Source organism: Solanum stenotomum, chromosome 2 (genome assembly GCF_019186545.1).
Source record: "Solanum stenotomum isolate F172 chromosome 2, ASM1918654v1, whole genome shotgun sequence".
NCBI lineage: Eukaryota > Viridiplantae > Streptophyta > Magnoliopsida > Solanales > Solanaceae > Solanum > Solanum stenotomum.
This window is the reverse complement of record NC_064283.1, coordinates 5,236,950-5,360,912: the sequence shown is the minus strand read 5'-3', so window position 1 is coordinate 5,360,912 and position 123,963 is coordinate 5,236,950. Positions and strand designations below refer to the sequence as shown.

General features: G+C 31.3%; 9 protein-coding genes across 12 annotated transcripts; 4 read left to right on the top strand and 5 right to left on the bottom strand.

Moving 5' to 3' along the window:
* Positions 1–2,505: 2,505 nt before the first annotated feature.
* On the bottom strand, positions 2,506–8,751 carry LOC125856651 (probable pectin methylesterase CGR3). Its single transcript, XM_049536241.1, has 7 exons — positions 8,582–8,751; positions 7,234–7,392; positions 7,054–7,093; positions 6,369–6,410; positions 4,930–5,304; positions 3,485–3,540; positions 2,506–2,970 (listed from the first exon to the last, which is right to left on the bottom strand). Exons 2-7 carry the CDS (start codon positions 7,357–7,359, stop codon positions 2,818–2,820), a joined length of 792 nt encoding a protein of 263 aa, XP_049392198.1. The 5' UTR covers positions 7,360–7,392; positions 8,582–8,751; the 3' UTR covers positions 2,506–2,817.
* A 973-nt stretch (positions 8,752–9,724) lies between these two features.
* LOC125854350 (uncharacterized) lies at positions 9,725–20,657 on the top strand. The gene is made up of 7 exons (XM_049533866.1): positions 9,725–10,072; positions 11,881–11,922; positions 13,433–13,555; positions 14,232–14,467; positions 17,163–17,199; positions 19,610–19,667; positions 19,801–20,657. The coding sequence occupies exons 1-7, from the start codon at positions 9,953–9,955 to the stop codon at positions 19,881–19,883; spliced, it is 699 nt and encodes a 232-aa protein (XP_049389823.1). The 5' UTR covers positions 9,725–9,952; the 3' UTR covers positions 19,884–20,657.
* Positions 20,658–20,742: 85 nt separating this feature from the next.
* Positions 20,743–24,387, bottom strand: LOC125854349 (squalene monooxygenase SE1-like). Its single transcript, XM_049533865.1, has 8 exons — positions 23,944–24,387; positions 23,496–23,607; positions 23,175–23,349; positions 22,761–22,929; positions 22,252–22,470; positions 21,866–22,141; positions 21,151–21,429; positions 20,743–21,052 (listed from the first exon to the last, which is right to left on the bottom strand). The coding sequence occupies exons 1-8, from the start codon at positions 24,187–24,189 to the stop codon at positions 20,954–20,956; spliced, it is 1,575 nt and encodes a 524-aa protein (XP_049389822.1). The 5' UTR covers positions 24,190–24,387; the 3' UTR covers positions 20,743–20,953.
* Positions 24,388–41,412: 17,025 nt separating this feature from the next.
* Positions 41,413–44,421, top strand: LOC125856481 (uncharacterized). The gene is made up of 4 exons (XM_049536038.1): positions 41,413–41,832; positions 42,323–42,518; positions 42,632–42,718; positions 44,018–44,421. The coding sequence occupies exons 1-4, from the start codon at positions 41,534–41,536 to the stop codon at positions 44,162–44,164; spliced, it is 729 nt and encodes a 242-aa protein (XP_049391995.1). The 5' UTR covers positions 41,413–41,533; the 3' UTR covers positions 44,165–44,421.
* On the top strand, positions 44,184–49,338 carry LOC125856480 (amino acid transporter AVT6A-like). Of its 2 annotated transcripts, XR_007445527.1 has the most exons (7): positions 44,184–44,209; positions 45,639–46,212; positions 46,460–46,612; positions 47,449–47,652; positions 48,337–48,802; positions 48,891–49,084; positions 49,174–49,331. XR_007445527.1 is itself a non-coding variant. In XM_049536037.1 (6 exons), the coding sequence occupies exons 2-6, from the start codon at positions 45,813–45,815 to the stop codon at positions 49,021–49,023; spliced, it is 1,356 nt and encodes a 451-aa protein (XP_049391994.1). In that variant the 5' UTR covers positions 44,184–44,209; positions 45,639–45,812; the 3' UTR covers positions 49,024–49,338. The 2 variants fall into 2 exon arrangements, 1 of the variants encoding a protein (XP_049391994.1); XM_049536037.1 differs by having other exon boundaries at positions 48,891–49,338.
* Positions 49,339–59,801: 10,463 nt separating this feature from the next.
* LOC125854729 (probable xyloglucan glycosyltransferase 12) lies at positions 59,802–63,317 on the top strand. The gene is made up of 5 exons (XM_049534311.1): positions 59,802–60,884; positions 60,994–61,302; positions 61,428–61,718; positions 61,813–61,926; positions 62,032–63,317. The coding sequence occupies exons 1-5, from the start codon at positions 60,093–60,095 to the stop codon at positions 62,752–62,754; spliced, it is 2,229 nt and encodes a 742-aa protein (XP_049390268.1). The 5' UTR covers positions 59,802–60,092; the 3' UTR covers positions 62,755–63,317.
* Positions 63,318–77,133: 13,816 nt separating this feature from the next.
* Positions 77,134–81,805, bottom strand: LOC125855426 (transcription factor bHLH74). 3 transcript variants are annotated; one of them, XM_049535150.1, is made up of 9 exons: positions 81,658–81,805; positions 80,181–80,707; positions 79,482–79,718; positions 79,307–79,372; positions 79,156–79,224; positions 78,624–78,695; positions 78,397–78,537; positions 77,636–77,717; positions 77,134–77,537 (listed from the first exon to the last, which is right to left on the bottom strand). In XM_049535150.1, the coding sequence occupies exons 2-9, from the start codon at positions 80,637–80,639 to the stop codon at positions 77,515–77,517; spliced, it is 1,149 nt and encodes a 382-aa protein (XP_049391107.1). In that variant the 5' UTR covers positions 80,640–80,707; positions 81,658–81,805; the 3' UTR covers positions 77,134–77,514. The 3 variants fall into 3 exon arrangements, with proteins under 3 accessions (XP_049391107.1, XP_049391106.1, XP_049391108.1); XM_049535149.1 differs by lacking the exon at positions 81,658–81,805 and adding an exon at positions 81,212–81,570; XM_049535151.1 differs by lacking the exon at positions 81,658–81,805 and adding an exon at positions 81,309–81,569.
* A 19,031-nt stretch (positions 81,806–100,836) lies between these two features.
* Positions 100,837–104,550, bottom strand: LOC125855627 (AP2-like ethylene-responsive transcription factor ANT). The gene is made up of 9 exons (XM_049535375.1): positions 103,683–104,550; positions 103,002–103,593; positions 102,701–102,783; positions 102,512–102,520; positions 102,333–102,421; positions 102,164–102,237; positions 102,014–102,064; positions 101,827–101,903; positions 100,837–101,533 (listed from the first exon to the last, which is right to left on the bottom strand). Exons 1-9 carry the CDS (start codon positions 104,032–104,034, stop codon positions 100,887–100,889), a joined length of 1,974 nt encoding a protein of 657 aa, XP_049391332.1. The 5' UTR covers positions 104,035–104,550; the 3' UTR covers positions 100,837–100,886.
* A 12,984-nt stretch (positions 104,551–117,534) lies between these two features.
* On the bottom strand, positions 117,535–122,659 carry LOC125855565 (uncharacterized). Its single transcript, XM_049535297.1, has 5 exons — positions 122,098–122,659; positions 121,877–122,004; positions 121,361–121,473; positions 118,561–118,746; positions 117,535–117,802 (listed from the first exon to the last, which is right to left on the bottom strand). The coding sequence occupies exons 1-5, from the start codon at positions 122,502–122,504 to the stop codon at positions 117,773–117,775; spliced, it is 864 nt and encodes a 287-aa protein (XP_049391254.1). The 5' UTR covers positions 122,505–122,659; the 3' UTR covers positions 117,535–117,772.
* Between the last annotated feature and the right edge of the window lie 1,304 nt (positions 122,660–123,963).

Below are 123,963 nucleotides of genomic sequence, written 5' to 3'. Positions count from 1 at the left end.
GGGGGGTTATATACGGTTTAGAAACTCTTATTTTCTCCCTAAAACTTGATCAAACGGATTATATGAATATCAATAGAATATTGTCTATTTTATTTTTCCAGTACATTTCCATATATGTTTAGTTGTCTATGTCTAATTGACAAAACTCGATATTGATTGACGTACTTTTTATCATCTTACTTGAAAAATAACTATTGATACACTTAAGGTAGATCGAATTTAAGATATTGTTTCCTCGAATAAGTTGTGCTATAGGCTTTAATTTGTCCTTTCATATTTTTTTTCCAATCTACATATTATATTATGCCATTTCTATCTCTTGATTCCTTTTCATTTCACAGTTTTATTTAACAGTAGTATACTTGTGATACAATTTTACATAATAGCTTTTTTCAGGGACAAAGACACGTTGAGTCAGGCTACCCCGCTTCGTCGGAATTTTTTATTTATCCAACAACAATAACATATTTAGCATAATCTTATAAATAGGATGTGGAGAGAGTATGATGTACCATAGACTTACCCCTATCTTTGTGAGGTAGAGAGATTGTTTTCGATAGACCTATCTTAAAACATGATGATAATAATAATAATTAAAAAAAAACGATAGCAAAATAGCATAATAAACCGAACAAATGAAACAAGGGATAATAGAGAAAATTAGGAGGATAAGATATATACTACACTTATACTAACTACTAGTAACTAATATATACTACAACGCTCAGCTACCTATTATCCTTCTATCCTTTTCCTCAATTTTCAAATCTTTTTATCTAAGACTTGCATGCCCTCAGTAAGTATTGTAGATGTATCATGCTTTGTCTAATTAATTATTTCCAGTTTTTATTCGGCTTACCTCTACCTCCCCTATAACCTACTATATTACTATAGTCAACCAGTTGTCACACTTGCTCACTAATCACTATAGTGCATATGTGCTCCTCTTTACAGGCTTGAATCATTTAAGCTTCACTTCCCTCATCTTATCTAATATATACAAAGGTCACTCCAACCTTGCCCCATATAACCTCATTCCGCTTTCCTCATCTTATTTGATATATACGAAGGTCACTCCAACCTTGCCCCATATAACCTCATTCCTAAGATCTTGTCTCTTCTAATATGTCTACACATCCATGTGATCTGAGCATCCTCATCTTTGTTGCCTTCATTTTCTAAATGTGTATGTTCTTGACTAGCCAACAAAAATTGACACTTTTCTATTTTTCTAAAATATGATGTCGTTAAAGCAATTTTTCCATTTATTCACTTCTTTAAATGTCCGTAAAAATTTATGTCGCTGGTTTTTAGCTAGGATCAATTTGTTTGTGTTACATGGAACACTAATTGCAACAATTATGCATGATTATTGGCAGGATTAGTCATAATTAAAATGGGGACAAACGTTTTCAAATATATGAAAACAAGTTAAACTAAAAAAATCAAGTAAATCAAAGTGGAGATTAGATAGTAATGCTTTATTAGGACATTGATATCAATAATTGTCCATGTTGTTCCACTATTATTTTTCAACTGTTGTCCCTTTATGAGAACATTATTCCCAGCTGTGTATCCATAAAAAGGCCCTTTCTACTCAACTTAAAGTCACCTCTTGTCTCTGCTTCCACCAATTTATTGTGTTCAGTACTAAAGTTTGAAAATAATTGCTTTCACTTGTGGAGAAAATATAATTGCTCACTCATAGCAGTGGACTTTTCCTATTTTTATTTTTCCTCTTTATTCCCTATAATAAGAGGGTCGAGGGGAGCCTAAGTGCAATCATAAAGTTATCTTGTGTGATTTATAAGTTACAACTTTGAGTCATGGAAGTAGGTTATCTATATCACACCTTCTTTAAGTGTGACCTTTTCCAAAACCATACGTGTGTGAAATACTTTGTGCACCTGATTACTTATTCACATTTTTTCATTTCAGCAATATTGAAGCAAGATATTCAGTTGTCACCCTTTATACTAAGTAGATAGATACAATTCTCTTTATTTCTGTATACATGCTTATTTCTTTATAATTTGATTCTCCTTATTAAAAATTCTGACTCTGTCACTGTCACTGGTGATGCATGCGCTAGAGAAATGGTGCACTACTTTTGATTATGTATTGACATTCTAATCAATTTTATACTTCTTTAGAATTCTATTGACATTCAACATTTTTTTGCCTTATGTATGACTTTCTACATGAGTAGTGAAAATATGTCGAATTAATCACAAATAAAGGCAACACTAATAAAGTAGTAGATTGTGATTCCCCAACATTTGGACGACCAAATGAAAAGTAGCAAGACATAAAGGGGAAGACAAAGATTTATTGAGTTTGTCAACAACAAACATGAAATAAGTAAATAAATAAATAAACAGAACATACCCGGTGAAATCCCACTAAGTGGGATGTGGGGAGGGTAGAGTGTACATGAACCTTACTATTATCTCGTAGAAGAAGAGAGGTTGTTTCCGAAAGACACTCGGCTCAAGTGAAACAAATAAACAGAACCAAAAGGAGAAATTTAGATGATGTATATCATTTGGCTTAATTGGCCATTAAAACCAAAATCACAAAGAGTCTCCCATGAAACAGCAATTTTTGCAATAAATCAACAAACTGCCATAACCCCATATATCTAACAAGACTACACTAATCAAGATGATGGCATACTCAATAATTTTTCAAGGAGACATCTGCTATTCTCAACAACTTATCAACACAGCTGAAACTTGAAAGTTGTCATAACATATCTTGACCATCATCCACGAGCTATGCGTGATTCCTTCTGTGTATAACTTTCGTGTAATTATATCAACGGTAAGATTTCAGGTGAAAAATTTGGCAGCTAGGAACATAAGATTTCTTCGAAGCAGCTTGCTCAAATTTCTTGATGGCAACTTCATTTTCCTCTAAACTTGTTTGAACAAAATATCGCACCCACCATGTTGAGCTCCTCAATTTGGCCTTTGGAGAGAACAGAAAGCAAAGGTGGAAGTAGATGGCATTAGGTTTCAAAATTGAAGGGTAATTTAAGTCAGTGTTACTATAGAAAATAGACGGAGAGAAAGATATCACGAGCAGGGCTTTCACTAAAACATTTCACCATACAACTTCGGCTACTAATTTATTGGGCTAGCACCATTGCAGCATGAAGTCATGCTTCAACAAATGTATATAAACACTTCACTTTCACCAGAAAATAGAAAAACTGACTTTTCACTAGCAGTGATATGCTACTGCATGAATGGCGATGTTATAATGAGGTTTCAAATGAACTGCTGACATAAACTCATTTTTTTCAAGACACCATCAAGAATTTAGATCAACTAAACTAAAAGAGCAAGAATAGATAACCATAAAACCTCCTAACTAGGATTTAAGTCTTGGCTCCTCACCCCTAAAATTTATGAGAGATCAAATGTCCATACACTGAAACAAAAATATGTAAAATTTATACGATGCAGGACAGGTCACTTACCAGCCCCCCAAATCTGGACTTCTCTGCAGACTTAACTTTATGGTGGCGTGGATAACCTGCAATTATCAGATATTAACATCAGATTAACACCAGAAGAATTCTCTGGATTACAAGGTTTCCCATATTAACTTGTCTTTATATGCAGAACGCAGCCAATGTCTTATATTGAGTAATCATGTGGAATTAAGGATGCAGGTAGGAAAATACCCTAAAGGCATTTCTAACTCCTTAGAAAGCTTATGCATGGAGTGCCATGGTCAAATCTTAAAGGAGAAAACTCAAGGAGTAAACAGCTCTATGAAAGCAAGGTGATCAGACTCGCCAATGCATCCAAAATACAAAATGTTACTCTACTATAGAGGTCAACTGACCAAAAGTTATACAAGAATAAAAGCACACTAGCTGAATTGAAAGTATGCCACATTGCATCGATTTGGAATCAATAGTGAACCATTCATGTAGTGGAGATGGATATGTATGTGTGAGGTATCATCAAAACCAGATCCAACTATCACCATATCATTCTTTAAAAATATTATCACTGCTAAAGAGGAAAGGAGATGAATTCTCAAGTATCCTTTTTCATAGTAACAACCAATTCTTGCATAATTCAGAAATGAAGTTGTTCCTTTCCAGTAAAAGGAAAGGAAAAACCCGTGCTGTTGCTGCTAAACTCTTCTAAGTTCTACTAATACAGGTTCTCTCTTTCAGTTATACATAGACCCTGGTCATCTAATTTCCCATTTGTAAAATCTCCTCACTTCCGCATCTGTTATATTCATATATGAGAAACCAGTTTAATGCCATTTATCCAAAAAAAAAAAAATACACGGATGTCCTCTTCTTTTCTGTGTGTGTGTTAGTGTGTGAAATCCAACATTTGTCCTTAATATCCCTGCTATAAAATCTTATAGATATTCAGCTTTTCTTGATATTATTTAGGTAACTACTGAGAAGTAGTGATGTACTTTTATCCTCCACAGCAGTAAGGATGGCGATAACAAGAACTTCTCCCAGTCAACTTTAATCCTACTTCAAAGGAGGAAACTAAATAGGGCAATTTTGGACCTAGTAAAAGGGGGGATAGAAACCTATTGAAAGCATACTGTATAAGAGACATCAGCGTGGAAGGAAATTAAAATTAAGGCAACAAATAATCAAGTTTCTAAATAGCTTTGTCTATCAACAAGAAAAATGTGCTAGTATGACCAAGTACTGAAGATTAAAAATAAGTTTCACATGTTAAAAAGGCATCTATCTTGGATTGAGATAAACACTCCCTACTCATATGTGTGTAACCCAAAAGGGCAAACACCAAAATACAGATTGACAGGAAGTGAAGGGTAGGAAGCAGCTTAGCTCGGACAGTACAATTAATGCAAAATAAACTTCCATTTTGGACTGGCTGTCATATAAATATAACAACTAATACAAACTCTTCTTACCTGTGAAAATAACGAGTCCATCAGATGACACCCTCGCCAGTTCGGGAAGAGTCCTATTAAGATACTTTGGAGACAAGTAGTCCAATGCATCTGAGATGATCACAAGAGAGAATGATTTTGCACGATATGGGAGAGGAAATTTTATGTCAGCCACACGAACAATGCCCTTATGCACGAGTTTCTTGCAGAAATGACCTGCATCCTCTATATCATATGGTTCTATACCCCAAGTTTCGGTATCTTCCTCTTCTAACAATTTAGCCACTACCGAGCAAGTATCAGGACCAACATGCAGCACCTTATGCATGCTATCACCATATGCTTTCTTCAAAACAGGAATGGCCTTTTGAACTTCTACAGTACATAAAAAATCCCCTGAAGAGGTAAAACAGGTGGTAGATCCTAAGTCAACTGTAATGTAAAAACAACAGTAACTTTATCTTCAACAATGTCAAGGCAAATAAACTGACATACCGTATTACCCAAATTAAACAAAAGCAATAGAATTTAGGTATCTTCTAATATAAAGAATGGAAGTCAGTAGCTCTGTGTATAGACTATATCAAGATTCTCGATAGGTATAATGCACAGTCACTCCACCCACCTAGAGTGACAAATGAAAATTACTAATCTTGTTACCTCCTCTATGCCTTTATAAGTAAATGATTTATAAAGTATGGGGGGAAAGTTTACAGATGTTCCAGATGCTCACCAGACTAAAGAATTATTCAGCAAATCAATAAGAGAACAGAAATCTAAGACATGAAGTTTCTGGGTTGATATTAGTTTATTGAAGTTGGTATACAGACTGACTGCATGATAACAATGCACATAGGTTTCCTCGTGGAACACAAGAATTCTGTTGCATGTCATCTCCAAAGGCATTGCTGAAGTGTGGGACCATCTCAAAGCTTAAGTTGTTAGCGACTTAGTTACTTGATTTCATTATGTCTCAACACACACCCTCACTTGTTGGCCCCACTTATTTTCATGGACCAAACACACTTTTTTCTTAATGGATGGCTGCGAGATTTTAACCCAGGACCTCTTGTCTGCTCAGATATCATGTTGACCAACTTGCCAAAGGCTTAAGATGTTAGAGAGATAGGTTAGATAGTTTTATTATGTCCCAAAAGACATTTGTTTAAAGTAATTTTAGATGGTTCCTACTACACGAGCCTTCTTATAATAGATTATTATAATTATTGTTAGAGTAAAGCCCCAGGTAGAACCCAAAATTGACAGCGGTTATCATTAAGGACCAAACTGAAGTTCTTGATACATTTATGAGGTGATCATGAGTTCATAGTTAGAACCATTTGCACTAAGCAATTAAAAGAAATGTCTCATCACTTTGATTAAATCACATAATTCATGTGGCATTTGATATATAAATACGTCAAAACTCAAATCCTCTAGAATAATGCATGAGCAATTACCTTCCACTCTACTGATAGCTCCTTTAATACTGGCAAAAGTACCTACAACCGATGATAATCCCTCTATCAGTGTCAGACTGAAGTAAGGAACAAGACTCAGAAGCACAAAGTATGAAGTAAAGAACAATACTTAGGCTGAACAAAACGTTCAAGTTGAGAGAAGGAAACACAACGTGTAATTAAATCACCTGCATGACCATTACTGAGAGCAGAGATTCATTTGAGATTTTTATTTAGAAAAACATTCATCAAAACATGAGGTAGGGCCAGTTTTCCTTTGCTAAAATGTTTAAAGGGAAGACAGACCATTATTTGTTTGCAGATAAAAATTAAAAATATGTCGAAAACAATACACATGAGACATCTTTTACTTGTGCATATGTGGATGCCGATATCTTCTTTTCTCGAGAAGGGAAGACTGTTCATGCACAAGTATTATCGGTTCTTTTCAATATACAATTTACTCTAAACAAAGAATCTATAGGAGTCCTCAAAGTCAACTAAAGAGTGTAACTGTTATATAATTTAAACTAGAATTTATAGGCTACCAGACAGCTCCAGACTCCAGTATTGAGCAATCAGCTAAAATATTTTGTTTTCTTTTTTCTTCATTTTTTGGGGGGCATCTCACTATGTTTTTGAAGATACACATAATTCATAAAATACCAAGGATTCAGATACAAACCTGTATCACGGTAAAAATACCCTATGAGAAGAAATGCACCCTGGAATATCCAAAAGGAAAAAATTGAGTTACAATTACAGTTAAATGACTTGAAGCTAGTAATATTCTAAAGTTTATCCACTGTCATCCAGAATGATAACAGTTAAATAACTATTAGCATCAGAATCCGGGAATAAGTACCACAATAATAAATCCAATTGTTAAATATGGGGGAGACCGTGTCTTTGACCGAATTGAGCCTTCTAACGAAGAAGCTCCATTGTCTGCTACACGTCGAGATGGGTTGATAGGCCTCCTTGACATCATTGTAGGTTCTTGTAACCAAAAAAAACTAATTTCCTGTGTAATATTAAAGACAAATCTAATTATTAAAAAATCAATCAAGAGATTATAATGTCAAAAATCAAAACTAGATACCAAAAGCTGTCAAATTTCTTATTTCTGGCAGCTTTGACTTTTTCACAGAAGTTTCCAAATATGGCATTATCACAATATTAGGAAAAGACCAGTCTTTTAAGAAAACAATGATTAGTAACTATGGATTTATTAACCACACACATGAAAAGAAGCTAAAAAGGTGTCAAGGAACAACACATTTTCATCACTATAAGTCTATAATAAGCCAACAAAAAGTGAAAAAAGCACCCATATTGACATGAGGAAAACAGAAAGGATTGTTGTGAAGCATGTAAGGATATTTGTTAACCACACCCCATGAACAGAAACTAAAAGGGTGTCCAGAAAGAGCCAAAAAATTTAATCTTTCACTACAGTTAGGGAGTAAAAAGAGCAAGAAAACTACATTTAAACCCATTTTGATATGAGGAAAAACACAAAGGATTCTGGTTATAGTATTTGTTAACCACACCCATGAATGGAAACTAAAAGGGTGTCCAGAAAGAGCCAATAAATTCAATCTTTCACTACAATTAGGGAGCAAAAAGAGCAAGAAAACAACATTTAAACCCATTTTGATATGAGGAAAAACACAAAGGATTGTGATTATAGTATTTGTTTACCACACCCATGAATGGAAACTAAAAGGGTGCCAGAAAAAGACAAAAAATCAATCTTTAACTATAATTATGGAGCAAAAAGAGCAAGAAAACAACATTTAAACCCACTTTGATATGAGGAAACTAAAAAACACAAAGGATTGTGGTGAAGAATTTAATCATATAGTATTTGTTAACCACACCCATGAATAGAAACTAAAAGGGTGTCAAGAAAGAGACCAAAAATTCAATCTTTAACTGTAATTAGGGAGCAAGAAAACAACCTTTAAACCCATTTTGATATGAGGAAAAACACAAAGGATTGTACTGAAGCATTTAACAATATAGTATTTGTTAACCACACCCATGAATGGAAACTAATAGGAGAGACAAAAAAAATCAATCTTTTACTATAATTAGCAAACATAAAGAGCAAGAAAACAACATTGTACCCATTCTGATACAAGGGGGGAAAGGGAAGCTTTGAGGTCTTTGTTTCAAATAAATAGGCAATGGCAAAACATCATTTGTACCTGAATCAGTAGTGAACAACGTTAAAGATCCGTAATTTACAAAGGTTTGGTAATTCCGGTACACAATGGATATGTATTTGATGAATACAAAAAAAAAAAATTGAAAATTGTTTGGAGAAAGAGGTGAAAGTGTTTGCTGGAGATTTGCAGATTTGGAAAGTAAGGCGCGTATACGGAGAAGCTTGAAATTGGCGCGTGGGGATTGGAACGGTTGCTATTCAACGGTTCTGCTCACGCTTCGGAGCTCCGATTCTCATTAAAAATCACATTTCATTTCGAGAAAATTATCCATTTTGGATTAAATAATTGCATTTTAATTTTAAAAATGATTTTTTTTACACTGAATTTGTGACTTAAATATGAGTGTGTTTCTCTTTAAACGAAAACAAAAGAAGAAAAACTTCAAATGACGAATAGATAACATTATTTTTAGTATCTATTAATTCTTATTCGATTTTTGCTATCTACATTAAAATTTGATTAAATTCAAAATTGTATCAGAAAGTTTCACGTTAGAGATAAAGCGTTCCCCAACAAAGACTTCGTATTTAGAAGGAATCAAACTTGAGACCTCTGATTAAAAATGAAGAACTACGTAAAATATATTATTTTGGCGTGGAAAGCAACTCTGAATATGGTAATAAACTAAATTCGATAGTATATCAACTATTAGTCGTGGGACTATTTTTGTAGCTATTTGTTTTTTGATTTCTCTTATTATTTATTATTTTATGTAATTTATTTGCGATATTATTACAAGGGTCTATTGAAAATAACATGATAAAAATTGGGTATACTTTACCTCTTGACTCCATTGTGTAGATTATACCAAATACTTTTTTTTTCAATAATAGTTATTCATTATTGACTTGACACATCACTTAAAAAACAATAAATATTATGGGTAATATTACTATATTCTCCTTTGACTTTATTAAATTTAATGTTTTGAGAAATATGTTAGTAAATAATAAATAATATTTAATAACAAGAATAAAATAAACACAAAAATTAAATTATCTCTTGATTTTTTAAACGGCTTGGGTAACGAAATAAAAGTCAAAATTTGCTAGTTTTACATAAAACAGTTGACCCGAAAAGGTCCGACGAGCGCTAGCGGGTCAGTGGGAATTATCACAACCAATTAAAACCACAGAGAAACAAAAAGGCGAAGTTGAAAAAAGGAAGAAGAAGAAGAAAATAGACAAAATACAAAGTATAATTTCATCTAAAGTCGGCAGAGAAGAAGAAGGAACATCAATAGATTCTGGATTCTATTAAGCACACAGCATAGCATGTTTCATCGGCTCTTTTTCAAGTTTATTACAGTGATTACAATTCTGCGGTGAATTTTTTCTAAGCTAATCAATTATGGGTAACGAAGAAGGCGATAAAGACAATAGGGGAAAACCTTATCAAGAAAAAGATGAGATGAAACTTTGGGGTATTTTTGTTTTTGCATTAATCGGAGCTACTGCCACAACTTTTGCGGTACGTTCTTACCCCATCTCATGCTTTTTTGGTTTCTATACTTTTGTCTTTTGTTTGAATTTGGGTGTGCAATTCAGTGGTTTCTGTAAAGTTCGAAGCTTTATTGAGTAATTTTGAAATCTATAATCTGTAATATGTTGCAGTATCAGATATGATGTGGTAATTGGGCATTTAGGGAAAATGGGTTGTGAAGAAACCAAAGTGTATGCTTGATCAAACTGGGAAAGAAAGAAACTTGGGGTAATTTAGGTTTCTAATTTTTTCTATGCTCAGTTGTGAATAAAATTTGCCCTGATTAATTGCCATAAGTAGTAGTTATTCTGCCACATGAGTTAATTATATTTGAAAATACAATGATGCTAATTTGCTTACAGGTTAATATGTTGTAACTTTGGGGATGACCATCATTTGTTAATGTTTTTATTGAAACCCCGTACTGCATTGAAAAAAAAACTGCTTGTTTCCTTAAGTAGAGACGGGTAAAGGTGCAGGCCCATTATTTACTGAGTTTCTAACCGTGCGTTAGTGACCTTTGGAGGCTTCTCAATTATAAAAGAAGGATGGGGAATGAGATTCTTTTGGTGGAGAAGAAAATATCTCTCTATGGTTAGGGGGGGGATTGGAGGATTAGTGATGAAGAGATCGAAATGATTTAATATGGCACTAATGGAGAAATGTCTTTTTTACATAGAAAGATTATCGGGAAAAGTTGTTGTTGCCAGATACAAATTGTCAGGTAGTGGAAGATGAAGATGACCTTATGAGTTCTCTTTTTATTGATAAGTTTGTGGAAAGTTCGTCTCCCAGCAATGGAATGATATAACCTTTGTTATCTTTTGGTCATTAGAACAAAGGAGATTATGAAGGGAAAAGATGATTTTACAAATTTCATTGTCAGGACAATAAATCTTAATGTGAAACTGTCGGGAGCGACAACCATCTACGTTTTTGGTTGGATAGCTTAGTGTGGAGACGTTGAAGTACGCATATCCTTGGGTGTTAGCCATTCTACGATAGATTGGGTAATATATTCGAGTTTGTCACAACTCACAAGAAACATGTAGCAATACCTTAGAAATTAGTTTCAAAAGAGCCGTTTTGTATTGGGAATGAGAAGTGGAGTTCATGCAAAGGAGTATGGGAGATAAGGAAGATAGATTGGAGTGGAGGGCTTTGGTATTTGCATGTATTGATGGAAGGCATCCATAAAGGGAGGGGGGGGGGGACCAAAGGTGGAAAAATATATGGATATTTTTTATGACAAGGGATCCCGCAACCGCTATTTTTTGGGTGCACACGGGGTAAACCTCGCTCCACTGTAATAGCCCGCAAACCTCACAAGGGAGATAAACCGCACTAGGAAAACCCCATACCACACGCTCAACCAAGAAAGCATGCAAGGGTTTCAAACCTAAGACCCCTCATTTGGGAGATTTCCTGCTCAACCAACTCGGCCACCTTTACAAGTGGAGGTGGAAGAAGATACAAATATAAAATCATATGTCCTTGGTGTATTGCAACTCTTTGTTATCAAGGATGGCATACTATTCAGTGACGTTTGTAAATTCTCCTTCTCTTAGAAACTTGTAACAGTGGATTCTACAAATCGAAGTTGAGTAGGTCTGATATTTTTCTTCCCGGGTGTGGTTCGTTGCTGCTTCTGAACGCTTTAAACTTTCATGCTCTTCTGTGTTCTGTTAGAACAATGAAAAAGTTTTAAAGGAATTTTGTAGCTTTACTTGCTTCTTCCTTTTTTCCTCCTCTGGGTTGCTTCTGATTATTAATTCACAGCCTGAGAAATTTGGCAGGTTACACAATTGCGAAGTACAGTGGATTTTGTCTACTCTCAGGTAATGAACTTCTTTGTTCAATCTCATTTGGGTAAATGTAGAATTTCAGTGTACTCCTGAGTTACCCTCCCTGCATGTGGTCTAAGTTACGACCTATTTGCTTGTTGCTTGTGCATAGTCATAGTGAGCTACCTTTGCTTCTTCTTTTGACTACCTCTTATCTGGTTTTCTCGTCTTTTTCTTGTAATTTCTTATGTAGCACCAAATAAGACAGCGAAAATAAGGGAAGATATGAGAAAAGGCAAAAATGAGAGTGAGAGCAAGGGAGAGAGAGAGAGAGGAAGGAGAGGGGGTCGATAGGAGAAGGGAGCAGGAAGAAGAGGATAAAGAGAAGAATTTTCATATCCAATCAATTAATAGGATATTATTATAGTCTCTCAACCAAAATGCACTAGGGTCCTATTTATAAATAGGGAACTCTAAGCAAGTGGAAACTAGAGACAATAAAACCTATTTCTCTAACTAAAACTGAAAGATAAGACTATCTCTAACTAACAGAGAAGGCCTTTTAATGAAAAAATAGTATTATATCCAACTCAAGGAATTCTTTCTTGCCTTTTAAAAAATTAAGAAGATTGGCATGGCCCATGCACAAAAAATGACACCCACAAATCGAGATGTTGTTTAATCTTAAATTAAATGAAAGAGATAAATATCAAAGGCAGGAAGATGTGATATTGATGCATCGACCACTCTTCTACGTACTTGCTCTTGCCGATGTTCTAGATCTTCAAAATATGTGAGTCATTTTTAGCTCACGTCTAAACATAATTCACCACTCAGAAGATGATTGAAAAATGACTAAAAAATAGTGCTCCGAGGTCTTTGGTTCAGTGATGAGAGCTAAGCAATGTGTGGATTAGCCACACGTAATTAGTTTGAAAGCCGTGGCGATCTGAAGTTTGGTATTTAATCAGAGAAGGCTACGTAGATGGGCTCATGATACAACGAGTTTCAAACTGTGGGCCATCTAGCCCTCGGATATTTCGTGGTCATAAGAATAAACATTAAATTGATAAATCGCTTTATCCTAATAAGAATGAGGGGTTCAGGGAAGATCATCGGATGCGAATTTTGATATTGATTTTTAAATTTTGGGAAATAAACTTTTGCATATTTATCTACTACAGAAAAAGTTTGATAACTCAGCTTTAGAGTTTAAAAATATCAGAAAATAATTGTAAAAGTAACTCTTAATCTAATCGTGCTATTCTCTTCTCATACAGGGAGTATATGCTTACTCTGTGAAATGAGATGTTGCGACAAAATTAATTTTGTGCAAAAAAATTGCTTTTGCTTTTGCTGTTTCTTGCAATGGTCTTGGGTGCGAGTTCAATACTAATTAACTGTTGCATGCATAAGATGAAGTACATCAAATGAAGTTGCTTATGTTTACTGACATTTGTGCTTAAAGAAGGGTTCTGCTCTAGTTGTTTTGATAAATACTTTGCATGGGGGAGGAAAGAAATGTTTTTCTTGAGCTAATAACTACTTATTTGAATTGAAAAAGTTGAGGCAGTCAGCACAGAGAAGTCGAGCTGGGGGTTCTTTTAGGACAAGTTTTCAGGAGGAAGCGTGGAAAAGATATAATCGCAGGATGCGGGAGGAGTATGAAGAAGAAATGGAGAGAGTGGTGAGCTACATTTTCATCTTCAACAATTTTACTCTCATTTCCTTAGATCTAATTGAAAGAGAATTTCGTCAAAGTTTATTTCAACTGAAGCAAGTGAAGACATTGTGATATTTGCTTTATGAAATCCAGGCCCCTATGTGTATTCGTTTAGAATGTGTGTCATCTCTGAATATAATTTGGCCGCGTCGAGAAATTAACTACCATTTTTTTGAGAAGGAGAATTTAACTACCATTTGTTCTTTTGGACATAAGCGTAACTTGCTTTCTTGGACAAGCTGTGTGAATTTTTTTATGGAAAATCTTATAGCTAGAAGGTTGGAGGATGGACATAAGATTTAACCCTTATTTCTTCATCTGCAATAATACACTGAAGCTGTACAGAACCATTGGATATTTAAACATCCTTATTGTATTTCTTTCAAGTGAAATGTCACTCCTACCCTATGTTTTCTTTGCGTGATTGAACTGTTGATTGCTTTATTTTCTATCCCATAATTTGTGATCCTCACAAAGCCAACTACAGATAGTAGATCTAATGACATACATATCTGAGCTAAAGAAAAACGTAATGAGATAACAGATAAACTTCCATTTGTGAGTTTATTCTGAAATTTATCTGTGTATTCTACATTAACCATTGGATTATTGTTGACCCAATATCCTATGCTTTTCATAGGAGCGCATTCGCCGTATGCAAAGTGTTTTCAACAGGGAGAGAAACAAACATAAGAGGAGCTATGAGAGCTGGCAAGAAAATGGGCAAAGTGCATATCATCAGCACTTCCAAAGAAATGACTGGTACTGGAAGGCTGATACATCGTTCAGAGACCGGGGAACTAATTTCAGGGAAGCTCCTAGGGCCAATGCAAGCAACCCGTTGTCGCATGATTACTCAGTTTTGGGTCTTGATAGGTATTAATATTTTTTCAGATGTTTAATTGATCTATATTTATACTGGTTACGCATGTTATCACCAATCAGATATGATGTTTCAGACTTCCAATTGCCTTAGCTTTATCATCTTTAAGGATATCAGTGTAGTAGTGAAGTTGCTTCTTTCAATGATTTAGGTTCTTTTATCTCTTAGTAGTGCCAAGTGTTTTTCTTTTGGCAGTCCAGACTGGTTTCTTCATGGCATTAGCTAGGTGAGGGATAAGTGTTAAATGTCAAATGAATCATTAAGAATGATTATGTTATAATTATTTGGAATTTGATGAATTAGGAAGCTAGTTTTGTTTCATGTAGCTCAAGGTCCTACACCAAAATTTTTTGCCGTTCTCTTTACTATATTCCTGCTTATTGTTAGAATAGTAAAACTATGAGAAGCTGCCTCTTTCTTGTTTATTGTTAGAATAGACTACTATCAAAAGCTAAATCATAGTTTGTTTTGTTTTCCTTTTAATTTTTTGTGTATTGATAGATTTTCTAGAAGCTTTATGCACATTTTTGTCAAAACACCAACTTGGTTAATTGTTTCGAGGGACTGTTTCAGTGGCATGCACTCCTTTCTATTTCTTTCTTTGACGTTATCCCCAATTTCATCAGAAGTCTCATTTCAATGAATAATTCGGTGAAAATCTTATCACTTAGAATTAGTCTATGTTTACTGCGACTGATGATGTCAGTTCATATGGATGGACCTGTCAAGTCAGCACTTTGCATATATCTGGTCATGCATCTACATAAGCTAACACTGGCTTAGGCTCAGTAATTAGCAAATCATTCATCTCTTATGAGTAGGGAAAGACATACCAATTTTGGTCGCTTGGTCAGATCCTCCTAGAAGACCTTACTGAGTAGTTGTATTCATGAAGAAGATGCGTCTAGTGCTGTCGGTGTCTGACCTATAATATAACACTTAACAGTACTGGTGTAAACACTATCCACAAGAGAGCAAAAACAAACCCTAATTCTTTATTCTTCAGCTGACAGTTAAAATATAACAGGCCCTCTTTGCATGTCCTCTAATTTAACACGGGCTCAAAAAGTGAATTCCTTCTGCAAAGGCTTATAAAATTTGCACGTATGTGTATCCCTTCACATATAGCTATATGGTTATAGAGGAGTCTTGCGTTTTACCTGATGAATCGGCACATCTTATTGATGCCTTATCCTGGGGTCTTCTAATGCTATCCAACGGCTTTGCAAAACCTGCTAGAGTGTAGAGTGGTGCAAGGCAAGATTGGGAAATGAAGGTTGGAAGACTACCCATCAACTGGGAGAACTCCTCCATGCAGCTAGAAGATGTGGTAAATATACAGATATGAGTAGGCAAATTGCAACCGCATTTACCAATGAAATTTATGTGGAAGTTGGAGGGAGAATCCAAGTCGAAGTTGTAAGGAATTTTGGGGACCCACTTTTAACTCTTTTCGGTGCATATACTATTGATTCTTTGGAAACATTTCATTGGTATGTTGTTGTATATGATGCAGTTCCACGACTAGATACTAAACATATAAGACAAATGCATGTAAACGTATGTGCTACCTCTGTTTCATTTTATATTGCAATGTTTAACTGGGTTTGGAGTTTAAGATGTTAGTTTGACTTATATAGCATATTAGTGATGATAAAAGAGAATAATAAAGTAGTGGATGAATAGAGGGCAAATATCACATCAAAGTTGAAGTGTGTATATTTAATGTTTAAATTCTTGATAGTAGTGAAAGTTACAGTAAAATAGAATGGTGTCAAACGTTTTGTTACGTCCATTGCAAAGATGATAGTCCAAAAATCAAAGTTGTTTAGGACACATTATTGTTCATTTATTATGGTTTGAGGCATATGTATGTGCCTGAGGCATGCATTTTTGTGAATTCTTTTGCTAGGGAATTCTGCATCAATGCAGAAGAAGGATTTACAAAGAAGAAAATTACTAATTTGCATTCTTTTGTTGGCAATTCGAGGACCAGATCATACACCTCAACCCTATAAGAATATGCCTCATAGGAGTACCTGCTGCAGCTTACCAATGCCGTGGGCTCTTCTGTTTGAAGTCACCATGGACTCCTAACAAGGACATTAGATTGAAACTTTAGGTTTTGTTTTCGACTTATTCACTCACTTTAATCTAATAAGGAGATAATGGTACCCTATGATGTGAATGGTGCTTACTTACATGAAGGTGAAGATTTGTTTTACTGACTCTGGATAGTAAGATGCCAATTTTGTGATTAATCTCATATTGAATTTTACTTTCACCTGGGTAAATCATGACATTCAAAATTATGTTTTAAAACACGGTTTAACCTATGATGAGGTGGTCTAGGATAGAAGGCTTTGCTGCTCTAAAAGGGTATTACTTCTTCTGTTAGTTACAGATACTTATCGTTCTTCTCTAGTTGTAGTTTTCTCGTACATGTATTAGTTTTCATGTGGCCAAGAAGTCTATATCTGGAATGTCAGATGTTTAATGTGGATGTGTTTTTAACCCTCAGGGGTTGGCCTGCTGGCAATTGACTTGAGCCTTGGGGTTTGCNTTTTCATGTGGCCAAGAAGTCTATATCTGGAATGTCAGATGTTTAATGTGGATGTGTTTAGTACTTTGGCGATGATACTGACATTGACATGAAACTTGACATGTTTGATCCTTCCATTATGACAGGTCTAGGACGAAGCCTTACACGGATGACGAGATAAAGGTACTTATCCTTCTCTGGCATGTCCAAAAATTCTTCCAGTATTAAATGAAAATAGTGTTGTTGTGCAGTTTACGTCCCATTGTTTTTATCTTTTTACATTTATTACCTTCCATTGTTCTAGGATTCCCTGATCCCACCTCTTCCTTGTGGAGGAGAATGGTTTAGAGAACTAAATACCCCTGCCACCCTGCATGACTTGAAGCCTTAAAACATTTATTTCCTTTATTCTGAATTTTCTGAATATAGAAATATTTTTCTTTTTGGGCGCTACCACCCTACGTGAATGGCAGAGTTAATTTATCTCCTTTGTGCTGCTCCTTATTTTCTGAATTTTCTGAATAAAACGTATGTGGGTTTATATTTGGCACTAGGCAGGAAAAAGAGTGATCAAAATCATTTGTAACCTCTTAAAGAAAACTACTGTCTTGATAAAGGTAAAAATAAAATGAAATGATTCTTCTCCCGGTAAATTTTTTGCATCACCAACATTTTCATAGCTAGAAGCTCTGTTAATTACTCAACAACTTTACTTTTCTTTGTTCGTTGTGTACTTTAATAGAGACTGCAAGCCAAGCTGCTTCACTTCTGTTGCCTGCCACCTTTCTCTTATACACAAAAAAAGAAAAAAAAAACCCGTGAAATATCAACATATTTCCATTGGACTAAGATCCAGGCGCATTGCTTTATTTTGCAACATTATATACTAGCCATTTGTAGAACAGAACACTTTTGAGTAGCTTCAGGTCTGAGTTTACTGCCATGCTACAACAAAGACACTTCAGCAGTTCCCAACAAATTTCAGTTAAAAAATAGCGTTTAAATATTTTTGTAGTGTTTGGATATAATAAAAAAGTGCTTTTAATCTCTTGTTTTAAGGCAAAAGGATAAAAATAAGTCAAAAGCCATAAGTTAGAATTTTTAACTTATGGCTTTTGGCTTATAAGGTAAAAGCTATAAGCCCATTCAAGCAGGCTCTAATACTATTTTTGACTGTCTTGTCAAATTTAAGAAGTTGATACCTAATATTATTGGGTGGTTCTGGCATTGCCCCGATTACTAGGAGATTCTATGAAGCTGCTTATTTATTAATCATACTTGTACACACTAATCTCTGCTAAAATTATCTTAATATGATAAATCCTCCTATTTGAGCTATTTGCAAGGGTATCCGATAGTTGACATCGCAATGGTTCTTCAATTTCGACCAGTGTTTTAAAAGACTCTACTGGGACTCACCTCGGGGCTCGCCCTAGGGCAGGACTTTAGCAAAACGCCCCGAGACCCTAAGCGCCCAACTGTACGCCCTAAGCACGCCCAACGCCCAACACTTGGGGCTCACCTAATAGATCTTAGACAAATTATGTGTTAAAATCTTTAGTTTACATTGTTGATCCTCGTAATTCTTGAATAAATGAATGATACTTCATAATTTTTTAATCCATAGAGATAAGAAGATTGAGAGTAACTCAAATAACAAGTTGTAGTATCACATCTTTACTATTTGATAACACTGTGAAGGTGATTATACATTACGTAACATTTCTTTTAAAAATAGGTAACAAAATTTTACTTCTTCACTTATCATTAGTCTTCATGGTTTTGTCATAAATCTCAAAGTTATCATATTTTATTTAGCTATTTGAAAGTAATTTTATTTTTATTCATGGTGGAGTGATGTTTTTATTATAATACTAGTAAGTTTTATTGATTATTTTCTTTTAGGGGTGCATTGTATAGTATGATAAAAAAATAAATAGAAATAATGATTCTTTTATTATTAAAAAGTTAAGATATTAGAGTATTTATACTTGTATAATCACATTGGAAGTTTTATTTTCTATGAGTTTCATTAATCATGTTTGTAATTATTTCAAACTTAGATGTATTTTTATAATTATGTGTTATTATATTATTATTATACTATATTATAACTTAAAAATTTAAAGATCCATAGGCCTTACACCCCACGTCTCGAGGCTTACGCCTAGCCCTATACTAAGTAAAACTCCCCGCCTCACGCCCCTGCCTTTNATTAAAAAGTTAAGATATTAGAGTATTTATACTTGTATAATCACATTGGAAGTTTTATTTTCTATGAGTTTCATTAATCATGTTTGTAATTATTTCAAACTTAGATGTATTTTTATAATTATGTGTTATTATATTATTATTATACTATTTTATAACTTAAAAATTTAAAGATCCATAGGCCTTACGCCCCACGTCTCGAGGCTTACGCCTCGCCCTATACTAAGTAAAACTCCCCGCCTCACGCCCCTGCCTTTTAAAACACTGGACTTTCGACTATCTGTAATCTGTCCTGCTTCTCTCTGTCTTTCATGCGCACATGTGAAAACATTAGCTTGTATTGAAAATATCAATTGAAAAATGCCTTTTTTTGAACTTGCAGTCGGCATTTAGGGAAAAGGCTAAGCAGTTTCACCCTGATCAGAATCAGCAAAACAAAGGTGGATTGTGTTGGCTGGTCTATTTGATATTTTATCCTTGTATTACCTATTTCAAATTTGAGAAAAACAAAAGGAAAGAAATGCTACTACTTGCATCAGGTGATAAATATCTGATATTGTGACCTGGTTGCAGAGACTGCTGAAGCAAAGTTTAAGGAAGTCATGAAGTCATATGAGGCTATAAAGTCGGAAAGGAAGAATGGCACAAGCAGATAAAGAGCCATGATTAATGCCTGAAATTTTCTGTAACATTTTAAAAGGTCATGTCCACTTGATGTTGTATGTTAGTCTAGCTAATCCAAGTTCATGATGGATTCCTGGGAGACTATCAAGCCATTTGCTTCCAGCCTTGTGCTAATCGACTGGTACACGTAGTCTCTTGACATTCTTGGCTGCTTATCGAGGTTTTCAGGATACGCTTTGCAATAGGTTCTTGTTTCTTTTTTTCTTCAGTTGACGAGTTTTAAGAGTACTTCTACAGCCAGGAATGTTGCTTTTGTAATTCCTCTGCGGACTTCCAACTCTTCCTGGAAGAGTGCAACTTGTGACGTGGGATAGCTGAACATACGGATTTACATTGTATATCACACAGGCTTTAGTACACTGTAAGTTAGCTCAAGATGTCGTCAAATAAAGAGAGAAAAGGCTGTAATCAGCCTATGAATTTTGCCTTGTATTAAATTTGAGTCAAGTGGTTGATTATGTTCTATCCTTACTTGGTAGAAAAGATATGTAAGAAACATCTTGAAATTGTTCATTGTAGCATTCACAAAAGGTCGAACTTTAGAGAAAATAACAAATTATATGCTATTAGTTTGTCAAGGTATATGCCATAGAACTTTTACAATAATTTCAATCTCAACCTTCGAGCTTTTAAAGGATCAGTTGTTATGCTTCCTCAATTTCTACTCCATTGTCAAACTCAAAAGATGATTACTTCTTTGGTATCAGTAAGAGGCTTACAGTTATTGGCAAAACTAAGTGAACCCCCAAGCCAATGTGGGAGAACACAATAAGAAAAGGCGAAAAAAGAAAACAAAGAGGAGGGAAAAAATAAATGTACAGAGAAGAGACAAATGTATGATTGTACAACTTATATTTACTTTCCAGTTAATAGTGTAATCAATCATGGGAACAAACTAAAAAGGAAAAAGATTATAAGGGATCACTAACAACCAAATATTATGCAACAGTTGGACTAAACTCTTGAAACTCACAACGAGAATACTGATGGAGGTGATACAATGGCATAGCCTTATTCTGTTTATAGCAGTTACAACCTCACTTCAGGAGGGCTTCCTGTAATATGCGGGAACAGTTGCGGGGAAGAACATCTGCCTGACCCCTTCTGCCTTGATGATAGGGAAAATGATTGCAGATGCACTCTGCATTTGAATCAACATGAAATTGTCAAAATACAAGGTCACATGGGAACACGTGTGTAAGATTGCAAATATTGAGCAAAAGCAAGATTGACACCTACCGATATTAGCCGGGCTCCAATCCATATACGTTTGGGTGATGGGAAAGGAAGCAACAAGCGGCCAACACCAAAGATAGCCACAGCAAAGAAATGACAAACGAGACTTAATGGACGAGGGTTTAAGCCAGAAAGCAAAGATACTGGTCCATCTGAGAATACTCCACCGAGGCTCAAATAATCAAAGCATGCTTCACGCATCTCCTTCCTAGCTTGATCAGGTGAAGCACAAAACACCTTATACAAGGCACCAGCCAACGTATTGATGGTGGAGGCCACAGGCTGCAGGTAAAATATGCGAGCAGAACAAGTCAATATCTATAAAAGTAATAATTTTTTTATTTTTTTTGATAAACAATCTATAAAGGTAATAATATTCTAGTTAAGTCTCAAAGTGCTGCAGGAGAATTGAGTCATCAGTCATCCTCTTTTGCTCTCTTTTTTTTTTTTTATGTAAACGACAAGTTATAGGAGAATTGAGTGAGTCAAGTCCTAAAACATTGTAATGAACCGAGCCTTTTTACATTATATCGTTTTTGGTAGATTGATAGCTGGTGAAATCATCAAAGGAATGTCTGTTTTGTGGTTCCAGATCCTTCATTACTCACTAGTCAACATAGAGTTTTTACTTCACTAAGGGTTCTTAAAGTAGAAAACGTGGTACTTACAGCAATCAAATATGTTACTTATGCAAGGAAGGATTTCAAGTGATTTTTACCTTACGCAAGGTGTAAAATGACTCCAGATATCTGCAAAGAGTAGATGCATCATTCAAATCACGAAGAGGTTTGAGAAGATCACGCAATACAACAATATCAGATAATGCTACAGTCATTCCTCCACCAGTCAAGGGGTGGCGCATATTGAATGCATCTCCCATGAGAAGAGCACCAGGAGTAGGATGAGGAGAAGCTGGCATGCTTCGGTTTGGCATTGTCCTGATGTTTCCTTTATCAATTGCGGCAATGAATGCATCTTTTATCTCAGGAGGGACCTGGAACAACCACACGAACATCTCATTGAACATCATGCAACTTAAGTATGTATACTACTATAATGACATGGTATGTCATTCAGGATATAACGTTTTCAACAATTCTTTACCTGGGGAGCAACTACACTTTTCAAATATTTGGCCATTTCGCCATTCGAAATAGAAGGCACTTTTTGACCAGGTACATCAACCAGACAGCGGACCTCAGTACTGCTTATGGGATAGAACAAGATAGGTGATGGATCAGCCAAAATGACATGTCCATGATTTTCATGTGGAAGCTGGCAGTTCTCCAGGACCAGACCAACAAAACAAGAAGGGACTTCTACCTGTACAACATTACATGTCATTCTGAGTGTTGAGAGAAACATAAGGAGGGGACAACAATGGTGATGTTCATATAAAAATATTTGTTCATTCAGACAACTTCGGTACACTAATTCTTATCGTCTCATACAGTAGTAAGTAAAAGCAAAAGATGATATACAATTAGTAAAAGCAAACGATTTCACAGATGAGCTTTTAAAACAAAAGATCCCTCTTAACAAACAATTAATCACCCAGTTCCATTCTTTTTATCTGAACAAAAATCAAGAGAAATATTGATAAGCGCCCTTACCTTTGGGTCGCAAAGGGTACGTCGTAGATTCGAGAAACAACCATCACATACTACAGTTAAAGGTGCATACGCTTTCAACTCTTCACCAGATTTAGTCTTGTACTGAACACCTCTAATGATCCCGTTTTCTTCAAGCAGAGACGTAACAGTGCCTTGCTCTAGTTTGACACTGTTAAAAAATCAAAGCCGATGTGCAGTTAGTCAATCAAAGCAAAGATAATTCAACAGGAAACTATTTCAAATTTTCAATCAATCAACTAAGACTCCATCCAAACTAGTAAGGATCGACAATATGAATCCTAACTATAAGTTCAAACAGGAAATTATTTGAAGATCAAATACTTCATAACATATAAGAGAGAGAGAGAAATAGATCTGCCAAGGGAAAAAAGAAAAAATGGTAAGAAGGAATACTTGGGAAGAGCTGCAGCTTTCTCTCGCATTCTTTGAATGAAACGCCCATTGTGGAAGCTCCTTCCAGAAACATCGGAGTGAAACTTCTCCAGGGGATAAGAAAGACGTGTACTCTTTCCATCCTTGAAAAGGGCATACCCAAACACTCGTTGAGCATCAATTTTCTCCACACAATCTGCAGTAGACCAAAATACAAATATGAGAAATGCCGAAAAAGAGACAGACGAGAAGCTAAAAGTGCAAGACTAACTTCCTCTTTTTTCTCTTCAAGAGAGTAAATTAACCAGAATTGACACAAATCACATCATTTAGGAACTTTACCTTCCAATCCCAACTCCTGCAATTTGAGGTAACCACCCGGTTGTAGGAGTTCTCCAACAATTCGATCAGGCTCTGTCAAATCTCTTTCAATTACTTTTACACGACGCCCTTCCTGTAGTCCCAAATGTATAATCATAAATCTCACAAAAAAATAATTTTTTTTATAGAGAATTGTCAACAAAGAACTCCAATAAAAAAATTTGCAGTCACACCAAACGCTTTCATCATCAATGCATCTTTCATTTCTCTGGTTTCATCAAATTAACAATCAAGTTCAAGTTTTTTATGAATAATCACATCAACTATGTCTTCAGATACGTAAATCAATCAGTCTAATTACTTCTCACTACACAATTACGGTTTGCTCACATATGTACATAAAAATAGTTAAAGGACCAAAGTAGAACAATAACTTTAAAAAAAAGGATTACAAAGAAAGAAACAATACCTTGCCAAGAGTGTGAGCAAGAGCAGCACCGGCAACTCCGGCACCGACGATGATGATATCAACGTCGTCGTTTCCATCCTTTGATCGGGACTTTCCACTGTACACCGTAGTTGTAGTGGTGCTAGTTGCTGAGTCACCAATTTTACTTTTGCTGCAGCAACCATTTTTCTGAATGAAAAAACAGAAAACTGCAACGAACCCCAACACCACTGCAAGAAGAGATCCGGAGAGACCCAAATCCACCATTGTCGCCGGCGACAATGAAGAAAAAGGACGGGAAACGGGGACGGAGCAAGAGAAACGACGTCGTTGCTTCTCTAACAATGCCCGTGAATCTCTCTATATATCTAAAAATGAAAATAGAAAGAGTATTATTATTAGGCTGTATTTGATGAATGCTTTGCTGGCGAGACAGAGAGATTTCTGGACACGACGCACACTTTTATAGACTCAAATATAAGGCAAATAGATTCTATTGCTCCGCCCTTAATCAAAGGTCATCAATTTAAATAATAAATACGGAAAAAAATTTATTAAGAGCATCATATTTTAAACATAGTGTACCATTTAAATTTAGTCCGAATTCTAATATGAACTTTGAATATGGGATGAAAAGCAAAATAAATACTTGATCCCAAAAAAAAAAGTACTGCTTTTGTTAGATTTCCTATTTTGGAAAAGGAAAAGAGCTAATTGTTTTGATAAGCCAACACATTAGATTTTACTCCGAGTGTTAAATATATATAGATAGTGTAATTTAGAATTTAATTAAATTAAAAATTTGTAAAATCAAAATTCTAATTTTGTATCTCGGTATTCTTATTGCGGACCCGCCTAAACGGCTAAATCCATTGAAGGGTGGTGTTTGCCTTGTTGGGTTATGCTTGAATAGTTAAATAATTAAACATGATCTTTTTAAATGGGCTAATCATATCAATTTTGGAAGTGCGTTTAGTGAGGAGAGAGGGAAGATAGATTCTAAATAGATATTATGTCCCTAATTACTTGTCCATTTTTGAATTGGCACATCTATTAGAAAATAATTATTGACATAGTGAATTTACCATTTTATTCCTATCAATTACTCCCTCCGTCCCTTTTTAGTTGTCCACTTTAGAAATGGCACACAGATTAAGGCAACAATGATTAGCACAGTGAAGTTACAATTTTACCCTTATGACAACTTTTCATTTCAAAATTACAACCACTTCTTTGAATTCAAATAAAATAAATTGGAGGGAAACAACATACACTTTTACAAGGGTATAATAGGAAAAAATTTGTTGTCTTTTCTTGATTTGTCAAAATGGACAAGTAAATAGGGACATCCAAAAAAGGAAATATGGACAAGTAAAAAGGGACGGAGGGAGTATGAAGTTGATGTATTAAAAATTTAAGATTTTCAAAAAGTTATACCTTTTTTAAAGTAATTAATTGAGGTTATAATAGGTAAAAAAAAAATTGTCCTTTCTTGATTTGTCAAAATAGACAAGTAATTAGGGACAACTATAAAAGAAAAAATGGATAAGTAATTAGGGATATAGGGAGTAGTATTTTTTTTATGATTACGATGTTCGGGTCAATTTTGCATAATGCTAAATTGCCAGAAAATTTGGCCAGAATTTGGCCAGAAAATTTTAAAAACTATAATATTTTTTTTATTTTAAAACAAACTGATCTTTTTTCTATTTTTTTAGTTAAAATGTATTTAAGTTAGAAGGATAAAAATGTTTAAAAAGTTAAAATAACATAGAAAAACTATCATTCTGGCCAAATTTTCTGGTAAAAAAGATATTTCCTTTTAATTAATTTCACCTTTTATCAGCAACATGTACTAGGTAACTACGTCCACCAAAGCTAGGATAGATGCAAAATTTAGGAAAAGTTTTTAAAATTTTAAAAGAACTCAACAACTATATTATGAATCCAAAATAAAATATATATTTTTTATTTTGGAATCCGGAATTTTTTTTTCAAAAATTAAATAAATTTTATGACCAAATATATTTTGCCAAAAAATAATAATCAAGAAAGTGCCTGTAATATCTATCGTCAAATAGGTCTTTAATTTGAGGTATATTTACTGAACTAACCTTAATAATAATGTTTTGGAACGTCAAATTTGACCTAGTATTTTATGCGGTTATTTAATATCAAGGATAGTATAAGAAAAATATAATAAAACTTTCTTAATTTGTTAAAATGGACAAATGAAATGAAACATCTATTTTTAATTTATGGATCAAATAAAATGAAACAGAAAAATTATTATTTAACCAAGCGGTTAAGGTGTGATTTGGATTTGGACCTAAGTATTAATTAGTCATGTGATTAGAGGATAAAATATTAAAAAGGTTGGACTTGTCAGAGTAATCAAGCAGAGACTTTACGCTAGACAGATGATCTAACAAATTATAATTAAAAGGACACTGGTACGTATTTTTTATTTTTTATTTTTGGGCTGTTTTGTCACATTAATTATTTGGGAGTTATTCTTTCATTTCATTTGTCTTACTTTTCTTTTTAATCAATTTTAAAAATATATATATTTCTAAACCTAAATTATCACCATGCATGTTTAGAATCATAAGATTAAAGAATATTTTGAAATATTCTACATACTTAGTTTAGGACTACCAACTACAAGATTTAAAAATCTTTTTAATTTTTAAATTCATATCAAGTTAAAATCGAACAAACAAATTAGAACGAAAAAAATATTCAATTATTAATAGTCTTTTGTTAATAATTTTTTGTTCTAATATTTTTTCGATTTGATAATTGAATTGTTTCCTCCGGAAACAGTCTCTCTACTTCCACGAGATAGTGGTAAGGTCTGCGTACACTCTACCCTCCCCAGACCCCACTTAGTGGGATTTCACTGGGTATGTTGTTGTTGTTGTTGTTGATAATTGAATCGTTTCAAATTATTTGATGTTTCAAAAAATCAAGAAATATTAATTTGGTTTTGCTTGGCCATATTTTTTGTTGTTATATTTTCCTTTTTCATTAGTTAAACTCGCATTATGATAAAAAGTCAACAATCATCATAACTATCCTGTTTAAAACTTTGTACTAAATATTTAAGGTTTCCACTTCTTTTTTACCAAAGAAAAATCACGATAAAAGATTGGTACTTTAGCAATTAAAAGTCTACCATTTTTTTTTTCTAATTACTTGTGGTGGAAGTGGTCTATATTTCTTTTAAAAAATTGTTGGTGGGAATAGAGTCATAGAAATAGATACTCACTACTCCCTCCCGTTTAAAATAAATGATATTTTTATCTCTTCATTTTGTTTTAACAGGTATTTCACATAATGATGTTTTTTATTTTTTAAAAAAGCGAGTTTTACCTAACAGAAAATTATTACTTAACAATTATATCTTTTTTCAAAGTATTTATTAAGAACAAGTTAGAAAAAATATATTAACTTTCTCGAAATAAGTATTTGCACCATCTGTATTACTTGTCTACACTACTAAATTATATGTACTAAATTATTTGTCAATTTATAAAATAAAATAGAATTAATTTTCTTTTTATTTTATTATTAAATTAATTCTATTTGAAAGTATATAAATATTATAAAGTTCTCAAAAAAATATGTTCTATTGTTAGTCTTGATATCGATGTTTAGACACATAAATAGAAAGTGTATAAAAAAGAATTAAAGAGTAAATTAGTAAAAATGTCATTTTTTATTTATAATTTCTTAAAAGACATATAAAAAGGGAAAATGGTCTAATATATACCCCTCAACTTTGTCATTTAGGATTGATATACCCCTCATTACAAAGTGGCTCACATAGGTTCCTACTATTATAAAATTGGCTCACATATACCCTTCACCGTTACAAAAAAATGGCTCACATACTCCTACTGTTACAAAAGTGATAAAATTAATTTTCAATTAATTTTTTTGATTTTTATTATTTAAAAAATCATGTATTTGATCCTTTTCACAGATAAATTATTTTTTACTTATTTGATTAATATTATTTGAGTTTCTTATTCTTCTTTCATTTTTCAGTGAAAATAAGAGAAATAAAAAGAAAGAAGTGTGAATGAAAAAAAGGAAAAAAATTAAAATTATTTTTTTGCAGCTATATTGTAATTTAATTTTTATATATGTAAAAAAAAATTAGGAAATAAGTGAAAAAAATAAATTTGACCATCAAAATAATAAATTCAAATTAGCCGTTAAATTAAAAAAGTAAAAAAAAAAAAACTTGTGAGAAGGATGAAATTAGCCCTACATGGATTGTTTTTTTAAAAAATAATTATTATTTAGTGTAATTTTTTTCATTTTCGTCAAAGGAAAAGAGTACATATGAATCACTTTCAGAACGAGGGATATATCAACTCTAAATGACAAAATTGAGGAATATATCAAATCATTTTCACTATAAAACATAAACAAGTAATCATATAATCACATATATATATATAAAAGAACCTTATGCCCACCTATGTGGCGCCACCACAAATCAGAATTCCCTTTTAATTTATTTATTCCCAAAATTAGCCTTTCCTTTTCATGAAAAGTTGCGACTTTTATGAAGAGTTGCGACTTTTATGAAGAGTTGTGACTTCAATGAAGAGTTGCGACTTTTATGAAAAGTTGTGACTTCAATGAAGAGTTGCGACTTTTATGAAAAGTTGTGACTTTAATGAAGAATTGCGGCTTTTATGAAAAATTCTGACTTTTATGAAAGGTTGTGACCTTTCTGAAGGTTTGCAACTTATCCTAATAGTTGTAACATTTTCGATAAGGCACAATAAACAGTTGTTCACACTACCCTTTGTTGTCTATAAATAGAGGAATTTCCTGTTATTTTACAACAACGGAAATTATGAACCTCCTCTTCTTCTTCTTCACAATTTAACATTTGTGTACTTTACTCATGTTGAGTGGCTCACTGACACCACTACTTATGTTACAAATCCTGATATGTATTTTACAATCATTAATTCATGCTTATGTTATTAAGGATAAATGATAATATGTAATAATTTTCATTTTCCTTTACATTATTAATGTTTGTTATTACGTAATCTTATATGTAAGATAATATAGTGTTTTAGCTTTAATGCTTGATAGGTTTTAAGTATTATTTTATAAACTTCGTGTTATTAAATTTTCGCGCAAAGCACGAATAATTTTACTAGTATGAAATATATATATCTAGACTAAAATCATCACTTATTATTTTTTTTAAAAAAAAAAAGAGTCCGAAAACAAAATTCTCACCGACCATTAGCCATGTGAAATGCCAAGTAGTTAAAAAATTTCTTGCATTAGATGCCAATGGAAAATTGATATCTCAGGACCCACTTCAACTACCCTCACAAGTCATATTTATTATTTTCGCGGTTTTAATTTATTTGTTTGAGATTTAAAAAATAAAAATGACTATATTATTTTTATGGCTAAATTATAGATATATAAATTTAATATTAGCGAACTCAGAATTTTCAACAAGGGATGTCAATGGTTGTAGTTAATTATAATGAGGCTAGTAGAGCTTGAACACACATGCTCATGAAAATTTTGCAACTCTTTATCTAGTAGACTAAATCTTTAGTTTGTTTCAAGAGGTGTCAATACTTGTATATATATTTATTAAATCAAAATTTGACCTAATTTTCCGAGCAAGAGATGTCGTTTGATACTCTTAACCAAGGATGGGTTCCGCCCCATAATTTATAGGCCAATAACTGAAAAGTTGTGTCTTTTTCTGTTGTCATTTTTCAAAAAATGACCTAGATGTGGTCTCTAAGTTTGTGACGTGGCTTCTTTTCCTCTACCCATCTCAAAAGAAAGAATAAACAAATATTTTTTTTATTTCTCATTTGATGTTCGATATTTACATTAAAATTTAATTAATTTGGGGATATAACACTCCCTAATAAAAGCAACTCTATATTAGGAATTTAGGAGGAATCAAATTTGAGACATCTGATTAAGAATGAAGAAATATTTATCACTCGACCACAATTTTTATGGACAACATCACAAGTCACAAGAAATAAAGAAAGTTCTAACATAAGATGTTTAAATTTTTTTAATAAATAAATAAATAAAATAAACTTTAAAATTAGTGATCGAAAACAAATCTAAGACATTTAAACAATAGATCATTTCATTAAGACTATAGATCTATTTAGGACTTACGTGTTATACACTAGTTAATAAGAGGAATTAATACTACTACATTATGCACTCCGGAAAGTTGAGTATCGTTTTCGTATCTTTTTTTTTTCTTCTTTAATAAATATTGGAGATTTGTTTAGAATAATAAAAGATGGAAGTTGGAAAAATCCATTTAGGCACGTGTGGCCTGAATTACTTTAATTCAACACCCTTCACTTCATCTTGTAAGTCTGGCATGACATAAATTTAAACGGATTAAAATAGACGAAGTAATTGAATCATGTTGTTTGTTTGGATTCTCTCTTTGTTTACGGGGAAAGTATGTATAAATACCTAAGGTAAGAAATGAGAATAATAATTGAAGTGTTGTTATAAGTTATTTGGCTATCCAACAACATATACTAATCTCTCGCTTAGCTATAGATTTTGAGATTTCACTAAATATGTTATGGATGATATATTGTCAAAAAAAAATTGTTTATGAAATGTGGTGGTTGACTAAAGAGGTGGTGTTTGCCTAATTGGAGTCAAGCTTAAATCAATTTAGTAATTAAGATGTGATTTGGATTTGGTTCTAATATTGTTGATAATGGTCATGTGATGTCTTTTGGGAATAACAATAATAATGGTACATAAGTAGTTGAAAAATAATTAATGTTCTCCTCCTCCGTAACAAATATTTTTATTTAAAATGACAGATAAAAGTAATCAAAAGAAATAAATTGTCAAATTATAAATTTGTGATCGAAGACGGCCAAATACGAGATAGATTGTAGCTTCAATACAAAAGAAAAAATGAATCTTGCTAATTTCCTAATATTGACCCCACACAAATCTTCTTTTTTTTTGTTGTCTAGCTCTCTCGTGATCCAAAGCTAATTCAAATATATATATATATATACTAGTAAAGAAAGCTCGGGCGCTGTCCGGGCCCAACATTAATAAAATTATATTGTTACTCTCTCCGTCCCATATTAGATGAGAATCTTACTAAATTTTTTTTTTCATATTATTTGAGCACTTATTAAATTAGGATAGAATTAATTAATTCTTTTCCATTTTACCCGTACAATTAATATGACCATTCCTATATTGTATGTGTATTTTTTGTAACTCATTTCAATGTGTATTGATATAAACAAAGGGCAAAATGGTGAAGTCTTCCAATGTATTAATGATTTCTTAATCACCGTGTAAAGTTGGAAGTGCGCATCTAATATAGGACGGAGAGAGTATAGTTTATGTATTGTTATAAAATTAGTAAAGATTGTTATAATATATTTTGCTCATAAGTGAGCTAATATAAAAACTTATTTGTCATTTGTCTTTTTAATTTCAATTTCAAATAGCAAATAAATGTAGCGATAAGATTGAGGGTAGAAATGAAACATATCTTTCTAAATTTAAGTAAAAATAAACAGAGTAGAAGTAACATTAGGGTTATCGATAGGACGATTCATTCGGTTATTTTTAAAAAAATTATATCATTCAATTTTTCGGCTATTTTATAATGTATAACCAAAATTAAAATTTTAAAATCATCCCAATCCTAATTTATGTGACACAAGCAGTACAAAAATTAGTCTTTTTTTTGTTGTCTTGTAGATATTTTAAGTTATTATTTATTGTAAATTATAGTACTTTTTATTAAAGTTTTTAATAACATATGTTACTTTTTATGTTTGAGAGTTAAACCAACTTTTTTTTATATGTCTTTTAATTTTATATGTGTTTTGTCCTTTTCCATTTTCAAAAACTAATACTCTGTCCATTTCATTTTATATGTCATTTCTTTTTATAAATATATTGGTTATTCCCTCTTCTTATGTCATATATTATGAAATTTGAGAAGTTATTGAAATTTTTATATGATTCTAAAAATATTTTAAATTGTTAGCTATTGTGATTTGTAGTACCTTTTTTTTACAGAATTTTGAAAATAATATTTATTACTCTCTTTGTTCTAATTTATGTGGCACATGCAAAATTTCAAATATTAACCATTTTTTATATGTCTCTTTACTATATTAAGTTGTTAATTATTGTATTTTATAGTACATTTTGAACTTAATTTTTAAAGAATATATGTTATTTTCCATGTCCCAATTTATGTGGCATTAATTGATAGATTTGTTGGAGTCGAGAGAATTTTTTTGTTAATTATTGTAATTTATAGTTTCTTTTTCGTCAATTTGAAAAAATATATGTTCTTAATTGATAGATTTTTTGGAGCCGACAATTTTTTTGTTAATTATTGTAATTTATAGTTTCTTTTTCGTCAATTTCAAACAATATATGTTTATCATATAATCCATTTTATGTGGTACCAATAGAATTTAGAGAGTCAATTAAATATTTTATATAACTTTTAAATATTTAAGCTATTAATTATTGTAATGTATAGTATTACTTATATTATTTTTGAATATAAATGTTACCTTTTTTATCCTAATTTATATGGCATTGATAGAATTGAAAGTGTCAAATAATTGTTAATTATTGTAATATGATATGCAGTACTTTTTATGTATTTTTTACTATTTTTAAGCATACTAAGTATAGTATTACTTATATTATTTTTAAATATATTTAAATCTACTACTTATATATATATTTTTTTAGTATATAAGTGTGAATGTGAGGGTATTTTTAAATACCCAAAATACCCTCACTTTCACACTTATCTACTACTTATATATTATACATTATATTATATATATATATATATATATGGCTCCTTTTATTTGGTGCCACTTGTCGAAAGAAGAGTGAATTTTATTCACTCTTCTTATATAGTAAAATATAAAATATATATGCTAAATTAAATATTGTCAAAATAAGCTTTTCTTTTCTTAAAAATAAACATGCAAGTTTTAAATTTTGGAGGTCGGACAAACATGGTTTAATCAGCCAAAATTCCGGCAGCTGTGATGACTTTTTCTTGTACGTACAATTCACTTTCTTTTTTGGTTCTACTTATTTTCCTTTAGGTTAAATCCAACTACAATAAAACTTTAGGTTAAATCCAACTACAATAAAACTTTAGGTTAAATCCAACTATAATAAAAAGTCTTCCGTCAACGTAACTAAATCATCCAATTCAAAAAAACTATAATCTGTAATGGGTCATTTAGTATATGTGGTAATGATGGTACGTTGGGGGATAAAATATAAGATTAATTTTATTTTATATTTGATTTGAGGTATTAATTAATTTTGAAATTATTTTATTCCACCATTTATATTAAATTACTATTCCATATTTTTAAAAAAAATCTCACGAAATATATCATTTATAAAATATCTTTATTTGTCTTATCCCGCATATCAAACGACGTCAGGATTTACTATTTCATTTTCTTTTGACCAAACCAAAATTCATGATCACAAATTTGGCACTTAAGCAATTATTCCCAAAACCATTAATGATAATGGTGGACTAGAATTATAGGATCCTCCATCTTTAACCATTTTTTTGTTTGACCTTGACAATCACAAAAATCACAGTAATAGGGAAAACTTTTTATTTAATGAGCCTTATACTATCTTCGTCTACTTTTAATTGTCATGTTGCACTTTTCGAAAGTCAATTTGACTAATTTTCAAAGTTAAATTAGATTACATTAATTTGATATGTTAAATAAAAAATTAGATATTCAAAAATTATACGAAAAATACTATAAATTGCATTTTTTTTGCATATCAATATGATGAAAAAATATATCGTAACATGTTGGTCAAAATTCTTATTGTTTGACTCTAAAAAAGAGAACTATGACAATTAAAAGTGAAAAAAGGGAGTATAAGTTATTGCCTTATTGGAGTGACTAGTTTCATTGGATGTTAAAACATTTTGAATATACCTTTCCATTCATGTTTAATTTGATATATTTCTTAAAAATAATAAATAAAATAATAATTTTATTATATGACCACTAGTTATTAAGTTATCTAAATGTTGGGAAATGAATAGTAATTAATAATAAGAAAAAATAGATATAAAATGATAAATATTTTTTTTTTAAAAAAAATAGTACAAATAAAAATGAACATCTATATTTTAATATAATGAACAATCAAAAATAGACCGAGAAAGCATACTTAATAATTAGACCATAAAAAAATCCTCAATTTAATACTTCCTCCATTTCAAATTATGTCATTTTTAGCTTGAATACGTCAGTTAAGAAAATTACTCTTTCTCAGAAAGATAAACTTTTACCAACTTACCCTTAATAAATATTTTTAAAAAGATATAGTTATTTAGTAGTCTTTTTTTTATTATGTAAAATTTTCTTCATTTAAAAAAGGATTAGATTGTAAGAATATCATTAATGTTTGTATGATTATGTGAAATATTATTTATTTTGAAATAAAATTAAAAATATCAATTATTTTAAAACAAAGGGAGTATTTTTTTGTTCCCTTATTTGTGGGGCAGTCCTTTGTATCTCTTTACTGAGAAATATAAATAGCTGAAAATCAAATATACCTAACTTCTGCCCAAATTATTTAAAAGTCATATCTTGCATTAAAAGTCATATCAAATATCTAAGATTTTTTTTAAGGGAAGTTTTTCGGGATGCAGCTTTTAAAATGCAAATACGTATAGTATTTTTTATAATAATATTAACTTTTAGGTTCTGTTAAAATACTTTTTAACATGATATAAAAAATAGTCTTAATGACGAATGATATTTGTTCTACTATAAAATACATATAACTTTAAAGATAATAGGCTAATTAAATTAAATAGTTAGTGAGAATGTAAGTTTGATGGTAATAATAATCTTTAAGTGACAAAAACTTACTATCAACTATAAAAAAAAATACATTTTTATGATAAACAAGTTCGTCATAAATATTATGCATAGTCAAATTTTTGTGACGAACTGTAATTTATAACTGGCAAAATTATGTATCATCAATAATCAAATTTGTTGTGGGTAAATTTGAAAGAAATAATCAATATGTTCATGATTATGTGAAATATTATTTATTTTAAAAAGATAAAAACACCACTATTTATCTGGATGGAGTAATTAATTTTAATCAGAAGAGAAGTACTCCCATGGGTGAAAATTGAGCATCTTAAGTCAAAGGGGGAAAAGTTGGTAAACCAAGGATTATTTAACTTAATTTGCATGGAATGCGCCAACAAACATGCTTCACATAATTTTAAAAAATCATGAGATATTTAAAGCTCAAATTCTCGAAACACCAAATATATTTCAATTTTTTAAGAGCTTAAAAAAATCGGTGATTATCATCATACTTTAAAGGGAAAAGAGTCAAAAATGCCCTTAAACTATGTGAAAGGAACAAAAATGCTCTCCTTTTATAGTTTGGCTAAAAAATGCCCTTAAACTATGTGAAAGGAACAAAAATGCCCTCCTTTTATAATTTGGCTAAAAAATGCCCTTACCGTCAATACTTTGGTTCAAAATGCCCTTAAACTATGTGAAATGAACAAAAATGTCATCCGTTTGTGGTATGGCCCAAAAATGTTCTTGCCGTCAATACTTTGATCGAAAAATGCCCTTATTGTTATTTAAAGGGTCAAAATTCCTCATTTTCCAAATAAATATATTATTTATTTTCTTTTTTACATATTCTTTTTCTAATAATATATTTTTAAAAAAATTAGCAAATGTTTATCTTACTTCAATTCAGAAGAAAATAAAAATGAAAATATTTCTTATTTTATCATCATTATTTTTTATCGTTATATAATTTAAATTAATGATTGATATACTATGATCTTATATATATGGCAATATTATCCGTCGAAAGGATACATGAAGTTATTTATTTTAATTGATCAAATGAGATTAAGAAGAAAAAAAAACATTTCCTACATTTTTATTTGTTAAAGTGANGCTAAAAAATGCCCTTAAACTATGTGAAAGGAACAAAAATGCCCTCCTTTTATAATTTGGCTAAAAAATGCCCTTACCGTCAATACTTTGGTTCAAAATGCCCTTAAACTATGTGAAATGAACAAAAATGTCATCCGTTTGTGGTATGGCCCAAAAATGTTCTTGCCGTCAATACTTTGATCGAAAAATGCCCTTATTGTTATTTAAAGGGTCAAAATTCCTCATTTTCCAAATAAATATATTATTTATTTTCTTTTTTACATATTCTTTTTCTAATAATATATTTTTAAAAAAATTAGCAAATGTTTATCTTACTTCAATTCAGAAGAAAATAAAAATGAAAATATTTCTTTTTTTATCATCATTATATAATTTAAATTAATGATGGATATACTATGATCTTATATATATGGCATATATTATCCGTCGAAAGGATACATGAAGTTATTCTATTTTAATTGATAAAATAAGGTTAAGAAGAAGAAAAAACATTTCCTACATTTTTATTTGTTAAAGTGATTTTAGAAGAAAGAAAACAAGAATAATGTACTTAAATAATATTTTAATTAGGAAGAAGATGTGTTTAAAAAGAAATAAATAATACTCCATATTTATTTTTAAAAGGACATTTTTGACTCACTTTATAACTATAGGGGCATTTCTGAACCAAAGTATTGACTGTAAGGACATTTTTTAACCAAAGTATTGATGATAAAGATATTTTTGAGTCAAACTATAAACGAAGGACATTTTTGTTCCTTTCACATAGTTAAGAGACATTTTTGACCATTTTCCTACTTTAAATAAAGAAGGAAAAACTAATTAATTAATTTATGCATACTCGTGATTACAACAAAAGTGTGATGTTCAACTAAATTATATTGTTTATTATTCGTGGTGATTTTACCTAATTAAGTTAGTGATACGCAAATGTTATTTCATATTTTATTCTACATAAATCATTTTGCATAATTACAGCTCGACATATAATATGAACCAGATGTTGCATAAGCTATGTGTGAAACTATTTTTTCTTATATATGCAACCAGGGACGAATCTATAGCCTAGAAATAGAGCAAAATAGGGCAAATGAATTAGTTTCGTAAAATTAGATAGTTTATGTACATATTTTTTTAAAATTGATATAATATTATCTGTTGGCATCCATCTTACAAGAAGGCTAAATGGTGCACTTGATTGAATGTTAAGTTATTAATCTAAAGGACTAGGAATCATTTCCCACATATTACATTATTATTTTATTAGTGGTACACCATATTCTAGAAACTCTCTAAATATGCCTATGCAATGCACCCGCCAATCTTACATTATATTACGTTGGATTTAATTTTGAGATTATCTTTGTTGTTTTTCAAAAGCTTTAATTTGCTCCAAATATTTTAATAAATAACCTCAAGGCTATATATAAAGGGTACTTAATATTTTTATTTTTTCCTTTTATGAGAAAAAAAAGAGAACACAAAAAGGGAAAAAAATTCGAACTTTGCACAACAAAATAGAGATAACTAAATCAAAACAATGGCCTAAAAATAGGGAAAATTGTGTAAAATGTAAATCAACCCATTTTTTATTTATTTATATATATTTATCGAAGACGTATATTTTTTTTTTGATTTCCCATCCGGTGTCCGGTACCTACATTGGAGCTTGACTAACTCCGGATGCGTACCGGAAAGTCCCATATTGGGGGTAAAATGCTCCCTAACAAAAGCGACTCCGTACCAAGGGGCTCGAACCCAAAACCTCTTAATTAAGGATGGAGGAGTACTTACCACCAAGTATATATGAAAGTTGTTGTCACGTTTAATTTGTACATAGTCGTAACAACTATAACAATAATAAAATACAATGGTACTATATTCAAGATAGCCACATATTTAAATCACGAGATCCATGCTGCAATAAACCGAGGTGCTAGACTATTAGCCTGCCTTTCGGACGGAATCAATAATTTTTATTTAGATCATATATTTATTTAAATTTTTTATCAAATATATATAAATAACTAGTTCCGAATTCAATAATCAAGATGAGTCGTGAGAATTTATAAACTTAAATTTTGGCTTTGTGTAGGTAAATTGCTCTGTCACGTACCGAAATGAAGAATAAAGGATATATTTTAGGGTCCTTTACACATCTGTTTTATTTTAAGTTGGTTTTTTATTTTTGCTTCAGAAGATAATAAAGCATAAATTTATATTTTCATATCATAATATTTTACAAATTATATTTTGTGCCTTTGAAGAACTTATGCTCTATAAGAATGTCTTTTGCATTTCTTTGACAATTCTTTAAATTCAATATTTCCAGAGTAATATGTTTAAGAATTTTTTTTTTATAGACATTTATGTAGCATCTACATATTTTTAGTTTAAGATTGTAAGATTCATAAAAAAGTTTTTACTTAATAAAATTTTGTGTCAAGTTAAAAATAAATGAATAAACTAAAATGGAGAGAGTAGTATGTATTGTGACAACTAGAACCATTGAATATTTTGTTGGGAGCATCACCCCTAAATCCTATCGTACGTGATTTAAATTTAATTGAAACTTCAATGCGAGTTTTTAATACCGGGCGGAGAAAAAAACACTACAACCATTGAATATGAATGCGTTAAACGTGTGGCCCTGAGCTCTTTGTCTTTGTTACAAAAAATGAAAGATTCCAAAAATTAATTTTATGAATTTGTCTAGTGGGCCTTTTTTTTTGTTTTTGTTTTAGAGTAACTTTCACATATAGCAAACAAAAAAATCATATTTTGTATGCTATAGCAAAGTTTGCATAATTGCGCTCCATAGCAAACATATATATGTATAATTCGCTATACATATACAATTAAAAGCTGTCTATTTCGCTATACATATATACAAAAGAGCAATTGTATAATTCGTTGGCTCCTCTTCAGAATTGTATAATTTCATTATACAAACATAAAACTGGGCAGGGGAATATTTTTATTGTATAATTATAAGTGTATAGGACGAATATATATGTATTTGCATGTGTATATACAATTTTCTCTCGCTTTATACAAACAGAAACGCAATTTATACACTTCTGTGTATAAAGCGAGAGAGGAGAACACAGAGGGAGTGAGCGAGAGAGGAGAGTGGCGAGCGAGAGTTTGAGGGAGAGAGACGCTGACAAACAGTTTGCTACAGGACACAATTAAATCAAAGTGTGGTTATACCATTTAATTTGAATTATTAGTTTGCCATTATATACAATTTTCCCTTTGTTTTATGGACATATTACTCAAGTACACAACATTACTTTATCTATTCTCAATATTTCCCTACTCTTTTACTAAAATACAAAAATTTCTTATTTTCCCCAATTCAACTTAACCGGATACTTTATTAGTTTAAGTATTCGCCCGTTATTAATTAAAGTATCCGCGCTGCTATATTATGCATCCGCCCGTTAATTTAGTATCCGCCTGTTATTAATTAAAGTATCCGTGCCAACAACTTAATAATTTAACTATCCACCCTTTATTAATTAAAGTATCCGCACTGCTTTATTATGTATCTGAAAGACACTAAAAAAGGGATTTTTGGTAATTAATGAAAGAGTAGGGATAGGAAGTAATTTCCTTCTTATACTATGTGATTTGTCTAATTTTTACTTGTTTTATTTCTCAAGTTTAATTTACAATCCAACAAAAATTTCTTTAGTTTCAGTCTGATTCATCACCACGTAAGCCTCTACGTACCATCGAGAATTTACACTTTATTATTTATCACAAAAATCATCTTAATTATTTTTTGCTTTTTTTGGTTCTTAATAATTAAAGACAACGACAATGTAAAAAAAATTATAAATCAAGTTTATTTCTTCCTTTTCCAAAAATTGGTCCCCAACTCCGCCCCTACTAATAGCAACAAAACTATACGAGTATAAAAACAAGGGACGATTACGTGGCATAGTGGATTAAATGGCATTGTCCATAAATATTAATAGATGTGAACAATAAAAAAAAAATTAAAATTTTAAACCCACGAATAAACAAAATAAATAAATTTATTTTATATTAATAAGAAGGTCATTAGATAATTATATTAAGTCAACTGACAAGCTAATAAAAATTAATATTAACAATTTACTAATTTTAAATAGTGAACAATATAGTAAAGAAAAATACGAGACAAAAAGTTATTTGATAATCACATGATTTGTTGTCTCTATTCATATAAAATTGGTTATGGGAGAGGGATGGAGGTGGAGGAGTAAATTTCATTAAGGAACAATACGATAGTTGGACTTTTGTAAAGTCATATGATTTAACAAGCTCAAACAAAATATTACAATCTAAAATAATTACAAAATAATATTTTAAAATTATCCATGCATGGCGCGTGTACGTATATTAACTATCCTTTATAGTAGTTTTATATGAGATATGTGTGGATATTATTTATCATATATGCAAGTATAATTAAGTAGAGATATTATATACCTATGGATATAGCGTATTGTTATGTGCACTATACTATGTATTCCTCTATAGAAAAAGTACTTACAATGCACACAAATGCATTATAACTTACTGTTGTTATGCAAGTGTATATAATGTATTTCACTATGTTTTGAAATTGAAATGTTTCTACGTTTCGTAATTATGCATATCTTGCTATTATGAACTTTTTTCCTAATAATAATAAAGAATGGGCTTTGGCCCAAATGCGCAGAGTGAAAGACGATCTATTACTTGGGTCCTCTTGTTAGTCTCAGGCTTTTCCAGTGATGTGGGCTTCAACAGTGTTTGTCTTTAACAATTTTCTTGAATATTGGATGAGAAATTATTCTAGTTTTATTGTCTAGATTGAGGTACATAGAAATTCAGTATTTAATGTTTATGAATTCTATTAGCATTTCACATTAATATACAATTATATTCGAGTTCACAATCATTTCTATTATATAAATAACTATTGGGTTCCTCCTTTGAATTCATATACATGCATTCTACATCTGTTACTATCGAGAAAGAAGATGGCAAAATGATGAATAAGATTGAAATAGTAAGTAAAGACCCAAGTAACTGCTATCATAAAAGAGTTTTTATTTATTATTGCTAATACATGATAGAGTTTGAATCCGTCGCTACAAACTTGAAAATTACGGATCTCAATAAATGAGCTAGTCCTCTATCTCAAATATACTTGGTTCAAAAGCTTATTTAACCTCTTTCTTTCTATTTATAGGGCATTAAAGTTATTTAATTTCCAAATGATGTGTATAGAAATTCCACCATGACAATCCAACTTAGGACAAGAAGTTTCACATAGACAAAACACAGAAAAAATTTGGATATATAAGTGAGTATACCTTACACGCTAATGACACGCTTTAAAGCCGTGTGCACCTAAATTCAAAATGGACGATATATCTAGTGGGCTGAACCGTTACACATGATATCAGAGTTACTCATGTGTCAAGCTCGAGAGAGCCATTCCAGCGTCAAGCCTAAGATTAAAAAAAATCAAATTTTCGAAACCTAGTGGACTCTTTTGTATTTTCAAGAAACTAATGGTGGCACCACATAAATTTTCACATTTATATAGAAAATGGCGCGATAGTTCCTCTTTGAGCTCCAAACTGTATTCGCCGGCGATGGACTTCAAATGCTCCGATTCGGAACAGTGGAAGGAGGCCCTATCTTCTTACGGAGCCAGTATCGAGTCACTTAACAAGCCTAACCTCGTCTCTCTCGATGATTTCTACCGGAATGAGCTTCCCGGCGTTCTCCAGCAACGAAACCCTAGTTACATCACAACTCCCGAACTCTCCAAGCTCATGCAATGGAAGCTTACAAGAGGCAAATGGAGGTTGCTACTTCTCTCTTTATCTAGCATTTGCCAAAATATATGTATTTACTTTTGATAATTGCTATGGTATATTGATTGGATTATGTGTAAGTATTCTGGTTTGTGCAACTTTTTTTTGTAGTTAATTTACTGTATTTTGAAGAATTACCTACATAATATGTTACTCCTTTCAATTTGTCTGTCTGGTTTTCAAGGTATACTTATGAATCTTGTGGTCTTAGACTTAAGATACATTAAATGTACCAAAATGCCTTATAATTCCATGATCTTAAACATGTCGTTAGAATGAAAGAGTTTTAAAAAAGTAAAAAGACATTCTTTTTGAAACAGACTAAAAAGGAAATTAAGACCAATAAATTGAAATGGAAAGTAAGACAAGTAAATTGAAATGGAAAGTAAGACAAGTAAATTTAAATGGAGTGAGTATATTAAGATGTGGTACTTAAGGCTATGAGAAAATTCTAAGTAACATTTGATAATTGTCATTCAGGCCTAGGTTGTTGGATTTTGTGTCATCACTGGACGATGCTGTTGTGAGATCTGCTTCGGAGAAGGCATTTCAGTCTCTACCTGATATCTCAAAAGCTATTTCGGCACTAACTGTCTTGAAAGGCGTTGGTCCAGCTACTGCCTCTGCTGTTCTGGCTGCTTATGCACCGGATATTGCACCTTTTATGTCGGATGAAGTAAATTTGTCATGACCTTTTTGCTATAGAAAATTTTATTTGATTCTCTGTAATATTTTATTAATTGAAGTGTACTAAAATGTTTGATTTATGTGAAAATGCTGTTTTGATAGGCAATGGTTGCTGCAATTGGTAACTCAAAAGACTATACTTTGAAACAGTATCTAGTTTTAGTGGACAAATTGCAGGCAAAATCCAAGGTTAGCTAGACTTTTTCTCTATGTTTTAGGTATAATGATGCTTTCATCTGGGTGTTGCTTGCCTTTTTTTTTGAGAATGAGATCATCAAATTGCTCTAACTGGAACTACTTTCATTTGATTCATTTGGAATATGTGACAGAGGGACTAAATTTCGGTGTAATGTAGAACATAGATTACAGCAGGTTCCTCCATTACATATATGCACATCTCTTTTTGTCATCTAAATGCCTGCCTGATTGTGAACCACACAATATTCCTCTAATTTCTCTATTATAAAGCAGGAAACCTTTTTGTAATCTTTCTGATTCTAGCTTCCATCTGAATGTTTGGTTGATTAAAGATGCTTTTTCTTTCTAGTATCAGAAGTTCATTTGATTAGCTAGGACAGTAATGCTTATGCATGGATATCAGACCATCATTGTCCTGTTTCCATAGTTGTACGTCGTTTAGTATGTGGTTTTCTGCTTTCACAATGCACGTGTATCTCATCATTCAGTTTGTGATTTATCCCTTAAATTTCACTCAAGACCACCCTTTTTTTGGTCTTCACTCTAGACCAAATCCCCGAGGATAGAAATTAATAATCTGCTCTGTGTAGACTTTGTTTACATGCATGCCATGTTCAGATGAAGCCGCTTGTTTCTCTGCTGTTCATTCACCAGGATATCAAAGAATGCTAAACCCCCCCTCCCCTCTCCTATGTTTCATGGTTCATGGTCATGCCTCAGACATCCTTTCCTTTGGATGAAGAAAACCATTTTTAATTTAAAAGAGAAGCTCTGTGTATGTTGGTGGGGGGAAAGCAGTCATTGTGAATTTGTGATCATAGGTTTGGCCTCAATAGAGATTAAAAAATGATTCTTCGGCAAGTTGCCAGGTAAGATTTGTGTCGGACCTGATGAGATGGTGAAGAATGAAGAAGGCAATATTTATGTGATGATCTGAAGTAATTTCATGGTGTTCTGGAGTTGAACTGATTTTTGTATGGTGATGGATTCCACAAGTTTGGATATCAATAATATTTTGAAGTAAAACTATGTATAACTAAGACCTGACTACCTAAGCCATTAATTTTAGGAAAGATTTAGAGTTTGTATATTGTGAGAAGAAATGTCTCAAGACTAAACACGGGCTCTTTTACACAATGCTAAGTAGCTTTTCCGTGAACCAAATCAAAAGCTTTGTAGTGTTTGTAAGTCGTTTGAACTTTTATGCTGAACCCATGGTACATTGTTTATTATAGCCTCTGAAGTGGAGGACCTATCTCATTTCATGTTCCATTGGCAATTGCTTAATAGGAGTTATCAGCAAAAGGAGACTCTTTTACTCCATCAGATGTTGAAAGGGCACTGTGGAGTTCTGTTGTGGGTGCCAAATCAGGTGGGTTGTCACAAGAGCCTAAGGATGTCAACTCAAAGCGGAAGTCCAAGAGGAAGCGCGCATAGTGACTTTGACGTTGCTAGTCGAGTTCAATAGGTGTTGATCAATCAGTAAGTTCAAATCTATTTTTGTTTGTAAGGATTTTAAACTGCTTGTATATATTGCTAATGTATACCCTTAAAGGAAGCACTTGTTAGTTGTGTTTCATGTGTTTTAGGCATACAATCAATGTCTATAGCACTGCTATGAGCGATCTATCCTATCAACTGATTATAACTGTTGAAATTGAAAATCGAATAACTTGGACAACTGATTACTTTGTGTAATCTATAAGCTACTAGTGTAGAAACATTCTACACTAGTGGTGTGATTTTATTTTTGAATATAAGTAGTGATTCGAATTCTATGGAGAAAGTGATTATAATTAGGATTTGTGTGAATTGGAAAGTAGATATGCAACGTCTTTATTGCTTTGGTTTAGCTGGCATATTTGAAAAAGGTAAAGGGTAAAGTGAATTACAGATAGAGTTTCGTGTGATAAGCATGGAGGACTTATGTCTTCCTAAAGCCTATCTTCCTACTCAATAAAGGAAGGAAAATAGTTTCCATTTGTTTTAGTTTGGACTCATTCTCTCATTGTTTACATTCCCATTCAACAACAAGAGACCGTTGAACGAGGACAAATGGGCCAAGTTTGGTTGTCGCCGCCTTACTAAGCAACACCTTCTTCATTACTTTGAGCAAAATTTTAATATTAATAATAGTATATACTTATATAATTCTGATTCCGAAATTTTAGTAAGATGGTCTTGAAGTAATTATGAAGTTATGATTAATATATTGTTTTGAAGTAATGATAAAGTTGTGACTGATAGATCATGAATATGAATAGTCAAATCAAGTGCACATACGAAACATTCATACAAAAAATACATATAAATATTAATTAATTGACATCATAGTTGCTAAGATGAGATTTTTCTTCATCTGAAAAGCAAAAAGTATAAATAGCATGAAATATGGAGACTTTAATTTCAAAACAATTAAATGAACGTACTCCATCATAATGTTCAATGTTTCCAATTCATCTAGTACCCACGAAAAGTCCAAAGAGGAAACATTCTAAATTCGTAGAAATTACAGAGTTAAAGAATTATTGCTTTATTCAATATATATACTAATTTAGATAATCTATTTTCAACTCAACTTCGATTAGACCATAAATTTTGAAGTTGAAATTTGAAACTTATTAAAAAATTTGAAATTTAAAGTTATGTTTGAAGATGTGTTTTATTTGATTTTTTTTTTCTTTGAAGTTTATGAGTGAAAATCCTAAAAAATCTTTTAAAATATTTGAAGATCAAATTATGATCATACACTTGCTAATTATAATCCAACAACTCATTTTTAATTTGGATTTATCACTTATAATTTGATTTTGAACATTGTACTTGAAATGCAATTCTTTCTCGAATTCTTACATAATTGCGGAGTACTTTATTCATCGATCTGACTTTATTTAATTTCGAAACTTTCAAGAAATTCTTATTAATACCGAGCTGGTACCAAGAAGGCGAACAAGACGAGGCACACGAAATTGTCCAAGGGCCCTCTAGATTACGTGGCGGTGTCTCATTGGTTTAATCCATAAATAAAAGCGCTGTCCCGCGTAAATTTCATGTAACCCCCTGCATTTTCCTCAAATTTACCAGAATGACTTACTCCGACCGGAAACACCGTCGGAACCATAAAACCGCCCCTCTTCTGCCTCAAAAGGATGCCGCTTTCAGTCACTCCGAGGCCGGATTTGATGGAGCTTCCTTTTCCGGCGCCGTCTTCAACCTCTCAACTACAATTGTCGGTGCCGGAATCATGGCACTTCCGGCTACACTCAAGCAACTTGGTGCAATTCCAGGTCTTATTGTTATCATCCTTGCTGCTATACTGACGGAGAAGTCAATTGAGATGCTACTGAGGTTCACCAGAGCTTCCAAGTCCGCCTCCTACTCTGGCCTCGCCGGCGATGCGTTCGGTGGCTTTGGCCGTACATTGTTGCAAGCTTGTATCGTGATCAACAATCTCGGCACCCTTGTTGTCTACATGATCATCATTGGTACTCTCTCCGGTTTCAATTTGTTTGTTATTATTTTTTAATGTGTTTAAAAAAAAATACATTTTTATCTTTTAGTCGACTTTTTAATATCTTTCAATTTCAACTTTGCATGTGACATGTTTAACATCACTAGATTAAATGACATTTTGGTACCTGCAGTGTTATCTCCATTTTGTTACTAGTTGCTAAATCTAGTAGCTCTGAAGTTATCTGTGTAGGCTAATAAAAGTGGTCTGTTTGATTGCAGGAGATGTTTTGTCTGGGACTTCGTCAGATGGGGTGCATTATTCGGGTGTGACGGAAGAATGGTTTGGCCAACATTGGTGGAATTCGCGGTCCAACTTACTGCTTCTTACTACGCTCCTTGTTTTTGCTCCTCTAATTTCATTCAAACGCGTCGGTGAGCATTCATCATGTTATTCTTGTTTTATAACCTTACTATGAATTGTGACATGGATACTTGAAAAAGAAGGAAAGTAGGTTGATGTAGTGAACTTGCAAAAATGGAAGTGAACTGTATTTGTAGTCACAAATATGGAAAATTTCTCAAATGCATTTGATGATTGTCATCTTCGAAATGTTATGTTTTATAGCTCAAACCAAGTTAGAGGGTGTTCGGATTGGCTTAAAAGTTGGTCAAACCTACTTTTAAGTCAGTTTTTTACTTCCGGAGGTGTTAGGCAAATATAAATGTGACTTCATGAGAATCAACAAGTATGTTGTGGTAAAAATGATTAAGGGATCATTTAGGGTGAGATATTACCTCATAGTGGAACATGCGAATTATGTATTTGAGGTTAAGGGCTGTTGATGTGATGTGGTGGTTAACCAAATTATGAAAATATGAAGTAGAAGGGCATCTGGTGTTTGGTTACACTTTACCCAAGTTATAACTGCTTAAAGTACTATAATTTCATGAAATTTTCAATGTACAACCTCTTCCTCTATGTCCAGGTTCATAAGGTTATTAACTTAAACTTATTATTGCATAATCATTCAGTCTAAATTCTTATGATGTAACATCGCCTTTACTGAAGGAGGTGGTATGGGATGAAATTTGGATTATATTGCATGTTGTCCAGTTGCTTTTGGGAAGTCTATCTAAATCAGCCAGCAATATGATGTTACACCTTCATTATACTTGTTTCTCTACTTTATAGATGGTATACTTGCCTGTGAATGCACTATCTGCGCTCAGCCACTAATATGCAACACTTTTTTTATTGTATTGGGCAGATTCATTGAGATACACATCAGCTTTGTCAGTCGCTTTGGCTGTTGTATTTGTGGTGATCACTGCTGGAATAGTCATTGTTAAGTTCATTAATGGAAGCATTGGGATGCCCCGCTTACTGCCTAAACTTATTGATCAGGCGTCTTTCTGGAAGCTTTTCACAACTGTTCCAGTACTTGTTACTGCCTATATTTGCCATCACAATAGTAAGTTCTAGCTGCGCTTCTTCACTTACACAGTATTTTGTCAAAGAAAATCGTTAGTAACAACCTCCTCTGTGATTAAGCAGATATATAATGCAATTTTCCTTTTTGATGTGATCTTAATACCCAATCAAGCTGAGGACGTTTCCTCAAAGGCTTTTGTATGACATGCTTTAGGCAACAAGTCTCCTTGTATCCAAGAGAAACCAAGATATCTGAGTAGTGTCTAGGTTTTCTTTGTCATACATTTTCCCCAAGTGTCTAATCTACATTTTAGTGAGCAGCTCTTTCAAGAGCTTCAAGTCATGCATGTCTATTCAGGTTCGTTGAGGACATGTAGGCGTTCCTCTGTGTTTCTCTTGTCGACAATTTTTATCTTTTTATTTTTTGAAAGAGCTTTGTCCTGAAAGATTAAATCTTCACTCATGAACCTGGACATAGTGGAAGAGATTTCTCATTGAAAATTATTGTATTTTACGCAGTTATAAGTTGGGATGGAACGCCAGATGTACTTATACTTCATATTGTCATAATTTGGTTTACCACCACATTACATCACTTGCCCTAAACCTCACCTCCTAGACATGGTTTTATCCTAATTGTCAGTGTTGATAAATGCTCAAGGAGTGGCCAGAAATTACTAGTAAAAAGTACAAAACTCTAATACTTGTTTGATGAATGTTGCAGTACATCCAATAGAGAATGAGCTAAGAGATGGCAGCCAGATGAAGTCAATAGTCCGTACTTCAATTGTGTTATGCTCAACTGTATACATAGCAACCAGCTTTTTCGGATTCCTTCTCTTTGGTGATCATACCTTGGATGATGTACTCGCCAACTTTGATGGTGAACTTGGAATTCCTTACGGCTCATTACTTAATGATGTGGTGCGAGTGAGCTATGTGATCCACTTGATGCTCGTTTTCCCAATTGTCTTCTTTTCCCTTCGCCTCAATATGGATGGCCTCTTTTTTCCCTATGCAATTCCTATTGCCTATGATAATCGCAGATTCTTTTCGGTCACAGCAGCTCTCATCTGTCTCATATTTTTGGGAGCAAATTGTGTACCTAGCATCTGGGATGCCTTCCAGTTTACTGGTGCCACTGCTACTGTCTCTGTTGGTTTCATTTTTCCTGCTGCTATTGTCCTTAGGTGAGTACCATCTTCCCTTTTCAACTACTTGTCTGTAATCATCCTCACATACTCAAAGTTAATTCTCCATGTTTGCCATTTATCACAGGGATACACATGGAATTGCAACCAAGAGGGACAGGCTAGTGTCATCGGTCATGATATTGTTAGCTGTTTCCTCAAGTAGTGTAGCAATCTGCAGTGACATTTACAGTATTTTCAATATTGGAGTTGAAGCTTAGAAGAGCGCGATAAAGTTGGATTCTTTGGCTATTTAAGGTTCATTGTCAATTGTAGTTTCGGGTAAGTTAACTGATTATTTGGTTCCTGATTGATGATGCCAAGTTAATTCCAAGAGAATATGAATATCAACTGGAAGATACATGATGCAGGGATCGGTCTATGTTCTGTACAGCACAGAAAAATGGCTAACATAACGAAATTGAGAGCGTTTGTATCAGGTTCTTGTCAACTTTTCTTGATAGAACTTTCACATAGTTGTAACTTTACATTTAAAGATATGGAAGATCTCAGCAGCTAAAGTTGTTTGTTATACTTTAGTCTTATTTACATAGTTTACTTTAATCCTTTTGTGCTATAAAGTAAAAAAGATGTACTACGAAATGGTTGTGGAGATCAGCATAATAATCTAAGGAGGGTATTAGCTAAAATCAAGATAAAAATATACCAAAAGGATGTCATGTTCCATACAGAATATGATATCATCTATCTTGGTTATAATTTTAAAAGTGTAATCCTAAGATCACTTTGTTTTGAACTAAATGACCCTGAATATATATTTTTACAACAATTTTTTATAAAAAAACTAGTACTTAACAATCAGTGGCGCGGATTCAGGATTTTCACAAAGTGGATTCAAAATATAAAAAATAAAATTAAAATGTGGCAACAAAGATTCAAACTCGAATTGGCTGGGAAAATTGAACTTTCTTCACCACTCAGCCAAGTGTTACACTTGTGTTAGTGTGATTAAAAGTTAATATATACCTATAAAATTTAAAAACTAATTAAATATATATATATATACGGTGTTATTTTTTAATGAATATGAACCCACTTCACCCACTGTAGGTCTGCCCCTGTTAACAACCCATTCACAAAAGCTAATATAAATATATAATTTTGATTCATGTTGGGACGTTCAATGATAAAAGTCATTCATCTTGTTAGAAGAGTGATAGAGTGGTATAGGAAAGGACATACATATGATATTCATCGATCTAGAGAAGACGTACATCAGCCTTAAAGCTCATTTTTATTTGTTTTAGTGATGAATATATTAACGCGATAAATTCAAGGTGAGATGCCATGATATATGTTATTTACAGATGATATCATTCTAATAGATGAGATTTACAACGGAGTTAATGATAAGTTCAAAATTTAGAGATATATTCTAAAGTTTAAAGGGTTCATGTTGAACAAGACGAAGAAAGAATATGAACTTAAACAAAATCCACGTGCTGCCCATCCCTTCCTGTTTAAAATTTGTCCCTCAAATTCAAACTCGCAGTGCCAGAAGTGTTGAGAGGCAGATCTTGGTGGCATTATTATTAGCTATTTTGTCAGGCATTGTCCAACATTTTTGGTATCTTGTAATCTAAGACATGAAGTGTAAGAGAATTCCAAAAAGAACAGAGAACAAATTAAAGAAGAGAAAAACTAAGTGTTAAGAAGGCATTGACATGCGTGCCAATTGTTTGCATTAACATATATGAAATTATGAACATTCACAAATTTGTCACAAATGTGCCAAAATAATTTTCAACCGCTTTAAAAAGTGCTTTTAGACTTATTTTTTCTCCATAGTTATCCAAATTCATCATTTGGAATCTACCCAAAACCTTATTACTTATTACTTATTTAACTTGTGACTCATGACATTATTCTACCATGTGTCTATTATTCTAGCCTTGTCATCTTATTCCAGCATGCCAGGAAAAGCATGTCACTTCCACTCATTAAGTTGTTGACGGATAAAAATTATGAGAGATCAAAATTCAAATTATAACCAAAAAAAAAACATAGATTTTGATAAGCAAAATTATTTAGTATCGATGTTGAAGAAGGTAACTGATGATGAAATATTTGTGATGTGTACAAATAAGTTCAAATACCATTCTCATCATGAAAAGAAAAGCATAGTGTTGCTATTATTTTATATTTACCTAGCTCCTTTTTTATTTCCACAATCATCTAAATAGAAATAAAATAATCAAATATGATACTTTTTCCACTTTTTAAGTTAAGAATCTATTAAAAATAATTAATATATCACACCTAAGATAATATTGTGGAATTATATGAGATATATTGTTGTTACATCAATTTTTTTAGACAATTTCAAATTACTTTCTTTTAGCTAAGATCAGTGTTAAATGAGTATATATATAATGAACGTGACATCTCAACTATCTAATTTCTTCCGTTAACCTCAAATCCAAATAGATTTTCATATCCTACTGAATATATATGTTGCTAAATTTAATCTCACATGTCTTGTTTCATTATTACAATAATTTTCTTTTTCTTTTGTGTCAAAGATCAGAAGCTACGTACAAATTTTTATTTTTGTATCAATTATTTTTTAATAGCAATGACTATGTATTTAATCAGCATCACTAGATTTTCTATGAAATAAAAAATTCTTATATTCGGTATGTACATGTTCTAGGGCCTCAAATGAGTATTCTTCGCTAATAATTATCAAAGGGAACTTGGTAGAGAATAATTTATCATTTTCGAATTGATCGAGACAGTAAATTTTAGATACTCAATAAGTCTTAGTAGCATGACATGCTATACTACCTAACTGTTTAATTGTTATATAAAACTAAATTCTGTGCACACATATTTTTAATATTGTTTTTTTTTACTATAACTATGAAGTGTTTTGTGTTAATGCAGGAATTGTGTAATTTAAATTGTTTATTCTAACGCTTAAGTTTAATAGTGAGTATATAGCTTGTAACCTATACATCACATAAAAATTAATTTTATCATTGCTCAAAAATGAACTCTCGTTACTAAAAATAAAGATTTTTCTTATCGCGAATCAATTGAAAATTTGTGTACTTAAACATGATTTTTCCACGTATTTTCCATTGAATCAGCTCTACGAAAGCATAAATAGTGGGAAACAGATTGAAATATCAAGAATCTTCCTAATCTTTCTCATCAATTTAATCAAAATATCTGTAAAAATACACACAAACATCTTTCAAATAATAATTTTTATAGCAGTGTCTATTTGTAGAAAACCCAGCTGTAGATGCCATAAACAAGAAGGCATTAATAAGTTGTCCTTCAATTTATATTGAGATGTCTTTTCCCAACATCTCATGATGGTGATAACTTTAATTAGCTACTACTACTAGAGTAATTAGCTAGTAGATCTATAGCTTAATCATGTAATAATCCTCCAAAATTAGTACACAAAACTAACTAAATTTGCTTAACTGGAGATTTGAAGTGGGGGGGAAAAAGATTTAAAAAAAGAAAATAAAAAGTGAACATTCATATCTCCAATGGACAACAACTATTTTGGCCTTCATTTCGATTTCTGGCCACGTGTTTAATTTTTATCGCATCATATTATTTGTCAAAAATAAAATAAATCTATAGGAATATAGTGAATTTATTCGAATTATTTGAGTCTGTTAATTTTGAATACCGACTAATTAAGAAACTGACTAATATGACATAATTGGACAAAACATTTGTGATGTTCTTGAAAAACTTTTTTCAGATTATTTTTGGTTTTGATTAGTAAGGTGGGATCACAGGATTTTTAAAATTAACTATGAAATTCGTTCTAATATATCGCTAATTGTCCATGGCTAATACAATTATTTTATAATCTATTATCAAATCGGATTAGTGATATATTTTTATTTTATATCGACAAAAGTTGTCTTTGGCAAATTCATGTTATTTATAGTGTCATGGACGGGTGCTTTTATGTGCTACTTTTGATTATTAAAGTTAGTCAATAAGTAATATTTTAGTTAATGTTGATTGAAACAAACGACATGCTTCAAGTATTAAAATATTTGTCAAAATAAAATATAAAAAATTGACTTGCACCTACGAAAAATGTGAGACATTTTTAAAAAACATTTCTTTTAAGAGATTACTTTTGAAATTCAACTTCTAGAAAATATTTTCATTAATTAAGAAAAAATATCACTCTCATTTCAAACACGTACTCAACATTTGAAGAAGTTCATATTAATTGAGTTCACGATGATTGTACATTATTATTATTATTGCATTATTTTGCTAACGTGGCAACACTTGTATTGTCGATTTCAGTAAAGGTGGACTACATTTTTTGTTTAAATTAAATAAATGATATATTTAAATAAAATAACAAATTCATACTACTATTCTGTTTGTTGAAGTCAATCCATTGCATCTGATAATTAGATTTTAGTTGCAATATTCGAATAACAATAGTTTCTTACGTGATGTCCACTAATTTGGCATAAACCCTTTGAATATTACCCTAACACAAGTCAAAATAAAAATGTCCTCTCGTTTATTATTCTTTTTTTCAACCAATAGAGAAAAATAATTATGTTTGGATGGTTCAATAGGATCAAGAATTTTCAAGAATATTTGAAAAGAGGAAAGCTCAAGCGAATTTTCTTTTAGTTATTGTATTAGCAATCAATATGAATTCGATTTGTTATAACCAGAACAGTTATTTAGATTTTATGTCTCAATCTACTTTTCACTATAGTAAAAAATAGTATCAAACTGGTGATTTGTTGTGGTAATTTTTGCAAGGTATATGATACCGTACGAGTTGAATATAACGAGGTTGTCATCAAAATATTGAAAATTTGTTGACCATAATTCTTTTATTATAAAAAATAAATAAAGAAATTAAAAAGGGAAACAAAAGGAGTAGGCATGATTTAAATATGAACAAAAAATAATAATACCAACCAACAACCCCAATAATAAAAAGAAAACCAACATAAATCATACAAACGTCAAGATATTGAATTTTTGTATATTAGTTACTCCTATTTAACATTAAATAATCAAAAAAAGTTGGTCACACCGACAAAGAAAATAAATATTAATCAAGCTTTATTATTTCCATTTCAATAGGTCGCAATCATCCCCACATTAAAATTAACTTACACATGTTGATTTTGACAATCATTGCAAATTTTATTTAAGGAATTCAAAATTGTGTTGTTTAAGACTCAATAATTTTTCATATGTGATGCATAAGTAGACATGATCACACACTAATTTTTTGCACCAATAAAATTTCCCACTCAATTCATAAATTATTATACTCCACTAATAAGGTCGTTACGTTGAAGGAAGCTTAAGAGCAACGATAAATTATCTTCGTGTCACTTTATAGGTCATGAGTTGAGTCGTGAAAATAGTTACTAATGCTTGCATTAGATAGATTGTCTACGTTATACCTTTTAGATTCAGCCTTTCACCTGACCTTCAAACATAATGTTTTGTACACCATAAATATTCTTAGTAAAGTCGTACTTAACACGATTTGTTTTATCTTTTGCTCATTATTTAAAAATTAATCAAAGGCATTAAAAGTGTGATGTGGTCATTGGCAGTGGAACCCAAACGGGCAAATTAGAAAAAGACAACTTTAGATGTCACTAATCATTGTTTAATTGGATAAGCAAGTAAAGTTATCTATTTGTTAATTTATTAAACAATAAATTAGGACCCTAGATGTATAATTGAGGTATCCAGTTGTACAAAGCTAACAGTAATGATGAATACAATCTTGAGGATTAATATGTTGGATTAATTTAATACTCTATGGTTTTCAATCAATTAGCTGACCCTACACGCTTTGGATCCCCTAATGAAGCATTTCATATACTACTTTTGCTTTCACTTTTTCTTGTATAATCTTCTATACATTGCAACATTAAATTGGTTACATACTTATATACTCTCTCATTTCAATTTATATAGTGGAAGATTTTTGGCACAAACTTAATTAATTACTTTTTTTACTAAAAAAAATTGTAATATTAAATCTATGATAAGAAAAAATGTTAGGTAATCAAATCTCTCTTCTCGGAGGAGAAAATGGTTCTAGCTTAGAATATTTTGTTAATTTTCTCTCTTCTTCTTTTTTTATCATCTTCTTTGTTCTTTTTTTTTTTATAATCGTCTAGATAAGTTTGTATGTACCTTTCTTAATTCTAGAAAATACCTCATACCTTCCACCAGCAATAGATCATATCTGGTAACTCTGTCCATCAAGGTTAGGACAAGCAAGAAGAATAAATCACTCAGTGTGTTTATCTCTACTAGGACTTGAACTTGAGAGTTGAGATCTCATAATTTTTAATTTATTTCATTGATCACTAGGCCACATCTTTGAAGACAAAAATAATGATACTAGCAAGACTCGAACTTGCAACCGCTGGATACACATGCTTATTACTACTATTTTTATTTATTTTGTGTTAGTTATCTTATTATTTTTGCTGATATTTTTCTTTTCTTAGTATCTCCATTAGAATTTCTTTTACTCTCGTATTTTTCAAACCGCTCGAGCCGAGGATCTATTTAAAACGATCTCTTAACCTATAAGCATTAAAGTCAAAAGAAAAAAATATAAAAATTTTGAATGTACTAGTTAAGAAATAATATCACATACTCATAAATAATATTAATACTACTATTAGAAGATAACAAACAACCGGTTTGAGCGGTGGTTGTTGATGGCCGGCTTTGTCCGACCGGTTTTATATATTCAGTAGTCTCGCACGTGCATAAGCTGAGTCATCGCACGTGCCTTAGAAAATTCCATTTTAAGGAATTATCATGTGTAGATGGGAGACTTGACAAAAAAATTAAATTTTGAAAGTGTGCCATTTATATTTCGTTTGGAAAACAATCCCATTTGGCATTGTCCTCTGCAAAGTAATATAAAAAGATTTTTTTTTGTCTAAATAGAAGTATTTTTCAGAAGATATTGCACTTATTTTTGTTTGAAATTGAAATATTATCGTAATACTCCTTGAATTATGGGATGGTGGTCCAAATGAGAAAATTCTTTGGAAGGTCTAATTTTGACAACATTGACTAGAACAAGGTCCCAAAAAGTAAGATGACAAAATATTTTTTTAGTGTTTTAGAAACTAACCTAGATATTAGATTTATATATAATTAGATAGTATTATGTAATTGGATATTTTTATATTAATTATATGGTCAATATGAAATTGTGGAGGTACAAATATATTTTTTTAATTATAAAAGTGAAATATTTTTTCTATTTCTCTTTTTATTTTTTCTATTATTCAATTTCCTTAGTTCAAATTATCGATCTTTGAGCCGGGCCTTCTCACCCCAACATTATCATTCTTTCGATTTTTCATAGTTGTTAAACAAAATTTGATTTTTTCTAGCTTATTTTCTATCTACTTTATTACTATATTAATATTTTTCCTTTCTAAATTATTTTTCCTGTTTTTGTTAATCATAAATGTAATAATATATAGAATGAATACTTGGAGCCAATCTGAGGATTTTGGTAGTAAAGTGAACCTCTAAGAAAATAACAGGTAATTGACATTTGTGTACTTAGTCACGTGACCACTCAACCTTCGAAACTTTGAAAACGTTGTCTTAAAAATTAATTATATTTATATATTATTAGAATATTATATGAATAAATTATATTTTTTCTTTTTCTTAATTTATACAACTCACATTTTTAGTCATTTTTTAAAAAAGTGACACAATTTTCTTATATGACAAATGATTAATGTCAATATAACATTTTACCTACGTTGGATTCACTTTTAATGTTCCACAATCTTTTCATATTTTTCAAAATTTTGTCTCAGTTAAACTATTCATGGTATTTAGTGCTTAATTAAATTCTATGAGTCCTCTTTTTACTTGATCAACAAATTTATCGTCCTCGTATTTTTTTTAATCTTCTCAGTATACTAGACATTTGTATTTGACCGCAAAGTGTCGGTGTTTGGTTGAGAGTTAAGAAGTTTGTTAGATCTTCACTTTATAATTTAATCAAATTGATTTGTTTTTATGTGTCTTCTTTTTGTATATTTTTTGTTGCATGTTAATGTTCTTACATCATCCAACGCGTATTTCTCACACAACATATTATTCGAGGGTGTAGTAAAATATACAACGTAATTTATTTCGCTAAGAGTTTGAAATGTGTTAAATTTGAAAAGATCAAAATAGATTGAATTAATAAATGGATAGGTCATTAACTCGTTCAAAGTTATTTGGGCTGAATTGAGCAAAAACTCGAATCATAATTCAATCCGTCCAATTCTTACTAAGTTTTCAATTAATTTTTTTTTTTTTAATAATTTGTTTGAGTACCTAATAAAACTTTATCCCTTATATTATGACTATAAAAAATAGATAAAAAAACAGTTAGATAAAATCAATCAAAACTATGTATATATTAACTAAGTTTTAAATGAATTCGACTGAACGAGTCAAAATAAACTTATTACTAATAAATTAAGTAAATTATTAACCGTCCACATATAAATAAATTAAATGGATTATAATTTTACGAGCTGATTTTCACATCCTTAACCCTAGAAGCTAGAGATTGATAAACTATTAAATCCATAGGTTATATTCTTTCATCACGGATAACCTTTTATAGGCTCAACTTTTCCACAGCAACATTTCTACCTTTTTTTTCATTAAATTTTTGGCTTTACATGTTACACTCTTAATAATTATCATGGGCTTTTACCTTTTTTTTTTTTTTTATCCAACAATTATTGTGATTTTTTGTAGTTTCATTTAGGTTAAAAGAAGTGATCTCATATTACCATAATTAGCACTATAACTCTACGTAATTCACTTCATCATTAAATGAGTACTATACTTCTAAAAAGTAACAATATGTTACTCCATATTTTTTAATATTTTTACCTTTAGAAAAGGAAAGATTTTATGCAGCCTTTTTGTATAGCTCCACTTGTTCAAGGCAACTTTCGTTATTTTCGGAATTATTGTAAAAAGACAATTTTATTTTATTTTTTATAAAAGAGAAAGAGGTCCACCACTTAATAATTTCTTTTATACGTACAATAATTCGTATAGTATTTTTGTCTTTTCAAAATTTTGTTTAGTTGAAGTGTCAAATTTTGGTTTGTGCATTTGTGTTTTTGGCGGAGCGTGAATGACGCTAATTATTTAGATAAGTATAATTATTACCACAAAGACAAAAACCCATTAAGACGAAAGGAAAAAGTTGACTAAATGGAGTGTAATTACTATCAAGTCCTCATGAAAAAATCGCGAGTTTGAAATTATATACACTGACAACATAGAGAATACATTATATTGAGTTTTAGTTTTTCAAGTTATTATATCAAGATTCATGTTAGAGAGTTATTAATTGTTGTATGTCTACCTAAAATAGTTGTAATTCATTTTTCTCAAAATTATCAGGTCGTTTGGTACATTCGACAAATATAGATAATTTTGGGATTAAACATTTAGTAGTTTCCTCTTGTTTGGTTATTGATTCTAGATACGTTATAGTATGATTAGTAATTAGTTTTGAGATAAGTTTTTTCAAGAGTGAAATTGTTTAGTGCTAACTCTACTAATCACCTACTTATCTCATGATAAAATAATTAAAATGACAGAAACACCCTTAAACTTTCACTATTTATTTTTCTTACTCATTAAATAAGATGAATGATATTTTTATAAACAACAACTTCTTAAAAATAAAATAACATATGTTATTTTTAATAAAACAATCGAACAAATAATATCAAGATAACTAGTCACATCATAATTAGTTATAACATACGTTATCTTTAATTCAAAAGACCTCTTAGTGTATTATATATTTCGTGCACAAAAAAATTTAATCTAAGTGGGATTATATAATTTCATGAACTAAAAAGTCTGATCTAATGATCAATAAAGTAACTCAATACCACACAAGTTAATCCGTACACTACGATTATTAAATTCTAAAAAACATATTTCATATATTATAGGAGAGTACCATTTCAAAGGGGTGATTTGGACATTAATCCTTTGATGACGGCAATGACCCGCTGTTTTCTCGGTCAAGGAATTTCGAACATGACCAAAAACAAGAAAACAAATGTACTAATTTTTCTTTTTTTTCTTCTTCTTTCCTTTTCTTTTATTCTTACAAAAAAATATATTAGGAATTTATTACAGCTAAAAACAAAAATTAAATGCTCATTATTTCCCAGATCTTATGATCTTAAGATTAGATGATTAGTTAAGCCCTTTTCATCATATCCTCCTCCTATCCTATATTATTCTCCTTGTGTATTCATTTCATATATATACAAAATTTATCATTTATATTATCAAAGACAAATCTTGAATCTTGATTTATTACCTCGTGAAATTCACACGGTAAAAAATTTCATGAGAGGAGGAGCCAGGATTTAAAGCTTCATTAGATCTTTTATCATTTGAATCTTTATTTCTGTTTATCTACAAATATATACACACATTATATTATTATTATTATCATTATGAAAATAATATCTACTATTTCATTCTTCTTTCTTGATTTCATTATTATAAAACACCATTAAGGAGTAGTAGGTGAAAAACACAATAGTCCACAAAATTTCATGTCCTGTTTGATTTTTGGGTAAATTTTTTTTATGTTCTTGGTCATGTGAAAGGGTGAAAAAAAAGGAGCAATTAAACCACTCTAGTAATTTATTTATTTTTTATATATATATAAAAAAAAGAGTGGTGGTATATTGAAAGAAAAAAGAACAACGTGCTGTCAAATTTTTCTTTTGAGATTTTTGATTTTTGACGTGTTGAGCTGTTACCATAACAAAAATTGTGAAAGTGTTTTTTTTTTTTTTCTTTGCAAGCTGTAATCCAAGGGGCTGTTTGTACTGTTTTCTTTAACTAAATCATATCATTATATTATAGCTCTTTCTTTCACTCTTATTATATGGTCCTCTCTCTCTCTCTACATTCAATGTACTGTTTTGCAAATTTTCATATTCCCTTTATAAACCTCTGTGTGTGTGTGTGAGTGTGTGTATTTTTGTGTCTCTCTGTGTCTGCCTCTTCTTATCTCTTCTCTTTCTGGACTCTGAAATGAGTTCAAGAATTCAAAAATCCAACACCCTTTAGTTTTTTCCATCTGGGTTTACTAGCATTGTGTTGATTTGAGGTGAAAAACAGATAAAGATTCAATCTTTACAGTTTTTAAGTGATTTTCCCATCTGGGTCTGTTTCAAGAATCTCAACAATGGCACCTTCTTTTACCTGGTGGGGTAAAGAAACCCATAGGGGTACACCAGTAGTAGTAAAAATGGAGAATCCAAACAATTGGTCAATGGTTGAGCTTGAAGGACCATCAGAAGATGATTTCTTGTTACCAAACGATGATGTTTCTTCAATGTCTCCTTATAAACGTGAAAAAGTCAGAAACAAGAATGCTAAACAGCTTACATGGGTTCTTCTTCTTAAGGCTCATAAAGCTGCTGGTTGTTTAACTTCTATAGCATCAGCATTGTTCAGCTTAGCCTCCGTCGTACGCCGCCGTGTCGCTGCCGGTCGGACTGATTCTACCGACAACAGCTCCACTGAGAATCCGGCTGTCAAGAACCGGTTCTATACTTGCATAAAGATCTTTCTTTGGTTGTCGGTAATCTTGTTAGGGTTTGAAATAACAGCTTATTTCAAAGGCTGGTACTTTAGCGCAACAGATCTTCAATTACAGTATTTGTACTCATTGGATTTTCATACATTTGCTAATCCATTAGCTGTGCAAAGTGTTTTTGATTGGTTTTACTCAAAATGGGTGTTGATTAGGGTGGAGTATCTTGCTCCTCCTCTTCAATTTTTAGCTAATGGTTGCATTGTCCTTTTTCTTATCCAAAGTGTGGATAGATTAGTACTATGTTTAGGGTGTTTATGGGTTAAAATGAAGAAGATTAAGCCAATAGCAAAAGAAGGTGCAATGGATCTGGAGTCTGGTGATGGTAGTGGTTATTACCCTATGGTACTAGTTCAGATCCCCATGTGTAATGAAAAAGAGGTAAACTTTAGTAAATTTTTTGTCTTTCCAAGATTTTGTGTTTAATTGTTTATCAAGAACTCATTTTTATGTTGTCGGTGGGAATTGTTATTATTATTATTATTATCAGGTTTATCAGCAATCCATTGGTGCTGTGTGTTGTTTGGAGTGGCCTAAATCAAGATTGTTGATTCAAGTTCTTGATGATTCTGATGATCCAATTACTCAGACATTGATCAATGAAGAGGTTCGTAAGTGGCAGAAGGAAGGTGCTAATATCATATACAGGCATAGAGTGATCAGAGAGGGTTATAAAGCTGGAAATCTTAAGTCAGCTATGAATTGCAGCTATGTCAAAGACTATGAATTTGTTACCATTTTCGATGCTGATTTCCAGCCTATGCCTGATTTTCTTAAAAGAACTGTCCCTTATTTCAAGGTATTGATTACCTTCATATGTGATAATTTCAAGTAATTGTGTATGGTTTGTGTTATATGCTCTCACTTTAGTGTAGAATGTGCTAATGATGTGAGTGGTTTGTTTGTTTTGATATTGAATTGTAGGATAATGAGGACATAGGATTGGTTCAAGCAAGATGGTCTTTTGTGAACAAGGATGAAAATCTACTTACAAGATTGCAGCACGTTAATTTGGCTTTTCATTTTGAAGTGGAGCAGCAGGTGAATGGTATTTTTCTGAATTTCTTTGGCTTTAATGGGACTGCTGGAGTATGGAGGATTAAGGCATTAGAAGAATCTGGTGGTTGGTTGGAGCGGACGACCGTTGAAGATATGGACATTGCAGTCAGAGCTCATCTCCATGGGTGGAAATTTATATTTCTCAATGATGTAGAGGTAAATTCACTGCAAAAGCTTCGCTTTCGAGTATTGCTTTATTGGAAGTAGTTGCTTTGTTTTGAGCCTAAAGAAGAATTTGTTGATACTTCAGTGTCAGTGTGAGTTACCGGAATCATATGAAGCGTATAGGAAGCAACAACATAGATGGCATTCGGGGCCAATGCAGTTGTTTCGTGTCTGTTTACCTGCCATCATTAAATCGAAGGTATTGGAATGCTTCCATTTAAGTGATCTCCAGTTTAATTTGTTAAGTTTTAGCATATTTGGATGTTGTGCCTAGCAATAATGCTTGCAATTTGGTTGGATGCAGATAAGCATATGGAAGAAGGGCAATTTGATATTTCTTTTCTTCCTTTTGAGGAAATTGATATTGCCATTTTATTCATTCACTCTGTTTTGCATAATCCTCCCAATGACAATGTTCATTCCTGAGGCGACGCTCCCATCATGGGTTGTCTCTTATGTCCCTGCTACCATGTCATTTCTCAATATACTTCCGTCACCTAAATCTTTCCCATTCATCGTGCCATACCTTCTATTCGAGAACACCATGTCCGTTACCAAGTTTAATGCCATGGTCTCTGGCCTCTTCCAACTAGGAAGTGCATACGAATGGGTAGTCACCAAGAAATCAGGACGTTCCTCTGAGGGTGATCTTGCTTCGTTAGCTGTGGAAAAACCAAAACACCAGCGAGTTGCTTCGGAAGAATGGACAGCGACCAAGAAATCAGGACGTTCCTCTGAGGGCGATCTTACTTTGTTGGTCGATGGGAAACCAAAACACCAACGAGGTGTTTCAGTGCCTGATTTGGAGGAACTAAGAGAGGAAATTAAAGAGAAGGAGAAGAAGGCGTCAAAGAAGAAGAAGCACAACAGAATATACACAAAAGAATTGGCTTTAGCTTTCTTGCTTTTGACAGCTTCACTAAGGAGCCTACTATCAGCTCAAGGAATCCACTTTTACTTCTTGCTGTTTCAAGGTATATCATTCCTGCTTGTTGGCCTAGACTTGATCGGTGAGCAGGTCGATTAAATCTTTCATAGCTTAGGGATAAATATTAGTTCAACTGAAAAAGTCAAGTTGGAAACTAGATGCTGAACCTGACCTTTGGTACATTACTGTAAATGAGAAGAGCAAGCAATGGGGGAAAATTGTGGAGAGTTGAGTGCACTTATATCGCCTCCGCGAACCGTTGGAAACCCTTAAAGATGATGAAGCAAAGTTACATTAGTGCAGATGGTTGAGCAAATGCAACATCTTTGAATAGAGAAAACCATTAAGAATGGTGAATAGTGTTCATTTTAAGCAACCCCCTCCCACTCTTTCATGTAATTTCTTTATCTTCTGAATTCTTTTTTTATTCTTCTTTCTTTTGGCTATATTCTTTTGTAAGAAGAATTTGTCTTTGAAACATTAAACAAGGAATTTAGTGGAAGTTGAATAGAGTATAGCAAGCATGCAGCTTTTTTTCACACATAAATCTTCCTTGGTTCATTTCTTGTTTGGAGAATCTCTCAGGAGGAGTATTATGTAACCAAAAGATTGTACATTTTTTCATAACTAGGAGTATTATAGTGTCTTTTGAGCTGCATCTTTGTGACATTGTTCCTCCAAAGTTCATGTTATGCCCAAGTTTTTTATCTGGTCTTTTGACATACACAATCTGAACTTTATTCCGGCAAATGTATGATACTCCATGTTATTCGGGCAAATGACATGTGCTATTTTTCTAGTAAAAATAGCAAATATTAGTGAAATAGTTTTATGTGTTGTTTGAAAGTAAGTTTTTACGTAACTGGTAAAGTTGTTGCTCCATGATTAGGTCATAGATTGGAGATGTGAAACAATCCTTAGTAGAAATGTAAGGAGAAATTATATGCAATAGATCTTTGTGGTTAGATCCTTTTAAGTGTTGTTTGAAGGGGAGTTTTTGCGAGTCATAGATTGAAGATGTGAAATGTAATCTTTTGTAGAAACATAAGGTAAATCTACGCAGAATAGACCCTGATCCAAGTTAGAAGTGTGCAAACTTATTCAAACAAATATTTCCCCCGTCCACTTCTTTCATTTGTCATGTTGTGCCTTTAAAAGTCAATTTGACTAATTCTTAAAGTTAAATTAGATTACATTAATTCAATATTTTAAACAAAAAAATTAGATATTCAAAAACTATATGAAAAGTACTATAAATTGCAAATTTTTCTATATCAATATGATGAAAAAAATATTGTAAACAATTTTTTATAGTTTGACTCTAAAAAGAAAATCATGTTTGGGCTTGGGACTTCTATGTTGGAGGTCTCAAGTTCGAAACCCCTTGCTAGCGAAAGCAAGGGGTTTGCCTTCTGGGTTGAACTCGTCGCACCGGGCTTGCCTAGTGCGGGTTACCTCTCCTATGTGGTTTGCGAGCATTGCATAAGAGCGGGAGTTTTATCCTGTGCGCACCCAAAGGATAACGACTGCGGATTTCCCTTGTCATAAAAAAAAATCATTACAATTAAAGGCGGACGGAGGGAATAAGTAATTTGGCTTGAATTTCCAATAATACCCCTATTAGAGATAAATTTAAGAAGGAATGTGAGGGTCTAGAATCCATTTGTCTCTTTTGTTACCTTTTATTTTTCTTCGGAGTTAGAAAAACGCCGACAAAGAGTAGATTTAATATAGTCAACTCTGCATTCTCATTAACTTTTTTTATTTGTATCTTTTAGTGAAATTGCATACAATAATTTTTTTTAAAAAAAAATCTATGATCTTGGACCTTTATTCTAATTAGGAAATAATTAATCACGCTGGTTATCGTTGACATAAATGCAAATTTCGGCGGAATAATTGGAAAGGAATTCATCTATTATTACACCTTCCGTCTCAAATTATCTGACGAACGTCAATTATCTCAAACTATTTATTATTTTTTAAAAATTTAGCATATAGTTAATATCTTTTTATTTTAGCCTTAATAATTTTATATGCCAACTCCGCCATAATCATTGTGCAAGGGAAGATTTTTTTAAAATAATTGAATGTGTAGGCGAGCTTTATGTGTAGTACTACGTTAAATGCAGCACGTTATTCGAGTATTTCTTCTTTTATTTACTCTTTTCGTTCACTCTTAATTGTCATAAACAAGAATTTTGTTAATATTTTATGGTATATTTTTTCATCATATTGATATGTAAAAAATTACAATTTATAATACTTTTTATATAATTTTTGAATTTTTTTTTTGTTTCAAAGATCGAATTAGTGTAATATAATTTAACTTTAAAAATTATTCAAATTCACTTTCGAAAAGCGTAACATAACAACTAAAAATGGATGGAGGAAGTATTTATTTTTAGATAAGAAACTTTTATCGTTCCTATTTACATGTCGACTTTATTAAATATAAATATTTTTTTAATACTTGTCATTTCACAAACCAAATACACAAATAATACTACTCCCTCCGTTTCACAAAGAATGACCTCCTTTCCTTTTTTGGTAACATTTTACTTTTTGCTTTCCACGTGGCATGTTTAAGACCACAAGATTAAGGGCAATTTTGTACATTTGACACAACTTTAATTTAGGACCACAAGATTCAAAAGTTGTAATACCCCGTATTCAAAATAGACAAAAATGCAGATTTTGAGAAGTTGCAGGTGCAACTTACGGTCACCATCCACGGATCGTAGGTTAGACCACGGCCCGTGCTGGTGGACCGTGGTTCACCACTGCAACCCCTCCCCAGCCAGCTCAGAAAATTGGCTAAGTCCCGACTCACGGACAGACCCACGGTCCGTAGATCAGACCACGGTCCGTGGTCTGTGTCCGTGGATCGAGACTTTCCTTACCCAACCTCTGACACAAACTACGATCGATCAGCATGGACCGTCATTCGATCCATGGTCCGTAGGTCTGACCGTAGATGAGGATCACCAGCCAGTTAGCTGAAAAATATTGATGGGTCAACTTCAGATAGTCATAACTCTTAGCACAAAACGAATTATGCGTCCTATGACCTATGGTTAGATAGATAATTGAATTACCTTTCCAACGCCATCGAGCTTGCTAAATTCCGACCTCCGAGTAAAAAGTTATGCCCTTTTTAGTGAAGCCCTGTCGGGCAAACTCGACCTACGGACCCAATCGACGGACAGTCAGTCAGGTCCGTCAGTTACTCCGACAGCAGCTAATTCAAGGGTCTTTTGGTCTTTTCCTATTTCATTTAACNAATTAGCTTCCGCATCAGTTTATTATCTTTAGTATGCTCATGATCATGCTAGCAGGGTTAGCTTGGGATCACTTGTGGTCCTAGGTCCCGTGTCCGCGTCTTGGGGTTAGCTCGGGGCGTGACAAAAGTCTTCTTTAATTTCTTAAACTTCGTGCCAAGTCAAACCAGACCAATCTTTTTGAAACGGAGTGAGTACTATTCTTCTTATTTTACCTTGAGAGTTATTAGCATTGAAACTATGAATTTGACCAATATAAAAAAACTAAATAATTAATTTATGTTCATTGGTCAATTTAATTAATTAAAATAAAATCTTGACTTCATATATTTATTAAAAGTTTATTTTATTAAATTAATTTTATACGTTAATTTAAAATTTTAAGTTCCTGTACTTTATATAGTTATTTAATGACAGAAAGGTAGGATTATAAATTTTACAGGTAGGCCACTAATTAATAGATGGCCGTCCTTAACCTAATTCTTCTGCCATTTACTCAATGCAGTGGTTACAAACTACAGTAAACAATTCCTATAAATTCACAACTAAACATTAAATTATTATGACTTTATTTTGAGAAAAATAATCAAAATGATCCTTAGTGTATGTGTAATGCTTTATTTTGACCCTTGATGTATTTCAATTATGATCTTCAATGTATAATAAAAGTTTCATTTTGATCCTTAATATATTTCACTTGATTGAAATGTGCTTTAATTATAGTAAAAACTGTTCATTTTAGTCTCTTATCCTAAATTTAACAGATTTACTAAAAAAAAAGTTATATTTAATTATGAACCCATGTGACTAACTAAATTCACCGTTGATGTATTCTTTGTTGGCTCCAAAGAAAATTTCATCAAATCTAACACTATTTTCTTTACATTCTCTAACAAAATTTATTATTGTCTTTTGTTTAAAACAGAAATGAGTATTACGTTAGTAGACTAATATTTTTAAAAAGAAAAAATAGAAAATTTTGTCGGAGAAACTAGAGAAAATGTGTTAGATTTTACGGAGTTCTTTTCTTTGAAGCTAACAAAAAAGACAACAATGCTAAATTTTGTTAGTCACGTAGGGTCTATAATAAAATTTAACACTTTTTTTTAAAAAATAAATCTGATTGATTTAGGGTAAAGGATCAAAATGAACATCTTTTGTCATATATTGAGGATCATTTCAATCAAGTGAAATATATTGAAGACCAAAAAGAATACATTTGTTATATATTTAGGACTATTTCAATCCTCACCCCATATCAACATGGATTGTGGTGCACTGGTGGGAGTGCTTCACCCTTAACCAGAGGTCTTGAGTTCGAGCCTTGGTATGGAGAAAATCATATTGGAAGCGTCACCCTCAAATGGGCCGTGCAGTGTGCGATCCAACCGATTTAGTCGAAGCTCCAATATGGACTCCGAACACCAAATAAAAAAACAAAAAAAAAAGAACTATTTCAATCAAATGAAATACATTAAAGACCAAAATAAAGTATTACTATTTTAGTCATTTTCTCACTTTTTTTTAATACATAAGTATGAGATTTTGCATATTACTAATCATAAGGTTGTAAGAAAGGCTCATTCAAGACACCATTTTTCATTCATTAATTTATTATTTTCTTCTATTTATTTTACTTATCATATTTTTTAAAATGCTCCATAAAGAAAAATATTAATCAAAAAGCAATTTAACTAATTTTTAAATATTTTTATCTTAATTAATATTACCTTTTATCACTACACTCATTATTAAATAAGATAAGAAGTATGTGCTAACTAAGTAATAAACTCCAAATTTCTCAAATCAACAATAAATACAAGTTTTTCTCTTTGTCCATCTTTTCAATTTCTATTACATTAGGAGGAAATTGAAAATAACCTCTTATTATTGTATGAGAGATTCTCATATATTTCACTACACTCTATGTCTTAATCATTCTTACTTCCATGGCTCATTTTTACTAATCTGCATTTGATTTGACACATTTCTTAAAAATATATTGAAAAATAATTATGAATAAAAATGGACAAACACTACAATAAAAATAATTTTTAGAGGTAATAAATATAGACATTAAAGAGTGCTAAAGTCTTTACCGGCATTAGTTAAGTGTCATTAGAATCAATGTCGCGGGACATATACAAAAAGTGTTAATTGCCGCTAAAATACATATTTAGCGGCAATCAAGCTATTCCGTTAATTAATTGCCGCTAATAATCATTTTTGACGTAGTGAAATGAAGTAATAACAAATTTGAGTTAAAAAATCATAAAATGTCAAGATAAGTTTTCAATGTTATTCGTCGAGTCAAATGATCAATAATAGCAAATAAAAATATATTTAATTTAATTTCATAAGTAATGTATGAAGAGGATAATGTATCTAATCTTACACTATCTTTGAGAAAAAAAAAATCAACAATAGCGACAATAATTATAATGCTTTAACTACAAATAACTTACGAATCTAATCATTGGCAGAAAATGTTATGCAAAAGTAAAATTAGACTCTTTTCGTTCACTTTTATTTATTCATTAATTTAATAGTTCAAAGTGTAGGAATAAAAATGAACAGGAACGAATTAATCATGTAATTAATGAGTTTGTTGCTGGAGGGTAATTAGATGGAGGTCTTAATTAGTACTAGTACACTCTCATCAAATGAACATGAATATCAACATGACTGCATTTAATATAAATATTAAAAAGAAGGGTCACTAATATTATTTATGTGGCGTTTGGTGTCACAACCTACTTGCTTTTATGTGACTTGCTAACTACCCCATATATATTTTTTTTATTTTCCAAAATATTTCTTGAGTACTTTATTTTGTTTTTTGTAAAAGAAATTTAGTTTTTTCATTTGTCTTTATTAATAATGGTTGAGCTAGGTGATTTTTAGTTTGTTTTATTAGTTAACAAACTTCCCTGATATCCGTTAATTTGACACGTAAATAGTGACGTGCCTTTATTATAATATAGAGATTTTGCATACATAAATTGCCAATTCATCATATCTTCCATGTTACTTGTCACGGATATCATATACTATATATTAAATATTATTATATTATATATAAAACTCGAGTGAACACTCCAAATAGTTATAACTCGAACTAATGTCACCATCGATCATTGTTCTGTTTAACTTGTGACCTTCATGTTTATTTTCTGACAAAAATGATTAATATTAGAATAAAATAATATGATAATCGATGTATAAGAAATTATAAAAATAATATTATTAGTATGGATGAAGATAAACTTGTATTAATATTATCTTAGCTCAAATATGAGATATAAGATAAACTTAAAATAAAAATAATGAAATAGTACTTTAGTTGGATTTGAACTCAAGTCTCACAAGTGGTTCATCTAGCTTATACCAGCTACACAATGACACTCTTACACTCCTCAGTTCTTCAAGATACATAAATATATATACATGATTTTTCGGACTTAACAAGGGCTCGTACACCTACCTATAATGGTGGATCCACCTCTGCTCTCATTTTATTTCGAATATTCTATTTTTAATCATATCTCTCCTTTCACTCTTTCTTGTTAACTTTTTCATATATCAAATGAATCTATAATAGTTTTATGAGAAATAATACGAAATATTCTTCATTATTAGAAATAAAATAGATTATCATAACATTAATTATTAAACATGCATGTAGCTTTGATCAATTAGTTTACTTGTCTAGTTGTCTTTTATCTCACGTGGAACTTATCTCTTGAGAAATGATAGAAATTGACTAATGTCTTGACGAGGTCCTAGGGAAGATTTGAAAAAACAAACAAACATAACACGTGTGTCTAGACAAGCATGTTCTAACGTATTTAATTTTTATTGAAAAAAAATCTTATCATTAGTTATGTAGTCAATTGTCAATGCACATCTAATAACTGATTTTCTTAATTTCATATTTTTCAAAACTTACGATCTTTGGAAAGTTGTATCAAACATTTTTTTATCTCTCCCCTCGCGAGCTTCGGCTTTTGCTATTTTAGTGATTCGAACTTATAAAATGCAGATTGAAAATGAGAGGTGTTTATCACTTGAATAACTCTCTTTTATTATCTCGAACATCCGCAACAATTCAACGTGAAAATAAGATTATGGTTTGTTTGGTTTCATGTGACATGTCCTACGAATAAAGAAATTAGATGGCTATATAACCTTGAATTTCCCTAATGTTTCCATCGCAATTGAGGTGATCTGCCGGCTTCTTATAACAACATATGGTAGTCATCTGGTATGCTAAGATGAAATAAATAAGAATATTTGAAATTTTTTTTTTTTATATGAAATAGTAATTTTATCATTTTTTTAGTATAAATAATAATTTCAGAATAAACTAATACCTCATATTAAATATGAAATAAAATTAATTTCAAATTTTATTTTGAGATTATTATCTCAAACAACCAGAAAGTGTATTATTATTCGAGGATAATGCTAAATGGCCAGAAAATTTTATCAGAATTTGATCAGAAATTTAAAAAGTCTATAATATTTTTTTTATTTTAAAATAAATTGATTTCTTTTCCATTTTTTAATTAAAAAATATTAAAATTTAATCAAATTCTAGCCAAATTTTCTGGCAAAAAAGATTTTTTCTTATTCGAAAATGTACTTTGGAACCGCACCCACCCGACATGGATGTGTGGACTGGCTTTAACATTTTAGTTGTTAAATTTTGTGTCTATCCATGTGAGTGACTTCAAATTTTCAAAAAAAATTACTAAAAGGAAAATCTTTACTTTTGGCAAAAGGCTTTGGAAGGGGGAATGGATAAGAATGAACATTTACAACAATGAAATCATGTCATTATTTTACTACAAAAATTCCACTCAATAGCCAAATAAAAACGTTGCTTTTGAGTTGGGGGAAAATTAAGCGTATGTTCTAGTGGTATAAATTTAGAATTTGTATAATTTAGTTTCTAATTATATAAATTTAGAATTTTTGTAATTTAATAGATTCAAAATTTGTATATGCGTACCTTAGCTTGTATATAATTATCCTATTTATACATTTGATTTATATAAGTTCTAAAAAATTCCTAATTAGTACTCCTATAAATTTAGAATCGGTATATATTTAGTCTATTTGTATATTGGCAAGCGAATTATACAAATGACAACAGAATTATACAGAGCAAATGAAACTATAGTGATGGAGCGTAATTAGGCAAATTGTAGTGAAAAAGGCTTATTAAATTTAATCTCTTTGTTATTTATGAAATTTCCTCAATTTGTGAAAAAGAATAATAGTTAAAGTTAAATTTAAAGAAATTAAAATCGTGCTTAAGATAACACTATATCATAAAGTGTATGGATAGAGTATCTAGAGATGGCAATGGAGCGGTGCGGGGCGGGTTGAGCTTAACCTGTAAAACTTTTAACCCTCCCCGCTTCACTCAGCTTAGCAATCTTTTTTATTTTCAACTCGCCTCACCTCGCCTCGCATAATATTAGACATACTTTAATAGATGACAACATAAAATTTTGTTTTATAGAGCGCAATTGGGAAGCATGTAAGAAACCATATTAGTTTTGATTGAACCATTTTCATGTACTATTTTAAATATTTTAGTAACTTAAAGAAACTCTCTTAGTAAATAATATTCTATCAATCTTAAAACATGTAAAAAATTAAAATTAAATTTAAAACCGCAGAGACCCCCAACTCAACCCACATTAATTTTTAAAAAACTCGCTTCAACCAATTCGGATTCCTTCCCACCACGCACAACCTTAAATTTGCCCCACCCCACATAGCCCTAACTCAACCCTGCTCCGCATCCATCCCTGTCCCATTGCCATCCTTAACATGTATCTCATAAAATATGTACAAGTTTCATTGAAATACAGTAGCATACAAGTGATTTTTTATGGTGATTAGGGCTGATTTCGTGAGAATTACATACTGTGTGTTGTATACTTTTATGTATGTAAGTTGTTGGGCTGTGTGGGACACAACGCTACTGGGCTATAGGGTACTTGTGTTGGAAAGTTACTCAATTTAGTTTCAGTATGTTAAGGCGCATGGCAGCAAACAGGCCTAAGTTGTTAGCTCGGAAGAATTGCAATTTATAGTATTTTTTGTATAATTTTTAAATATTTAAATTTTAAATTTTAAAATTTGAACTAAGATAATTTAATTTAACTTTAAGAATTAGTCCCTTACTTTCACATATAGCCACTCAAAAATAGTCTAATTATTCTCCATAGCTATAGTTTAATAATTACAATTCATAACTACATGTTATAGGGAGGAGGGAGGCGAGCGAGACTGGGAAAGACAGGAGAGCGAGACTAGGCGAGAGAGGAGAGAGGCGAGTGAGAGAGGGCAAAGAGTGGGAGAGAGGTGAATTGTATATGTATATCCGTTAGATAATTATATATTATACATATGCATTTGTATATATGGCAAACGAGATTAGGAGAGGGAGGAGAGAGGCAAGCGAGAGAGGACAACAATTTGTATAGTTCGCATCTCGTTTGTATAATTTGCAGGTACGTTTGTATTATTCACGTGTTTGTGTATAATTGAGTAATATAAAGTATGGAATTATACAAATATAATAAAACTCGGAATAACAAATTGATACAAACATAAATATATGAACTTTAAACAATTATACAAATTACATTATATAAATCATATTATACAAAGTCCAAAAACTATATGTTTATACAAACTTTAAAAAGTTACACACAAAAAGATTGAATGTATATGATGACAAAACTGAAAAACCAAAGGAAATCATCGTCATATACAAATACAAACAATCGTATACAAATACAAATCAAACAAAGAATTGTTAGCTGCGAATTATACATATATAAACGTGGCTAATTATACAAACTCAAGCCAGCCCATGTAATTAATGTATAAGGTTAGTCGCGAGTGGTAATTAAGTACTATAAGTTTGCTTAACCGCGTACTTTTCCCAAATTATCACTTACAAAGTAAAGTGTGACAAGTAAAAAGTGAATCGAGGGAGTATTGGACTGTCATTTACACAATATTGTGAACCAATGTTTACATGTTCATGGCCCAAGATGTTTTGCGAAAAAAACATGAACGCCAATTCAAGGTTCTTAGCCCAACTTTGTCCAATATTTAGTTGGGCAGAGATGAATTGGGTACTAAAAAAAAATGGGCTAAGTAAAGGATTATAGGGGTAGCCTTCCCAACTTCTTATCAAATTTTAACAAAAATCTTTTATTTGTAATTTCACCAAATAATATCTTTTTCAATGTATTATAGCTTATAACATAACAAACAAAGAAACAAAATTTTCTTTTAAATATTTAAACCAATCGTAAATGTTTCGCAAAAAAAAAAGGCCCAGAAGACATATCACAAAAGTTTATATGGGCTAAAACACACGAAAAATTAAGAAAATCGCTTGATAACCATAAATAGGACCCTAAATGCCCAAAAGTCACTATAAATATGGTGAGAAGGTATGTATTGCTCCCCCAATACCCTATGAAGGCGTAACATCCCGCACCTAGAAACGATTATAAAGAGTTTAAAATATGAAAATATTGATTTTTGGAAAGAATAAGGAAATCTGGAAATTTTGTCTAAGTTAAGAAAGTGAGTTTTGGCCATTTTCAAACGGCCATAACTCCTAGCTCAGGAGGATTTAGGAGCAGCTCTTGATATTGTTGGAAAGACCTTGGAGATATCTTTCCAACGCCACCGAGATTTCATGATTTCGACATCCTATGAGTGAGATATGCCTTTCTAAAGTTGGGCTGTTGGATTGAGGAAAATCCCAAACCGGATTTAGGGAAGGGGCAAAGTAGTCTTTTCTCCAATTAATTTCCTAATTTGATTTTAGGGATTTATTGGGATAAAAACATGACTTAGATAGTTTGGAGAATTGAGAAATACGCTTAGGCCTTGGAGAAGAGAGAAAAGAAGAAAGAAAGGGAGAAAAAGGCAAGAATTCGTTAAGATCATCCAAGCTTGCAAGTGGAATTCGTCAGGGGTGATCCCTACTAAGGTATGTGAGATCTTTTCGTATTGGGTTAGTTCACCCAAACTTTCATCTTATTTCTATTCAGAGATTGAATGAAAAGTTAGGGAGTTCTTGAAGAACTTTGTTGAAATTCGTTAAGGTTTTGTCGGTTGAATTGTTGATGCTTGGAGGTTGAGTTGATTTATGTTTCCGGGCTGTTTTCGAGTTATATTGGTTCTGTATTGAGGTTTCAATTGATCCTAAGTGTTTGGGGAAGGAACTAGGAAAGATTGGAAGGCTCAGAGATGAAAAACGGAGAAGAAAAATCGAGAACACATGGGTAACGGGGATGGGGCACCGTGCCAGGCAGCGCGCCCCAAAGCAGCCTCTGAAGTTTTGACCTTGGGGTGCCGCGCCAGCCAGAGCACACCACAGACTTCTCTGAAGTTTGGGGCCTAACGCCCCACGCCTCTTAGAGCGCCAAGGACGCCAATTCACCCCATTCTTCCCCCATCTTTTCGTACTAGTTTCTAATCGATGTACCTACGTTTTCTAGTTGAATCCAACACTCTAAGGTACATCTAAACATCATGAAATCATCCATAAACATGAGATCATGAACCTTGAATCCATAATTCAATTCAATGAAAGTTAAGATCAAAGTCAAAGAAGTTAAGAGTCAAGTCTAGAAGTTAAGAAACAAGTCAAAACAAAGTTTCTTAAAGTTTTCAAGAGTCTTTAACAAACGTTTTAACTTCGTTTTAAGGCTCAAGTTTGAAGTTAAGCAAAGAGTAAAGAGTTGAGTTTGTTTCTTAAAAAGCTATAAGGGGACTAAGTATTCCCAAAAAGTTTATAAATGTTTTCACATTTGAGCAAGAAAGGGAACATCGATTCCAAGAGAGCATTTAAGCTAAGTTTTGAGTAATTATCTCAATTCAAAGAAAGAGTTTTGTTTTTACAAACATATAAGCTAAGTATATTTTGGGAGTAGTATTGAGCACCAATATGAGGATGCGAGCTCATATTAACTCAAGTCTCCATAAACCATGTAGCCATCATGGGTAGTAAATGATCATACTTTTTAGATGACTCTTAAGATGCTTTTAGCATAGACTAGTGGATCCACTAAGTTAAGCATTCTATATGACGGAAAAGTATATGACAGTTTTGGCAGCGTGGGCAAGACGTTGTATCACCACTTAGGCTCATAGTGGTGGTTGTCGGTTAGAGGATCTCCCACAAAAGTTATATTACTTTTATATTTAAGTAAAGTTGAGTTTGTTATTGCTTTATCTTTAACGAACTAAGTTGTTTACACTGTTTTACAAGCTTTATATATATTGCATGTGTCTCATTGCTTTATATTGAGTTCAGTTGTTCATGAGTTAAACAGAACCAAGGTAAGTGTTCATTTGTACTCCTTTCAAGTTTAAGTTGTGGTTTAGCATTCCAACTCGTATACTCGTACATTCAATGTACTGATGCCAGTTGGCCAGCATCTTATTATGATGTAGACACAGGTAACCAAGGTCAACATCCGGCACGTCGTTGATACAGTTGAGCACTCTAGAGTCAGTGGTGAGCCTCATTGCATTCCGGAGGACTCTTTTATTTCGCTTTCCTAGTTTTTCTTTATTAGGATGTTGTGGGGTCTGTCCCAACATCCATCTCAATATTATAGAGGCTTCGTAGACAGTCGACAGTTAGTATTGAGTCTTTCATCTATGTATTTGCAGATACTTTGTTTTGAGACATAAGTTGTCATTTTGGCTAAGATGTTATCATTTAAACTATTGTAATGAGTTTATTCTATTGAGTTAAGTCTTCCGCTGAGTTAAGTAAGCCAGACCAAGGGTCCGCTTGGGGCCAGCGATGGTCTCCGAGTGCCGGCCACGTCCAGGGTGTAGGCTCAGGGTGTGACAAAAGGCTTCCGTAAAGGTGTTGCAATAAAATCATCCGAAAGTCAAATCACAAAAATATTCATGAGCTAATACTTACAAAAAATTGGAAAATGGCCTAATTCTCGTAAGTTGGCCCCTAAAAGCCCAAAAGTAACTCTAAAAATGGTGAGACTGTACGTACTGCTCCCCTGACTCCCTACAAAGAGTTTCGTAAAGGTTTCACAAATAAATCATCTGTAAGCCATATGACCAAAATATATTAATAGGCTAATACACACGAAAATTTGAGAAAATCACCAAATTCCAAGAAATTGGCCTTAAATTCCCAAAAATAACTCTAAAAATGGTGAGTCTGTACGTACTGCTCCCCAAACTCCCTACAGAGGATTTTGTAAAACACTGCTCCATACTACTAACACTAGTAGTCTGGTACTACTTGAAATTCATGAGTGCATGTTTTTTTTTTCCTCCCCAGGAGCTTTCATCTTTTTGTTTAGGATTGAAAGTAAAGAGTGTTTACCATTCGAATAATTCTCAGTTATTCACGATTGACTTCATCAATGAATTACATCAATGCTTCATGTACAACCCTTGCAAGCATCAAGTTATTCATCTTATTAAAGCTCCTGACTTTAATTTGCAAGTTGAATTAAATCTACCATAGCTAAAAATTCACTATTTTTCCATTGAAGAATAATGGACAAAATGCTACAGAAGGGGACCTGATCCCTTCTTAGATGACACTATTTTTGTTGTAGAATACTTCAAATTGTTTGACACCAACAATTTACTTGACAATTCTCGATATAGAATATTTCAAAATATTAAACTTTATTTGCTGATAATACTATTTATACAATTTTTGAAACTTTCAAGAAATCAAAATTGAAACTTTAATGTGACACTTCAACAACTTTTAATATGTAAAATCCTTTTATGAGCCAAATTAACATCTTAAACTTTGTATCCATCAAACATCATATTATATATATTTAAAAAATTAGACAATGGATAGGATCCAATATTCAACAAGGGAAGGTTGCAGGAGGAAAACTAGAGTTTTTAAATCAACAAAATTTGCAGCTTGTAAATTCAAGATTCTTACCTTTTTACGCTATATATTGGATTCCAAATTAAAGATCTGTACACATTCAATGGATTTCTTAAGACTAATACAAGGTTTAGACCAAAGTTACTGAGTTTTGCCAGACCTAGATCCGCCTATGGCCACACAAGGGGAAAAAAAACAACAGAAAGAAGAAATTGAGAAGCTCAGATATTGAACTAGGAGGGCTATTAGAGTAAGAAAACACAACTATATTGATAATCATTTCAGATATGACAAGACTTTACAAGAGAATCACCAATGTTTTTTTCTCTGAAAAATCCTCAAACAAATTCTTACACTTGCACAAACATAATTGAAACAAGACATCATACCCCAAATGATGTTTCTTGTTTTCAATGTACAGTCATTTCTTACCAATCTAAAATAATCTCTTCTGCTAAAACTCGAAGAACACAAAATGAGTTAGGAGCTAATATCCTATACAACTCCAGAAAAAAGTAAAGTAAATTTTCACTATATCTTCTGTCCAAGTATGCAAAACACATTTTGCAGTCAATTGGGTAAATCGAATCGTCTGATCATAGTAAAACAATGCAAACATCTGTCCCGAAAAAGAATCTACAGATCCAACTTTGACCGTCCTGTTTACATGAAATCGGTTTTATACTTGGGAAAAAATAAGAGATTGAACATGTTCTTTACAATAAAGAGTGTATGTGTAGTAGCTAAGGAGCAATACCATTTGGTCCCATATTGTTCATAGATGAAGTTGAATCAAATCCCATTTGAAGAAGGCTTTGAAGCTCATTGTCCCATACATTCTGCATCGGAAAAAAATAGGACTTCATTTTAATTTATTTTTTGAAGATGAGTAGAATGTGAAACAAGGATGCACTGCCATAGCAACGTACAGTGAAGGATGTTCAGTTATATAAACTATTATACTAAATCTATAGGTCAAAGTTTATTTTTCATACATTCGTACTAATCTTGAACACCCGGAACAAAATTCCTGTCTTTGCCACCACAAGAATGAGAGACGGAAAATACTCTTGCTCTCGGTATTTACACTAAACCAATAATACTAACTTGTCATTAGCTAATATATATGCCCTCCAACTTTGGGCGTGCACACGTAGATGCTTAAACATGTACAAAGTTGAACAAGTACACACATGCATCATACATTGCTTAATACATACAAGTTTAAGAGTATCTCAAGTGAATTGCCTTGTAGGACGCGTGTCTACTTGTTCAACTTTATACAAGTTTAAGTGTTTACATGTGCACAGCCAAAGTGGGAGCACATAAATGTCAACTGAAACCAAGTTAAACGGCACATTTACTATATGAGTCACATATCAAACAACAATTTGCATATTACCTAACTATGGTTTAGTGTTAACAGTGTATATGTTGAGTCGGGTCTTGCATTTATTTGCTTGGCGTGGACATCGAGTGCACATAAGTTTTTTTCCTATGAGAGAACTTTGGTTATACCTGAGGCAAGGGATGGAAGGGTGGTGTCGTTCCGGGGATACCAGCAAAACTTCCATGAGAAATTCCAGGAAAAGGAAGAGAGGAACTTAGCCCTGGACCAAGACCAAGAAGAGCTGCATTGCTAGTTTGCTGATGGAGCATCTACATTTAAGGGTAAGCAAGTGAATTTTCAACTTCATAGTTAAACATTGAATATAGATAATCACAAACACTATACTTAAACTTACCTCTTTTGATAAAATACGATCAATATCGAAGTTCAGTTCCGGATTTACAGTAGCGAGTTTCATTGACAGGAACTGCAACATCGAATCAGATCAATTTGGAATCAGTTTAATCGGTTCTTGAAAGCATGGCACACTTATTCTAACACAGGATGACTAATTCTAACACAGGATGATCAAAAACGTTTGTTCTAACACAGGAAAATAATACTTTTCCCTGCATTAGACCGGTACAATGAACATATCCTTAAGTCAAAATTAATACTCATTTATCACAGACAACTTCTGAATGGATCCCTCTTAAGTTAATTTGTTAGGCCAAGCTTACTATTCTCAAAACGAACCATGATCTCGCAAGATTCTTCATCAGAAGAAAAAAGCTCATGCTAACAAAATAAGTTAGAGGAGCACCATTGGATTAATACTACATGATTTACTTATGTCTATCTGAAATTGTGCTACAATAGTAAATCACAATTCGCTCTGATCTGGCACAGAAAACACAAAATTATGAGCCAGGGGCTATCATATTTACCTCAACCTGCTGTTGCAGCGATTGCACGTAGTTGATAATCTCATCAAGCATCACAGCTTTTCCAGTTATCTGTTGAAAATAAAATTTTACAATTTTAACCATACATCACAAATAAACAAAAAGGTTAAGCAACAATAAAACTAGTAAATACCTTATTGCAGCCTGGAACTAATTCTTGAAGCAATCTCATCCTCTCACTGATCCTTTCTCTCCTCACCTGCCAGCCAGAATGACTTTTAAGATTCATTCAATATGTCAAGAAAAGATAAACAACTTAAATTGATTACAACATTATCTTTTAAGGCCAGTAGGAGACTATAAGTTACCCTTTCAGCAAGGCTGTGGCTGTTTGTGGCTTGCCCTCTTTTAGCCCTAACATGAACATAACTATCCTTAGGAGGTTCTCCACCATCAGAGTCATCCTTAACTTGTTTCCCTGCTTGCTTGCTCCTTAAATTAGAACTAACATTTTGGTCTGTTTTGTGTCTTTTTCCACCATCTTGTTCTTTTGAACAGTCTGAACTATCTCTTGATGGAGCCTTCTGCAGCTCTCCTTCAACATTCTACATTGAAGAAAGCACAAAAACTAAATGGACATTTTCTAGTAGCAACACCTATGATCGGAAAGACTTAAAAACAACAATAACTTAACCAGTGTAATCCCACAGAGTGGGGTATGGGGAGGGTAGAGCGTATGTAGACCTTACCCCTACCTCAAAGGTAAAGAGAGGCTGGCCGTGTCTGATAGACTGTCCTCTCAAGAAATAACATTTCAAAGCAGTCCAACAAAAGAAGTAAAGGAAGTAGAAGAAACAATAGCTAATAACAAAAATAGCATATAGTAACAAAATATAAACAACAAGAAAATAATATGATAATTGAGGTATAAGGAATCAATAGATAGTAACAGAAATCGAAGGGCAAGAAACTATACGAGCAATACTAGGACTACTAATATGAACAAACAACAAGACAATGCACTACTACCTACTAACAGGAAAGGCTTAAAAAAGATAGCAATATACCTTGTTGGCATTGGATAAAGAATGGTTTTCTGATATTTTCCTCTTCCCATTAGGTGAAACCTCCACAGCACCTTCACCAGAAATTTGGCACTCTCCTTCAGTGGAAATCCCTCTGTTCTTAACATAGTTAGCATAACAATTTGCCCCTCTTAGCTGTTCTTGTAAAGGAAAAGTATTGACCAGTTCTGAGTAACTTTCATTTCCAAAAGCTGGAATCTTTGGGACCATTTCAGCTAAATTTGAATCAGATGGATAGTGAACAAACTGAGATGATTGATAAGGCAAATTGACAAACTCATTATGACCAACAACTGAAGATCCTTTAAATCCCCCCTTCTGATTCAGTGAAAGAAGTGGATCCCAACCAGAACCACTGAAAGGGTCAACATTAGGCATTGAATCTGCTCTATTCATCCCAGTAGAAGGGCAATTGAAAGAACCAGTTTCCTTAGTACCCATTTTCAAGAAAATACAAAGACAGAGAGCTCAGGATCCACAAATTTAGTTCTGAACTCAATTCGTGCAACCTTCAAAAAGGCAACAACACCAATGCAATGTTTTTAACCAAAGCTAAGAACTTGATTGTTATTTGACAGAAAGTGCAAGAAAAATAAAAAAGAAAAGGTAAAGTGGGGTTTGACCAAAAAGAACTAGTAATATCTTGCAAGACTCAACAAGGAACAAAATAACTTGGCAGCTTTAAAGCAAAATAAATCTCTCAATGCAGCATCCTATAAACACACAACAAAGGTAAAAAATAAAAAAAAATCCAAAGTAGCAGGCATAAAATCTTTAACCCCTCTTGTTTGTTTTCAAGAACCCTAGGATCAAGCCTAGTCTAATAAGATGGAAAAAAAGTAGTTAATTCCCAGAGACAAGAAAGTATGAAACTTTCAGAGCATAAAGTAGACAAATGAACAAGTGAAAAGCATTGGTGAAATAACAGCTCACACTAATAGAAAAGAAAGCAGATTCCTTTTGTTTACTACTATTAAAAACAGCAAAGAGAAAGTTACAAGCTTCACATTAACCTTAGCTCTTCACTGTTCTTTTTATCTTCCAGCAAATTCAATATGGAGAAGAGAATGGGGTTTGTTAAAGAAAAAGGTTCTTGTTAAGGAAATATACCAATTGTCTCAGCTGAAGCTTAGAATCAAAAAACAACTCAAAGCCCCACAAGTATCAAGAAAAAAGAATAGACTCCAACAAGACTTTTCAGATATTCTGAAATATTTTAGCTAAAAATGCCAATAAAAAGCACTAATTCCTAACCCCAATTATATAACATACAGTAGCCTAAATTGGGTTTTTGACAGTACCCCTTTTACACCACTTAAATTCACCAACTGGGGTACTTTCAAGAACTAGTAAAGAAGCAAACTTTATAGTAATAAATAGATCAAATTATATATATTTTTAGAAAGAGAGAGCAATAAGTAATACTTAGTACTTAAGAAGATAGTAAAAGGTATTTTACCTGCCCAAGCAAAATGGTGACATCTATGATTTTATAAAAGACATACTAACTACTGCCAACTGCTCTTACAGAAATGGTTGCTTAAATTATTACAGAACCTAATCCTTCCCCTTTTTTTCCCATACTTTACTCCTTGTAATTTCCTTTCCTTTAAAATATTGTAAACACATACACTCATTCCTATACATTATGCTTTTTATTATTTTCAATTAATAAATGACTTCACATACCGTCTTTCAGCATAACTCATAAAGTTGTTATCACGTGATCAGGATGTCACAGATTGAAATCGTAGAAACAATCTATGTATTGAGTCTTACATTTGGTGGGATAAAGTAATTTTGAACTCTTTGTATGATTTGGGTAATTTTTGGGATTGAGTTAGACTCAAAGTTTGTTTTCTTTAATTGGTATCAAAGCCACATTTATACTAGATTATAATTTACAGATGTTGGATCCTCATATTAAATTATCAACACATCTCCAGTTCTAGATGTGAGGCAAGTTGTTGAGTATGATGACAAAATCTTAGACTTTTTATATGATTTGGATAATCCTTTTTTCGTTGAGCTTCAGGGCTGAGTTAGACCTAAAAACTATTTCTTTACACTTTTACAGAAATATAGGATAAAACGGTGTACATTAGTCTAACCCTTTTCTCAAAACTACCCAGGACGGCTCTTGCCTTTGTAAAACAAGGCTTATGGCTTAGGCCCCCAGATTTTGGAGGCCCAAATTATTATCCAAAATAAATTATGTGTTAATTTTTTATAGAAAAAATGATTAATTATGATAAAAAAAAATATTATTTTACCCACTTTAACATCTTTTATATTTTGTTCAAAATAAGAATTAATAGTGAAAAGTGTTGAATAAAGTGAATTACAAATTATTTTTTATTTCTTTTTAAATTTTAGTTTCAAACATTACAACAAGCATATTAAAATGGTGTTTACCAAGTCATCAACTTCTTAAATCAGATTATATGGTTCTAACTCTTATCTTTATTTAATATTTGTCAACTTATTACTTATAAAATTATGTTAAGAATTCATATAATAATTGTCTCACTGAAAGGATGTTTTCAATGTTGAGTCGATAAAATTTTATCTAAAATCAATAACTGAAAAATAATATTAAATACTAATAATTTTCATCTAAATAGTGTAAGAAAAAATAATTTTTGAATAAATATGTATACGAAGTTTGTTTATATTTTAAGTCTCAAATTAAAATTTTGTTTTAGGCTCCCAATTACGTTGAGCCGCCCCTGAATCTACCTAACGAAAGTTTATTGCACCAAACAACCTTATTAAATGATTTCACATACAACATATTAGAGAGAGGTTCTTGTTCTTCTCTTGAAGGCCAAGTTTGACATAACTTTTCATTTTTTTCCTAATTTTTAACTGACACATTTTGCCAACTGTTATAACAGAGCTCTCTTTGCTGTTACACACTCATTTTATTTTCTATGAGTGCCAACTAACCTAACAATTCTTCTCCTCTTTAAGAAATAATCTTGTGCTTCTCTGGTCCATCAAAACTCCATGAGTTCTACTGTTCATTACTACTGTGTACTATGCATGTTATGGCCCACCAAATCACTTCTCAATTTTGATTGATGATGTATACTGCTGTACTAGGCCTGCATTTCTTATTTGATGCTTCTAACACAGATATGTAAACAGTAATATTATATTCCCTACAACAAAATATCTTTAATTGATACACAGCCAAACGAATGATTTATAATCATATAAATATCTAAAATTTATTTTTGATCACAAATCTCAAAAGTGGTGTCATGTAAATTTTAATAGAGAGAGTATTTTGTTTCTCAAAATTTGAATTTTAATCAATATTTTAACTTTTACACTATCTTGATATGAAAGAAATTGTAATTTATAACATGGTTATTTAAAATATTGAATTTAATTAATTCATTTTAGTTGTGATGATTAGTTTAATTGATTATCAAAAAATAAAAAGTGACAAGTATTATATTTTTTTTCTTTTACCAAAACCATTTGATGCATACTCAATTTAAATTTACAACAATTTTCATGTCCGAGAATGTGAAACAAATATTATAGTTTCTTTTACTTGCTCCCTTTATTCCAAAAAAAAAAAAAAAAGATTCAAAGTGTGAACAGTCTATTATCTAATCTTGACGTGAATTTGGATATTGATTTCTTAAATTTGTGAAATAGTCTTTTACATATTTAAAAACAATATAAGACCACATTTCATGTAATAAACTTTTAAATTTTTAATGAGGAACTATTTGATTCCTGTGAAATAATAATATCACAAAAAATAGAATAGAGGGACGTTTTCTTTTTAGTTTCTTATTTTACGTTTGTTTTAAAATTTGATTATTATGAATTTGTACTGAGAAGTCTCATTATAAGTAGTAAAGCACATTCACTAAAATTAATTTTATTTTTAAAGCTCGAACTCTTTATTCAATACATAAAAGGAGTTTGTATAGTATTTGTTATATACTCTGTTCATTTCAATTTATTTGTCTCATCGTCTTTTTTAGTCTATTACTATAATATACAACTACATACCAAATTGTTGTCAAATCAAATTTAGTTTTAGTCTATTATAATATACAACTACATACCAAATTATTGTCAAATCAAATTCTAAATGAGTACAACATCAACAACATACTAAATATGAATTAAAACACCAAATTTAATCCACCAAAAGGATCCACATAGTCTACACTATAAGGTGCACACCACGCCGGAGCAAATTTCATTATATTCAGGCTATTCACAAGTCACTTGTGCCTTGAATATCTCAACAATACTTTATATATTATTTTTGTAACAAATTATCTTAGTTTAATATCTTTCAAAATACGCATAAGTTGTTCAAATAGCTTTAACATAGCAACAATCTAAACACCGTCAACCTTTTAACCCAGCGTGAAGTGTCCACACCATTCAATTCAGTCTTGATTCCTAGGGCCTAGACTCAGCGTTAAAAAATGTACTTAATAAAATATTGCAATATTGAGTTTCTAGGAATTAAAATTTGTAAAAAAGAATGGGCCCCGCAAATTGTATTTCAAAGATGCTATGCAGAGAAGTTGCTTTGATTGATGGGTAGATAAGTAATAAAGTGTGAGGTTTAAGATTTGTACAATTGAAAAGATAGTGCTGCTGTTGACAAAGCTAAGTACTACTCAATAATAATACTCCCTACTCTTCTGCTTTTCATTCATTTTCTATTTGGTTTTTAATATTCATATGTCAGTCTAATCTTTTCTTTAATGTATCACTATATAATATTATTTGTTTTTAAGAAATAATAATGCCTTCTCCATAGGGCCATTGGGTCCTCATATAACATAATAAAGGAATTAGGGAATCTAATCCCCATAATTTTACCTTATTGTTTCCAGCTGTAGGGGCTGTCTATTTATATATATACTGTTTATTTGTTTTTCTTTCATGTACCTACCTAATGTCCCAACCTTAAAACTTGGTCAAACAATGTGTTATCTGGTCAATACTCTCTTAATGCTGTAATTTTGCTGGAAATAATTCAAGACTATGTCCACCCCACCCCCACCAACACAAACACAAAAGTCTTGATACAAATTGATGGTCATTCTTGATTATTGATTCACAAGTCTGAACTCTTTCAGCAAAACAAGTCTGGTTTTTGAATGAAGAAAACTAGGGGACTAATCCATTATCTTTGAGTTTCAAAAAAATGTTGTTGGTCTAAGGATTGACGTCAGCCCGATTTTTCAATCATAAAATCAAATTAATAAATGCATAATATATATATGTTATGTATAAATAAAAAAGGGAAAATTACTTATATACACACATTTACTTACTTTAATATTCATTTATTCCTATCTTTTTTAAAAATTTCAAAAATCCCTTAATTCTCCCAATTCATAAAATCTTTCAGATACATAAATATTTCACTCATATTTTCAGCCTACACCCACGTTTCCCACTCCCCATTTCACTCCTCCATTTTATCCCTAAATTCTCTCCACTTCTTTAGCAGTTACAAATTTCAAATTCATTTTGATTTTCAGAAGATATCTCTCTCAAGTTTATCAATTAATCTATTTTTGAATTTCAAATCTTTTCTATTTCCAATTAATGATTTCAAATTATTCAAGAGGTAGATTTCTTTCCATCACTTCAATTTTCGATTTCTTTTAATATTATTTTTTAATTTTTTCATCTTAAAAAATAATAATAAAATTACCTCCGCCCCCTGCCCTCATTAAAATCTTATTGAACCTTTGCAATTTTAGTTAATCATATTGTCGTTGACAATTTTTCTTGAAAAATATTTATTTTCTTTTAATGTTTCTACTATTGAAAAACGTCCAAAAAAAAAGAAGAAAAAAGTTGGATCTGCCATAGCACGGCCATCACTATCAAAGATACATATTTTTAATGTATCTCGTTTATTTTGAGTCTTAAATTAGTCTTTGTTAGTGTTATCATTGATCTAATACATCATTGCTACAATACCATTTGTTTTATGCAATGTATAATGTTCATATGTAAGGTGTTGATACATAACTCTAATGTTGTTGAATCATTGATTAGTGTTTGTCATGTTCAATAGAAATGTACTTGATACATAAACTTTGTGTTATTTATCACACACACAAAAAAGAAACTATTTTGAAACAATTACATGTATAATGTATTTTTTTTAATTTTAAAATATAGTATTTCTCAAACAAAATAAGATACATAAATAATAATGTATCATACACTAATTTTTTAGTTATGAGACGTAAATTCAAATTTATACTAAATATATCTGATACATAAACAATTACCAAACAATAATGTATCAATCTCAAACTTAAAATTTTATGGGCAACATTTTCTTATTTAATGTATCTAGTAGAAATACAACACTTATCAATTTAAATTGAAAGGATCTTCATGATATATCTTCTCAAAATTTTTGATAATTTCGAATCAAAATTGAAAGAATCTTCAATGAACTAGGAGAATAATTTTGAAACTCAAATTTTTCAACAATTTTGAATCAAAACGGAAAGGATCTTCTATGAACTGGAGAAGAATTTTGAATGTCAAAATTTTCGACAATCTTGCATCAAAATCGAAAGGATATTCGATGAACTTGAAGATTCACAAAAGAAATCGTTTGTCCAACAACAAGTTCATCACTTTTGTATCCTTCATAACTCACCTCACTTATCCAAAATTTCAACAAAACTTTTTATGAAACAGAGAGAACGATGAACAAGAAGAAGAAATTAAATTTTTGAATTTTTTGGTTTGTTACACTATAGTATTTTGAATTCTTGACAATAATTTGAAATGGAATAACATAATTTATGGGATCTTAATTTGATTTTCAGCTCTTTTTTTCCCTTAATTAGTGCAACAAATGGATACTATGAGATCTTAATTTGATTTTTCATCTTTTTTTTCCCTTAATAAGTGCAACAGATTGATACATAATGTATCAACAATAATGCATCCGGATCCTTAATTATATATCCGAAATGCCTAAAAAATATAAAATTTATATAACTACAAAAATAATAGTGATAGAAGATAATTTAGGTTTTACACTATGGTATTTATGTAAGCTATACAACAAAAAATAGGGGGCACTTCGGCCCCAGGGATTAGTTCAAGTGGGTTGAGGGACAAGTCACAAGTCTAAGCTCTTCCTCATGCAAAATAAGTTCGGTTTTCAAATGGAGAAAAGTAGAGGGACCGATTCATTTATCACTAGATTTCAAAGATACAATTAATCCTAAGGTTGACGTTAAATCGATTTCTCGGTCATAAAAATAATATAAATGCTATCACTTCATAATTGATTTGTACTATATGGAAGTAACATCAATTTTCCATTGCCTCTTTTAAAGTTGAATAATTTGTTTTGTACTAATTGGCTCTATATCTATATAGGGATAATTCGTTAAATGTCTTACATTTTAAGCTTGTGGTTAGTTTTGTACTATGTTACATTATAATGAGTGATTAACACATTAATTATCATTTGTTTTCATATTACGTACGTAGGTGGATCATAATTAATAATCAGCCTAATTTTTTTACAAAGTAGCACATATTAGTCAAGAAAGTTCTTAATTACGTCACGGCAATATATAGTATAGTTGTAGATCAACAATTTGGTGTGACATTCGTTATTATAACGTGATAGGTACTAATTATTCAAAATGAAATACATGTGAATAGTTGAATTACTATATCTATTTAAATTATAGGATTATAGGAATTGGACTTGGACTTTCAAAGGATACGAATGTAGAATTTGAAGTTTGTGAATTTTATAGAAATCAGAAATTAATACTCTATATATTTACTAAAGTAGTTCATAATCAAATATATAGATATTTAATATTCTTTTTGGACTTTCTAAATGATAAAAGTGTCATACATAAGCGATAAAATTAGTCTAATATGATTCATTCGACTTGTTCAAGTTTGAGTGTTTTAATTATCTACCTATTTAATTATTAGTTCAACTTATTTTGATCGATTCAATTCAGATCATTTTAACATTGAACTTACTTAGGCTAAATATGTAGCCCAATAGCATATGAAAAAGTTCATTTGGGTTAAATATGTAACCATATAACATTTGAAAAGGCTTATTTAGATATTTTCAATTTTCTTACTACTTTGATGTGTTATAGCCTTAATAAGAAAATAAAATATACTTAGATAACAAATAAATCATAAGAAAATAACAAAGACCAGAACTATGTAAGAGTTGGGTGTATTAAACATTTAATCATTGTTTAATTCATCACATCTCAACTTAAATAACTTTTGAGAGAATTAATACATATCTTATTGACTTTTCTAAACTCAACTCAAATCGTCTATTGAGCACCCCTAGTATTACAGACACGTGATGTAATTTTTTGATATCATACAATTAAGTTGCCTCCTATTAACATCACCCTAAACTTTTTCTTTCTTAAAAAACACCATATTAAAACTCTTTGGAAATTTCTAGAAGGAAAAAAATACTGTATATATGAGGAAATTATTACAAATATCTTAATTTACAATTTATGCAAACTTATGCTTCAAATGTTTCAAACACAAATATGATGATGATATATAATAAGATGAGAGATGATTGAAACGGCATACCAAGCTTAACAGTGTGGGCACTCACATCAAATCACTCATCTCATTACATTACAACTATATAATTAAACAGAGGTAATATGGGAAATCTACTTACAATTTGCACTACATTTCTGTTGAAAATATATTTTTTTTAATTTTCCCTTTAAATTTATCATGATATTTCATTTAGACACTAAAAAATAATCTTTGTTTCAATTTAATAAATCAACTCGTAATAAAGTATTTATATTAGATATTTTTGGTTCAAATTTTGATTATTATTTTTCTTGCGTGTGTACTGGTTCATCTACTAATATGTTATTTTCTTTAATTTTATGCATTCAGCCATATAAGCCTTAAAACCTCATGCATTCTTTCTTGAGGTTATTGCATGTAATTAAAGAAGATGACATATTTTATGTGGTTGATTCAACTATCTAATAGACAAATGAAAACACGCAAAAAATTGTTTTTAAAAATCAACCCAGAGTATCTGATTGGAACACTTTATTAAGAGTATCTAATTAAAACATGACTTAGTTTGAATGAAACATTGGGATGACTATGTTTCAACCAAAGTTCTACTGTTTTGTCTTTTTTTCATTTTCATTATTGTTATTTTGAGTTTATTTTCTTAACATTTTAGTGATTAAAATGTCATAATTAAAACCATGTAAAAACTCGAAAATGCAATAGACAAACCGCATGCGGCTTATAATGGGCTTTTTTTGGGGAGTGGGCCTTTCATTTTGAGCTCTCACAAAGATTGTGGTCCTGCCCAATTAGCAATGATGGGTTAGATAGAAGAATCTCTAATAAAGCAACCTTATATGTGCCTAATCAGATTCTTTAACTTTAAACATAATCAATTTCTAGATTAAGAAAATCACTTCATGCTTTGCTTTACTCCATACTCCAATCCCTTTTCTATATTAACATAATGATAACATTATTAATCTCCAAAAGAAGCTTTGTCATCAATACTGTTTATGAAAAGTTGGACCCCCCCCCCCACCCCTATGGTTCAGATTAATTAGGGGGGGGGGGGTTCACAAATTATTACTTATTTTCTACTGATATAATCATAAAAAAATAATTTTAAAGAAATTTTAGATCAAACTTCTAATAAACTTTAAATTTCTAGTAGTGCAACATTAACTCTTTGATATATTTTTTGCTAGAAGTATCGGTGATACAATTGATATATATATATATATAGCCATGAAGTGGAGTAATACTTTCAAGCAATGTCATATGACACTTCTTATTAAGGGTTGTGTTTACGATTAGGGTGAGCATGGCACAGTATGATATGATTTTGAAAGTCATAATTTGTTAATAAATAATTATAACTTTGCCTTTTCGAGAGACATCTCAATTATATCATAATAACACTCGCTTAAACATATAGAAATATTTAAAATAAAGTAAAAGTAATTTTCTCTGTTAACTAATTACTCAAAAATGACATTTCAATCAAGATAGAACTGTAGTCAAAGTCCAAACATCTAAATATTTAGATTTGTACTAATACTAATTTTTAAATTTGTTAGAATGATAATAATATATATAAGCTGTATTTATAATTATATACTCAATATGGTATTCAGTAATTTTTAAAAAATATACCGAATACCAAAGTTTTTAAAAACATGCCAAATATCATAAAGCAGAAATTGCAATATATAAATTTTTTGATTCAAATATAATAATTCGATATCTATTATCGCGTACTTGTGAATTGTCATAGCTAACTTGAATCCTACGTTGGTATGTAAAAAGAAGTAAAGGTAATTAAAGAACCCATGCAAATTAAACCAATATTAATGTGAGAGGTAGGAAGCATGCGCAGAACACGAGTATAATAATTAAGCTTTTCCTTTTAAGAATAATATAGTAATTAAAAGCTAGCAGTAATAAGGCTGCAGTTTAATTAGCACTAGATTGATATAATTAAGAATGTTACTTTATTTTTTTTCTTTGCTGTAAAACAATAATTCCATCGACAACCATGAACAAGACTAATCATTTTCAAGACATTTTTTAAGTTAATTTTTACCCATCAAGAAGTTTGTGCAGAGCTCCTCTTTATGGTAATGCCAAGGATGAGTAAAATGAACCTACTCGATTAGTCAGAGGCGGAACTAGAATTTTAAGTTTATATGTTTTGAATTTTAGAAAATACAGATTACTAGACCTTTGTAAACTAAAAGTAATTATACATATTAAATGAATTTTAAAATATAGATTACAGGGTTTGAGCTAAATCTATTGATTTCTGTCGAATATGTGGCTGAAGTAATTGTAGTTTTACCCCCTAATTACACCAACAAACATTGTGTTGGAATGGATCGGATTCACCACCATTTATCCTTTATAAGAAGTCTCAAATTTGGTTACTGACTATGAAAGAAATCAAGACAATAAGCGTGGTTTCGTCTTCAATGAATCTTATATTGAATATGTAAAGTACTCCTAATATGAATATCGAATACTGTATTTTCTTGGAGTTAGAAAGATGAAAACATCTGAGTTGTTGTTCTTGGAGTTTGGTGTGGTAATAATAATACTGCTAGGAGTAGCCATGAGAATTTAGCAAACAACATAATTTTGTTGTGATTATTGTGCTTTCTGCATGGCCTTGCATGCAATTCTTGGGTGAAGATACTGAAACTTTTTGGTGATTGAGAAGCATGTACATTTATTCACATTGGTCGATGGTGTTAGAATTATAGTACCAAATTTGGATATAATTAAGGAGGGTTGAGTTACTACATTTTGTTTTCAAATCATTTGGATCTAATAATCTAATGTCTATTTACATGATACCAAATTCTACATAAATTAATTTATAAAATTTATTTTGATCCTATTATAATCTTAAATAATTCAAAAAATTACCTCCAGTGATCGTGAAAATGAGTAGTTTTGAACTTCTGACTTACCTCATTGCCAAACCTTCAACATCGGAAATCAAAATTAGTTAAACTTTATGTTTCGTTCATGGGAAAGCGAGGTCAAATTAAAAGTCAAGACAATCCATCCTCCAAGATCATTTTTGTAAATCTTCCCTAAATTAACACAATACCGTACAATCAAAAGCTACTATAGTCACGTGAATCCATAGTAATAAGTCATGTAGATTTGCCTTCGAATATTATCGGTCCATGTATAAACAGTTTGAGCTATACATATCGGAAAACAACAAACTATATACTCGTATTTTAGTGTTGGCTAATACAATCAAGTTAATTAAAGATTATCGTTACTACGATTTATATGTAATTTCTATTTTTTTAAGTTATTAATATGAGACTTTGTTTGCGGATTTAATTACTATACTAGTAGTCATTGAAGCTTATAACCTCTTGATCATTGATATTCACTTATCGATACATTTACACAAATCCCCAACCCAAGGTCCGTCCTAACGTAAGAGACTGGGCTAGAATCGAGCACCTGAGTCCAGCCCATTATTATTTGCAATGGTTTTGGATCTTTGTAAAATTCACCAGGCCCAGCCCATTTTGGTGTAGAGGAAAAGGAAATCGTAGAGGGATTCGGATGTGAAGATTCGAACCCTCACCAACAAAGTAAAAATTTAAGAAATCAACTATCTAAGCTAGTAGGATTCCCCGTGCTCCCATAAAAATTGTTTGGTTCAAACTCTGTATTTGTAGTAAGAAATTTATTAAATATGTATAAGTTATTAATTTAAAACTCAATAAATTTAGATTCTCGAAAATCCAAATTCATAAACTTTAATTTCCGACTCCGCATCTATTTGTGATGACAAAAGCAAGGACAGAAAAAGAGATTTGCAACTAGATTTGGGGATGTGGACATGTCGGATTTTTCAGATCAGTACGGCCCAATTAACGTCATTTGTCTCCTCTACTGTTCAATCCTTTTCCTTTAATAATTTCCCTCTTTTTGTTGTTGCTCATAAATAAGAGATGAGGATTTAATTTATCAGAGGCGCAGCTAGGTGAGGTTCATGGGTTCGGACGAATCCATTAGCTTTTTCATAAACCTTATATTTGCATTAGAAAATTAAATAAATTTATGTATATTAACTTGTGAACCTCTAAATAAATTAATTTAGACCCTCCAAACTTCTAATCTTGGGTCCGCCTGATTTCTTAGTACTTATATACTTATAAAATAAAGAAAAAAATTATTACAAAAAACAAGTGTCCTTTGATGTTATTGCATGTTAATTTCTATGTTTTAATTTAATTTTTTATGTGGTACAATTGAAATTTTGAGAATCAATATATATTTTTTAATATTTCAAATTGTCAGATATTATTATTTATAGTACTTTTCACAAAATCAAAATTTAAAATTGAATCTCTAAATTTTAAATGTGCCACTTCAATAAAGATGGAAGAGTACTATCTTCCAATGTACTAATCTACCCATACATGATAATGCTACAACTCTTCATGTTTACTAAAAATTTCAAAAGAGTAGTATCCCCCCACCCCCACCCAATGATTATTTTCTTGATTATTATTAAATTTTCAACATAATTAATATGTTAAAAGAAAAAAAAGAACGCGGCGCAAAATAAATTGATCAAATCGTAGGCCTGAAACAACGTGAGGGTAATTCCTCACAAATATTATTTCGTGGCTGTAACGAAATAAGGAGTACGATTAGTGTATGGTACCCCGCAAAAATCAAAATGGTACTATACTACAAATTAATTACTATGCAGAGGTAGAGTACCATGAGTCTGCAAAAATATCATATAAATGATGCTTTTTTCTTTTTTGTCACAAAGATACCAATTACCTAATGTTTGAATTTAGCTACCCATACTCAGACAATTTGCATTGGGAATGCACCTCTAGTGGACCTTTAATTTATGTGAAAAAAAAACTATTTTTGATCGTTTATTTATCTATGGCTTTTTTTTGCTGAAAATATCTATAGTTTACTACTACTAATTTTAAGATTTATGGTTAAGTATTTGGTAGATGTTATTACATATTATACTAGGGGGTGTTTGGTATGGTCCAACAGAAGAATTTTATTTTTTGATTTTCTCATATTTGATAGGTCAAATTTTTCAAAAAATATTTTCTCCAGCAAAATTAAGTTATTTTAAAAAAAATTGATTTTCTTAATAAAAGTAGGAAAAACAGTTCTACAAATAATATTCAACATTGATTGTATTGTCCTTACCATCCAACTCATTTTATCTCTACCATCGTCTTCATAACCCACACCCCTCCCCACCCACTCACAATCCAATCCCTTGTCTAGATTAAATGTAAATAATATTTTTTATATACACATTAAACATAAAAAATAAAAAATAGATGCACTTATTTTTTAAGAAAAAACATTTCCATTCGTACCAAACACACCCTGTAGTGGACAATGGACCAATAAAAACATGTACTCATTGAGTCATTATTGTTGCTTGATAACTCTGCCTTATTTTTCAGTGGGTAGTAAATAGGTTATTTAATTTGTTTGTTTTCATTGCGCTATGCTATTTGTCTAATGTTGAGAACAATTACCTCAGTCCTTTGAGATTCGAATCAATTCAAAAAAATTTATTAAGGATGTTTAACATTTAATATATACATATAAAAAATACTTTTATTTTATATATTTCATATAATATTTTTATATAATAGTATATAAATTTTGATAATGATGCATGTTTGACTTGCTATTATCTATATCTCATGTGGCTACGTCGCGACAGCGAAAAGCCTAAATATAAAGGCAAATTTAGAGTATCATTTACGGGCTTTCAGTAGATTTTATAGAAATTATATTGATAATGGAAAGATCTTGAATTTTTAACTTCCATTTGCATTATAATGTAAACATGTTAAACTTGAAGGTACGCCCATGAGGCAAGCTGGATAAAAATTTCAAACCATCCCCCTCTAAGGTTATATTTATAAATCAGTTGTTTATGGGCACATTATATAAAATAATAATAACAAAATAACTGGTATAGCCCAAAAGTGAGGTCTAGAGAAAGTAATTTGTACACAGTTTTAATGTCCTTATATTTATTTTTAGATGTTTTTGACTTTTAAGTACTTTTTTAGTTTAGGAAGTATTTAGAAAAGTTATAAATTGCTTTAAGCACCCATTTTTAGGCCAAAAAAAAGTCAAAAATTAAAAGTAGAATATCATCTACTTATGACTTATAAGTTACTTTTATACGCCCACCCGAAAATGCCCTTATACAAATTTAAATATTTGACCATAAAATTAGTTACCTATTATAGTAAGCTAACTTAAGATTGTTACAAAATTCATAAATTTTAAATTTTGAATTTACGAAAACACATCATTATGTAAATAATTAGCATTGATCACACAAGGAAGGGGGGACCTGAGTACTGGTGAAAAAAATTGAAGAAACTGATCTAACACTGTGCATTCATAAATGGTGAATTGGAGAATAAGGGGTTCATATTTATGGCCTTTTGTTTTGGAGACAGGACATACCTCCCCAATTGTAGCTATCTCTTTACTTCTCACTCTTTAATGTTCATTTTTCTTCTATCTTTCCCTTTGTCTAAAGTACTCCCAATCAGTGGTGGCAGAGTCAGAAATTTTATCAAGAGTGTCCAAAAAAATAGTGTGTGACTATCAAAATAAAACAAATAAATATTATATTATTTGGAGTTTGAACTTGAAACTCCTTCATTCAAATGGACATCTATTACCACTGCACCAAAGACATAACTTTTGTCAAGGATGTCCAACTTTAACTATATATCCTTTAAATGTAGAATTTGACATGTATATATATATAACGTAATTTTTCGACGCCACTGCTCACAATTACTCTTTTCACCATCATGTGCCTATAAGTGTAAATCTAACAATTTTTTTGGTTCTCCGCCTGATGTTTGATACTTATTTTGAAGTTTGATTTATGTAAATTCAGTTTCATTTTTGAAAATTAGAAAGAGCGTTATAATGCACTTAGTTGTAAATGAATAACATCGATCTAGTAAAGTTACCTTAGTGAGATGTTACGCGTGATCAGTTGAGCTAATTAAGGGTGTGGTTGGAAATTATAAGAACTTTAATAATTCACTTAGTGATGAATGAATTACATCGATCTAGTAAAATTATCTTAGTGAGGTGCTAAACATGAGTAGAGTTAATTAAGAAGGGTATGCATGGTTAGCATTGACATCCTCTTGAATATGGGTTTGCTTCCACCTAATCTTTTAATTTTTAAATTCATCTCTAAACTTTTGATTATAAATGCATGGGTACTTACAAGTTTCTATTTTGTCTTTTATACTTTCATTTACATTTCTCCATAAAAGTCTCACTAATTAGTACTCCACTAGTTGGAACACTAATAAATGATCTTTTGTTTATGTGAACGACAAAAAAAAAAAAAAAACTAATTTTGTTTGCCAAATCATATATTGAACTGGGGGACAGTAGCGATGGAATTTTAGGGTCCAACTGAATATAATATTTTCGTTGTGAAATACATATATATTCATAACTTCAAAAAGTACGGTGAGTTGATTTGTGTTAACCATGTATATACTAAAAAGCCATGTCCAACCATGTATATACAATTTCTTTATTAAATCGTGAATTACTAAATTCAGAAAATATTTATTTGTTTATTGAGTCATTATTTAGGTTGCAATGGATGAAGTTGTCCCTTTTTAATTAGCGGTCTCGATTTCAAGTTCTGATGGAAAAAAATCTTTAATAAGAAACGCTTCCCTCAAATAGACCTTGTGCAGAGGCGTAAATTTGAATTGTAGTCAAACTCTAATGTGAACCTTCCCAAACCACTTCTAAAATTATTCTGAATTTATAATTACTATAGAAAATATAGAATAAATTTTATTTTCTACTCCAACTTTAATCTATTCTACCAATAAAAACGGACTAGAAAAGTACCTGAACCATAGATTTACATTTGTTTTTTTCACCTAGGGTTTAACTTTTAACCTAGCCAAAAAGCAATCTAGTAAACTTACCAATAATGTAAAAGCCTTCTTAGTTTGGCATAGAAACAATAATGTCACACATCCAAATTTAAGAGTTTTTGTTCTGCCAATTTTCACGTGGAAATGGGGACTTACGTACTACCAAATAAATAAAATAAAGAGGGACCATTTTTTTTTTCTTGCAACAAAATTCAACAATATATTTACATAATATTATTTTTTAGAAATAAAAAAACAGTTTCATGGTAGGAAACAAGGTCCCTCCAGAGGGAACATTATATATATATATTATATTTTAGCCTCATCATATCATAGTCCTTTTCTGAATATCTACTTAGTGTTATTAACTCTTTGAAAACGAATCAACATATTTTGTATAGTAGAATTGTCCCATGCTTTACCAGCTGCCATATTGTACGGTTTCGTTTTTTTCTTTGTTTTTTCTTATGATTTTTTTAAAAAATAAAATAAAATTGAAAGAAAATCTTCTTAAATCTTTGAGCATGTATAAGATATGGTTGTAAAGTTATGTATAATAATAAATTGCTACTACTGGACTTTCACTTGCTTTATTCAGTTTTACGTGGTCCTCAAATGAAATAAATTGATTTTGTGGTCCATTTTGCCGCATACATTTTTGTTTATGGACTAATGTTTGAGTTTTGAATAATTTTGGATGTAAGGTCATTTTCTTGTACTATATATCCATTAATTAATTTATCTTTCCCTTATAATTTGTTTAACTTTATTTTCAAAAATTGGATAGAAGACCAGTTTATGGCAATCCGAATTAAATCTATAGGATTTAACTTATAAAAAAATGGATAGAAGTACAATTTCTGGTAACCCCAATTAAAACTATAGGATTTAACTTATATATACTAATATCGTAAATGATTTTTTTACACTTTGCACCCGAAGGCTCAAATCGTTGTAGAGATAAAAATATTATGCCATTTTTTTTTCCATTTGTTATAGGTTTAGTGGATAGAGTTATCTGATACTTATTATTGGTGGGAGATGATAGATATCTATAAAATTAATCGAAGTGTTAAAGTGATGGGGACATTAACAATTATTTAAAAGAAAAAAACATATTGTAGCTTGACTTTTTTATGTTGCCAAATCTCACACTTTATGAATTTGTTATATGGAGTATATTACTTTACGTGACCTCTTTGTGAAATAATAATTTTACATTGTCAGCCTAAACAAAAATAACCATCTAGTATTTATATATATTAAAAACTTATATTGAAATTGGCTTGTCGAAAATGTTTGTTACGAAATTTCATCAAAGAAGTTATATATTTTTACCGATCTCTCATCAAATAAAAGTACTACACTAATTGGAATGTTTTTTGAATTATAAAACAAAATTACGTGACTTTCTAAGGATATTATTGTAGTAACTTTTGAAGTAAACATTGCATGGAGGGAAAAAATAGTTGATTAGCTGATTAACTGCTGTCTTACATAATACACAGTGATAGTGGTTTAGCTTTAATTAATTATACTACATAGCTGTCCACAACCGATTAAGTAATCATTGTTTTTGACTATAAACCAAAAGGTGACAAACTTCAAATCACATTATTTTTAGTATATTAGCTTTTGGTTATTATATATAGAATTTAGAAGTATCCAAATTTACTTTCCCATTTTTTCCACAAAAAATTCAATCCTTTTGACCATTACAATGACCTTTCAACAAGAAAATTAATCAATTATACATATTCCCTCCTTATTATATGCCTTCTTTTATTCATTGACCATTCAATTATTATGTACTCTCTTCATATTTTCCTCTTCACCCACTTCTATGTCTTTTTTTCCATTTTAAATTTTGGATGGATTTTAAATATTAACAATTATAAATATAAATAAACTATATAGTTTATGGAAGTAGTTTAATATAACCTATTCTTTCATAGATTTAAATTAGTTACAAATAAATGTTTTTTAATAATTAAAATTTAAGTATTATCTAAAAAGGACAATCTGATGCATGAAGTATCACACGACAGATTAGGTTCAAAGAAAAGTTACACCCTCCTTCAAAGGGTGTAATATAATATAGATAGTATGTTGCTCCTTACATAATCGACACCTAGTTTCACGACTCGATCTTATAACCTATAGATAATAGGGAGATAACCTCATTTGCTCCAAGATTTTGCTCAAATGACCTTTAAACCAAATATTTTCTTTCTGTTTAAATTTGTTTTTATTACTTTCCTTTTTAATTTGCTTTAAAAATTTCTCCCTTTTAGGGAATTCTTTATTTTATTATTCATTATCTTGACATATACGGTATTTCTTTAGTTTAAGATTACAAAATTCACAAGTCTTATTTATTTTTTAAAATTTTCTATCAAATAAATTGAAACATAGAGAGTAGTATATATTATGTTTTTTACTGTATAAACCACAAAGTGTTGATTTATAAATTAGTTCTTGTAGGCACTTAATTAATACCCTACTTAAAAAGTTTATGCGCAATTATGGCCAGCTAATGAAGTTATTGATAAGGATAGAACAATAACATCATGATTATGAAGATCAGTACACTATACCCACCTTGTCAATTCTCATTTCATTTTGGGTCCACTCTTTAACTTTGGACCATTTTTGTACTCTCCATGCAGTATCTAACATTGTCCTAATTTTGAAACATATAGTATCACATTAATTACTCAAACATGCACTTACTATGAATCAACTAACCATTAATTCCCTCTTTTAACTCATAATTAATGATGAAATCAATGATATTCACCAAATTTACATTAGTTTTAATATTCCATCCGTTTCTATTTATGTGTCATCATTTTAGATTTTCAAGTAAAAAATAGACAAGTAAGTAAAAACAAAGGAAGCATCATTAAAAAATCACTTATTTCTTTAAAAACATGTAATTAAGGGTAAATTAGTAATTAGGAAAACACACTTCAATTGTAGAAATGAGTATGAAGCGTGTCAAAGCTAAAAACACTACTTGTTTGGAAACGAATGAAATTTTAAACAAGAAGCAAAAATTAACTTTATTTGGTACATATTCCTGCTTTCATGGCATCATTTCCTCTTTGTCTCTAATAATACAAAATTTACTAATATTACTCAAACTTTCTCAATGGTAATTTTTGCTCAAAAAGGCACATTCACACGTGTGAGAAAAAATAATTAACAAAGATCAATTATTAAAAAATCAATAGGTTTAATTAGTGCCACATCAACTCATCAAGACATGAATTTGCTTTTAGGTACCACACTATGAAAAAGCTAAAGTGATTTTTTTTTTTTTTAAAACTAAGCTATATGACACATATAAAAGGAGACAAAGTTGTAACTAATTATGACTTATAAATCCTTAAAATAAAAAAATTCAATCCAAGAATCTCCCTCTTTCCAACACTTTCTGAAATATGAGAGGGAATGTTTGTTGCCTTTAGCTCAAAAAGAAGAAAAAGAAAAAGATATAGGAATGATGGTGTTATCAATATGAGAATGCCATAATTTGGTCAAAGGATATACCTTTCCTTTATTCTTTTGCATTTGCATTATTGTGAAAAAAAACATGAGTAATTAGTTTTTTGTACTTGATCAAAGAATCCACAAAGGAAAGATAAAAGTAGATTTTCAGTAATAAAATGGGGTCATCTTGAATTATCTCATTTTACTACTTTAAATTTCATCATGAGATTAGACCCTCCACAACAACATAAAACTTAATAGTAATGGATTAGTAAGTACAACTCGTATTAGAGAAAACGAAGTTACTCATATTAATTGAACGTCAATGCAGATACAAAACATCTAATTAAGAGTAACACATACTACTAATTACCTTCATTTTTTTTGAGTTTGAAAAAGTTTCCACAGACAGGTAACTTGGCCACTCCACCTAGTCTGTCCATTAGTACCCTAAAGTCATCCACTTACATTCAAAATTAGGAAAAAAATATATAAAAATACTAGCTAAAATCCGACAACTTCCTTTGTTTTCTTTTCCTTTTTTCAACCAACCACTACCAATTTCTTTTTCTTGTTCATACAACAAAAAAAAAAAAGAAACAAGTTACAACATGTAACCAAAAAAAGCAATTTTTCATGCATCATTCAAAGCTGCAAAGACTGGTAGGTGAGCCATGGAGACTGGAATAGGCCTTAATTGAGCTGAGGGAATACAAGCATTGACACTAGTTGCCGTTGGGACAGTGAATTTTGTAGGCTTAGCAAAGACTAATGAGGCAGCAGTAGCACTTTTATCAGGACTTGGTTCTCTTGAACTACCAAGACTAGTTACCAAAGATGAAGTATTTGAAAAGTGGTTACCAATCTTGTTCTGTTCATGATCAAGAATTGTGGCATGATGGTTATTTGAATTAGTCATCGAATCGATGCCAATCAAATCTTGTAATGCCATGGAGAATGATGTAGGGTTGCGATAATTCAATCCTAATGAAGGATTAGATGTTTGATATAACACCATTTTCCAATCTGTGATATTCCCATTGTTGTTGTTGTCAACACATTCCTCATTCTTGTGACCACCAACACCTTCTATGTTATTGTTGTTGTATTCAATTGGCTCTCTTTCTTTAGTTCTCCTAGCTAATTCACCAGCAGGCAGAGTATTACTAGCCATGATCTTTCCAACGTCGTATCGCGATATGTCAAAGTTTGTCACAGCATTTACACCCCTGAATTTGATTGCAGCAACATCATAAGCCTCTGCTGCTTCTTCTTGTGTGCCTATGAACATCAAAATTGACTGTTTTAGTGAACCATACAAATTGATGATAAAGAACTTTTCTTTCTCTTTATTATGTGATCGTAAGGAAGAAAACAGCTTTTGGAAAAGTTTTTCAGTCCCACCCAGTATATAGTCAGCCTTTGACAAGCATTACTTGTAGTGGCTAAAAAAGATACTATATGGTACCAAAAAGAATAGACACTCTTATTACTAGTTACTTATAATGAAATTATATAAATAATACTAATGTTTAAAAGACCAAATCAATGTAAAAGAGTTTGCAAGAATTTACTAAAAGTGCCAAGATAAAGATCTTTGTTCCCAGCAACTCTTCCAATTCTAGCTTGCCATCTTCCATGTTGATGGTGCCTGTTATAAAAGAATGATTAGTACTAACGCACGAGGTAGGGGTAAGTTTTGCATATACACTGAATATGTTGTTTAAGACCATATTTATTCATATGAAATTTTAAGTATACCTTGTCACTCCTCTGTAAATAGAAGCACCTCTTGAGAATCCACTACTTTTCCTATATAATGACAATGACAAGAATACAAAAATATTCAACACAAACTAATAATAAAAACACAAGAATATAAGACTAATTATGAGTAATAACAAAACTCACCTTCTTAAATGTGCAACATATTCTTGCCTGGTCATATTCTTCATGTCATCAAGCTCTTTCTGATAATTTTCTAACTATAAAAAGGAGCAAAGAAAGTGGTTGTTTTCTGTTAGTTAAAGGCATTAGATATTGTAGTAACTAGACTTAATTACTAATTAACAAAACTTACTGGGAAATTGATGTGAGTTGAAGGACCCCAATATTTTAGTGCAGCTTGATCATATGCTCTAGCAGCTTTTTCTTCCATATCATAGCCACCTATATTCCACATTATTTTTTTAGTTTAGTGCTAAGTGAAGAGTATAAAAGCATGTTTCTTGAAATTTTGATGTTGACAATGTTACTTACCAAGATAAACTGAAATAAGGTGGAGTTGATTAGATTAGCATATCCCCACAACAAGCAAATACATGACAAAAATTCATAAAATTAGTCAGACTATGAACAGAATGGGGCCATAAGAATAGGTAGTCAAAGAGCAAAATATAACCAAACAAATTAGTGTTGATTGATTAAAAGATTCATATATTAGCTAACCTTGTCTCCCTTTCCTGGTCTGCCCTTCCTTCTTGCAACTATTATCCCATAAATGTGCCTCATACCTACCTGTCCACCTATGTCTGGTTGAAATCATATTAACACAATGTCATTTGAAAAACTTACAGTAAAGTAAATATAAAGATCAAGAAATCAAGAAAAAGGGAAGTCTTTCCAACTGGAAGCAACCAATATTCACATTTGAATAACAAGAAAATGACAAACACCTTGTATACCCCCCAAAAACATGAGAAATAGTAAACCCCACAAACCAAAATATTAAAATAAATGGAGTACTGACCTAGTGACACCTCTATACTGAGAAGTTCTCTGACCAAATGTGTCAATGGATTTCCTGTGGACAGGTTGTTTTTGAGCAACTTTACCAGAAGCCCTCTTCTTTGATTCTACAGCTACACATTCCAGTCCAGTAGGAGAAATTTGTCTTGGAGTGACACAGCTGGACTGAGAACCAGGATTCATAGACAAGCTTAAAGACTGCAAATCATTACAACCAGAAGTACCACCACCACCAGCTGCTGCTGCTGCAACCATGCTGCAGGTGGCATTTATTTGTTGGTCAATAGCATGTTGTTCAGCATAGTGGCCCCAACTTTTCAGCTCATTTCCAGTCATTTGAGCATCACAGTTCGAAATTTGAGTTGGTTTTGTTTCTTCCAATAGTGATTCTTGGTGATACATGCCATGACAATGCATGGGAGAATAGTAAGGATGATGACTATGAACTTGAATCTCTTCTTCATTTTGATGATAATACAAACTATCTAAGCTTAAAGCCATAGCCTCCCTATCATGACTTCCATATTGACTATTTCCCATACTTGCACCACCTAAAAAGTCCTCAAGCTTAGGTGAAGAACTTTGCACCATAGCTTTAAAAAACAAAGATTAGTCAAAGGGGTTACTAGAAAAATGAAAAAGATAAAAACTTTATAAACAAATTAAGTTAACTTCAACTAACCATCAGCATGAGATCTTGATAGAGCTTCCATTATGCAAAGAGAACCATCAGATTTTAAAGGCATCACAGATAAGGAAGAATGAAAAGGGTTATTTTCATAACAGAGAGCAGAGGTTGTTGATACATTCATTGGAGGAGGAGGAGGAGAAGATGATGAAAGATAGAAACTTTGAGCAAATTGATGTAGATGTTGAGTTTCAGAAGAATTAGTAACCTCCATTTTCATGTGGGGTGAGAGAGAAAAACCCAACCAGTTACTATTAGCAGCTGCACTGTTATGATTATTATTATTACTACTACTACTATTATTGTTGTTACTTCTGCTATCATCATTCATAGCCTTCATCTTCATTCAGTTGTTGAGGCTCTTGTAAGTTACAAAAAGTGTTCTTTTCTGTAGTTCAAGATAGTTCACAATCATTGAGAGAACTTAGAGTAATCATTTCAAAACAAGAAAGGGTTTTTTTTACCTTTAAAATTTCAAGATTCACATCAAAGAACTTAAGAACCCCAAGAAAATATTTATGCTCAATCACACAAGCAAAAAAGAAAAAGAAATCTTCACTTCAATCTAGGTGAAGAAAAAAGCCCAAAACTCTCTTTTTTGAAGTTTCTCATTCTCCTTACTCTTAAAAAAGGAACAAAAACTGGACCTTTTAAACTAAACAAAGAGAATGAGTTTCAGCAAGCAATGTTGGATAGCACCCCAGCATTCCAAATAGCCATAGGGATCTGTGTAAAATAGATATTCTATCTCACTACACATATACTATATGCTCTTTTTTTTTCAAAAAAAATTTATCTTTTTTTTCTTAAAGAAGCTTAGAGACACCCAAGACCAAGAAAAAGGAAAAAAATGCCCAAATGCCCAACTCCCTAAGTTGTTGGTTTGTTTTTTCTCAAACTTAATGGAAACACCAAGTATTTATTTAAACCATAAATGAAGAAAATAACATGAGCAAAGGTTATATTTGGCTTTTTGTTTATTTTTATTCTAGTAAAAGGCAAGATTAAAGAATGGAGTAGGAGTGGGAGGGGAGGGGGGAAGGGGGGGGTGAGGGACAGTTCAATCTAGTGGGAAATAAAGAACCAATGGGGTTGTAGAGTGGACAGAGATAAAAATATCAGTAATCAAAAGAAAAAAAATTGTTTTTTTGTACAGAAAATTTAAGGGAAAAAAAATTAAAAAAAAGGAAGAAAAAGAAAATGTTAAACAGTAGGAGTAGTAGCATAAAGCAGAGAGGGTTTTTGGGTAGATATGATATGAAGGGGACAAAGGGCAGGACATCCTGCCCATCCAGTCACTTCATACAGTACAAGACCTTTCTCCCCCGCAACCCCTCACAACCTACCCACCACCCCATCACCTACATTCATTCTGCAATTTATTTATTTTCAGATCATAGATGCTAACCATTTTCAAAAACTCAACTTCCCTCCTTATTTTTGAGCGTTTGGACATAATAAATGTAATATTTGGAGAAAAATAGTGTAGTCGTAATATTTGTTTTCAAGTTGGAAATGATAGTTATATGTAGATGTTATGTTTGAATATGAATACGAGGTATTCTTAATAGATTAGTTGATTGATTATCTGAACTGTCACTTTATTATAATTTTCAACCCCTACTTTAAAAAAAGAAAAAAAATTGAAATTGAAATTATTTTTAAGTGAAAAATTGTGAATTTCATTTTACATTCTTTGATTTTGTAAAGAATTATAACAATTCTATATTCCCAAAAAAATTCCAAAAAAGTGAAAATTATTCGAAGCCGAGAAGCCCCTTATATAGTTATATTTTGTTGTTTCTTTCCCACTTACGAGTTTGTTTTAGGATAATGGATTCAATTAATTTATGTTTGTATTACGTAAAATTCATTAAAATTAATAAGTGTTTTATAAATGAAAATTGAATTCTAATCTGAAATATGTGGTTAAAGATAGAATGACCATATTCATTCTACCGTACCTTTTTGATGGCAACAAGTCATGTAAACTAACTTATTAAAACCATTAATCCAATATATCTTGTATAATCTGATATAATATTTGATTGACAGGATAAGAAATAATAGTAATAGTTACATAAATAATGTAGGGCAGTATTTAGTTGATAGGATTAAATAATTCTTTGTATTCTCTAATGTTATCATATTATGTGTTTGTGCTAAATAGTTATCTAATGGCACTATACATATTTTATCACCATATCATTTTACTTATTTTTGCTTTAATACACTTTTTAGCAGTATCACTTAAAAAATATCTATATATCGACATTTATTCTGGTAGATTTATTATTGGAAGGTTATGAATTCAATAACGATCTTAAGTTCATACATAAATTCTGAGCAACAATTACTTAATTGTCAATACTAGATACTTGTCTATAGGAACTTTTCTTTATTAATTATTTTTATTTTATTTTGTTCGTGAATAATATAAATAACAGTATTAGTATTAATAATTTATTTTTTTTTTAAAAAAGAGAATGTTACCGACATTATAAAGGAAATAACAAAAGAATAGGATATATATATTATTAGCATTTAAGACTTATAACAACCTTATGCCAAAAACATTCTGGTATAATTCAGGAATACAATATTGGATTTTTCTTTCTTCCCCCACTGTCATAAAATTAAAGTATTCCACTGCTCTTTTTTCGTGTGAAATCTCATTATTCACACGTATGAATAATCAGTACAACAAAAAATAGCATGCTCAAAATTTAACTTTATCATTAGCATCAACCATTTTATTGACTAACATACTTACCAGTTAAAAGAGCTTAATTAGACAATTTTTCGAAATAACTTATTGTGCAATCTCTAAGAAAAAAATCCTACCATTTCAATTTATTATAAAAATCTCTTTTTCTTCCCCTCTCTCTTAACATTCGGATATCTCATCACTTCACCTCTACTCTATTAAATTATAATTTTATTTGTATATAATGTATCTAGTACAAATGTTATTGTTGATACATTACCTCAATTATTTAAAACATAAATCAGTATGAATCTGGTTTATAGTTATGTATTTGATATATAACTTATGTATCATTTGCTCTGTACTGTATCCATAAATTCTAAAAAATTCGGGATTATGATAATTTAGAAAACTTTCCGAATATGATATGATTAGCAACTAAATTGTTGAGGTTTCTATATGGTATACTAATTTAAAATGTGTTTATAATAAGAATCTTTTTATACTATCTTTTTATTTTCTTTCTAATTTTTTCTATGTTTTCCTTTAGCATATGTAAGGCATGCTTTACCAGATTTCGTGAAGTTTTTTGTTATTAGTATTTTATTTTTTTTATTTTGCCTTTGATTTATAATCGTTGCTTTTTCTAAGAAAAAACATAAGTGCTTAGTCAACACCTGCTGCCAGACATAAAGTAGAAGTGGGTCTAAATTTTCTTGAAATATTCCAAGAATGATTAGTAAAGGCCCCTCAAAAAGAAATTAATTTCTTTGCTTTTTCTCTAATAGTTTATTTATTATATTAAAACTCACAATCTATTAATTTATATATAATCAAGTCATTTATATTAGAAATTTGCTGTTGTTCCACATGTTAATCAAAGACGAAAGTCTTCTTTTGGATATAAATCACTGCAGAATGTTTTTTCCACTTTAAAAAAGCTAAGATTAATACACCATCTTTAATTATTCTTTATTGTTTGTGTGCTGTCCTTTTGTTTCGTTTATTTTTATTCACGGGATCTAATCAATAGTTTACAATTTTGTTTTTTTCTATCTTCTTTCCAACAGAAACGAAACAATTATTATTAAAGAAAAAATTAATTGTTTTATAATGTTATCACCTTAATTATATCCTAGCTACTACATTAATTTCTCATCCTCTTTTAACATAATTTTCTCCCTTTTTTATACAGTTAAACAATAGTTTACCAAGTACATGACATGACATGAGTGTAATTAGTGTCATTAACCTATTTAATTATCGATCAAGGGTGTGACCTAGTACTTAGTAGCTAATAAAATAGTTGAGAATTCTGAAGTCGCTATCGTTGATGGATTGAGTAACCTGATATGTAATGTGTACCTATGAATGATAAATGAAGTCGATTTATGCAAATGTTTGTTTTTAATTAGGTCATCATTTAAATATTTCCCCTCTTACTTTGAAGTTGTACAAATACATATAACCTTTGTAAACATTACCCTTTCGTGCAACGTCAGTTTTGAATCTAATAATTATTCACGTATTTCTTAATCTTGCAAGTAAAATATCATATTATCGTTTAATGTTGAAATAACTTACAAAATCTTAAACCATAATCTAACGTTTTATCATAAATTTCCAGTTTACTCAAAATAATCGTTAAACCATCATCTAAGATATCCATAAAATGTAAGATAAATTATTTATTAAAAAAAATGATATTTACTAAATAATTATTTCAAAACGCAAAAATTTCACGATAAATGAATCTCTCCATCGAGAAGAATTCGAAGGAGGATATAAACAAGAAACTTAATAACCAAACTTGCTTAGTTACTAAGTATGTTGTTAAGCTATATGCACGATCACTTGAAAATAGTTATAATTAAGTGGTAATCAAACTAGAAGAAATTATATACTTTTAGTGGTCGTGGGTAATTATGAGTTAAAAAAAGAAAGATATAAGTGGTTGGGCGTAGGAGCACTTATTATTTTAACTTTATGAAAATTAAGAACAAGTAGTAATGGAGGATGTTTTCTTTATAGTGATGAAAGTGGTAGAAATTATATTTGCATGCTAAAAATTGCATGTATATAGGTCTTCGTGGAGACAGATTTTCCAAATGTAAATCATTTGGTTTGAATCTTGTAAAGAGAAAAAATAAAATGATGAGTGAAGATTTTATTTTTATTTTTTTAATTTTTTTGGGGGAGGGAAGTACTAAGATTGAAGGGATTTGTGCGTGTGGATTCATTTGTTTTGATTATATGGTAATGATGAGTCATTCCACCAAACAACAGTAATAGATTTTCCCTGCCATGAAATCATTATTAGTGTGGTCTTTTCTATCTTTTTTATTTTATCATTTCATATTCAAAATATAGATTAATTTGAATTTACGCTAAATAGATATTCTGTAAAGGTAAAACACTTGTTCCTCATAAAATATTTAATTTTTATGATTCGAGGACTTTAAATGAAAAAAAAAAAAAATCGTTTTCATCTTATCATACTTGATAGTTAGTTATCTCTCTTTTTAATGCTTGCAAGGGATCAAATCTTCCTTTGTTATTGGGTCGAGAGAAAAGGGAGATTTAATTTGGTTTATATCTCTTGTTGAGAATATATGGTAAATTTAGTTCCAAGAGGTGTAGGTAGGTAGATTCACTAAAAATTAGGGTAAAGGGGGTGGGGTGGGTTATTGATCAATATTCAATATTTGTATTGATTGTACCAATCGATTAAAAATAAATACTCTTCAGCAAGATTTTTTATTTTATTTTTAGGTTTGATCTCAATACCTCTAATTAAGAGATGTTTGCTAATTATAAATTTATAGATTTATTGTTTAAGAATTATTGAGCAGAAAAATAAGATTTTCTGTTAAAATTGATTTGAGACCACCAATTTTATTAATCTGCCAAATCAACATCACCTAAGTAGTCATTAGTTTATTTTCCCCTTGCTATATGAGATTCAATTTGGTTCACCCCTCTTGTTGAGAATGACATATTTAATTTAATTCCAAGAAATTTGGAGGAAAAAAAAATCTGACCACCTTCCCCTTCATAAGTGGATCATTAATAATCATAATATGAAAGTTCTTGTAATATGCTAGCTGTTTCACTTTTTTTTGTGGGGTCAGAATCATAAATAGCAGGCAAAATAAAAATATATAAGTAAAATCTAAATCCAATTTACCTTATCAATTTATTGAGATCATTTGCCATGAGTTTTGTTGTTCAAATGTTAGATTAGCTTCAATTCATCTTAGTCTCATAATCATTCCACCAAACAACAGTAATAGATTTTCCCTGCCATGAAATCATTATTAGTGTGGTCTTTTCTATCTTTTTTATTTTATCATTTCATATTCGAAATATAGATTAATTTGAATTTACGCTAAATAGATATTCTGCAAAGGTAAAACATTTGTTCCTCATAAAATATTTGATTTTTATGATGCGAGGCCTTTAAATGAAATAAAAAAAATCGTTTTCATCTTATCATACTTGATAGTTAGTTATCTCTCTTTTCAATGCTTGCAAGGGATCAAATCTTCCTTTGTTATTGGGTCGAGAGAAAAGGGAGATTTAATTTGGTTTATACCTCTTGTTGAGAATATATGGCAAATGTAGTTCCAAGAGGTGTAGGTAGGTAGATTCACTAAAAATTAGGGTAAGGGGGTGGGGTGGGTTATTGATCAATATTCAATATTTGTATTGATTGTATCAATCGATTAAAAAAAAATACTCTTCAGCAAAAAAATTTATTTTATTTTTAGGTTTGATCTCAATACCTCTAATTAAGAGATGTTTGCAAATTATAAATTTATAGATGTATTGTTTTAAGAATTATTGGGCAGAAAAATAAGATTTTCTGTTAAAATTGATTTGAGACCACCAATTTTATTAATCTGTCAAATCAACATCACCTAAGTAGTCATTAGTTTATTTCCCCCTTGCTATATGAGATTCAATTTGGTTCACCCCTCTTGTTGAGAATGACATATTTAATTTAATTCCAAGAAATTTGGAGGAAAAAAATCTGACCACCTTCCTCTTCATAAGTGGATCATTAATAATCATAATATGAAAGTTCTTGTAATATGTTAGCTGTTTCACTTATTTTTGTGGGGTCAGAATCATAAATAGCAGGCAAAATAAAAATATATGAAGGAAAAGAAATTTCGTAGAATTGAAATTAAACTTTCATCAAAGTTATGTGGAATTTATTATATTCACCACCCGAAAAAATAAGCTAATTAAACTATATGGCATAACTTAATTACACCAATGACCATGCCATAGAATTTATGTAGCTGTCTTAATATAAGTCAAATCAATTTAATCGATAAATCAGATATCTTTAGTTTATCTTAATATAAGTAAAATCTAANAACTTTCATCAAAGTTATGTGGAATTTATTATATTCACCACCCGAAAAAATAAGCTAATTAAACTATATGGCATAACTTAATTACACCAATGACCATGCCATAGAATTTATGTAGCTATCTTAATATAAGTCAAATCAATTTAATCGATAAATCAAGTATCTTTAGTTTATCTTAATATAAGTAAAATCTAAATCCAATTTTACCTGATCAATTTATTGAGATCATTTGCCAAGAGTTTTGTTGTTCAAATGTTAGATTAGCTTCAATTCATCTTAGTCTCATAATCATTTCACCAAATTTTCTGAATTTTTTATATTCTGCTTGTAACTAGACCTTATTAGAAGCCTAGTCATTCGTGTGCAAACATTGATTGTATTTCTTTTATATACTCTAAATATCTTGAATTATCAATTATCATAACTTATAGTTCTTTTAACATAGTTTTCAATTGTGTAAATCTTATTTCCATTTTCTAAAAAAAAAATATCATGCTCAAATTCACATTCAAAACTATATTATTTGATTCTCAAAAAATATAAACGGTGCCATATAAATTGAGACAACGAAAATAACATTCAAACCCTTTTTTTTGATAAGTGAAGCTTGCTCAAATCAATGCACATCTCCACCGTCAATCAGTAGGTTGAAAGTTCAAATTATGAAAGTAAGTGAAAATATTGTTGATTTTTTTTCGGGATGAAATTAATTATTTTTTTTTCAAAAAAATAAGAACATTGTTGTCAAAATTTTAAAAAATACAAAGTCGTAATGAAGAGATAATTATATACTATGAATCTAGCCTATATAGAAACTAGAAAGTCATAGAGCCAGCAGCTAAAAAGCCAGCTAGTTCTGTACACATAGTAACTTTCAACACGTAAGTATAATGTATAGGAGTAGTTTTTTTTCTTTCTTTCATTCATATAGTCTATATTATATATTATATATTATATTATAGTAATAATAGATAGAAGAGAAATAAATGAGGAAGCGTAATCACGTGATAAGTGAAGAAAAACATAAAACATAAAATCCAAAGAAAATCTAAGGAAGATCCCAAAGTGAGTTAGTATTATTATTGGCCAGAGAAACAAAGAAGTATTTTATGGATTTATTATATGATGGATAAATGTCAATTATTTTCTGCTTTTAAGGACTTTCGTCACTTCATCCAGCTGTTTTAATGTCTCTGACTTACTTCCTGTCCTTCCCATACTCTTCTGGCGCTAACACTATCGAAGATGCGGAGATCGTGAATTAGGGTAAATTTTTAGTAATTAATTGAGCATTGATTTCTTATTTAGATATGATGATAATTTGGAGTACAAAAGAGATCAATAAATAAAATAGAAGAAAATTTTGTGTGGTGTGGACCGTCCATTAGTGAGCTTAGAACTAATTTTTAATACGTTGTCATATTATTTGTTTTGAGCTATAACTCATACAATTGTCTTAAAAAAGTATCATATTATTAAGAAACTTTCGTTTTTTTTTCAATTACTACTATGATCAAACTTTGATCGTACACAATAATATTCTTCCCTTCGAACCTAATTTCACATGACCGTCTTATATTAAAAAATACTTTTTAACATGACATGTTAAAAGATATTGCTCTCTCTTTAACTCCCTTTACAGGACTTTGTTCACACATTAAATCATCATAATAATATCATTTCCTATTTTGTTATGGTTTTACTTGTTTCCAAAAACAAGATTAAAGTTTACCATTAATGCACCATCATAGTATAATGAGCATTAGTCTTGAATGTCCAAAACAAGATAATTAATCCACTAGGGGAACATATAGTATAATCTAGAATTTGATCAAATTGAACAACCAAGTGGTCCAAGTGCACATAATTATAATAATAATGAAGCATGTTATTGCAAGGACAATATTATTAATATAACAAATGGAAAACTAAACAATTTGTTAGTATATCTAGTTATATCTACTATGCCTTATAGGTTTTATTAATAGTAGCCCTTTCTCTGTCTCTCAGGTCTTAAAATTTCATCTGATATGTCACCCTCTATACTGAATTGTATAGTCACTATCACCTTAGATTCTCTCTCTTATATATGTGCTGCATAAAAATCCTTTAGATTTTAATATTTATTATTTTAAAAAATCATGAAACACACTTAGATAAACATTCATTAAGCGCTCATTTGACACAATGTACAAGAATAATATTGAATAGTGTGTTAATATCATTGTTATTATTTAGCTTGCATTGATTATTCAGAAATTATTTCTTATACAATATTTAGTTTGTTGAATTAAAAATAACATGCATTGCATATATATATTTTTAAAATATTGTTTTAAAAAGCACCCTCCATGGATATAATGAAAAAAATCGTGAAAAAGGTTCTGAGGGGCAGCTATGGTATTATCCATGCTAACTCAGGCATTAAACTAATTACAATGCTTATATCATGGTTTTCCATGTTCTTTTCTCATCTGGTGTCCAACTTTCGATATCATTGAAACTCTCGACTAAATTCATATTCGCTCTGAAAAGTACCATAACATATATCAAATAGAGTGTGCCAAACAAATAAAGTACGTATTATAATACATAGAATTAATGCATACATTATTTTTTCTTTATGTATCTTACCAAACGACCCCTAAAACCACCAATAACAACAAACTTAATATAATTTTATAGAAAGAGTTTGAAAAGAATAAAGTACACACATATTTTATTCCTATTTATAAATAGATTATTTTCGATATACATTCTCTAAAATCATAAAAGTAATTAACCACTAGAAAAAGTTCAAAGAAATCCACTAGGTCATAGGCAAATTCCTTTCGAAGGTTAAAAAAAATATCCACTTAGATACAAATTGTGACTTTAATGTTATGCTGATGCAATGGGCCTGAAATTCCCCTTTATAAATAATAATACTCCTAATGTTCACTATACTACTACTACTACTTTTGTTTTGTAACCACTTTCACTATAAAGGGATATAAGACTATAAGGTTTCTTTTTCCAATATGGTGTAAGATGAATTATAAGGGCAAACATGTACTAATGCCTTGCCACTTTCCTCATTAAATTCTTTGCTACAAATACACAATCACTTTTTTTCTTTCTTTCTCCATAATAGCTACTATAGTATAGTCTATAGTACCACAAGTTTAGCACTAGCTAAAAAGAGTACTTTGATTTTACATCCACTTCTTTGGATATTTTTCTTTCAATTATACCCCTCCGTTTCACAAAGAATAACCTAATTTGATTTGACACGAAGTTTAAGAAAATAAAGAAGACTTTTGAATCTTGTGATTATAAATTAAAGTTATGTCGAATTTACAAAATTGCCCTTTAATCTTATGGTCTTAAACATGTCACGTGGAAAACTAAAATTAAAATGTTACAAAAAAAAGAAAGAAGTCATTCTTTTTGAAACAGACTAAAAAGACAAAGAGGACATTCTTTTTGAAATGGATAGAACATGTTTTTTCCCCTCCTTCTTGATTTTATTGTTTTTTTTATAAATAATAATCTAGTTACCATCCAAAGTCTTGATAATTTTGGTTTAGTTTGGACTACTTTCTTAGGTAATTTAATCGTAACCGAGGGTTGTGGTATAATGAATCAGATCATTCTATTCTTAGGGGACGTTTGGTTATTGGATAAGGGCAAAGTTAATACATGAATAATTTGGTTATTCATGTATTAATTTTATACCATGTTTGGTTTGTAAACAAAATCAAAATTATTCATGTATATATTTTATACAATATTTGGTTGATGCGTCTCCAAATGACGTATAAAAATTATTCATGTATTGATTTATGTGGTGTTTGTTGCATTTTTGTAATTCTACATAGCTAATACTCACATAACTTATGAGGAAATCTATGTATAATAAAATTACATATTTACCCTTAATTTGTTTACTTAATTATTTATTTCTAAATCATTCTATTTCATATCCACCGATCCGTGGAAGAGACCAAGGAAGAGTAAGATAGATTTAGTGCCGGTAGGTGGGTCTAGAATAGATTCTCCATACGAGACTCACCTTTGGCTTTCGTCTCGATAGGTGTATTATTATACATTTTCCCAAAAGAACATTTATATTAATATTAATTCACAAGATTAATGAGTAATTTTTTTATTTTATTTAAAAAGGACTGGCGTAACTCAAATTTTTTTAGTTTCATGACCCCCCCCCCCCCCCCCCCCCTCCCCCACTCACACACAAACAAACCCAAAACTGTTTGCCCCCGACCCGAACTGTTCCATTTTATTATTTGTGCGCATCATACTATAGATTTCTGGAACGCATCACACTATAGATTCCCCCCACCCTGACCCCCCACAAGGGCCTGTTGCATTTTATCTTGGATACAAGCTTTATAATTTTTTATTTTAAAAATAAACGTGTATTAATTTACAATAAATTAAACAATCAATAAGTAATAATATATGTATTATAATACCTACCTAACTAAATCCTACATAAATAATACCTACATAACTAATATTTGTATAATTAATACCTACATAATCAATACCTGCATAACTAATACCTACATAACCAATACCTGTATAACTAATACCTGCATAACTAGTACCTACATAACTAATACCTCCATAACTCTAACTGGTAACCAAAGGCCCCTTAATGATTAAAAGAATTTGACTTTAATATTACGTATAAAAAAAAAAGGAAAATTTCATTAGGAGTATTATATTTAGCATCCGTTTTTGTGAAGAATAGCGAGTTCTTTTTAAAACGAAAGTGGCAGCATTTTCCTTTTGAAATATAGTAAAATATATTTTATTCACATGTATTATATACAAAAAACTCAATTCTAATTGAAATAGCGCTGATACATTATATGTGTTTGTAATTCAACTAATATTTAATTTAAAAATATCTTGGTCGAGAGTGCTGCGAGTAGTGTACAACAAATGGAAAATTAGAAGAAAAAATTAACCATGATTTTCATACAAAGTCAAATACAAAGGTCAACTATTTTATAGTATATAATCTGCAATTGTCAATTCGATGGAAAAAAATTTAGTACCTCTCCTGTTTCTTAATTCGTTTTAAAAAAATATATTTTTTGATAATATTTTAATTTTAATTTTGGACGTGATTCGTTTAAAATAACAAATTAATAAACATTTTCACTTTTACAAATTCATGATTGAAAAAACTTTTTTATTTTTTTAAATTTCATATCAAGTTAAAATTAAACAAATAAATTAAAACGTCAATTTAATGAAATTTGAGTTTCTCGATAAATCAGAAATTACGGGAAGTTTGAGTTGAAACATAATTAAACATTGATATAATGTGATGATGATGACTAATTTAACACCAAATGAAGACATGACTGACCACTAAATCAATCAGAAAAAGGAAAAGTATTAGGAAAAAAAAAAGAGTGAAAAATTCAAAAATAATAATTTAAAAAGGAAGTCAGTCAAACAAAGATTGATCTGACATCACTATTGATAGAAAGAAAAAGAAGGCAAATTTCAAAAAAACTGAGAATAGGCAGTGAGTAGTGGCATTTCTTAGCTAAATAAATATCCACTTGATGGAAACCCTACATCAGACCCTTTGCTAATAAACAACATTCGAATCAGCTTTTGCGTATATCTATCTCAATTATTTAACATAATATCCAGAGTTATGTGGAACAACAACAATAACATATCTAGTGTCATTTTTACAGGTGGAGTGTAGAGAGGATAGTGTTTACGCAAACTTTACCTCTACAAGATAGAAAAACTGTTTTCATATACCCTTGACTGAAGTAATAACAATTTGATAGAAAAAACAACAGAAGTGAAAAGCTAAGACAATGCCTAAGAAAGCATCACAAAGCATACTAAAAATGGAACATACACTACAAAAAAAAAATACGATAATAGAAATGTAATAACAAGAAACTCCTAGAGTAATAGTTCGACTACTAAGCAAGCCACCGAGGCTTAGGTAGATAAGAAAAAAAAAAGACCGAATGCTATACTTGAACAATGTTCTCCTATAATTTACAAAAAAGAGTCTTATAACACATATAGTTATCTCTATGTGAGCTACAAAACACGAGTAGCTAACAACTACATCTCATCTTCATGGGCTGAAACCCTTCCTCAAACTATACGTAAACGCATAATATTTTGTGCACCGTTTATTTATTGGATTTACTAAATTCAACTGACGGCAAGTTGACAATGTATTATTTTGTCATAGCCTCTATTATACTACTTAGTCACTATTCATACACTGTTTGGCCGACCTACCTACATTAACATGTTGCATAGGCCCTTTGCCACCCAGAAATAATGCAGCAAACGTCTGTCTCATCACTGCAAATCAAGATTCTAAAATATTGTTGGATTTTTCTAACAATATTTTATGCACTTATTTTCTAACCTAATTCTAGACAAAGTTATGTAGAGAAACTGAACACAGCATCTTCTACTACTCATACATATGTGCAGATATCATATAGCAATGATTAAAGGGTAAGTTGGTAGACATATTAGCATTCTTGGTTAAAACATGACTTCACAAGCATTTGGCACTTTCAGAAATTAGTTACTCACAAATTCATCTCATGCTATCTAGTGACGGAGCATATACGAGAATTTGTTTTTAAGCTACTTGCACAGTATAATTTTATAGGTGACTCAAGGTCATTAAGAAGCAGCATCAGCAATATGCTTTCAAGAATGAAATATTGATAAGTATATATATGCCCACCATTTTCATGCACCAATTTAATCTGATTTCTCAAAAGTATTTGGGATGTATGGCCAAACACTATCTAAGTAACCTGTAGTTTAATGAGGAACGGATGGAAACTGTATTTTCTTCCACTGTTATTCAGACGAACGAACTACATTGATCTACTTATAATGAGAAATGACATGTACATACTAGAAAATTTCCGTTAGAATATAATCAATAATACCACGTCACCTGCACTGCTGCCACACAATCACCATCTTCTAACCAATGATGTCAGCAACTGCAACAAAAGGATATTTTTCTTAATATATACAGGAACGATACACACCCAAGATTTACACGGTTACTGCATACATTCATGTTACTGGGAAAAATAGCCGAAGATGGCTGAAAAATTGACTCGGTATATATTCATGTGCAAAATAAGCATTGCAAGAAAACGCATGTCTACACCCACTCCTTTTGTTCCCCCTCTTAGGTGAACATGAAGAATTTGAATAATTTCTAGTAGGTTAAGAAAACACCGAGTTTGTCCAAGAACAACCAAAAAGTGAGCAACTAAATGATATTATCAACTTTGCCTGAGCTCTTACACAAAAATGATCAATCGTTAACCAATTGTTGTCACAAGAAAATTAATCAAACTTCTTATTCCACCAGCTTTACAGTTTATTTCATCTTAGGGTTTAGTTCATGGGAAAATATAAGGCATAACAATCAAGATGCAAATAAAGTTCCATGACTTAAGTCAGGGGCGGAGGTAGGCTTTATCATATCAGTTCGGCAAAACCAATGGCTTTTGCCCAAACATGAACAAAAAAATAAATTCAGAACTCAGTTATTAACCCTTAAGATCATTGTCCTAGAATCCAAAATCCATACAGGTTAAATCTTGGATCCTATCTGCCTTTAGTTCAGAGGGAATTAATTTGGTAGTTCAAACAGGCTAACCATGTTAGGAAAGGAAGAAACACTTCATACAAACAGCTATCACACCGTTAATATCCCCAAGTTACTGATTAGACAAGAGAACTTTACCTCAAGAAATTCAAAAGGGTTTCCACTCTTATAAACATCATTCTTCTTCGGCTTGTCTGTTGGTAAAATGCTGAACAAGAGTGTCCTCCATCCAATGAGTAATACCGCAGTACTCCCCATGGTAACTATTATGAAGTTGACTGGTGGTATATGACCCACAGAGGCAGCCCTTATAGCTATACCCACCTGCAAAATAAGAGAAGCAGAGAGTAAATAAGAGTCAGCTCACAATCAAGAATCCTTGACCCCAAGAAACGGAAAAAAATTGATAGGCTGATAGGAGTATTTTAGACAAAATCCACGATCAAAGTCATGCTCCACACAAGTGGAAGGGACTGAGACCTGTCTACCTATGTAACCTTATTTCTAAAATTGCATCACATTTTACCAATCTATACACTTATGTTTGCAGTGAACAGTTTTTCATGCTACAATCATAAAACATTATACCATGTTCAGGTTTAAACATACAAATAGTTAGGGATGGCAATGGGGCGGGGCAGGAGTGGAGCGGGGCAGGTTATGGTGTTTGTGGGGCGGGGTGGGTTGAAGCTTTTGCGGGTGTGGGGCGGGGCAGGGCAGGGCGGGTTTAAATAGATTTTTTCAAAATTCATGCGGGTAGGGTTGGGGGTTTGAAAAAAAGATCTTTTCAATTCATAGATTCACACATTTCATACCAGTTTTGCACGTTTTGGGCACTGGCCATATGATGAATAAAAGAGTTTTATGAAAAAACTGTTTGGAGTGGCCAAAAACTAGAAAGAAGAAAAAAGTTAGTAATCAATTCAAAACTATCAAAAAAACGTTACAGACATGTTTAAAAGAGTATTATATAATTGCATTATAGTGCTAGACTAACCTATTAATTTCAGCTGTTAAATAAAAATATTACGCAATTAATATATTAGAAATTTTAAGTTAAAAATGTACTGCATTCAGTATTTTAATTTTTTTAAGAAATTATGTGGGGCGGGGTGGAGCGGGTTTGTGCGGAGCGGTGCGGGGCGGGATAAAAACAACACATCATGTTATGCGGCGCGGGTCAAAATCTTAGCGGGTTTTCCCCGCAACCGCCCCACACCGCACCATTGCCATCCCTACAAATAGTTTCCCGAGACAAAGAGGTAGCACACATGATAGGTAAGACACGGAAAATGTCAAACAAATTACGTAATTGACAGAACTACTTCATCATTCCATGACTATAATGAAATTAGTGCCCACCGAATCAAGATTTGAGGAAAGCTTCAGACTAGAATGTGGTAGTCATCTACCAAACTCTAATTGAAGGCCAAAGGTTGCCTAGTAAGGTGACAATAACTTACCCACCAGCATCCATGGAAATGTCAAAGCAAGCATTGCATACCAAATATTAAGAAAAATACTACTTTAAACAAATATAACCCTATAATTTTACCAAAGACAGTAGAGAGTGAGTGCAACAGGGGCAAGATCCCCCCATGTCTGATTTGTTACTTCTTACTACTCAAATCAAGACTTTTCCATTGCCATTTACTTGACGCAAGACAGCATCTTCCCAGCCAACACCACTGAATAAATTAATATTCTTTCTTACTGTTGCCACTGCTGTTATTACATGGACTTGTGACGAAACTTAGGCAGAATTTCACTAACCATATATATTTCTTCCAATCGGAAAAGTTGCAATATATCATATGAACACCTAATTGTAAACATTGAACTAAAACACCAATTTTCACAAAATCATTTAACACTTCAAGCACCAAGCTGTAAAAAAAAGTGACTTGTAGATGAGAACTAGGGGTTTTATTTCTTACAAGAGTTTGTCCAATGAATCACAAGCAGAATGACTTAACCATATATCTTTGCCTCTCAGAAAAGTTTCAATATATAAACACCAACTTGCAAAAGTTGAACTAGACTGCCAGCTTTTACAAAATTAGTTAAAATATTCTAAAATTAACTACCATATGACGAGGGATTCACCAACTCCACCCCCTTTATGAAATCAGAGTCTCGACCATAAATCTTGTGTATCTATAATGTCACTATCTTTTAGAAGAGAATCTAGTGACTATTAAATCACCTACTAGATAGTGGAAATTTTCACCCATAGATTTCTCATTGTTATTTTGTTATTATGTCCACAAACATCAAGTCTATCGGAACAACCTCTCTACCTCTAAGGTAGGGATAAGGCCTGTGTACAGTGTACACTCTACCCTCCCCAAACCGCACTTTGTGGGACTACACTGGGCATGTTGTTGTTGTCCATAAACATCTAAAATTGGTCAGTGTATTACTGAAGAAAATTAAGATTAAGTACATGTCACAAATTCTTTCCTTTGCAACTAAGTGTTTCTTTCTTTATGAAATGATAGTAAAGCCAATGTTCTATAAATTCGACTCCACCCAAGCAAGTTCCAAGCTTTAATATAATATCTAGCTCTGTGGTAGTTAACTAACAACCACAAGTGTTTCTTTCTTTCTGAAAAGATAGTCAAGCCAATGTTCTATAAATTCTACTCCACCCAAGCAAGTTCCAAGGTTTAATATCTAGCTCTGTGGTAGTTAAATAACAACCAGAGCTTACAACTACTCCTAGTTACAATGGTGAAATAGAGGCATTCAACCAAGTTTTTAAATTTCCGTGTTAGACAAGTTGATTATCTAGACTTGTAAATAGGAAGCCCGGATAGTCAAAAGTTCAGTCACTCATATGATGGATTTCTTTGGTATCCACCAGATAATTAAACTAGCCCATCACAACATCCATAAATTACAGTATCCAATCAACTAGAATGTAGAGAGGACTTACCGGAATGCCTAATGACCATGATTTAGTAGCAGCAATGAAAGCCTTAAACAGACCATTCTTTCCTTTACCATCCTCCCCAAATCCTCCAAGGAAATATGCACTCAAAAACCAACCTAAAGAACCCACAACCATCATCAAAAGTTCGAACTGTATGTTCAAAATTAGGGATAAGGCACAAGTACCCCTAGATTACGACCGAAATCTCATAGACACACCTTTAACTAAACTAAGGTTGTATTACCCATGAACTCATTTTTTGGTAATTTTGTACATCCTTTGACTTACGTGGCACACTCCATGACTCCACTTAGTAGAGGCACATAGGAGATGTTTGGATGCCGCATAGGCCAAAAAGGTGTACAAAATTACAAAAAAATGGGTTCGGGGTAATAGGACCTTAGTTTCGTTAAGGTTTGTCTACAGGATTTCAATCATAGTCTAGGGGTACTTGTGGCTTATCCCTTCAAAATTACATAAACACTTCAAAACAGAAGAATAACATCACAATTCCCTTACCAGCAATGAAAGGGTCAGCAGTTCGCAGTGTTTCGGGGTCAAAAACAGTGAACCCATGACTGAACCTTCCAATCGCAGAGAACAACAACAAAACCGCAGCATCTCCACCAGCTAACAACGCCACCCAACTGAAAATAAAAACCCAATTCAGCAACACAATCACATAAACAAACTGATCCAAAGCAACCCAATCAGATAAGAAACGCACAAAAACAACCTACCCCCATTTATTGATTTTATCACTAATCGAATTAGAATCGGGTTTCTCAAACTGAATAACACCTTCCAGAGGAACGCTATCTTGACCCACGAAGGAAATCGAATCCTCTGGGCTAAAAGAAGCTGACCCATTACTGGAATTAGACGATCCAGCAGTACTAGTAGTAGCAGTCGAAGCTTCACGAGGTGCACCAGCGCCGGAAGAAGAAGACTCTGCATTAGCTAGAGTGATGGGTTTTGGTCCATTTTTTGAGCCGTGAATTGGGTTTTTAGTGGAAATTTGAGTGGGCCGACGATGGGAGAAAAGGGGAGGAACTGGATGGGTGAATGTGAGGGAACAACGATGAGTCGCCGATAAAGCTCCGGCGGGAGCTTGGGCTAGAAGGCTCATTGTTCCCACAACTTCCATTTCGTGGCTATCGTCTGATAAGAAGATTCCCGTTTTGGGAGTTTTGGTTTAAAATATAAAAAAAAAAATTGGGACATTGTCAGCCTTGGAAAGGGCAAGGCTGTATTTGCCAGAAAAAATTAAGTGGTTGGAGAGAAAATCTAAGAAAATAATTAATTTTAGAAAAAACCCAACCAAAAGATTTGGAAAAAAAACAATATGTTGACAAGTCATAATTCTTGTCTGTTTTCTTTAACTGCCCTTAAATTTTGTAAAATGATTTGAATTTATCTTTCAATAATTGAGGTTAAATATACTGTAAGGCTTAGAAATTGTATATGGTCAGTGATTGTAGTGCTTGATGATTTTGAACTTAAATTATGATAGTTGAGACTATTAGTAGTAATCCATAAAAACTTTTGAAAAGATAATTTATACGGTGAGATATTTATGCGTAGTTTAAAAAATCTAAATATATTGTTACTCTCCAAATTACTGTTGGTTCTCATTATAGTGAAACCTATGTCGATGTGTGATGGAACCGCTATAACAGAAGGATGCTCATCATAGCAGTCGAGACCGCTACAAAGTTTAAATAACAATGTTTATATGAAATATATAAAAAATAAAATAAAATCTCGTATATCAATTTCTTACTTTTCTCGTTAACAAAATACATAGTTTGACAAGAACTTAAGAAGTCGTTTTCTTTCTTCTTTATTTTCGTTTCGTTAAGAGCCACAAATCTACCTTTGTTTACCATCGGTGTTGTCATTTGCTCGGTAACGAATTAATCAATTATTATAATTTCTTTATTTTTTTTTTAGGACTATTTTGTCTTTTGTGTAGTTTCCTTGAATTAGAGAAGGAAAAGGAAAAAAAAATGTCAATTGATTAGAATTTGAATAATTGACAAGTGGAACCAAAGAAATAATTTTTAGGACAATCCTGGTTTACCAACCACACAATGTCTAACCATATCCACCTTAGATGAACCCCCTCATTCTAAGGTGGCCCCGCCACTGGGTTTAAGGGTTTAAAATTCACGTTTAGGTTCCAAGTTCAAAATCTAGACATTATATTTATATTTTTCAAACCCCCTTAATGAAGTACGGCTATTTTCTTATTTTTCAAATCACAGCTAAAAACTCATAGCAGGCCTGAAAACTGGTCGGCCTACGTAATGTTTACGAAAGTTTAGGCCCAGCAGAAGAAACAGAAAACGTGAGATAAGGTCCATCAAGTTCAAATCCTCATGGGCTCAAATTGCGTGTTTAGATTAGTTGGGCCGCTTCATGGTCCAATGTTGTTGTCAAATATAAATATTCTAAAATGGGAAACTTGTAGAAATCTCAATAATTTAGGAACTAATTACTTAGTACATGCTAGTCTATAATATTATGAATCTTACAAGATTTTGATAAGTCCAGATATATATAGCACTGGATATATGGAGTCAAAATTATGTGTAACTTATTCT

What these genes read in the sequence shown, in the direction of transcription:
- LOC125854729 (XM_049534311.1), top strand. Translation starts at nt 60,093, where the DNA reads ATGGCACCTTCTTTTACCTGGTGGGGTAAAGAAACCCATAGGGGTACA. An exon ending in TATTTCTCAATGATGTAGAG is followed by an intron (nt 61,719 to 61,812) that starts GTAAATTCACTG and finishes TTGATACTTCAG; the next exon opens with TGTCAGTGTGAGTTACCGGA. An exon ending in CTGCCATCATTAAATCGAAG is followed by an intron (nt 61,927 to 62,031) that starts GTATTGGAATGC and finishes GGTTGGATGCAG; the next exon opens with ATAAGCATATGGAAGAAGGG.
- LOC125856651 (XM_049536241.1), bottom strand. Translation starts at nt 7,359, where the DNA reads ATGATGTCAAGGAGGCCTATCAACCCATCTCGACGTGTAGCAGACAAT. An exon ending in AGCTATCAGTAGAGTGGAAG is followed by an intron (nt 5,305 to 6,368) that starts GTAATTGCTCAT and finishes TTACCTCTTCAG; the next exon opens with GGGATTTTTTATGTACTGTA. An exon ending in TGGACTCGTTATTTTCACAG is followed by an intron (nt 3,541 to 4,929) that starts GTAAGAAGAGTT and finishes TGATAATTGCAG; the next exon opens with GTTATCCACGCCACCATAAA.
- LOC125854350 (XM_049533866.1), top strand. Translation starts at nt 9,953, where the DNA reads ATGGGTAACGAAGAAGGCGATAAAGACAATAGGGGAAAACCTTATCAA. An exon ending in CTACTGCCACAACTTTTGCG is followed by an intron (nt 10,073 to 11,880) that starts GTACGTTCTTAC and finishes GAAATTTGGCAG; the next exon opens with GTTACACAATTGCGAAGTAC. An exon ending in TGGATTTTGTCTACTCTCAG is followed by an intron (nt 11,923 to 13,432) that starts GTAATGAACTTC and finishes GAATTGAAAAAG; the next exon opens with TTGAGGCAGTCAGCACAGAG.
- LOC125856481 (XM_049536038.1), top strand. Translation starts at nt 41,534, where the DNA reads ATGGTGGCACCACATAAATTTTCACATTTATATAGAAAATGGCGCGAT. An exon ending in CTTACAAGAGGCAAATGGAG is followed by an intron (nt 41,833 to 42,322) that starts GTTGCTACTTCT and finishes ATTGTCATTCAG; the next exon opens with GCCTAGGTTGTTGGATTTTG. An exon ending in CACCTTTTATGTCGGATGAA is followed by an intron (nt 42,519 to 42,631) that starts GTAAATTTGTCA and finishes CTGTTTTGATAG; the next exon opens with GCAATGGTTGCTGCAATTGG.
- LOC125855565 (XM_049535297.1), bottom strand. Translation starts at nt 122,504, where the DNA reads ATGGAAGTTGTGGGAACAATGAGCCTTCTAGCCCAAGCTCCCGCCGGA. An exon ending in TGCTGACCCTTTCATTGCTG is followed by an intron (nt 121,474 to 121,876) that starts GTAAGGGAATTG and finishes TGGGTTCTTTAG; the next exon opens with GTTGGTTTTTGAGTGCATAT. An exon ending in CATGGTCATTAGGCATTCCG is followed by an intron (nt 118,747 to 121,360) that starts GTAAGTCCTCTC and finishes CTTATTTTGCAG; the next exon opens with GTGGGTATAGCTATAAGGGC.
- LOC125854349 (XM_049533865.1), bottom strand. Translation starts at nt 24,189, where the DNA reads ATGGTGGATTTGGGTCTCTCCGGATCTCTTCTTGCAGTGGTGTTGGGG. An exon ending in AAAGCTGCAGCTCTTCCCAA is followed by an intron (nt 22,930 to 23,174) that starts GTATTCCTTCTT and finishes ATTTTTTAACAG; the next exon opens with TGTCAAACTAGAGCAAGGCA. An exon ending in TTGGAGCCCGGCTAATATCG is followed by an intron (nt 21,053 to 21,150) that starts GTAGGTGTCAAT and finishes ATTCAAATGCAG; the next exon opens with AGTGCATCTGCAATCATTTT.
- LOC125855426 (XM_049535150.1), bottom strand. Translation starts at nt 80,639, where the DNA reads ATGGGTACTAAGGAAACTGGTTCTTTCAATTGCCCTTCTACTGGGATG. An exon ending in TAGTTCCAGGCTGCAATAAG is followed by an intron (nt 79,225 to 79,306) that starts GTATTTACTAGT and finishes TATTTTCAACAG; the next exon opens with ATAACTGGAAAAGCTGTGAT. An exon ending in GAACAATATGGGACCAAATG is followed by an intron (nt 77,538 to 77,635) that starts GTATTGCTCCTT and finishes TCATGTAAACAG; the next exon opens with GACGGTCAAAGTTGGATCTG.
- LOC125856480 (XM_049536037.1), top strand. Translation starts at nt 45,813, where the DNA reads ATGACTTACTCCGACCGGAAACACCGTCGGAACCATAAAACCGCCCCT. An exon ending in TGTCTACATGATCATCATTG is followed by an intron (nt 46,213 to 46,459) that starts GTACTCTCTCCG and finishes GTTTGATTGCAG; the next exon opens with GAGATGTTTTGTCTGGGACT. An exon ending in AATTTCATTCAAACGCGTCG is followed by an intron (nt 46,613 to 47,448) that starts GTGAGCATTCAT and finishes TGTATTGGGCAG; the next exon opens with ATTCATTGAGATACACATCA.
- LOC125855627 (XM_049535375.1), bottom strand. Translation starts at nt 104,034, where the DNA reads ATGAAGATGAAGGCTATGAATGATGATAGCAGAAGTAACAACAATAAT. An exon ending in CAGTATAGAGGTGTCACTAG is followed by an intron (nt 102,784 to 103,001) that starts GTCAGTACTCCA and finishes GATTTCAACCAG; the next exon opens with ACATAGGTGGACAGGTAGGT. An exon ending in CAACTCACATCAATTTCCCA is followed by an intron (nt 102,238 to 102,332) that starts GTAAGTTTTGTT and finishes TCCTTTTTATAG; the next exon opens with TTAGAAAATTATCAGAAAGA.